General features: G+C 52.2%; 1 protein-coding gene, 1 long non-coding RNA gene and 1 pseudogene across 12 annotated transcripts; 1 reads left to right on the forward strand and 2 right to left on the reverse strand.

The window, feature by feature from the left end:
* Positions 1–4,311: 4,311 nt before the first annotated feature.
* On the reverse strand, positions 4,312–5,451 carry LOC112129705 (large ribosomal subunit protein uL6-like; annotated as a pseudogene).
* Positions 5,452–11,587: 6,136 nt separating this feature from the next.
* TIMP2 (TIMP metallopeptidase inhibitor 2) lies at positions 11,588–85,061 on the reverse strand. 9 transcript variants are annotated; one of them, XM_054535820.2, is made up of 7 exons: positions 62,948–63,035; positions 62,483–62,578; positions 61,190–61,341; positions 31,701–31,801; positions 28,787–28,895; positions 16,078–16,202; positions 11,588–14,470 (listed from the first exon to the last, which is right to left on the reverse strand). In XM_054535820.2, coding segments are annotated over exons 3-7 (534 nt in total). In that variant the 5' UTR covers positions 61,191–61,341; positions 62,483–62,578; positions 62,948–63,035; the 3' UTR covers positions 11,588–14,272. The 9 variants fall into 9 exon arrangements, with proteins under 9 accessions (XP_054391795.1, XP_054391791.1, XP_054391792.1 ...); XM_054535816.2 differs by having other exon boundaries at positions 62,483–62,586; positions 62,888–63,018; XM_054535817.2 differs by having other exon boundaries at positions 62,483–62,586; positions 62,948–63,016.
* LOC129051130 (uncharacterized) lies at positions 63,045–77,124 on the forward strand. 3 transcript variants are annotated; one of them, XR_008515216.2, is made up of 5 exons: positions 63,045–63,329; positions 67,266–67,451; positions 68,642–68,956; positions 76,215–76,339; positions 76,805–77,124. It is a non-coding gene; the product is annotated as an uncharacterized LOC129051130 (long non-coding RNA). The 3 variants fall into 3 exon arrangements; XR_008515214.2 differs by having other exon boundaries at positions 63,101–63,341; XR_008515215.2 differs by lacking the exon at positions 63,045–63,329 and adding an exon at positions 63,998–64,280.
* Positions 85,062–122,860: the final 37,799 nt, after the last annotated feature.

Consider the following 122,860-nt stretch of genomic DNA (forward strand, 5'->3'; position numbering starts at 1 on the left):
AGGGCTGCCAAGGAAATGGCTCTTCGGAATTAGGGATCTGAGAGTGTGAGATTTGACCTTTGTAGTCTGGTGGCCGCTGTGCAACCCTAGCTCCACCCACTCCCTCCAAAAGCTTTGTCCTCTGACAGCTCTGCGAAGGTTTTAGCTGAGTATTTGTGAGCACGTATTTCTTTTGCAGTATTTTTAAAAATCCTCTTGATCTGAGGCAACTTCACTGGCTTCTTCCCCATTCCCCTGGGCAGGTGGAGAGTGTTGGTTCCTGGCCTGACCTCAGAAACTCAGAGAAGCACAGGATGGGCATAAACTACTTTATCCAAAAGGCAGGACTTTGCAAACACAGTCATATCTGCTGTGTCTTTTTTGATATAAGTAGGAATGATGAGTAGGGTGAAGTTACAGGTAAACAACCCAAAACGAATCTCCATGCCCTCCCCACGGATCCTAAAGCAGGGACTGGAGATGGGGAGAGAGGCTAGATGTACTTGGAACAAAATTCACCTGGTATTTATTACCTGGGCGCTGGTGTTTTTTGAAAAAAGCAAACAAGATAACCATATTAGTCTGATGCTGAGACTATGCCCTATCTGTAAGAATCCTTGGGCTGGGCGCGGTGGCTCACGCCTGTAATCCCAACACTGGGAGGCCAAGGTGGGCGGATCACTTGAGGTCAGGAGTTCGAGACCAGCGTGGCCAACATGGTGAAACCCCGTCTCTACTAAAAATACAAAAATTAGCTGGGTGTGGTGGTGGGCGCCCGTAATCCCAGCTATTCAGGAGGCTGAGGCATGAGAATCCCTTGAACCTAGGAGGCAGAGGTTGCAGCGAGCTGAGATGTGCCACTGCACTCCAGCCTGGGCGACAGAGTGAGACTCCGTCTCAAAAGAAAAGAAAAAAAAAAAGGCTAGGCACAGTGGCTCACGCCTGTAATCCTAGCACTTTGGGAGGCCGAGGTGGGCAGATCGCTTGAGGTCAGGAATTCGAGACCAGCCTGGCCAACATGGTGAAAACCCGTCTCTACTAAAAATACAAAAATTAGCTGGGTATGGTGGTGCACGCCTGTAATCCGAGCTATTAGGGAGGCTGAGCCAAGAGAATCGCTTGTACCTGGGAGGCGGAGGTTGCAATGAGCTGAGATCGCGCCATCGCACTCCAGCAGCCTGGACAACAGAGCAAGACTTGGTCTAAAAAAAAAAAAGAAAGAAAGAAATGCAACGTAGGTCTCTCCCGAAATTAGCCCAAATCTTCAGCCATCTTCTACAGGCTGTGAAACCAGGAGAGGAGTCGAGTCCATCTTACCTTGACCTTCCAGGCAAGGAGCCGACCAGGTAATTTTTGGGTGACAATACAACTATTCTGTTAATGCACCTTTTTCTTGAGATAAGTTCTAATGTGATCCGTTTTGGTTACAGCTTTCTATAACAGAATATTTTATTCTTTCATCTTTAATGTTTCTCTAGTTTTCTTTTTTAGGATTTAGAGATCATTCAGTCTCATCTCAAATATTTCAATTTCCATGTGGTTCTTTCATAAACATTTATCCACAGTGAGCCTGCCCTGCATTCTTTGGGTGTGGCTGACAATTGCAGCCACCCTCAGGTCTGCGGGGGTGGGTGTGTTGCCCCTGAATTGCAATAGCAGCATTCCTCCCTAGCCTGACAGGGGAGTGCAATCGTGGACTTGCTTTTCCACCCACTGGAGTTGCATTTCATAGGTGCCGAGTGCCTGGGGGACCCAGGCCTTTTCACATGAGGGTTTTCAGCCCAGATGTCCCTCCTGCTCTAGGGGAACCCTTCACATCAGTCAGGTGACTTGCTGGACTGGTAGAGCCTCTGCCATCAGCCTCTGATGCAAAACCTTTTCTCAGGTGTCTGTGCGGTCCACGGAGACCTGAGTTCCCAGGTTTGGGAGGGATGCCACTTACCTCAGGAAGAACAGCAATGTATGTCGTCCTTCCCATCCATGCAGATGGGACAGGGCTCTCAGGAAATCTGCCATTAGCATCGCCCCAGAAGATGCACAGGCAGAGGCAGCTGCTGGGCACAGGCACTTGGGGAAGACAGGAGCCATGACGCCACGCCACCTGTTGGTACCCAAAGGAAGTGGCTCTTTTGGCTGCTTGGCACCATTCTTATGACCCTTCCATTTTGTTTCTAGTCTCAGAAGGGGTGGAGAAAATCATCCTTCCTAAATGGTGCTGACTCTCAGACATTTGACCGTGCCAGGAGAATGGCTGTGCAAGGCGGCAGCCCAGGCCTGGGCAGGTGGCAGCCAGGAGCTGGGAGCACAGAGGGCATTAGCAAGAGCAGCAGCTGCTCCGAGATGCTTTGGCACAAGTCAGGAAACATATTTTGTAGTTTTCTCTTGTTTTTTATTTTTCTGAGGTGGAGTCTCACTCTGTCACCGAGGCTGGAGTGCAGTGGTGCAATCTCAGCTCACTGCAACCTCCACCTCAAGCAATTATCGTGTCTCCGCCTCCAGAGTAGCTGGGATCACGGGTACACGCCACCACACCCAGCTAATTTTTGTATTTTTAGTAGAGATGGGGTTTCGCCATGTTTGGTCTTGAACTCTTGGCCTCAGGTGATCTGCTCACCTCAGCCTCCCAAAGTGCTAGGATTACAGGCGTGAGCCACTGCACCCGGCCTCCTGGCCTTTTCTCTTGTTTCATTTTGGTAAACTATATTAGTTTAATACCTCTCCCCCATCGGTGGTTGGAATTCCCAACCTCAATCATTTTGGGGGCTCTCTGCCTCCTTTGAATAGGACAGATCTCCAGGGGTTTACCCAGGCTCCAAAGAGCCACTCCAGGCAGCTGGCTGTTTGGGGAGGTGCACCCTGGTCTTCTAGTCTGCGGATTCCCTGCATCGGTCCCCTGGTACTGCTCTCAAGCTCAAGGGGCACCTCAGCCAGATGTGCCCTAGGCTGGCAGAAGTCCTTCCCCTAAATGCAGCTGGGCAGGATGCCACCCTTTCTACAATAAGTTTGGTCCCAGGGATTCCGCCAACACACACACACATACATTCTATCTTACATCCTCACACACACTCACACACCCCACCACACTCACACACTTTCAAAACCCACTGACTCTCACGCTCACACTCGCCAGCCCTTCCCCTTGCTCCAAGCCCTTCACCTCCCTCCAAGTCCCCGCCCCACACAGCCTCCTGCAGTCCCAGCCCCCTTGGTGCCAGCCGTCTCTGGTGCCAGCCATCTCCCCCAAATATCCACCCTTCTGGGCTCCTTTCTGCCCAGAGGGACCTGAAGGTTCCCTAGGAAGCACTTGCTAAAGGGCTCCAGTCCCCAACTCCTGGGGAAGAAGGCTCCAGGCCTCTGCCACACAAAGCCTTCACTGTTCTCTTGGGGCTGGCACCCCTTCCTGTGGCCCTGTGGTACCAAACAAATTGATTCGTCCAGCGAATATTTCTTACTTACTTTGTTCCACGTGGTGGCGAGCAAATCAACCCTGGACTATCCCCACAAAGGACTTAAGAACACGCAGGTCATGAACAAATGAACACATTTGCGTAGTTATTATTACCAGTGGTGACCAGGCCAAGAGCAGGATGAGGTGATGGAGAATACCTTGGCCTGGGGCATCGGAGAAAACTCTTGCGAGGATGTGCTACCTCCATTGAAAGTGGGAAGATGAGGAGAGGCCGGCTGTAAGAGGAGCAAGGGAAGGAGGTTCTGGAATGAGAGAACAGCATGAACAAAATGCCCGAGACAGGATCGAGCTTGGCACCTTCAAGAAAATAAAGAGGAGAATCACTGAACCTGGGAGGTAGAGGTTGCAATGAGCTGAGATCGCGCCACTGCACTCCAGCCTGCGAGACAGAGCGAGACTCCATCTCAAAAAAAAAAAAAAAAAAAAGGGAAAGAAAAGGAGGCCATTGGGATGGCTGAGGCTGGAGGGGTGGACCACGTGCCCCACAGGCAAGAGGTCCCAACTATAGATGAAGCACTCAGGCTACAGACAGGTGAGTGGTGCCTCGGGTGAGAAGCAAGTTTGTCTCCATAGGTCATCCTGCTACACAGAATTCTCCAGAATCCCCTGCAAAGGTGTAGATGGGCTGGGTGCAGTAGCTCATGCCTTTTAATTCCAGCACTTTGGGAGGTCGAGGCGGGTGGATCACCTTGAGGTCAGAAGTTCAAGACTAGCCTGACTAACATGGTGAAACCCTGTCTCAACTAGAATACAAAAATTAGCTGGGCATGGTGGCACTTGCCTGTAGTCCCATCTACTCAGGAGGCTGAGGCAGGAGAATTGCTTGAACCCGGGAGGTGGAGGTTGCAGTGAGCCGAGATCGCGCCACCGCACTCCAGCCTGGGCGACAGAGTGAGACTCTGTCTCAAAAAACAAAACAAAAAAAGGTGTAGATGGCTTATGCTTTGTGATTTTCAATGTGATTTTTAAAAAATTTTTTTCCAAATCTATAGGTCTTTTATTGCGTCATCTAAATATCACAGATACTTAGGGCTGAGGAGTCATCCAACATCATGTTTCTGTAGCTGGACAACTCTTAGAACTTCCTCAGCAGCCTGCGGAACTGTTCCTTTTTAGGAGACGTAGACAGCACCCCAGCATTTTCTGATATCCTTGTTTTTAACTGTTGCTGCTTGCTGAATCAGAGCAGCTGAATTTGAACAAGACTGAAACAAGCTCAATGTCGTTTCCTTCAAAGATTAATTCGACATTCTGGGCTTGAGATACTGAATAAGCAACACCTGGCCTCATCCGAACCCTGCAGATGGATTTTCCACCCAAGATGTTTCGGATTTCAACAAGAGTCCCGTTCTCCTGGATAACGACGTTTCTGGGGAAGTGAGCACCCACAGAGTCATCTTGTAATGGAACCCAGGGCAACCCCTTTGACCATGCTACGTACATGACTACGAAGAGTCCCAACAGCAGCCGGCTCCCTTCAGTTTCTCCACCGTTTGTCAACCCGGAGCCTCTTTTCCTTTTCAAGGAGACTGAGTTCTACATTGATGTGATTAAAGTCCCTCCTCAAGGCTGTGCGCGGTGGCTCACACCTGTAATCCCAACACTTTGGGAGGCAGAGGCAGGCAGATCACTTGAGGCCAGGAGTTTGAGAGCAGCCTGGCCAAATGGTAAAACCATGTCTCTACTAAAAATACAAAAATTAGCCAGGCGTGGTGGCACGTGCCTGTAGTCTCAGCTACTAGGGAGGCTGAGGCAGGAAAATTGCTTGAACCCGGGAGGCGGAGGTTGCAGTGAGCCAAGATTGCACTACTGCACTCCAGCCTGGGGGACAGGGGGAGACCCTGTCTCAAAAAAATAAATTAAATAAATAAATAAATAAATAAATAAATATAGTTCCTCCTCAGGGTTCCTCTCAGGCCCTTCCCAATATCTGTGTGTTCCTTTAGAGTAATGTTGACCTTTTCTGGAATATACATGGGTTGGTTGCTGGGAACGGTCTTCATTCTCACAGTAGATGCAGCAAAGACAGCAGTTTTATTTTTTTAATATAACTTCCAGGCTTCTTAACCTTGGAATTTTGAACATACTAGGAAGTGTCTTTCCATGAATATTGTAAATTGTCGGGCTGGTCTAACAAGGCAGTTTTGGAATTCCACTTTGGGAGGTGTAGCAAGAATAACTTTAGAGGGGACCAACCCTCAGACACTGCTGGTAGGCATGTAAAATGGTGCAGTCACTGCAGAAAACAGGACAGTGCTTCCTTCAAAAGCGAAACATAGGACTACTATACATACTATCTATACATACTATATAAACTGTATATATACACTATGTATACAGTATAGACATAGTATATATGTCTATACTGTATACACAGTATATACACAGTATATGTACACAGTATATACACAGTATATGTACACAGTATATACACATAGTATATACACAGTATGGATACATAGTATATACACAGTATGTATACATAGTAAATACACAGTATATATACGTAGTATATATGTATATATTATGTATATAGGTATACATGTATGTATGTACATACTATGTATGTAGATATAGATACTATCTATATATTATGCTCCCAGACTTAATTATTGCAATACAATTTTTTTGTGTACTATTATGTATAATTATATTGTAATTTTATTATTTTATTTATTTATTTTTGAGACGGAGTCTTGCTCTGTCGCCCAGTCTGGAGTGCAGTGGCGCCATCTCAGCGCACTGCAACCTCTGTCTCCTGGATTCAAGGGATTCTTCTGCCTCAGCCTCCTGAGTAGCTGAGATTACAGGTGTCGCGCCACCATGCCCAGCTAGTTTTTTGTATTTTTAGTAGAGATGAGATTTCACCATGTTGGCCAGGCTGGTCTCGAACCCCTGACCTCAGGTGATCCACCCTCCTTGGCCCCCCAAAATGCTGGGATTCCAGGTGTGAGCCACCACGCCCGGCCTGTATTGCAATAATTATACATAATACTGTGTATATACATGTATACATAATATTGTGTATATACATATATAGTGTATATATAGATATATAAATATGTAGTAGTTTAGATATATGTATGCTGAATCAGAGAAGCTGAATTTGAAACAAGCTTAATGTCCTTTCCTTCAAAGATTAATGTTGAATTAATTAATGTAGGTTAATGTTGAATATACATATATGGCTCTATATAGTAGATATATATCTACATATATCTGTAATGTATAGATATCTATATACATATACTAAGTGTGTGTGTGTATATATATACCAATTAAAAGCAGGGACACAGATACTTGCACACCCATGTTCATAGCCACATTATTCACAATAGCCAAAAGGCGGAAGCAACCCAAGTGTCTACTGATGGATGAATGGATAAACAAAATGTAATAGATACACACAATGGAGTATTAGCCCTGAAAAAGAAGGAAGCATGGATCCATGCTATAATACCAATGGACCTTGAAGACGTGCTAAGTGAGCTGGACATAACATAGGTGGAATCATGCAGGATGATGGAATATTTAGAATAGGCAAATCCATAGAGACAGAAAGTCGACTGGAGGTTACCAGGGGCTAGGAGGCGGAGGACGGGGGTTATTGCATAATGGTTATAGAGTTTCTGGGGGGTGGTGAAAAAGTTTTGGAAATAGTGGTGATGGCCATAAAAACATTGTATGTGTAATTAACTGAATTGTACACTTAAAAATGGTTAGAAGGCGGCCAGGTGCGGTGGCTCATGCCTGTAATCCCAGCACTTTGGGAGGCTGAGAGGGCAGATCACGAGGTCAAGAGATCGAGATCATCCTGGCCAACATGGTGAAACCCCGTGTCTACTAAAAATACAAAACTTAGCTGGGTATGGTGGCATGCCTGTAGTCCCAGCTACTCGGGAGGCTGAGGCATGAGAATCGCTTGAACCCAGGAGGTGGAGATTGCAGTAAGCCAAGACTGTGCCACTGCACTCCAGCCTGGGTGACAGAGCAAGACTGTCTCAAAAAAAAAAAGAAAAAAATCTATAGTCACAGCAAATTGCCTATCATAAAATTGATGCTAGTAAAATATTGTAATTCCACTGTTTGGGTTTAATTATTTTTTAAAGTTAGATCAGGTAAAAATATCCATTAAAAATTAGGAGGGAAAAGATACTGCTACTATGTGTCCTATAACTAGGCTCAAATTCTTCCATCAGCTCCAAAGTATTTTATTTTTATTTATTTATTTATTTTTTTGAGACTGAGTCTCGCTCTGCCGCCCAGGCTGGAATACAGCGGCTCCACCTTGGCTCATTGCAACCTCCACCTCTGGGGTTCAAGTGATTCTCCCGGCTCGGCCTCCCAAGTGGCTGGGATTACAGGCGGGAGTCACCGCACCCGGCCAGCTCCATAGTTCTTTAACCAGTCCTGGTGGCTCCCCAGCTCCACCACCAGGCCCCACATCCCTTCAGATTGGATCTTGCAGGGTCTCTTGCTGCTTTTCCATGATGGGTGCACACATCTCTGTTGATGGATTGAGGCTGACCTCACCTGTCCCCATTCATTTTTCTTTCACAGGGTAAACAAGACTGAGAGGAAATAATGGTGCCTAGTTGTGTCCCTAACAATGTCGTTACCCCATATGTGAGTCTACAAACTGATTTTTTCTTTTTCTTTCTTTTTTTTTTTTTGAGACAGCGTCTTGCTCTGTTGCCCAGGCTGGAGTGCAGTGGTACGATCTCAGCTCACCGTAACCTCCGCTGCCTGGGTTCAAGCGATTCTCCTGCCTCAGCCTCCTGAGTAGCTGGGACTACAGGCGTGCACCAGCATGCCCAGCTAATTTTTTTGTTTTATTTTGTTTTGTTTTTGAGATGGAGTCTCGCTCTGTTGCCCAGGCTGGAGCGCAGTGGCGCGACCTCGGCTCAGTGCAACCTCCGCCTCCCAGGTTCAAGCGATTCTGCATCAGCCTCCCGAGTACCTGGGATTACAGGCGCCCACCACTGCACCTGGCTAATTTTTGTATTTTTAGTAGAGACAGGGTTTCACCACGTTGGCCAGGGTGGTTTTGAACGCCTGACCTCAGGTGATCTGCCTGCCTCGGCCTCCCAAACTGCTGGGATTACAGGTGTGAGCCACCATGCCCAGCCTAATTTTGTATTTTTAGTAGACACGGGATTTCGCCATGTTGGCCAGGCTGGTCTTGAACTCCTGACCTCAGGTGATCCTCCTGCCTTGCCCTCCCAAAGTGCTGGGATTACAGGTGTAAGCCATGGCGCCCGGCCTACAAACTGATCTTAAATCGTTTTCAAAGATCAGCAAAACATGGATAATTGTTGAAAACAGATCATAGACACATGGAGTTGGTCATACCATTCTCTGCATTTTTGTATATGTTTTAAATTTTCCATAATGAGTTTAAGTCAAGTTTGACTTAAATGCATAAATATATGAAAAGGATATAAATCACCTGGCGTGCTGCTTACTAAAACTCCAAATGTGGGCTGCAAATGCCAAGTAAGTTCATTTGTATGAAATGGAAAGTTTTGATATTATTATTATAGTATACCACTCAACCATTTTCCCTACATATTTGGACATACAGAAGAAACAATCCAAATATTTCTGCAGTAGATATTAAGTGGATCACATTTAATGTGACATTGGAACAAACTTCAGATGTCGTAAGTTTGTTCTTGCTTTTTGGGCAGTAACTGCACACAGTAGGAAACACGATTATTCTGGCTGCCCCTGGAATAACAGATTCTGTACAACAAAGTATGCACGTGGGCCAGGGGGCAGCTAACTGTTCAAATACACCATTAAAGAATGTCCATGGCCGGGCGCGGTGGCTCAGGCCTGTAATCCCAGCACTTTGGGAGGCCAAGGCGGGCGGATCACAAGGTCAGGAGATCGAGACCATCTTGGCTAACATGGTGAAACCTCGTCTCTACTAAAAATACAAAAAATTAGCCAGGCGTGGTGGCAGGTGCCTGTAGTCCCAGCTACTTGGGAGGCTGAGGCAGGAGAATGGTGTGAACCCGGGAGGTGGAGGTTGCAGTGAGCCGAGATCACGCCACTGCACTCCAGCCTGGGCGACAGAGCGAGACTCCGTCTCAAAAAAAAAAAAAAAAAAAAGTCCATATGGCGAAGCATTATGAGACTTTTGATTGAAGTTTGAATTATGATGGGAACATCTTTCTCAGCACGAGGATAGGGTGGGGGCAGGGAGAAACAAACTGGAGAATAAGACCCAGGAGGCCAAGCACGGTGGCTTACGGGAGGCCAACGCGGGCAGATCACTTGAGGCCAGGGGTTTGAGACCAGCCTAGCCAACATGGTGAAACCCCGTCTCTACTAAAAATACAAGAATTTGCCGGGCATGGTGGTGCACACTTGTAATCTCAGCTACTCTCGAGGCAGAGGTTGCACTGAGCTGAGATCACACCGCTGCACTCCAGACTGGGCAATGGCATGAGACTCTGTCTCAAAAAAAAAAAAAAAAAAAGAAAGAAGGGGGAGCTTCAAACTCACTGTTCAAAGTGACCTTGGAGGAAAAAAATAGTTATTTAAAAAGAGAGAGAGAGGCCTAGGAGTCAGATCAACCAACTGCAACGGATGGATCTTATTTGGGTCTTGATTCCAACCCATAAACCACACAAAAGCATCTATGAGACAGTCAGAGATGTCAGAACACTGACTCGATATATGATGACATTGATGAATTCTAAGTAAGTTTTTGACGTGTGATAAAGCTATTTTGGATTTTTTGTTGTTGTTTGAGACAGGGTCTCACTCTGTCATCCAGATTGGAGTGCAGTGGTGCGATCTCAGCTCACTGCAACCTCCACCTCCTGGGCTCAAGTGATCCTCCCACCTCAGCCCCCCGAGTAGCTGGGACTACAGGCATGCACCACCACACCCAGCTAATCTTTGTATTTTTTGTAGAGTTGAGGTTTCTCCATGTTGTCCAGGCTGGTCTTGAACTCCTGGGCTCAAGCAATCCGCCCACCTTGGCCTCCCAAAGTGCTGGGACTACAGGTGAGCCACCGTACCTGGCCTGGAAAAAGGTTTTAAAAGTAGTTTTTATTTTTTGGCTGGGCGCAGTGGCTCACGCCTGTCATCCCAGCACTTTGGGAGGCCGAGGCAGGCGGATCACAAGGTCAGGAGTTCAAGACCAGCCTGACCAACATGGTGAAACCCTGTCTCTACTAAAAATACAAAAATTAGCTGGGCGTTGTGGCAGGCACCTGTAATCCCAGCTACTCAGGAGGTTGAGACAAGAGAATCACTTGAACCCAGGAGGCGGAGGTTGCAGTGAGCCAAGATCGTGCCATTGCACTCCAGCCTGGGTAACAGAGCGAGACTCCGTCTCAAAAAAAAAAAAAGTAGTTTTTATTTTTTAAACATATGTGTACTGGAATATTTATAAATGAGACTGCTTCATGCCTGGAATTTTTTCTTCCAAATAATTTCATGACGGGTGGGTAAAGACTGAGTATAGGTCTAAAGCTGGCCATGAAGCCCTCAGTGTCAAAGCTGTGAGACGGGTGCATGGCTCTGCGTGTCTCTATAATAAAAAGCCAGAGGCATGTGCTGAATGAAGGGGACCCTCTTCTACACTTCTGCCTCTTCATCCACCTAAGAAAACCACATTTGCTTTTACCTGTCCCATCTCTGCCGCCCCGTCTCTGCCACCGCATCGCACTTTTCTTTTTTTTTTTTGAGACAGGGTCTCACTCTGTTGCCCAGGCTGGAATGCAGTGGCGCAATTATAGCTCACTGCAACCTCTGCCTCTGAGGCTCAAGTAATCCTCCTATCTCAGCCTTTTGAGTAGCTGGGACCACAGGCACATGCCACCACGCCTATTTTTTGCAGAGACAGGGTTTTGTGAAGTTGGCCAGGCTAGTCTCGAACTCCTCGGCACAAACAATCCACCCACTTCGGCCTCCCAAAGTGCTGGGATGACAGGTGTGAGCCACCGCACCTGGTCTGCATCCCACATTTGACTCAGAGCTCACTGGCCTTGTTTCTCTGGAGGACACAGGGCGCCCCCTCCCGCCAGATGGGAGAGGCTCCTTGCAGAGGCTGATTCCCATTCTTGAGCTAGGAAGTGGCCATTCTGAACATCGGATACAGCCACACGGAGAGAGCCCACGTTCTCTTTGATAATACTGTTTATTGTCCACGGACTGAGCGATTGCTCAAGAATGATACAAAGCATCAGAGACATGCGCAGTCTGCTTGTCAACTTTCAACAACTCTTGTGTGTTCTCAGCACCGGAAGGTCTCAGACTTCATATTCCAGCATAAACACAGTGCTCCCCTCCCCCAAAAATCCAAACGAAAACAAAATCAACAGAGCTTTAAATTATGGCAGCAAGTCCAATATTTCTTAATACTTATCAAGCAAAGATTTGAAAATAACTACAATGTAAACTTTATTTTAAATATTTTGAGTTGCTTGCAGGATGAAAATAGGAGAAGAGAGCTGTGCTTAGAACATAACATATAAATTAAACGATGCCAAATGGAGAGCCTTCTTAAACTATATATATATTGCCATTATTTACTGTGAAGGTATTTGAGCGGCTTCCTCTCTCAGCTGCCACCCGGCTCTTCTTAACCTGTTTTGTTTTCTGCTCAGCATGGTTAAAAAACCAACGTGTGTGGATCAAATATAAAGGCCACACCTTTCAGACCAAACCTACTCAAAGATCCTTTACTTTGTGATAATTTGAATTGGAGAACCAAAGACGGGAGACAAATGAAAGCAAAGATGCTCAAAGAACCAAAGGAAAGACCTGAAGGAATCCACCTGCACAGGCCACGCGTTCCACTCTGGGTCAAATGCTTCCACGATGCAGAAACCTTTTTTTAAAAAAGTGCAAGTCTAACACCTACCAAGGGTAATAAAAAACACAGCACAGGAATGATTACAGCTGATGTCAAAAACAAACCAAAACATTAAAAAAACAATCAGCAGAAACAGGAGTAAATGTTACATATGATATCACCATACAGGAAGCGAACGGGGGTGGGGTGTTATATGGGTTGGAGGGGTCTGGTGGAGTTGTATATACTGAAATCACACAGACTGGTCCATTATGACATCTTACCAACTTTAGATCACTGTACAGCATGAAAACGCCCGTGGGGCAGGGGCCGATTCCTGGATACCCTCCCAGTCTGCCCTAGAAAGGGAAGTCATCAAGATCTGTGCTGACCAGGTCCCGGTGGGCATGGGGGCTGCATGCCACTTGGGGGTCAGGAGTCTTAACAGGTGCTTTGGGGTTGCCGCTGAATAGAACAGGCTAAGGTGGCTTTGGAAGCATTTTGCAAGACCACTCCCAGGCCGCCAAGCTTCGGTTTCATTGCATGTGTATGTTTACATAATGTGCCTGTATATCTTCAGTTTATCTTTACAACACAGGTGGGAGGAAACAAGAGATTCTCCTTATCATTACCGAGAAAGTTCTTCCTATCCTAACCCCCATATCACTGGCTTCAGGAAACCACGTTGAGGGAACACATAGGTTCCCTAGTTCCCTAGGAAGTTTCTTAGCTAGGTAATCTTTGTCATTTAAGAAATACAAGCAGAAGTTGGTATATCTGCAACTCAGGTTCACCTATCATCTGAGAATTCATCTTTAGAAAAATAAGATGTCTCTTAAAACAGGCCAGAGTGTCCTGGAGGCTCAGAAAGAAGCGAGTGTGTCACCAAAGCCACCTACCTCCAAAATCCTTCCCTTCCTAGGCTGGACTTCTTACTCTGCTTAGCTGGCGTCACATGCAGAAAGCCCTGTGCAGAGCGATGGCTGTCAGTCTTTGAGGGAGGGGACACTAAGCCTGGGAGAGCACAGCAAGACCCAGTTTTTTCTGTCCTCAGGATATGCAGATGGGGAGCCCAGCCAGGCCCTGCACACAAGCCTGGATAAAGCAAAGCCATGCAACTCAATCCAGGTGCCTGATGCCAGAACGGGCAAGAAGCAATGGCAACCGCAGCAGCTCAGGAAGGGACCTTGAGGGCAGCCACCGGCCCCGGACAGCAGCCTCAGGACAGGACCTCACCGATTCCCCCTGCAAGCTGGGGAGCATGTGGGCGGGGGGTGCAGGAGACAAAAAAGACTCAGCTGAGGCTGGAACGCAGCTCAGCTGGGGTTTCTAGCTCCCATTTCTACAAGGCTCAGAGGGAGGCTCCCACTGGGATTCTGAGGATTAATAGGATTGATGGGGCTCCTTCAAGAACGAGCCACTGGTTCCAGGCTGCCCCTGGATGTGGGGGGAGTCAGGTGCTGGGAGCTCATGGTGGGCACCGGGGCGATGGGGGCACTTGTCAGGGGCAGGGAGTGCTACACTAGGGCCAGAGGCGTGGAAGCTGCAGAAAACAAGGGCCATGCCCCTCTCAAGATGAAAGGGACCTGGTAGGCCTGCTACACAGTCTTGCAATGACCCTCAAAAGTTTCTGCAAAATGCACATTTCCAGGCCCTGCCCTAACCCAGCTGGGAGATCCCTAAGTGCTGCCTGCTCGGCATCTGTGACGGTGCCAAGGCAGGGACTGGGAGGGAAGCCGCGTGTCCCAGCCCTGCCTGCACCCAAGGATCGAAGCCCCAGACACATAGTGCCTGGCAGAGGGAGGATGGGATGAGGACCTTGGACCCACGTCTCCCTCCAGACCCACAACCGTGTCTAAAAGGAGAAGGGGGAGCAGAATCGTATTAACTTGGACCCATGGGATGAGTGTTTTATTCATGCTGTTTCCAGGAAGGGATGTCAGAGCTGGACCAGTCGAAACCCTTGGAGGCTTTTTTTGCAGTTGGCCACAGGGGTGCTGTAGGCCTGCTTATGGGTCCTCGATGTCGAGAAACTCCTGCTTGGGGGGCGCCGCGCCGCGGTACCACGCACAGGAGCCGTCGCTTCTCTTGATGCAGGCGAAGAACTTGGCCTGGTGCCCGTTGATGTTCTTCTCTGTGACCCAGTCCATCCAGAGGCACTCGTCCGGGGAGGAGATGTAGCACGGGATCATGGGGCAGCGCGTGATCTGGGGAGGGGCACACGGAGGGGGATGGAGTCAGGGACCCAGGAAAGGGTGGGTGGAGGCTGCTCTGGGGGCATGTCCAGAACCTGGCAATGTGCCTACGTGCGGTGTACAGGGATGGCAGCCTCTCCCGAGACCCACAGCTCCTGCAGGGGCAGGCGGCTGGCCTGCGAGGGGGTCTTACCTGCAGGGAAGCTGTGCCCCGCCCACTGCTGCCCCCCCTTCTACTGCAGGTGTGCTTCCCTTTGGGCCATCTTCTACCTTCCTGAGCATGAGAGAATGGCCTCAGCTTGGCCCTGCCCTCTGGAGGACACAGCAACAATAAAAGGGCCTGGGTTTCCTGGAGACAGATTCCAGCCCAGTGTTGCTCGCAAGCCGAGCCCTGAGGTCATCGGCAACTAGCAATTTGGCCAAGGAACCCTATGCTACAAGAGGATGACCGCCTTCACTGCCATGGAAAGAAAAAGGAAAAACTTGCTTTTGATTTCATGCTGGGCACAGAGGAGTTTCACTTAACATACATGTGGCTGGAGACTATGAGTTCAGAATTCCTGTTTTGAACATGCTGAGAAGGGGCTGGTGGCTGTCAGGAGGGAGGGCAGCCCCAGGCAGCTCCCCAGGGAAGGCCAATCCCCACAGCCTCACCAGAGTCTCCTGGTCCCAGACTCACTGGGAGTGACCCAGGGTGGGAGGCGCTCAGCACTCAGCAATGCTTCTTGTGGGGAGGGTGGGGATAGGGTGCTAGGAGCCCACAGGGTAGGAGCCAGCCTGGGAGCCCTGGAGGCGGTGATCTCACCTTCCACAGCCACATCTAAGTGCTGCGCTGCTCCAACTGTGCCTGGCACAACCTCCGGGCTCATTTTAAGAGGAGCAGGTGTTCAGGTGTTCTCAACACACAGACCCCACATAGACACCAACCCAGGTGTGAAAATGTCGGGAATGTTGGAAAAAGCGTAAGGCCTGCAGTGCCTTCTCATAAGCCACACAAGCGTTTGCACTTGCACATTTGTAGAAAATTACCCATGGGACCATATTTTCTCTCCCCATACAGTTCCTTTTTCTGGAAGCTACAGGTAACAGAGCTGAATTCATGCTCTTACTCTCAAATCTCCTAGCCTTCCAGACATCCCCCTCTTTTTTTGGGGGACAGAGTCTCACTCTGTCAACCCAGGCTGGGGTGCAGTGGTGTGATCTCAGCTCACTGCAACCTCCACCTCCCACATTCAAGCAATTCTTAAGCCTCATCCACCTAAGTTGCTGGGATCACAGGCGTGCGCCACCTCACCCGGCTAATTTTTGTGTTTTTGTAGAGGCAGGGTTTCGCCATGTTGGTGAGGCTGATTTCCAACTCCCGACCTCAAGTGACCCGCCTATCTCAGCCTCCCAAAGTCCTGAGATTACACTCCAGACATCCCTTGACAGAGATGTGCCTCAGGGCTGTCCCCAGCCAGACAGCCTTACTCCTGGGATGACTCTACCTTCTCAGAGCCTGGTCTTAAATCAGGAGCTGGGGATTAACAGGCCCTGGAAAGCCAGGGATCAAAACCCCTGCTGTCCATCTGGAGACAGTGGGAGGAGGTGATGCCCCAGCAGAGGCGGGACCTGCTTACCTTGCACTCGCAGCCCATCTGGTACCTGTGGTTCAGGCTCTTCTTCTGGGTGGTGCTCAGGGTGTCCCAGGGCACGATGAAGTCACAGAGGGTGATGTGCATCTTGCCGTCCCCCTCGGCCTTTCCTGTGGAGAGACGGGGATCACCAAGCTCAGGGAGAGGGACAAGTCCTCCTCCTGCTCAGCTCCTCCACCCGGCGCAGGGGCGCTGGGATTTCGTTGTAACAATCCTGTGCACTGTCTATTCTGAGTTTAAACATAATGGGTGGCCAGGCACGGTGGCTCACTCCTGTAATCCCAGCACTTTGGGAGGCTGAGGCAGGTGGATCTCTTGAGGCCAGGAGTTCAAGACCAGCCTGGCCACCGTGATGAAACCCTCTACTAAAATACAAAAAATTAGCCGGGTGTGGTGGCACACGCCTGAAATCCCAGCTACTTGGGAGGATGAGGCAGGAGAATTGCTCTTGAACCCCAGAGGCAGAAGTTGCAGTGAGCCGAGATCGCGCCACTGAACTCCAGCCTGGGTGACACAGCGAGACTCCGTCTCAAAAAAATAAAAAGTGGAAAAAAAAAGAAAGCCATAATGCATGTTCACTGATAGAAACTTAAACGTAGGAAACAAAGAAAAAACTTCCTGGCCAAGGGTGGTGGCTCATGCCTGTAATCCCAGCACTTTAGGAGGCCAAAGCAGGTGGATCACAAGGTCAGGAGATCGAGACCATCATGGCTAACACGGTGAAACCCCGTCTCTACTAAAAATACAAAAAATTAGCCAGGCGTGCTGGCAGGCGCCTGTAGTCCCAGCTACTCGGGAGGCTGAGGCAGGAGAATGGCGTGAACCCAGGAGGCGGAGCTAGCAGTGAGCCGAGATCACGCCACTGCACTCCAGCCTGGGGGACAGAGTGAGACTCCGCCTCAAAAAAAAAAAAAAAAAAGAAAAGAAAAGAAAAAACTTTCCTACTTTCATTACCCATAGCTAACATTTTGATGTATTTCCTTCCAATATTCCACTATTGATTTTGAGACAGTCTTGCTCTGTCACTCAGGCCAGAGTGCAATGGTATGATCATAGCTCACTGCAGCCTTGACCTCCCAAGCTCAAGTGATCTTCCCGTCTCAGTCTCCTGAATAGCTGGGACTATAGGTGTGAACCACCACACCCTGCTAATTTTTTATATTTTTTTTTGTAGAGACAGGGTCTTGCTATGTTACTCAGGCTGGTCTTAAACTTCTGGGCTCAAGCAATACCCTGACCTTGGCCTCCCAAAGTGTTAGGATTATAGGCATGAGCCACCACGCCTGGCCCCAATATTCTTTTAAATTAAATTTTATTCTAAAAAAAAGGATAGGGGCGATGTTTCACCATGTTGCCCAGGCTGGTCTTGAACTGAGCTCAAGTGATCCTCCCACCTTGACGTCCCAAAGTGCTGGGATTACAGGTGTAAGCCACTGCGCCCGGCCAATATTCTCTTCCATGTGCATCTTCACACATAAAACGTCATGCAGTATGTAGATTATATTGTCTCCTGTTTTATTTTTCACAAAACATTAATTCACAGGCGCTTCTCCCATTTGAGTTTAAACTTATAATTCTGCATTTTTCCACTATGAAGAGCCAAAGCATGGAATTTTTGAAAATTAGGAATCTGCTCTGAATTCCCTTCATCAGGCGTGATGAGCTGTGGCTTCTTTCTGTACTTTGGGCTCCTGATTCAGCTGCCTCCTTCCTTTGCTGAAGATACTACATTGGCAACAGCCTTGGCGTTTTCCAAGCAGGAGGAAAAGAACAAAGGAGTGTGTTCCAGTGGCTGACAGAACCTAATGACGGCTATGGAAGTCATTTAAAAACTCATCCCTCAGGCCAGGTGTGGTGGCTCATGCCTGTAATCCTAGCACTTTGGGAGGCTGAGGTGGGCGGATCACTTGAGGTCAGGGGTTCGAGACCAGCCTGGCCAACATGGTGAAACCCCGTCTCTACTAAAAATACAAAAAGAAATAGCCAGGCGTGGTGATGCATGCCTGTAATCCCAGCTACTCAGGAGACTGAGGCGGGAGGATCGCTTGAACCCGGGAGGTGGAGGTTGCAGTGAGCCAAGATTGCAAACTGCACTCCAGCCTGGGTGACAGAGCGAGGCTCCATCTCAAAAAAGAAAATAAATAAATAAAATAAAAACTAACCTTTCAGGCAGGGAACAGTGGCCCTGTCCAGCCTGGGCACCTGCCACCACAGACAGGCTGAAGCCCTATCCTGGCTTCCCAGCTTCTATGGTGATTTCCACTGTATGTATCACTTGACCAGCATTGACTCCCACTTTATATTAGATTTGCCTTTCTTCTGCATCTTGCTCCTTAATCAGAGAGCAAGTATAGAGGGTAAGGGCTGTGTCTTAACCCTTTTGTTTCCACAGTTCCCTGCACACAGTAATGGCTCAATAAGTTTACTGATGAGACACACCCGTGCTTGTTCTAATGAAATGCTTCACATTCTGCCTTTTCCTTCTCTTTTGGCCTTTTCCCACCAATTCTGGCTTCCTCAGGAGGTAAGCAATGGCAGGAAGAGATGAAGTGAAAATTGTATGTTTTCTTTTTTTTTTTTTTGGAGACGGAGTTTTGCTCTGTCACCCAGGCTGGAGTGCAGCGGTGCCATCTCGGCTCACTGGAACCTCTGCCTCCCAGGTTCAAGCAATTCTCCTGCCTTAGCCTCCCAAAAAATTGGGATTACAGGTATGCACCACCACCCGTGGCTAATCTTTGTATTTTTTAGTAGAGACACGGTTTCACCATGTTGGCTGGGCTGGTCTTGAACTCCTGACCTCAAGTGATCCACTGCGCCCAGCCAAAATATTGTATCTTTTCAATGGTCCTAGTTACTGGGCTAACGTGAACGTGGCTGTCATGTATAAATGTGAAGAGAGGACCCCCTCTGGTCTGATTAAGACTTGGATGGGCGTACACACCATGAGCATCTGCAGCAATGTTCTACTTATGTCTGTCTCAGAGAAAAGCGAGGCATGAGTCTTGGTTACAGAAAACCAGGAATTAAAATTTGTAACAAAGGGTTGTATGTTTATTCTTCCTTTTGGAGAAGAGGAATGTAGAAGAAAATTACAGGGCCAATTCTATATGAGTCTCCTGGTGCCCGACTCGACACGTGAGACTGAGTCATCAGCCCAGGAGGAGGTGGCCTGCTCAGGCCATGCGGTCACTCACCGGCCACAGCCAGCCCGAGCTGAGTGGTTCACTGTGCCCTGTGATTTCTGGTTAGCCCCTGGATAAAGGGCCTATCCTGACTCGAGGCAAACTGGATCTAGGTTCCTGCCTCAGGAAATAAATGCCAGATTCAATGTGGAGTCATCTGACCAAGGCTGGGAAAGACGTCAGATGAGAGAGGTTCCTCTCGCCACGAGGTGAGTCAGCCACTGTGGCCATTAACGGCCCCACCCCTGCTCCCCCTCCCAGGGAGAGGAAGATGAAGTAATGCAGCCTCATTGGTGGAGAAGATACACAGCCAGCTGGCCACTGGGCAGGTCTCACAATCTTTGTTGATTTTTAGAAACAGGAAGCCCATGTGCAGATTTGTTACATGAGTGTATTGTGTGTCCCTGAGGTTTGGAATATGAACGGATCCATCGCCCAGGTAGTGGGCATAGCGCCCAATAGGTAGTATTTTTTCAGCCCTTACCCTGCTTCCTCCCTCCCGCCTCCTTGTATTCCCCAGTGTCTCTTGTTCACATTTTTATGACCATGTGTACCCAATGTTTAGCTCCCACTTTTAAGTGAGAACATGTTTTCTGTTTTCGCATTAGTTCCCTTAGGATAATGGTTTCCAGCTGCACTCGTGTCGCTGCAAAGGACATGATTTCCTTCCTTTTTACGGCTGCATAGTATTCCATAGTATATACACCACATTTTCTTTATCCAAGTCACCACTGATGAGCACTTGGGTTGATTCCGTGTCTTTGCTATTGCAAATAGTGTGGTAATGAACATACGGGCGCAGTGCAGTTGAACGATTTATTTTCCTTTGGGTATACACTCAGCAGTGGGATTGCTGGGTCAAATGCTGGTTGCTTTCTCAGTTCTTTAAGAAATCTACAAAGTGTGCCCCACAGTGGGTGAACTCATTTACATTCCCACCAACAGCATATAAGCGTTCCCTTTACTCCATAGCCTTGCCAACGTTGGTTTTTTTATTTTTATTTATTATTTTTTTTTTTGTGGGGGGGCGGACAGAGTCTTGCTCTGTCGCCCAGGCTAGAGTGCAGTGGCACAATCTTGGCTCACTGCAACCTCTGCCTCCCGGGTTCAAGTGATTCTCCTGCCCCAGCCTCCCAAGTAGCTGGGACTACAGACGCCCGCCACCACGCCCAGCTAATTTTTTGTATTTTTAGTAGAGATGGGGTTTCACCGTGTTAGCCAGGATGGTCTCGATCTCCTGACCTCATGATCCACTCGCCTCAGCCTCCCAAAGTGCTGGGATTACAGGCGTCAGCCACTGCACTGGGCTGTTTTTAACTTTTTAACTAAAGCTCTTCAAAATATTTCAATGTCAGCTTTCTACCGAGGATCCTGCCAGAGGTCCAGGGAGCAATGCCCTTTCAGCAGAGCCTTCATGCTCATTCTGCTGCAGGCTACCCTAGCCCTCCTTAGACCTTCAGTATGACTCTGTATCGACTCACCAGCTTTTCATGCAGTGCTGTGCTGTTTGTGTGGGTCACTGTCATCCCCAATGTAAGACATAAAATTATCAGCTACCCTTGAGTGAGGCCTGACCAAGATAACCAGCATCTCTGTGATCATCATTTCTGGTCTCCTACTCCCACTTTCATCCTCTCAACAACCACTCGTGGGGCAGATACTACTGTCATTGTCCCCCACGTACGGATCGGCATGGGAGGCACAGACAGGTAAAGTTACTTAGCCAAGGAACTTAACAAGTCAGGTGTCAGAGCACACATTCGAACTCGAGCAGGTGTGTTTTCAGAGCCTTCAGTCGGGCATCTCATTGTATTTCCTCACATCTTTTCATGACAGTTGTTATCTTTTTCTCTTCTAAAACAGAGATAGGGTCCCGCCCTGCCACCTAGGCTAGAGTACAGTGGTTCAGTCCTAGCTCACTGCAGCCTCAAATGCCTGAGCTCAAGGGATCTTCCTGCCTCAGCCTCCCAAGTAGCTAGGACTACAGGAGCACATGACCACACCCAGCTCATTTCTTCCTTCCTTCCTTCCTCCCTCCCTCCTTCCCTCCCTCCCTTCTTCCCTGCCTCTCTCCTTGCCTCCCTTCACTCCCTCCCTCCCTCCTTCCCTGCCTCCCTTCTTCCCTGCCTCCCTCCCTCCCTTCCTCCCTCTCTCCCTTCCTTCCTTCCTCCCTCCCTCCCTCCCTCCCTCCCTTCCTGTTTTGTAGAGATAGGGTCTTGCTATATCGTCCAGGCTGATCCTGAACTCCTAACCTCAAGCCATCCTCCTGCCTCAGCCTCCCAAAATGCTAGGATTACAGGTGTGAGTCACTGTGGTCAGCCCATTTCCTTATCTTCTTTATGCAAGAAACTGTTCGCACTTGGCACACCTTTAGTTCTGTGTCCTCATCAAAACCTTGTGCCTCCTCCTTGAGATACTAAGTAGTGTCTGAGTTATAAATTTAATAGAAATGTTAACAATTTGAAAACATATAGGATTCAACTTAGAAGAGTATTACATATTTTGGAAACTTTAAAATGTATGCACATAAAAAGAAATGAAATCTGCCAGCTGGGTGCAGTGGCTCAAGCCTGTAATCCCAGCACTTTAGGAGGCTGAGGCAGCCGGATCACCTGAGGTCAGGAGTTCAAGACCAGCCTGACCAACATGGTGAAACCCCGTCTCTACTAAAAAAATACAAAAATTAGCTGGGCATGGTGGTACGTGCCGGTAACCTCAGATACTCAGGAGGCTGAGGCAGGAAAATTGCTTGAACCTGGGGGGCGGAAGTTGCAGTGAGCCGAGATCGCACCACTGCACTCCAGCCTGGGCTTTGTTGCCTCCGTCTCATAAATAAAATAAAATAAAATAAAATAAAATCTGACCCACGCTACAACATGGATGAACTTGAGGACATTATGCTAAGTGCAACGCTTCAGCTGTGGAAGAAGGTATGACTCTACCTGTACGAGGTGCCTAGAATGGGCAAATTCATGGAGACGAAGTAGAAAGGTGGTTGTCAGGGGCTGGGCAAACAGAGGAATAGGGAATTATTGGTTAATGGGGACAGAGTTTCAGTTTGGGATGATGAAAAACTTCTAGAAATAGATAGTGATAGTTACACAACATTGTGAATGTACTTAATGCCGCCCAGATTCAGCGGCTCATGCCTGTAATCCCAGCACTTTGGGAGGCTGAGGTGGGCAGATCACCTGAGGTCAGGAGTTCAAGACCAGCCTGGCTAACGTGGCGAAACCCCATCTCTACTAAAAATACAAAAAATTAGGCCAGGCATGGTGGCTCATGCCTGTAATCCCAGCACTTTGGGAGGCCGAGGTGGGCGGATCACCTGAGGTCAGGAGTTCGAGACCAGCCTGGCCAACACGGAGAAATCCCATCTCTACTAAAAATACAAAATTAGCCAGGCGTGGTGGCACATGACTGTAATCCCTGCTACTCGGAAGGCTGAGGCAGGAGAATCGCTTGAACCCGGGAGGCGGAGGTTGTGGTGAGTCGAGACCACGCCAGTGCACTCCAGCCTGGGCAACAAGAGAGAAACTCTGTCTCAAAAAAAAAAAAAAAAAATTAGCTGGGCGTGGTGTTGGGCACCTGTAATCCCAGCTACTTGGGAGGCTGAAGCAGGAGAACTGCTTGAACCCGGAAGGCAGAGATTGCAGTGACCCGAGATTGTGCCACTGCACTCCAGCCTGGGCGACAGAGAGACACTCCGTCTCAAACAAAAACAAAAACAGAGAGCTTCAGTATGGGTGAGGATTCAGCTGGGTATGTTTGGACACCGGTGCTGGCTCAGACCAAGGTCACTTTTGCACCCAAGAGTCCATCTGTGCGTGGGACCCCCACCCTTCGTCCTTCTGCAGCACTGCAGTTTGGCCAGAAAGCCCCTAGAGGGCAGTGTGACGAAACTGAGCTGGGACGGCTGGGACTTACTTTAAAGGCTCTTCCCTGTGGATAGGAACAAAAAGAGGATGCAGAAAACTGGAAGTAAGTTCCCTGCACCACGGGGGAGTCTGTCTCCTTTCTTGTCTCTCCAGATTTTATTTTTCTGATGACAAACGTAATAAATGCCATAATTTTAAAGGTTGAATACAGGAAAGAACTGAAAAGGAGACACAGCAGATGCTAACACGCTGGGAAGTTTCCTCCCGTGCTCTGTTCTGTGCACAGCTACAGCAGCCCCCGAATGCCACACTGCAGACCATGCCTCTGCCACGCACCACCGTGCATGCTGTGTGGCCACCCCAGCTCTTCTGCCTCCTCTGTGTTTTTTTGAGGGAGTTAGTTAGCTGGTAAGATCTTTGCACCACAGGTGGTTTTTGTCCCCTTACCCTTTTCCGTTTGATTTTATTTTTCTTATTGTAAAAATCATAGATAATACTGGACATGTAAAATGGTGCAGCTGCTTTGGAAAACGGTCTGGCAGCTCCTCAAATGGTTAAACCTAAAGTCACCCAACCCCTCCCCACCCCCCACCCCACCAATTCCACTGCCAGGGATACACCCAGGAAAAATAAGAACAGGTCCCTGCAAAATCTGACACACCAATGTTCATTGCAGTATTTGTCACAAGGGCCAAACGGTGGCAACAACCCAAATGCACATCAAATGATGACAGGTTAAACAAAACGTGGTCTATCCATACAATAGAATACTCAGTCATAGAAAGGAATGAAATTCTGATACACACTGTAACATGGATGACCCTTGGAAACACGAAAGAAGCCAGTTACACAGAGTCACACGTATGATTCCGTTCCCAGGAAAGCCCAGCCTAGAGAAATCTATAGAGACGGAAAGTATACCAGTGGCTGCTTAGGGCTGAGGGAGGGGGAGGGGGGATTAGGAGGGTAACAGCTCAAGAATACAGGATTTCTTTTTGACTGCAGTGATGGTTGCACAACTCTGTGACTATACTAAAACCACTGAATTGTAGGCCGGGCGCGGTGGCTCATGCCTGTTATCCCAGCACTTTGGAAGGCCGAGGCCGGCAGATCACCTGAAGTCAGGAGTTCAAGACCAGCCTGGCCAACATGGTGAAACCCCGTATCTACTAAAAATACAAAAATTAGCCAGGCGTGGGGGCACACACCTGTAATCCCAGCTACTTGGGAGGCTGAGGCATGAGAATCACTTGAACCCAGGAGGCAGAGATTGCAGTGAGTCAAGATCGTGCCACTGCACTCCAGTCGGACGGATACAGCGAGACTGTCTCCAAAAAAAAAAAAAAAAAAACAAAAACCACTGAATTGTAGGATTTTTTTTTTTAAACAAGGTCTTGCTTTCACCTAGTCTGGAGTGCAGTGGTATGACACTGCGGCCTCAAACCCTTGGCTTAAGCGATCCTCCCATCTCAGCCTCCTGAGAAGCTGGGACTACAGGCACATGCTACCATGCCTGGCTAATTATTTTTGTTTTTGTTGAGACAGGGTCTCACTATGTTGCCCAGGCTGGTCTCGAACTCCTGGCCTCAACCAATTCTCCCATGTTGGCCTTTCAAAGTGCTGGGATCACAGGCATGGGCCACCACACCTGGCCCGAACTGTATATTTTTAATGGATACATTGAATAGAGTGTGACTTGCATCTCAATAAAGCTGTTAAAAAAAAATAAGTGCTCATGGCTAGGCATGGTGGCTCGTGCCTATAATCCCAGCACTTTGGGAGGCAGAGGCGGGTAGATTATTTGAGGCCAGGAGTTTGAGACCAGCCTGGCCAACATGCTGAAACCCCATCTCTACTAAAAACACAAAAATTAGCCAGGCATGGTGGCACATGCCTGAAATCCCAGCTACTCGGGTGGCTGAGGCACGAGAATCGCCCAGAAGGCAGAGGTTGCTGTGAGCCAAGATCACACCACTGCATTCCAGCCTGGGCAATAGAGGGAAACTCTGTCTTGGAAAAAGAATAAGAAAAGTGCTCATAATAAAACATTTTAGGAAGTCCAGAAATGCATCTTAAAAGGGAGGGAAAGTCTCCTATTATCCCCAAGGAGAGGGACAGAAGTCTTGATGACCGAGATACCCAGCAAAGCAGGAGCTGTGAGCATGTTAAGGAAGGGAGGGAAGATCGTACCCAAGGGGAGATAACAGGAGTCTTCCCTCCTGCCCAACTCACACCCCTGCATCTTCCTCCCTGCAATGACCTCCTCCCCCGCTACAGGCAAGGACACCACCTTCTCCCAGCAGCACGTCTGTCTAGACCCTTGGACCTGTGAGAGTCTCTCTTCCTTTTGCACCTTCTTTTTTTTTTTTTTTTGAGATGAAGTCTCGCTCTGTCGCCCAGGCTGGAGTGCAGTGGCGCGATCTCAGCTCACTGCAAGCTCTGCCTCCCAGGTTCACGCCATTCTCCTGCCTCAGCCTCCTGAGTAGCTGGGACTACAGGCGCCCGCCACCACACCCAGCTAGTTTTTTTTTTGTATTTTTAGTGGAGACGGGGTTTCACCGTGTTAACCAGGATGGTCTCAATCTCCTGACCTCACGATCTGCCCGTCTCGGCCTCCCAAAGTGCTGGGATTACAGGCGTGAGCCACCGCGCCCGGCCCCTTTTGCACCTTCTAAGCATTCACTCACTATTCACAATTCTCCACAAGCAAAATCTGTCTATTTTCTCTGCTTTCTTTTCCAGTCTCCCCAGTCGGAACATCTGTGTGCTCCATGATGACCAGAGCCAAGGATCTCACTGTGGGAATCTCCCATGTCCCTAACATGGGGCACCTAACAGATGCCCACTAAGCACACGTTGATTTTTAGAAGGGAAAAAAGTACACGTCACCTAAACCAGAAGAAAATCCCCCAATCATGGATATTTGGATTTGGAGTATATGTTTATGATTACAGTTGCCTTTTGGAACAAAATATAGTACCAGGCTAGGGGAGTTGTCTTGTCTCTTCTCTCTTTTTTTTTTTTTTTTTTTGTGAGACGGGGTCTTGCTCAGTCACCCAGGCTGGAGTACAGTGGCGTGATCTCAGCTTGCTGCAATCTCTGCCTCCTGGGTTCAAATGATTCTCGTGCCTCACCCTCCTGAGTAGATGGGACTACAGGCACATGCCACCACGCCCAGCTAATTTTTGTATTTTTAGTACAGACAGGGTTTTACCATGTTGGCAAGGCTGGTCTTGAACTCCTGACCTCAAGCAATCCGCCCGCCTCAGCCTCCCAAAGTGCTGGGATTACAGGCATGAGCCACTGCACCAGGCCTTGTCTATTCTTTTTTTCTTAAGTTTGTGATCAGATTCCTACTTCCCAAGGGAGGAGGGGAATAATGTTCCTTAACTGGCTGAGTCAGTGCCATGCTAGACTGCGGCTGCCGGCCACACGTGGCTGTTTACATTTAAACTCAAATTACTTGAAATGAAATAAAATTTAAAATTCAGCTCCTCGGCTGCACTAGCCATATCTCAGGTGCTCACGAGCCACAAGGCTGGGGGCCGCTGGACTGAATGGTGCAGAGACCGTTTCCATCACTGCAGAAAGCTCTTTGAGCCCAGTGGTTCTCAAGCAGGGGCAATCTACCCCACCTCCCCTGGACACATGTGGCAATGTCCAGAGACCCCGCGACTGAAGCAGGTGCTGTGGCATGTAGAGGGTAGAGGCCAGGGATGCAGCTGAATATCCTATAATGTACAAGGTAGGCCCCCACAACAAAGAATGGTCCATCCCCAAATGTTAATAGTGCTGAGATCGAGAATCCCGTCCTGGCCTCCTGTGGTTCAGCCTAGCTGGGTGGTAGAAGGAAGTAAGGGAAAATAATTTTATTTCGGAATAAAAATACAGGCTGGGCACAGTGGCTCACGCCTATAATCCCAGCACTTTGGGAGGCTGAGAGGATTGCTTGAGCCTCGGAGTTCAAGACCAACCTGGGCAACATGGTGAGACTTCTTCTTTACCAAAAAATAAAAAAATTAGCTGGGTGTGGTGGCACACACCTGTAGTCGATCCCAGCACTTTGGGAGGCTGAGGCGAGAGGATCACTTGACCCTAGGAGATCGAGGTTGCAGTGAGTCATGATCGCACTCCAGCCTGGGAAACAGAGCAAGACTTTGTCTCAGGAAAAAAAAAAAAAAAAAGTATAAACAAAGAGATGCAACAATAAACAAAATGTGCTACATTCATACAATGAAATATTATTCATCCTTAAAAAGTAAGGACATTTTGGGCCAGGCGTGGTGGCTCACGCCTGTAATCCCAGCACTTTGGGAGGCTGAGGTGGGCGGATCAACTGAGGTCAGGAGTTCGAGACCAGCCTGGCCAACATGGTGAAACCCTGTCTGTACTAAAAATACAAAAAAAAATTAGCCAGGTGTGGTGGCGCGTGTCTATAATCCCAGCTACTTGAGAGGCTGAGGCAGGAGAATCACTTGAACCTGGGAAGTGGAGGTTGCAATGAGCCGAGATTGTGCCATTGCACTCCAGCCTGGGAAATAGAGCGAGACTGTCTCAAAAACAAAAAAAAGAGTAAGGAAATTCTGATGTATGCTGTAACGTGAATGAACCTTGAAAACATGATGCTACTGAAATAGGCCAGACAGGACAAACACTGCAGGGTTCCACCCATGTGAGGCCTCTGGAGCAGACGAATGCACAGAGACAGAAAGTAAAATGGAGGTGGCCAAGGGCTGAGGGAAGAGAGAAGGGGGAGTTAGTGTTTAACGGGGACGGAGTTTTGGTTTGGGAAGATGTGGAGATAGATGGTGGTGATGGTTGCACAACAGCGAATATATCTCATGCCACTGAAATGTACACTTGAAAATGGTTGGCCGGGCACGGCGGCTCACGCCTGTAATCCTGCCACTTTGGGAGGCCGAGGCGGGTGGATCACCTGAGGTCAAGAGTTCGAGACCAGCCTGGCCAACGTGGTAAAACCCCGTCTCTACTAAAAATACAAAAATTAGCTGGGCGTGGTGGTGCGTGCCTATAATCCCAACTACTCGGGAGGCTGAGGCAGGAGAATCGCTTGAACCCGGGAGGTGGAGGTTGCAGTGAGCCAAGATCGCACCACTGCACTCCAGCCTGGGCGACAGAGTGACACTCCGTCTCAAACAAAAAAAAAAAAAAAAAAAAAAAGAAAGAAAATGGTGAATTAACATGGCTACATTTTGTTACGTATATTTTACCGCAATAAAAAAAGGAGACAGATGAATGAATAAGTCAAGCAGGTCTTGTGCACAGTATCAATAGACGTTACGCAAGCTTTGGGCCCTCCCGACAGCAGAAAGGGTTTCTCTGCCTTGCATGCCTCCAGCATCCTGCACTCGCCTCCCTTTTAGGAACAAAAGGCAAAAATGCTCACTTTTTTTTGTCCACCAATCTCGAATTTCCCAGGAAATTGGCAGGTAGGTGAACATTCACTAGCATTCTCTGACGGGAAGTGGCCGAGAGGGCTCTGTACCCTGCCTCACTGTTCCTCAGCTACTCCACCTCCCCACCCCCCGAGCCTGGGAAACGAGCCCTGGACCGCGTCTAGGAACAGCCCCACTTCTGTGCAAGCCTCCGGCTGATGGCCCCACTCATACACACCTGCAATGAGATATTCCTTCTTTCCTCCAACGTCCAGCGAGACCCCACACACTGCCGAGGAGGGGGCCGTGTAGATGAACTCTATATCCTTCTCAGGCCCTTTGAACATCTGGAAAGACAAGGAGGAGGACATGTAAGCAGAGGGAGGCCACACAGTTGGTGAATTCTGTTCCCATCCGGAACACCCCGGGCGGCACAACCTGTATCCGGGGCACAGCCAGCACCCAAGAGGACCAGGAAGTACAAATACACGGATTAGAAAAGGACCGTTCCAGCTGGGCTCAGGGCTCATGGCTGTAGTCCCAGCACTTTGGGAGGCTGAAGTGGGCAGATCGCTTGAGGTCAGGAGTTCGAGACCAGCCTGGCCAACGTAGCAAAACCTCGTTTCTACTAAAAATACAAAAATTAGCTGAGCGTGGTGGCACGCGCCTGTAGTCCCAGCTACTTGGAAGGCTGAGGCAGGAGAATCGCTTGAACCCGGGAGGTGGAGGTTGCAGTGAGCCGAGATGGCGCCACTGCACTCCCACCTGTATGACAGAGACTCCGTCTCAAAAAAAGAAAAGAAAAGAAAAAGACTTCTTATAGCAAAGTGATTCTTTGGAGTCACTCAACTCTTAGTGTGGCAGATCACAGCAGGTGGGCACAAGACTCATCTGTGCCGAGCGCGGTGGCTCATGCCTGTAATCCCAGCACTTTGGGAGGCCGAGGCGGGCAGATCACGAGGTCAGGAGATTGAGACCATCCTGGCTAACACGGTGAAACCCCGTCTCTACTAAAAATACAAAAAATTAGCCGGGTGTGGTGGCGGGCGCTTGTAGTCCCAGCTACTCGGGAGGCTGAGGCAGGAGAATGGTGTGAACCCGGGAGGCGGAGCTTGCAGTGAGCCATGATTGCGCCACTGCACTCCAGCCTGGGAGACAGTGAGACTCCATCTCAAAAAAAAAAAAAAAGACTGTCATCTGGAGCATGACCTCCTCAGACAACACCTCTGTCCCCTCACCCCCCACCCCAATGAGGTCATTTCTGAATCTCTGGGGAGGGGCTTTTGTACCTCCGCATGACTCTGGACCACCATGAAGGACCATGACTTTTGCATATTTCCAGGAATTTTTTATTTTTTGGAGATAGGGTCTCACTCTGTTGCCCAGGCTAGGGCTGCAACCTCAACTTCCCAGGCTCAAGTGATCCTCCCACCTCAGCCTCCCGAGTAGCTGGGACTACAGGCGCGTGCCACCATGCTCGGCTTTTTTTTTTTTTAATTAGTAGAGACGAGGTCTCGCTCTATCACCCAGGCTGGTCTCAAACTCCTGAGCTCAAGCAGTCCTCTTGCCTTGGCCTCCCAAAGTGCTGGGATTACAGGCATAAGTCCCTCCACCCAACCCATATTTCCAGGAATTTTGATCAAATATTGTCTACCTGATAGCAATGAGAGCAGAGAGGCACCTCAGGAATTAGGACGTAACTCCATGGGCCAGAGGAGTTTGCTTTCTCAACGTGTGATTTACTCACAGCCTTTCAGGAACGCACCTGCTGCCCAGGTGAAGAATGGCATTTTCCCAGCACTCAGGGAGGCTGTTTTTTGCCCCCGAAGAGTTTCAATAAGCAAACCCAAATGGAATGGGAGCATGCCTGATGTCATGACAAATGGCTTGAGAGTGACACTCCAACTTGTACCAAGAAAGGTTATGTTGATGCTGTACTAAATGACATCATTTGCCAAAAGGCTAAAAGCATTTCCTTGGCACTGGCACTGGCCTTTTCACGCCCCTTTATGAGGTCATAAGAGCAGATCCTCTTTCCTGCTTCGTAAAGAAAGAGACTCAGGCACTGAGAGACTAGGTCATCCCCTTAAACTGACATAGATGTGATGATAAAGCATTCCACTGACCTTCTGATAACATTGATTTTCAACTACTTTTTTTTTTTTTTTTGAAATGGAGTTTCGCTCTTGTTGCCCAGGCTGGAGTGCAGTGGTGCAATCTCAGCTCACAGCAACCTCTGCTTCCCAGGTTCAAGTGACTCTCCTGCCTCAGCCTCCCAAGTAGCTGGGATCACAGGCACTCGCCACCACGCCCAACTAGTTTTTGTATTTTTAGTAGAGATGGGGTTTCTCCATGTTGGCCAGGCTGGTCTTGAACTCCTGACTTCAGGTAATCCACCCACCTCAGCCTCCCAAAGTGCTAGGACTATAGGCGTGAGACACTGTGCCCGGCCTACTTTTTATTTTTAATAACAAAATTAAATATGGATGACTACAACTACTACCATATCACACGGCTGTCCCTCTAACTGCAACATGAATTTTCTTCTCTCTTACAGACCATGTTAGTTACTATCAATGACAACAGCATCACCTCTCCTGCCCCAGGCCAGGCCCTGCCCTCCGTATCACATTCTATTTTTTTTTTTTTTTAAATACAGGGTCTCACTCTGTCACCCAGCCTGGAATACAGTGGTGAGATGTCGTCTCACTGCAACCTCCGCCTCCCGGGCTCAAGCGATTCTCCCACCTCAGCCTCCTGAATAGCTGGGACCACAGGTGGGCGCTACCATGCCTGGCTAGTTTTTTGTAGAGATGGATTTTCACCATGTTGCCCAGGCTGGTCTTGAACTCCTGAGCTCAAGTGATCCGCCCACCTCGGCCTCCCGAAGTGCTGGGATTACAGGTGTGAGCTGCAACGCCTGGACAGGTTTCTGAAGGAATTGAACTTGTGGGGAACATGTCATCTCCATACAACTTTTAAGGCATTCGAGGATTAAGGGAAATCGGATCTATCTGCAGCTTGATGATCTCATCCTCTGCTCTACTCCACAGGTGGCCGGATCGTGTTCCAGGGACCCAGGCTCTCTGCCAACCCCAACACCCCACAGCTGTGCCCACAGTGCAGCCCGGGACACCGGCGGCCACTATTACCTTTATCTGCTTGATCTCATACTGGATCCTCTTGATAGGGTTGCCGTAAATGTCGTTCCCAGAGTCCACCTCCTTCTCACTGACCGCTTTGGCCCTGATCACTGCAAAACACAAGACACAGAGGTGAGGAGAGTTCCTGAAACACGCTCTTGGGGCTAAGGAAAGGGATAAGACGTCCAGGCCTACAGGAGGTGCTCGGGGGTTACAGACAGCAGCAAGGTGAGAGGCGGGCAAGGGGCATGGTGATCCCAGCCCCCAGCATGGCGTCTCCTCCTCCAAGCTGAGAGATGATGCCCAGCCTCCTCCTCCTCCCACGATTCTTCAACAAGAATCCCTTCTTTGTTGACAGGAGCCCAAGCCAGAAGCCCAGAGTCCCTTGTGACCAGGGCGGTTTCTGTAACAGTGGGAGGCAGTCATTGATTTGACTGAAGTTCATGTGTTGATATCATGTTTGAGTGCTTTTGGCTTTTTTCTTTCCTTCACTCCGGTGGGTACTCACTGGTGGCTGGGGCAAGCAGGTACCCCATGGAACTGACCCACAATCCCACACATTCTGTGAAGGATGGGACATTTCCCCACCCTCCAGCCACGGCCTATTGGAAACAAGCTTTTCTGGGCTGAGGGCAAAGGGGAAGTTACCCACCTTAAAGTGGCCTTAAAAGTACCTGGCATATTTAGGTTTGGGGGTCTTACATCTGGAAAGGTCTATCCAGCTGTTCTCATCTGTCCTGACCTGGAAAATGTTCTATGAGTAATTTTTGTTGTTGTTGTTGTTGAGATGGAACCTTGCTCTGTTGCCCAGGCTGGAGTGCAGTGGCACAATTTTGGCACACTGTAACCTCTATCTCCCAGGTTCAAGTGATTCTCCTGCCTCAGCCTCTCGAGTAGCTGGGATTACAGGCGCCTGTCACCACATCCAGTTAATTTTTTTTTTTTTTTTCAGACGGAGTCTCACTCTGTTGCCCAGGCTAGAGTGCAGTGGCATGATCTCGGCTCACTGCAACCTCTACCTCCTGGGTTCAAGAAATTCGCCTGCCTCAGCTTCTCAAGTAGCTCAGATTACAGGCAGCTGCCACCACACCCAGCTAATTTTTGTATTTTTAGTAGAGAAAGCGTTTCGCTATGTTGGCCAGGCTGGTCTTGAGCTCCTGACCTCAGGTGATCCACCTGCCTCGGTCTCCCAAAGTGCTGGGATTATAGGCGTGAGCTACAGTGCCCAACCTTAATTTTTGTATTTTTAGTAGAGACAGGGTTTCATCATGTTGGCCAGGCTGTTCTCGAACTCCTGACTTCAAATGATCCACCTGCTTCGGTCTCCCAAAGTGCTGAGATTACAGGCGTGAGCCACTGTGCCCAGCCTGGGTGATTCTTTACAGGAACACAGATTCTATCAGCGGCACAACAGGGGAAGGGCCAGGAAGTTTCACCCAAAGGAGACATCGGCAGGCACAGCTGGCAGACCCAAGGGACAGATGCTGAGGAAGGACAAACAGAAGGAAAGAGGATCCCAACCAAGCCACAACCAAAGAGGAAGGAGTTGGGGAAGAGGCTGGGCTGGGGCAATTCCAGAATATTGTGGAGCCTGAGGTTGCTGACAGGCCATGCAACACAGGGCTTTCTCCTAGCAATTAAGCCAGGACTCTGTTCCGCTCCTGGTAACCTGAGGACAAGCAGATCAGTAGTTCATGCTGTCACTTGGGCAGGGTTGGGTAGAGCCCTCCCTTTTTAAATTTCAAGGCCATTAGTTAGTGACATGGTCTGTTTTAATGGCTTTAAAAGCTTTGCCCTCCCAAACTCAGCTATTCAGGGTCACTCTGGGTAAGTGTTGTTAGGGTGGATATGAGCAAAACAGAGAGGTAAGGAGCAGACCACGCCAGGCTCCAGGCAGCCTCCCAGCCCCAGCCCCAGCCCCACCCCACATGGTCGGCTCAAATCTCTTGGAATCCCTTAGGCAGGGCTGTCTCTTCCCACAGGGGCAGGGAGGCCCAGGCATGTGGGTGTTCCATCTGTGTCCATCCCCCCGGGCCCCAGCAATGCTCTCTGGATCCCAGGCTGGCACCAGAGTCCCACACCACAGCCCCACTGCCTCGCCTGGGCACAAACCCATTTCTTCTTTCTTCTTCTGTTGGAGCTGAGTCATGACTGGCCGAGGCCACAGGCTCCTGTTTCCCAGGCTAAGCCAGGCCTCATCCTGAAAAGCCACATCTAGGAAATGTCTCCCGGCAGGCCACTCCAGAACAGAGGGCTTTGCCCTGATGGCCTCCTATTTCCAGTGCCCTCCCAACCGTCCTCTCATCCACCGACATCAGTTGTCTTTTTTTAATTCACGTTCCTTTCTGCTCAAACATCATCCTTGGCTGCTCCCTGCCCTCCCCTAAAATATGAGCACCTTTGCAACCTGAAGTCAGCCAGGGGCCTCGGCTGCTGTGCCCAACACCCCCAACCCGTGCTCCCGCTATTCTATCACTTCATAATACTTCTCTGCCCTGAACACACCCAGGTGCATCCACACCTCTCAACAGACAAGTTTCTTTCTTTCTTTTTTTTGTTTTTTAGACGAGTCTTGCTCTGTCACCCCCCCCCCCCAGGCTGGAGTACAGTGGCGCGATCTCAGTTCACTGCAACCTCCGTCTCCTGGCTTCAAGTGACTCTCCTGCCTTAGCCTCCCAAGTAGCTGGGATTACAGGCGGTCACCACCATGCCTGGCTAATTATCATATGTATTTTTTTGAGACGGAGTTTCACTTTTGTCACCCAGGCTGGAGTGCAATGGCTTGATCTCAGCTCACTGCAACCTCTGCCTCCCAGGTTCGAGCAATTCTCCTGCCTCAGCCTCCTGAGTAGCTGGGATTACAGGTACCTGCCACCTTGCCAAGATAATTTTTTTTTTTTTTTTTTGGTATTTTTAGTAGAGACGGGGTTTTGGCATGTTGGCCAGGCTGGTCTCGAACTCCTGACCTCAATTGATCCGCCCACCTTGGTCTCACAAAGTGCTGGGATTACAGATGTGAGCCACCACACCCGGCCTGAACAGGTAAGTTTCTTCTGCCCCAAATGCCATCTCCCCCTCTCTGCCTGGAGAACTTCCCTTCATTCTTCAAGACCCAGCTAAAATAGCCCTTTTCTGTCTTCCTCTGGGAAATCCTGTCCTTCTGCAGCACTTGGTATATTCCCCATCTCTTTTCCATCCTGCTGTCAATTCCTGCACACCTATCTGCTCAGGGCCCTGGGAGGTCCTAACAGGTTGAGGCTAGATTCTGACTGCAGAACAGTTGGTGCTCACTAACTCTTTGCCAGCTGGAGCTGAGATGATGCTGACAACTTTGGGCTGGTGGCCCAGGTGCAGTTTGTCCTTGGCTCTCTTGCTCCCTGCCTAATCTATATACCTTATGACAATGCTGCACCAAAAATGTTTATGCAAATTGGTCAATGTGCCAGATTAACTTGGTCAAAGTTTGCTCTTCATGTAGCAGAGTCACCAGCTCACAAGCAAACCAGGGCCAGGCACGGTGGCTCACTCCTATAATCCCAGCACTTCGGGAGGCCGAGGCGGGTGGATCACTTGAGGTCAGGAGTTTGAGACCAGCCTAGCCAACATGGTGAAACCCCATCTCTACAAAAAATACAAAAATCAGCCAGGTGTGGTGGCAGGTGCCTGTAATCCCAGCCACTTGGGAAGCTGAGGCAGGAGAATCGCTTGAACCCAGGAGGTGAAAGTTGCAGTGAGCTGAGATCATGCCACTGCACTCCAGCCTGGGTAACAGAGTGAGAATCTGTCTTTAAAAAAAAGAAAAGAAAAGAAAAAAAAAAAAAAAAAGCAAACCCGCAGAATCCAAAGGAATCAATACTTCCAGTAGGAGCAGCAAGCCGGCCTTTACTACAGTCTACTGAATTCTGTATGTTATTTTGGAAATTTCTGGAGCTGCTTTTCTTTTTTTTCTTTTGAGATGGAGTCTAGCTCTGTCATCCAGGCTGGAGTGCAATGGTGGAATCTTGGCCCACTGCAACCTCCGCCTCCTGGGTTCAAGCAATTCTCCTGCCTCAGCCTCCCAAGTAGCTGGGATTACAGGCACGTGCCACCATGCCCGGCTAATTTTTTGTATTTTTAGTAGAGATGGGGTTTCACCATGCTGGCCAGGATGGTCTTGAACTCCTGACCTCGTGATCCGCCTGCCTCGGCCTCCCAACGTGCTGGGATTACAGGCGTGAGCTACCACGCCCGGCCTTGGAGCTGCCTTTCAATGGTCCACTATAACGCACAATGCTTAACACATAATAGGCACTCAGCAAGCACATCACTGGAGTTCAGAAAATAAGCAAAGATTACTTCAAAACGGCCAAAATGTTGCATCCTACCATGGGCATTGAGGTTCACATGTTGTTCTCTTACAAAAACGCCTAAGGCTCCCAGGTGGCAGCTGGGCACTTATTTGAAGGAGGCAGCAAGAGACAGAGATCCTGCATTCGCCCCCGGACGGCTGCGTGATCTTTGAGAAGCTCCTTGACTTCACTGAGCCACAGTTGTTCACACCTAAGACGGAGACGATGACAGCAGTCCTGACACTTCACAAGGTTGTGGTGATTGTTAGAGGGGCTGGTGTGGAGCCTGCGGTGTCCGGGAACTCATGTGTGTACAGTTCAGGACCACGAGCATCACAGAGACGAGCAGGGCGAATTCTCTCACTCCCGTGGGTGAGGGATTGGGACGGTGGCATCATGCCACTCAGGTACACAGACCCAGTCCTGGCCAGCAGGCCACAGACTCTCGATTTGATGCAGCTTCCCAGCATGCTAGCTTTGCCTGGGGGCTGCAGATTACACACTTTCCTTCTTTAAAGTGTCAGAAAAGAGGAGGCTGGTCAAATCAAGGGTCCAGGGTAGCCACGTGGGGTTAGGACTAGAAAGTGAACTGGCGAGGAGGCCGCCAGATGCCTGCAGGGAGGTGGGGGTGAGGGGCCGGGAAGTGGGGGTGAGGGGCCTGGAGGAGCAGAGCCTGAGGGCATCTCCATCTCCCCTGGGCTGCTTTAGTCTGCCCCTGGGGAACAGAATTCAGATTCTTCAGGGTCTCTTTAAATTGGGGGTGGGCACCTCCTCCCCCATTTTGCAAAATGAGAAATTACATGAAAGAAGGAAAATGGGAATCAAGAGAGGCAAAGAAGGACTAGTTCCACGGCAACCTTCCCCAAAGCACCAGCATGTCGCAGACATGAAGGAGAGGGGCCAGTTGACAACTTTGATTAGTGCACACCAGTTGGCATAGCGGGATCTGCACCGCTGACCTGCCCAGAGCAGCGGGTACCTGTCGGGCGTTGTTGCCCAGAGGCGACAGCAGGTGAAGAGAGGGTACAGGGTGGATCCTGCATACAGAAGGCTTTGCCTGGGAGGAGCATCCAATCCAGGCAAGATGACAGACGATGGACAGGAAGGAACACAGAGAAGGAGAGTTTCCAATGCCCAGTGGTGGACAGAGGAGGAGGGAGAGAGAGCTCTCCAGAATACATTTCTATGCCAATGGCAATGGTCCGCACTCTGAGCTCCAGGATGGACCACGAGGACTGTAGGGGAAAGCAGGCCACTCCAAAAGAGGGAGGGCCTCTCCGAGTCCCAGGCCATGTGAAGAACAGGGCTGGGGAAAGCGAAGAGACATAAGGAATCTGGGAAGAAATGAAAATCGTGGCACAGACACGTTTATTGAACACCTACTGGGTGCTGGGCCTGGTGTTAGGCACTGGGGTGGGCGTCAGCCCATCTCCTGTCCATGCCCCCAAGAGGGGCTGCTCTGCTCCTCTGCCCCTTCCCCAAGGAGCCAGAGGCAGCTGCAAGAGGGGGAGTCTTTATAAAGATTCTCGTTCTAACTGCCCTGAGCCCAAAAACCACGGCCTCTCCCTGAGCATCTCAGATTTCGTTTTTCCTTCTTTCCCTTCTGCTGTGAACACAACATCTGGGTTTGAGATCAAGGGTGATACACTGGCTGATGAATTCACTGCCAGATGCCGGCTACTGGAATGTACAACCGTCGGCTGAATTCAAAGCACACGCAACCGCAGGGTCCCCACCCCCACCCCTCCGGCCCAGGACACCACATGATGTCACTTCCCCCCCTGCAAAAACAATCCTGAGTGCACCCGCCAGAGTGGGGACGGAAAAGAACTGGGTGGGCGGAAAACCAAGGTCGCGGGAGACGATCCAAAGAGGATGGGCTACGGTCAGACTTCCAGAGTCACAACCGCCCCTGGGAAACCATCAGAGGCCGGACCGGCTGCTGCTGCTCTCGGAGGGCAGCAGACAGTGAAGGGGGCTTGCTGGAGAACCTGGTATCACCAGCATGTGCCAGGGCCAAGGGCTGGCCGGAGGGGCGGCACCCTCCAGACTCCAGCCACGCCAGCCCCAGGCAGACACGCCACAGCTTCTGTGGCACGGTCCTCCCTTCTTCTCTCTCCTCGGTGTCCCCTCTGCTGCCATCAACATGTGGGTCCTGCATCCTCACGTCCCCTTCATACACCCACCAACATCTTTCCAATCCTACTGTGTCCACAGAAGTACTATGGAAGTTCCTGCGGAAAATAAGAACAAGCCATGCCCACAACGGGGGGAGGGAGCCAGACCCCAGAAGAAAATTGCCTCGAAAGGCCGGGTGCAGTGGCTCACACTTGTAATCCCAGCACTTGGGAGGCCAAGGCGGGTGGGTTGCTTGAAGCTAGGAGTTCAAGACCAGCCTGAGCAACACAGCAATAACTCATCTGTAAAAAACAAAATACAAAAAACAAAAATTAGATGGGCGTGGTGGCATCTGCCTATAGTCCTAGCTACTCGGGAGAATTGTATGAACCTAGATGTTCAAGGCTGCAGTGAGCTATGAACGCACCACTGCACCTCAGTCCTGGGTGACAGAACGAGACCCTGCCTTTGAAAGAAAAAGAAAATTGCCTCTAAGAAATGTACTTATTCCACACTCATTGAATTCTCTTTATTTTCTTGCCAGGGGCCCAACTGCTCGCTAGAGGAATCCCACATGCTATATGTATAAATATACCATATAGAACATTTTCCATTTGAGCCACTCTGCCGGGCTCCCAGGCCCAAGTTTGGGACAGGCAAACCGGTGGATATCAACACCCAACCTCTAGACCACTCACAGCCTCTCCCCAGGGCGCTCCACACACTGTAACAGCATAGTACCTGTCTCAGCTACGGGACGCGCTCAGGCAGCAGCAGAAGGTGGCCCACTGTCCCTCAAAGTCACCTGTCTGCCCAGATGAGGTGCAGGGATCCCTGGGACTCAGAAACACATTCGGCTGCTAAACACAAAGTCAAAACCCGGCCCGATCATCTGCACCTTGCGTGCACACTGACTCGGACTGGGAGGGTTTGCTCAGTATCACCGGAGGGCACTGGCCCCTCCCAGCCGTCCACCCTCTTCTGCAGGCTCCAGCTTCCACCTGGCGAGGGGCGCCCACAGGACCAGCACTGGCAGGGAAAGTGTGTCCCTCCCCTCTGCCCTGTCCTGCTCATGGCCCGGTGGAGAATGCCAAGGGGTCCCCATGCTCTCAACATGGGTTGTTCCTGGGAGTCGGGTGGGGGCTTCACATATGTGCCAAAGACCCTACTGGCCCAAATCACCAGTGGGTGGGGGGCATTCTGATGCTGCAGCTGGGTCAGAGTCAGCCCAGAGCACCCATAGTGGCAACGAAGACCAGTGGCCACTGCATGTATCCCAGGGGCCAGCCCTGGAGGACTCCACACTGTGTAGATGCAAACGCAGTAACGGCAGGCCGGAGCCGCAGACGTCTTCTGAGTGTCATTTGGTTCATTTGGCTCTGGGTGGAATTACATGCCAATCATTTCAGAAGAATTATCAAAGAAACCGTTTTCTCTCCCGGATGAAACCCAACCTCTACTTACTCCTGGGGAGGATCCAATGGCAGTTGCAGGTGAACTCAGCTTTGTTCATTTACTGGGGAAGGACTGCGACGTTCCATGCCTTCTGTCTAAACTCTCCAGAAAAGTGGGGTGCCATGAGCGCCAACATCCACACCCTCAAATCACACAGTTAGTAAAGCCCTTGCTAACGTTTGTAACTATAACTTGGCGTTGCCACTCGGGATGAGAGTCTCTCGTCCCTTTTGGGTGGATGTAACGACACCATATGGCTGGTCAACCTGGCTGGGGCTCCATTGACTTTTTTTTTTTTGAGATAGAGTTTCGCTCTTGTCGCCCAGGCTGGAGTGCAATGGCACGACCTTGGCTCACTGCAACCTCCGCCTCCTGGGTTCAAGCGATTCTCCTGCCTCAGCCTCTGGAGTAGCTGGGATTACAGGTGCCCGCCACCATGCCCGGCTAATTTTGTGTGTGTGTGTGTGTGTATTTTTAGTAGAGACGGGGTTTCACCATGTTGGCCAGGCTGGTCTTGAACTCCTGACCTCACGTGATCCACCCACCTTGGCCTCCCAGAGTGTTGGGATTACAGGCATGAGCCACCTGGCCCGAGCTGACCATTTTGATTAATATGTCTAAAGCGCCAGCTGAGGGTGTACCAGGGGCCCCTCTGCCCCAGCCACCCACAAGATCGGAGTCTGAAAAGGGAGGTGAAGCCCCCTTTCCCCACTTCTGGTATCTACACCCTCAGCTCGGGACAGATGTCCAGTAACAGCTGTGGCCCTGCCCTGCGACTGCTGTAATAAATGACTGTATTTTTCATGGCCCTGCTCTCAGATCGCTGTGGGATCCCTAAAAGTTTGTGTGTGACTAATCTCGTTGAGCTTCAGGATCATAGTAAAGACAGCTTAGAAACATGGAAGCTCTCCATTCGGGCAGCACCTCCTTCTTTTAGCAGGATGGGGCTGACCTCGCCAGCTGGAGCAGCAGAAGTGGCCACAAACGCCACCAGGGATGGCAGACAGTGATCCAGGAAGGGGCTGTGCTCACAAGGATCCCAGACCTGCTCTAGTCCTCTAGGTTTGGAGGCCACGCCTCTCCCTACGGAACTGCCCGGGTGCACGGGGCAAGGCTGAGCAGCCAGGAAGTGTCACAAGGGTTGCGAGGTGACAGTGAGGGTTAGCTGGTCCAGCTCACCTTCGGCCTCTGGCCTCAAGTGACACAGCCGGGTGCCCTCGGTGGGCAGTCGGAGGGTCTCCCCCAGGCACTGGGCTCTGCCCTTCCTCGGCCCCTTCATGCCGGCCCCTTTTGGTCAGCGGGTGCGGCAGACCTCCTCCAAGTTCACTCCTTTTAGGGAAATGAGCAGAAAAGGGGGCTGTGACTTGGTAATTAAAAACAGCCCTGTGGTGCTGGGCGGGAACCAGGCTCTTCCCGCCCTGCAGCTGCTGTGGAGGCCAGACCCACCCTCAGGTCCTCCAACCTCCTCGGTCCCAGAAGCCAGCAATGGGGCCTTCTGGGAAGCAGGAAAGACCTCAGCAGAGGGGGCACCGTAGGAGCACACTGGACATCTGTCCCCAGTTGAGGGTGTAGACACCGGAAGTGAAGACATGGGGCACCACCTCCCTTTCCAGACTCTGACCTTGAGAGTTTGTGGGTGGCTGGGACAGAGAGGCCCCAGGTCCACCCTCAGTGGTGACTTGCAGCTCTGGCACAGGGCGGGACCGTGACATCCAGGGTGAGGACAGAGGACTTGGCCAGCATGACTCAGGCCAGGGTGAAAAATGCCTGGAATGACAACTACTCAGAAAAGATGTTTTGTTGGGGAGGGTGCGGAAGAGGGTGGGGCAGAGAAGGTAACAGGACGCACAACAGAGATCGGGGACAGAAGCACAGCCTCGGCCTGGGCCACACCGCCTGCCAGTGGGCACGTGGGGGTGTTCCAGGCCCTGCCGCCCCAGGGAACGCTCCCTCTCCGGCTGCCTGAGATTCTAGTGCACGTGAGCTGCTGGCCACTGGGTGCCCGTCTCCATGGAGACCAGCTCTCCCATCTCACTTCCTGCCCATGGGTTTTGGCTCCCCTTGGGAAACAGCATCTATCAGAGCACCTCAGCCACGCAGAGCAAAGCCACACTCTCTGCCCAGGCTTCCTGCTGCCCTCCCCGACCCCAGGGCCCTGCTCTCCCCCTCTGCAGCTCTGGGAGGACCTCGGGGCCCACGTCCTGCTGCCCTCCCTTTCCCTGGTGGGCCAGCAGGTCTCCTGCCAGAGCCTCCAGCTCGGCCCTTCCCATTCACGTGCTGCTGAATCACTTGAAAAAAATGCACCCGACCCTGGGAGGATTTGCTGAGAACAGTGCGGCTTTGTGGAGGGAAATGCAGCTCTGCATTTTCTCCGCCAAGACCCACGGAACAGCCAAGCTCAGCCCTGCAAACCCCAAGCCAGAGTCGGAGCAGGGACAGGAGCAGGACCGTGCAGGGCAGGAGGCAGAGGGAGCTTGGAGAGGCACCGAAGGAACCTCTACCCGTCTCTGCAACCCACCCCCCCCCAAAACGGCTGAGCAGGGGGCCAGGGTGACAGCTCCGGAGCCAGGGGCAGCAGCAGATTCTCTCCTCGCGCTGTTGCTGGGGGGCTGCAACAGCGCGAGGTGGGCAAGGCACCGTTCCTCCCAAGCCGATCCATTTTTGGGGACGAACGTGAGGTCTGGGCCCAGGCTTCAGGCTCATCGGCACTGACTGTCTTTGAGCCCTGGCTGTTCGTGGGACCCGGTTCATGTGGCCTGTGGGCTGAGCCTGTCTTGCTGCATTTCTCAGGAGACAGAAACAGGGACGTGAAGGCTGGAATCCCGGGGGCCACACACCCAGGAGCGAATGAAAGCGGGGGGCTGGCGTCCCCACTCCCCCCTTCCCTTCCTCCTCAGCATAGCCTTGCAAACAAGCCCCATGCTGAGCGGCTCCCCCAGCCTCCCTGAGCTTGTCCTGGGGGGTGTGCGCATGTGTAGCCCCGTCTCCAGCTGAAGGACTCAGCCCGGGCTGTCACAGCAGCTGCAAGTGCAGGCTGCATCCCCAGCCCTCCGCCCCGTGTCTTCTTGGAGATCTCGATATAATCCCCTTGCCATGTGCACGAACTAGAAGAATGACCACAGGTCAGGGAGGGTGCTCTGCCCACCCCTCCACTCTAAAAACCCTATTTCCCTTTGTCTTATGTGTCTGAGATCCTGGTCACACAGGGCTTGGAAGGGAAGGGAGATTTGTGCAGAGAGAAGATGGACCCCCCAGGGCAGCTCCCAGTGTGGGGTCACATCCAAAACCCGACTGGCCAGCAGGTTGGGGGAGAGCAGGCCAGGAGGTGAACAGGTGGCACCTGCCAGACCCTGCTGGCCTCCCCCAGCCCATGGACAGCTGACCTCGGCAGCAAGCACAAGCAACGCTGCTGCTCCCCCTCCAAGCCTCACGGACCAACAGGGTGACCCACGCACCACTGCTCAGCCACGGAGGCCTTCCTGTGTCCCTGTGATTTGGGGAGAAGGACCCACAAGGCAGGGAGCAAAGATGGGGCCGGAGGACAAAGGTTCCAGCAAACGCAGAGTGAGGCGGGAACACAGAATCTGTCCCCCAAGGGTGGGGGCAGAAGCACCAAACCAGAGCAGAGCTCTAGAAGGTACAAAGTGTTCGGAGCAGGAGAACCGTGCAGAGCACCTGGAAGTGCTTTAGAAGGATGAAGGTGAACACGACCACCACATCCGGGGTCCTCACTGCTGCTGGCATGGCAGTGCTCTCTGGAAACCTCAGGAGCCCCACACCCTTCCGGGTGGCTCCATCCCTTGTTTTACAGTCAAATGGAGGCTGGGCAAGGGCTGGGGTGTGAGTCCAGGGGGCACCCCTGAGCCCGCCAACATAGCCCTATGATGTGCCTGGCACTTTGGGGAGGATTTAGGCTCGAAAGGCAGGGGGCGGGCCCTGTGCACTTGTGTCTGGCAGAGAGGCGGTGGGAAGAGAGATGCCGGAACCTGGGTGTGAGAGGCAGGAGGTGGAGGGCCAGGCCTTGGAGGAAGTGCAGAAACCTTAACACTCTGCCCAGGTCACCGAGCTGCTGGCAAATGGCAGAGCCAGGGCTACAACCCTGGCAGTAGGGCTCTCACCAGCTCCTGCTGGAGGCTCTGGGTGGAGGCATGGGACGGGGTGAGGCATGGGAAGCTGGAGGCTGCTCCATGGGCCTTTCCACTACAGTCCAGCTGTGCCAAGGTGACCAAGAGGGGAGGGGAACACAGGCACTGCCAGGCCCTGGGATGGAAAGTTACCCATGACATCTCCATAAGAATCACTGGAGGGCCATGGTTTTGGGTGTGGGCATCCTGGAGGGCTGTTTTAGTGCCCACACCAATGCCCCAGTTAAAGAACCAGCCTGTCCCCTTAGCCTTCTGCAGGACAGGTGGGAAAGGGCCGGGTGTCTGGTCCTGCTGCCAAGGGACAGTTGTAGGTGTGACCGTCCGGGCAGAGATGAGTCACCCTCCACCCTGTCTCGCTGCCTGTCTCCACACCTAGTTTTAGCTCAAGTGTGGCCAAGAAGGGGCGATTCCTCACCTAGAACACATGGGTCACAAATACTACCTTTGAAAATGGAAACAAAAATAACCCACTCAAAGGCAGGCTGGTTCCCCCATCAGACTGTGGCTTCCAGGCTAAGGCAGGAAGACCCCGGCTCCTCAATGTTTGGACCCCATTGTGGCCATGGCTTTTAACTCAGTCATGCCATAACACCCTCTCTGCCCTCTCAGACAGAGGTGATGCTACACTGACAGGCGGCTACGCTCCAGGTCTCCGTGTGCAAAAAATAGCTGGGCACAAGGCAAGTGCAGAAACAGCAGGAGCACGGTGACACCCCGCCCCAAGAAATCTATGTGGCTTTTGAAAAACAGCAGCCCTCCTGACCCCCAGATTCCTTCTTAATCATGTTGAGCCTACAGCAAATTGTGGAGTGGCTTTGCAACCCTAGCCCGTGACATTCTGGAAGCTGAGGATAGAAAGAAACCAGGCTAAGATCAGAATTTTCTTTTTTTTTTTTTTTTCCTAAGACAGGGTCTCTGTCACTCAGGCTGGAGTGCAGTGGTGCAATCAGAGCTCACTGCAGCCTCGACCTCCTAGGCTTGAGAGATCATCCCACCTCAGCCTCCCTAGTAGCTGGAACTATAGGTGCAGGCCAGTATGCCTGGCTACTTTTTGTTTTTATAGAGACGCAATCTCACTATGTGGCCCAGGCTGGTCTCAAATTCCTGGGCTCAAGCCATCCACCTGCCTCGGCCTCCCAAAGTGCTGGGATTACAGGTGTGAGCCACCATGCCCAGCCTTGAATTTCCTCTACTTGGCCTGAAGCAGAAAGCCACAGACAACAGAGACCTAAGCTACTAATGATTAAAAAACCCAAAAGCAAAAACACAAGAGTCTTGTGGGATGCTACTCCCACCCCATCCAAATGAGCGTAAGGCTTGTTGGTTCCACGAGCTTCACGTTCGCCAGGGAAGTCTGGCTTGAGTTTCTCAGAGGCGTGCACCTGGGGTCCCACTGAGCACCTCGCCCCGCACAGCCATAGTTCCAGCTTTTACTCACTCATCACCTGCGTCCTCTGCCAGAACGGGAGTCCTGTGGTTCCATGTGCGTGGTTCACTGCTCATCTCTAGTGACTGGGACACTGTCTAGGACTCATATCTGTAAATTTATTTATTTATTTATTTATTTTGAGATGGAGTCTCCCTCTGTCCCCAGGCTGGAGTGCAGTGGTACGACTTCAGCTCACTGCAACCTCCGCCTCCTGGGTTCAAGCAATTCTCCTGCCTCAGCCTCCCGAATAGCTGGGATTACAAGTGTGCGCCGCCACGCCCGGCTAATTTTTGTATTTTTAGTAGAGACAGGGTTTCACCATGTTGGCCAGGCTGGTCTCGAACTCATGACCTCAAGTGATCCACCCGCCTCGGCCTCTCAAAGTGCTGGGATTACAGGTATGAGCAAACGCGCCCAGCCTCATATTTGCAAATTAAATATTTTATAAGAGCAGGTCAATCTTTTCTGGGGAAAAAAGGTAAAAATAGGAAAAAAAAAAAAAAAAAGAGCAATAAACGGGATCTTTCCCACACCTACATCCCAGCTGTGCCAAAAGCACTTTTTGATACCCGGTCTTTTGATTCAAATGCATCAGAGATATAGTCCTCTTTTTGGAAACAAGCACGAAACAGGAGAAGCTATGATCCTGGAAAGAAGCTCATACACACAATGAGGATATGCCGCAGTGAAAATGAGTAAGAGAGGCGTTTGTGTGATGTGGATGAATTCAGTAACCATGCCGAGGCCAAAAAAACTAGCTTCCAAAAGACTCCACATAATATCCTTTTCATAAAGTTCAAAACCAAGTAAAACTAAACACTATGTTTAGCATACATATATGGATAAAGATAGGGAGGGCTAAACCGCAAGTTCAGCAGGTATATATCTTTTTTTTTTCTTTTTCTTTTTCTTTTTTTCCTTTTTTGAGATGGAGTCTCGCTCTGTCACCCAGGCTGGAGTGCAGTGGCGCAATCTTGACTCACTGCAACCTCCACCTCCTGGGTTCAAGCAATTCTCCTGCCTCAGCCTCCTGAGTAGCTGGGATTACAGGTGCCACCACCATGCCTGGCTAATTTTTTGTATTTTTAGTAGAGACAGGGTTTCACAATGTTGGCCAGGCTGTTCTCAAAGTCCTGACCTCAAGCGATCCGCCCGCCTCGGCCTCCCAACGTGCTGGGATTACAGGCATGAGCCACTGCGTCCAGCATCTTTTTGTTTCTGAGACAGGGTCTCGCTCTGTCACCCAGGCTGTCAGTGGTGTGATCCCAGCTCCCTGTGCGGCCTCAGCCTCTGGGGCTCGAACGAACCTCTTGCCTCAGCCTCACGAGTAGCTGGGACTATAGGTGCAGTCCACTATGCTCAGCTAATTTTTTTATTTTTTGTAGGATAGGGTCTCCCCATGTTGCCCACGCTGGTCTCGAATTCCTGGGCTCAAGTGAACCTCCTGCGCTGGCTTCCCAAAATGTTGGGATTATAGGTGTTAGCCATCAGCAGGTGTATGTCCAAGGAGGCAGCAGGTGGATGGAAAAGGGAGGTAGCGCACAGGTAGTGAATATTCTGGGTCTTGGGTCTGGGTGGTGGGCTCACAGTACTTCATTATATTGTCTACAAAATATACATAAGTAAGGCCATTCGTGGACCAATGATACTGATGTGTCACGAACAAAGATTGGTTGATCTAAGTCAATGTATCTGAGGTTGTTGGAAGGGAGGGAGGGAGACAGACTCTGAAACCATCCGAGTCCAGGGATCAGCAAACTATGGCACAAAGAGCAGATGCTGCCCACCACCTATTTTTGTAGCGTCTCATTGGAACCTGGCCACGCCCTTTCATTTACATATCATCTGTGGCTGCTTCTGAGCAGCTGCAGTAGAGCTGGGTAATTACCATGGGGGCTGCACAGCTGGCAAAGGCTAAAATATTTACTCTCTGGCTCTTTGCAGAAAAAGTATGTTGATCCCTGTGCCTGTCCCTAAGACTGCAATTGGCAGAAGAGAAGCTACACAGTGTGAGGTCCCTGTGGCTGTGGTGGATGCCAGGTCAGTGGCAAAGCTAGCGGGGAGGAAACTGATCAAACACCCAGGTGCCGACACCCTTGCCAGCCCCAGAGGGAGTCACCCAGCGGGGCGAGGGTGGCCTGTTTTCTCTTTTTTGTCTACTCTCTTTTCTCTTAAAGTTATAAGAATGTTTTAAGCGACATGCTATTTAAACAATGTTGGTTTTGTTGTCACTTTGAAAGACTAAGAGAGGTTTTAGCTTTGGTTCAATCTCTGTTAATGTCTCAGCCTCAGCTAAGCACCAAGTGATCTATCTCCTGAAATTGTGCCCGTCTGACCTTGGGTGCCCCTGAAAGGCCAGTGTTTACTTGGCTAAAACATCTGAAGGGCTTACATGACCTGGAGTCTCCATCTGTGCCTGTGGCCCCCGAAAACAGTCTGTCACCCAGGCCGGGATGTAGTGACATGATCGGCTCTGGGAGATGCATCCGCAGTACACGGGCTAGACACACCCACTGAAACCCACACGGGTTCCTATTTTTGTATATAGGTGGTTTCCCAAAAGGGACTTCATTTTAAAGGCAAGACTAGGCCGGGCGCGGTGGCTCAAGTCTGTAATCCCAGCGCTTTGGGAGGCCAAGGCAGGCGGATCACGAGATCAGGAGTTCAAGACCAGCCTAGCCAACATGGTGAAACCCTGTGTCTACTAAAAATACAAAAAATTAGCCAGGCGTAGTGGCAGGCGCCTGTAATCCCAGCTACTCGGGAGGCTGAGGCAGGAGAATTGCTTGAGCCCAGGAGACAGAGGGAGTGAGTTGAGACTGTGCCACTGCACTCTAGCCTGGGCAACAGAGCAAGACTCCGTCTCAATCAATCAATCAATCAATCAATCAATCAAGGCAAGATTAGGGAAAGAGTCCCTGTGAGGGAATGTGCCCTGGAGGACGGTATAATGACAGATTGCTTTTTTTTTTTTTTTTTTTTTGAGACGAGTCTCACTCTGTCACCCAGGCTGGAGTGCAGTGGTGCAATCTCGACTCACTGCAACCTCCGCCTCCCAGGTTCAAGTGATTCTCCTGCCTCAGCTTCCTGAGTAGCTGAGGATACAGGCACATGCCACCACGCCCAGCTAATTTTTATATTTTTAGTAGAGATGGGGTTTCGCCACATTGGCCAGGCTGGTCTCGAACTCCTGACCTCAGGTGATCCGCCAACCTCAGCCTCCCAAAGTGCTGGGATTACAGGCGTGAGCCACTGCTCCCGGCCCTTGTCTTTTATATTTGATAGATTCCAGATCCAAAAGACAAGTTCCTTGGTTCCAAGGGCTGCCCTTTGTGCCCCTCCACCCCTACCTGAACCCTAACACTTGCCCTTTGGGTGGGATTGTCAGTCTTGGCACTACTGACATCTCTGGACAGGTTATTCGCTGTCTGGGGCAGCCCCCCTGTGCAGTGTGGGGTATTTAGCAGCCTCCCTCGCCTCCACCCAGCTGCAGGCCAGGAGCACCTCCTCCCTGCATTTGTGACAATAGAAAATGTCTCCAGACATTGCCAATGTCCCCTGGGAAACAAAACCACACTCTGTTCAAAACAACTGCCCTACAGGCTCTGGTCAACAGTGTGCAGGACAGAAATTGGGAGGCTGAGAGTGGGCCCTGGTGGGCACAGGTCACGAGAGCTTGGAGGGGCACATTTTGCAGCCTGTCCCCACAGTGAGAATCCCGTGTGCTTGTCTCCAGGGCTTTGCTCACTCTCCTGGGAGCGCTCCGGAAAGCTGCACTTGTGCTCCCTTCCTCGTAGGTTTGCTGTGGAACAGTTGTGGCTTCTGTGGCCCCTCAGGCCCGGGGGCGCCCCTTGAACCCTCCACTGTTGGCTCCAAGCACCTTCCCTGGGAAGCTGCATCTGCTGTGTTCGCAGACAGGAACAGAAACATGGATGGAGCCACGTGGTTGAGCCTCTGTCCTGATAACGAAGCAGTGCTTTGGAGGAAAAAGCACAAATTGCTGCAAGCCCGGGGCAAAGGCGATCTCGCTCTGCAGAGAAGAGCGGATGTCAAGCTGTGGAAAAGCTACCAGCTCCAGCGCTTGGCTGAGGAGTTGAGGAGAGGGTGTCGGGAGGCGAGGCACCTGCATGTCGGTAGCCCAGATAGGCTGCAGTCAGCCCGTCTGCTAGGCTGGGGAGGAGGACAGGCCAGGGAAAATGAGCCCGACTCAGAGGGGCCCGTCCAGCGAAGATCAGCCAGGCCCCCGAGGGCCAAGGAGAAGCATAGAGCAGCCCTTAGTGAAGAGAGGAGTTGCGGGGAGGAGTTGGGCCAGCAACACCCCGGGCACTCCAGGCCCCGGAAGGCAGCAGCGAGCCCAGACAAACCACAGACTACAGAAGCCACGGGTCGGATGAATTCTCACCTGGCCCCGCCTGAGAAGAGAAAGGGTAGGCCAGAACCTTCGACCAAGTCCGGGGGTGGCCGCTGTGCCATCCACCCTCGGAGGAGCAGAGGGGCGGACCTAGAAAGGTCAAACCCACTCGTGGCTGCTGTGGGAGAAATCGGGCGTGTGGAGGAAAAAGAGATTGCCCATTTTAAAGAGGCCTAATAGTCTCTGAGGCAATGACGCAAACACAGATCTTAGAGACCCGGGTACCAGTTCTGGCATCACCATTATCAGTGATGTATTTACCCCGGGTGGGCCTCTCGCGTTTAGCATATGTTCTGAAACTCCCGCAAGCGTTTCCTGGCTTCTTCAAGAAACTGCTTGTGCAACTTGTTTTGCTCTAAAATCTGCTGCTGCTGGTCTCGGATCATCTGACTGTGCCGGTCGTCGTCGGCGAGGCTGGTGCCCGATGGGGAAGTGGTGCTTAGCTCAGATCCTCTCTCCCTTTCCTGGGCTCTTGTGGAGGAGGACTTCAGATGGGCCAGTCGAGCTCTTCTTTGCTCCCTCCTCTCTTTTTCTAACTCAGCCTTGTAGTGGATTTCCAAGCTCATATCTGGGTGTTCCATTTGTTCAAGCGATTCCAGTTGTCTTCTCTGCTCCATCTCTGCTTTCTGCCTTTGCCTGGATGCCGTCGAGCCCACTCTGTCTGCCTGGTCTTGAAGGTGGAGCTGAAGGGAGCCCTCTGCCAGCGTGCCCAGTTTGGGGGTCTCTTGTCCAGATTCAGTGCTATACAATAATGAGTCCTCTTTGTTGATAAATATACCTGCCTCGGGAGACAATGTTTGACTTCCATTTCTAAACATGGGCTTGACCGTGCCCTGATATTTTTGGTTCTGGGCCTTGCCCATTAACGTTTTCAAGTCGGTCTTGGACGCTGCCTGCTGCTCCTCCTCCTCTGCTAGGCTCCTGGGTTCCTCGGCAGGCAGCATCTCTGCATCTGCCGTTTTCTTCCCTCTTGGGGTCCCAGCGCCACATTCTTGCATCTCTGAGAAGGCATGCTCTTCCCCAGGTCTCTGGTGCATCCTGGGCTTCAGTGCCAGGTACAAGCACAGGTGTTTTTTCAGCTTTCTGTTTATATTAAACAACTCTTCAAAGGCCAACTCCAGCTCTTTCTGCCACTTGTTCTTCTCCTGGAGCGTGCACTGAGATGCTGGGGACATGGCTTTCCTTCTGCGGCTGGAATCAGCTGGCCACAGCTGCCCGAGGTCTTTCAGCTTCCCCTCCGGACTCTGTCCCTGAGAGTGACTGGTCAGGGCTGGAACAAAGCAAACTGCCCCCTTTCCCAGTTGCCTCCTCCCCGCCCGAGCCGTTCCTTTTTCTTTTTCCTCCACACGCCCGATTTCTCCCACAGCAGCCACGAGTGGGTTTGACCTTTCTAGATCCGCCCCTCTGCTCCTCCGAGGGTGGATGGCACAGCGGCCACCCCCGGACTTGGTCGAAGGTTCTGGCCTACCCTTTCTCTTCTCAGGCGGGGCCAGGTGAGAATTCATCCGACCCGTGGCTTCTGTAGTCTGTGGTTTGTCTGGGCTCGCTGCTGTCTTCCGGGGCCTGGAGTGCCCGGGGTGTTGCTGGCCCAACTCTTCCCCGCAACTCCTCTCTTCACTAAGGGCTGCTCTGTGCTTCTCCTTGGCCCTCGGGGGCCTGGCTGATCTTCGCTGGACGGGCCCCTCTGAGTCGGGCTCATTTTCCCTGGCCTGTCCTCCTCCCCAGCCTAGCAGACGGGCTGACTGCAGCCTATCTGGGCCACCGACACCCTCTCCTCAACTCCTCAGCCAAGCGCTGGAGCTGGTAGCTTTTCCACAGCTTGACATCCGCTCTTCTCTGCAGAGCGAGATCGCCTTTGCCCCGGGCTTGCAGCAATTTGTGCTTTTTCCTCCAAAGCACTGCTTCGTTATCAGGACAGAGGCTCAACCACGTGGCTCCATCCATGTTTCTGTTCCTGTCTGCGAACACAGCAGATGCAGCTTCCCAGGGAAGGTGCTTGGAGCCAACAGTGGAGGGTTCAAGGGGCGCCCCCGGGCCTGAGGGGCCACAGAAGCCACAACTGTTCCACAGCAAACCTACGAGGAAGGGAGCACAAGTGCAGCTTTCCGGAGCGCTCCCAGGAGAGTGAGCAAAGCCCTGGAGACAAGCACACGGGATTCTCACTGTGGGGACAGGCTGCAAAATGTGCCCCTCCAAGCTCTCGTGACCTGTGCCCACCAGGGCCCACTCTCAGCCTCCCAATTTCTGTCCTGCACACTGTTGACAAGAGCCTGTAGGGCAGTTGTTTTGAACAGAGTGTGGTTTTGTTTCCCAGGGGACATTGGCAATGTCTGGAGACATTTTCTATTGTCACAAATGCAGGGAGGAGGTGCTCCTGGCCTGCAGCTGGGTGGAGGCGAGGGAGGCTGCTAAATACCCCACACTGCACAGGGGGGCTGCCCCAGACAGCGAATAACCTGTCCAGAGATGTCAGTAGTGCCAAGACTGACAATCCCACCCAAAGGGCAAGTGTTAGGGTTCAGGTAGGGGTGGAGGGGTACAAAGGGCAGCCCTTGGAAACAGATATTGAGAAGAGAAGAGCAGATGGATGTAAAAGAGGAAGTCTGGGCCTCTGGAGGGAGAATTGCTCGTAAAGGAAAGGAGGAAGAGACGGGGGAGGGAGGAACCTGCCAAGCATGTGTGTGTACATGAGTGTGTGTGCATGTGTGTGCAGGGGTGTGTGTGCAGTGGTGCATGTGCAGGGGTGTGTGTGCAGGGGTGTGTGCACAGGGGTCTGTGCGCATGCATATGTGTGTGCAGGGGTGTGTGTGCGTGTGTGTGTAGAAGTGTGTGTGTGCAGGGGTGTGTGTGCAGGGGTGTGTGCAGGGGTGTGTGTGCATGTGTGTGTAGAAGTGTATGTATGCAGAGGTGTGTGTGCAGGGGTGTGTAGAAGTGTGTGTATGCAGGGGTGTGTGTGCATGTGTGTGTAGGAGTGTGTGTGCAAGAATGTGTGTGCAGCGGTGTGTGTGCAGGAGTGTGTGTGCAGGTGTATGCAGGGGTGTGTGTGCGTAGGGGTGTGTGCAGGGGTGTGTGCATGTGCACATCTGTTTATGTTTCTGTGCACATGTCTGCACATCTGTGTGTACAGGGGAGTGTGCAGGTGTATGTATGTGTGCATGCCTGTGTGTGCATCTGTGTGCATGTCGGCATGTGTGTGTGTGCATGTCTGTGTGTGCATGTGTGTGCATGTCTGCGTGTGCATCTGTGTGCATGTCAGTTTGTGTGTGCATGTCTGCGTGTGCATCTGTGTGCATGTTGGTGTGTATGTGTGCATGTCTGTGTGTGCATGTGTGCATGTCGGGGTGTGTGTGTGTGCATGTCCCATGTGTGTATGTGTGCATGTCTGCGTGTGCATCTGTGTGCATGTCGGTGGGTGTGTGTGCATGTCGGAGTGTGTATGTGTGTGCATGTCAGTGTGTGTGTGTATGTGTCTGTGTGGGGCATGCAGGTATGTACGTGTGCATGCAAGTCTGATACTTGAATCCAGTAGAAATCAGAGAGGAGGAGAAGCTGGTGTTAGCTCTCTCTTCGTGATTCCCAGCTCTTTCCTTTTATAATGATCAGAGAAGGACTCTTCCAGGTCTCTCTGGCATCAGGAAGGGACCCATGCTTTGTCAGGCCTTCCTAGGAAAGGAGAGGCATTTACACCAAAAGAGTACGGGATTGTTTCTGTTGCCACGGGCAGCTGATGCCAGAAACAGCCAGATCTGTGAGCTGCAGGAAAGGCTAAGGGACAGCCACAATCGATATGGAGTCCCCCTCCACTGCCCCTTCCCTTCTTTCATCTTAGTCTATGTGGAACCAGGCTAAGCATTTGGAGTCAAACGTAGTTGCAGTTGAAGTCACATGTAGCTGCAGGAGTCAGAAAATACTGCATCTACATCACAGCTAACATTAACCGTGCAGGCTCCCCTCTGAGCACTTGGCATGTATCCTTTCATCTTTTTTACAGTAATCCTTTGAGATACGAAGCTCCTACCCTCCCTGGTTCACAGACAGGGAAACTGAGGCAGGCAGAGATGAAGACGCTTAACCCAGATCACACAGCTGGTAAGTGGCAGAGACAGGCCCTCTGCTGCTTGGACGAACCCCAGCACCTTTGACCAACCTCAGTGGTCACACTGCAGCTGGCTTTGACTTAAGTCTTCTAGTGGGAGGTCCTTGCACCTCTTGGTAAATCAGATCACACATTTAGAATAGTGGTTCATATTATATTTAGCCAGTCTGCCAACCACCATGATGATGATCAAGAGAGAAAGGGAGAGAGAAAGCCGGGCCCTTCGATGCAATGCTTGAGATTTTTGACAAAGGTGCCACGGCAATTTAATGTGGGGAAAGAATAGTTTTTTGTTTTTCAACAAATGATGCTGGCACATTTGGATATCCACAGGCAAAAAATGGGAATTCACAGCCTTATCTCCCCCATATACAAAAATTAACTCACAATGGATTATAGACCTTCATGTAACATCTACAACTATAAACGCTTAGAAGAAAACGTAGGTGTACATTCATGACCTTGAGTTAGGCAAAGATTTCTTAGATACAACACCAAAAGCACAACCAATAAAAGAAGAAACTGATAAGCTGAACATCATCAAAATTAAAAGAAAAAGAAAAACCTTTGTGCTTCAAAAGATACCGTAAGCAAAGTGAAAATACAAGGTACGAACTGGAAGGAAATATTTGCAAATCATATATCCAACAGAAGACTTGAATCCGGAACATATAAACAACTCTTACTACCCAGTAAGGTGGCAAATAATCCCATTTGAAAACCAGCGAAAGAAGGCCAGGGGTGGCAGCTTACACCTGTAATCCCAGCACACTGGGAGGCTGAGGTGGGTGGATCACTTGAGGTCAGGAGTTCGAAACCAGCCTAACCAACATGGTGAAACGCCGTCTCTACTAAAAACACAAAAATTAGCCGGGTGTGGTGGTATGCACCTATAATCCCAGCTACTCGGGAAGCTAAGGCAGGAGAATTGCTTATCTGGGAGGCAGAGGTTGCAATGAGCTGAGATTGCACCATTGCACTCCAGCCTGGAATGACAGAGTGAGACTCTGTCTCAAAAATAAATAAATAAAAATAAAAATCAGCACCAGATTTAAATAGATATTTCACCGAAGAACATAGATGTATGGCTAATACAGCACATAAAAAGATGTTCAACGGCAGCGGTCTTTAGAGAAATGCACGCTGACCCTGCAGTGTCCTGCCACCTCACATCCACGCCAATGGCTGTCGTCAAAAAGACAGACAATAGCAACTGTCGGTGAGGAAGGAGGGGGAGGAACTGGAACCCTGTGCGCACTGCTGGTGGGAATGGAAAATGGTGCAGCCGCTTTGGAAAAGAGTCTGGCAGTTTCTTAAAAAGGGAAACATAGACTTACCCTATGACCCAGAGATTCCCCTCCTAGGTCTATAACTAAGAGAAGGCCTGAGTCCACAAAAAGAAACCAAAGCTCGGAGAGGCTGAATAACTTTCCCAGCTCACATGGAGGAGCTGGCCTCAGACACCAAAGACCACCAGGAACGGCCACGGGGATGTCCAATTAGGTGGGGTGAGGTCGGGGCTGCTGTGAATGCCCCTCTGTGTGTCTCGGAAGGTGCCTGGAGGCCCCAAGGTTCACAGTCTATTTCTGTGCCAAGAGCCATTGGCTCACACCCCTTGTCAACCAACAATTAGTAAAACCTGGACAAGTCTTCCCTGCTCTGGAAGTGCCCCCAGCCCATTCAATGACCTCAGTGCACCCCGTGCCAGCCCCACTGGCGTGGGCATCCCAATGAAGCAACGTCAGTTTTCCTGGAGACACGCAAACGGGTAAAAACTTAACACATTTGGGCAGAGATCTTTGGGATAAGTCTAGAAAATTGCAGCCAGCTCCATCCTTCAGGAATCGATCCCCGCTCTGACACCATCAGATGCAACCTTGTCCCTGCTACCCCAGCTCTCCTTGCTCTCCCCTCTGAGACCCTCCCCACTCACTAACTTGAGGCAGAGGGCAGGGTCTCACGTGGACTCGTGCAGGCGCTGGCAGGGAAAGCAACTGAGCCTTCGCTGAGCCCAAGATGACCAAGGAGAAACAGCCGGAAACAGCCGTTCACCTGTGGCACAGCCTGCTGGGGTGCCTGCCTCTGCCTGTGATGCCTGGCCTGATCTCCAGGCAGCCCAGGGTCTCTCCAGCCCTGCCAGACAGGACGTTGGGTGCCCTTGGCAGGACACTTGCCAAGGAACAGAGCCATGGTTCCAATCAGGGCCCTCGCTACAGCTCCCCTCCCAGAGGCACCTGCCTGCTCTGGTTGCTTGGAATATTCTGGAAGGGGCAGGGGTCCTGGCGCTCCTCTATCCTCCACATCCTCTGAGTGTTCTGAGCATCGTGGGCTGCTTTGGTGTTTTCTATTCCCCCGCTGCCCTCTGGTCCTGCCCCCCAGAGCTGACAAGCCTGCCTTCTGCTGGCTGCCTTCAACCACTCAGAGAAACCACAGCTCCCCCCCTCCACAGAAGCCGCGCTCGGAGCAGCAGAAGGAAGGCGAGTGGACACCAATCTGGCCTCCGGACACCACCAGGGCCTCCCACAGAGCGGAGTGGACACTGGGCCCATTCTCCTCTCTTGCTCTCTACAGCCCCATGGCCCCAGCACAGGAGCCAGCCCGTGGCAGCTCCACCCCAGACCGATCCGATCCCAGCGCCTGGGCCCAGGAATGTGCTTGGCCACCAGATTCCCAGAGATTCTCACCAAAGTCAGGCAACCTCTGGCCTACAGCTTGAGAATGACGTCCCAGCAGCTCGCCTTTCCCTGGGCGGCCACTCAGACGGCTTTTCAGCCGAGGCGGACCTCACCCAGGGACCCTCCACCCAGGCAGCGTGGAAGTGCCAGGACCCACAGACAGCACTCCCCGCCCCCCGCCGGCCTCCTCACCCCCCTCCGAAGGAGACTCCAGGCCTGCTGTGCACTCCTGTGGCATCGGGGGACAGGGGGCGAGCATCACAGTCGTAGGGAGTGTGAGGCGCCCAGAATGGGGGCTCCACAGTCAGGCCTGTGCCCCGGCTGCAGGATACCAGGTCCTGCGGTTCACTGTGAGAACTCCGCCTCTCTTGTCTGCCTCACACTGCCCCTCACACTCTCAAGGTGTGACAGTGTTTGAACAATGCACGTGCCCATCTGGAGCCCTGGGGTGGGCCTGTGAGAGAGTGGCCTGCCCACCCCAGTCCCCACCAGGTGCATAGTCCTGCGGCTAAGTCAGGGCGGTCGTGACAAAGTCTCAGGCTCTCCAACTACCAGGCTGTGTTGTGACGAGGCTGCTGGAGCCCCAGGCACCATGACGGGAATGGGTGAATCCACCCATGGTGGGTGACTCTCAATGTGATACTAGCCCAGTACACTCGGACACCCCAAAATCAACGCAGCAGACGTTGTATCCCCAGAAGAAGGCCCCCCTAACAGACACGGGGGACAATGGCAAGCCTGGCCATCCGAGGACAATGGCAGGACCCAGAGTGACTCTCTCCTCCTCAAGGCATGAACTGGCCCCTCCAGATACAGGGACAACCTTCTCTTCCCACCTCGGCCTGTAGCAGACACGACACAGGCCATACCCTTGGCTACAGTCACTGCAACGTGATCCGGGGGGTGACTGTGAAAGGAGCCAGCGGGGCTGCTGTGTCGGTTTTCCTGGAGACACGGAAATGGGTACAAACTTAAAACATCTGGGCAGAGATCTTTGGGATAAAGTCCAGAAAATCACAGCCAGCTCCATCATTCAGGAATTGATTTCCCCCGTGACACCATCGGATGCAACCTTGTCCCTGCCGCCTCCAGCTCTGCTTGCTTTCCCCTCTGAGCTCACAAAAAGAAACAAAAGCTCAGAGAGGCTGAATAACTTTCCCAGCTTACACGGAGGAGCTGGGTTTGAATCCAGACATCACACTGATCAGCACGCAGACCCGCAGGGTTTCATACTTTTCCGGCATTTCACGTACACCTCTCGCCATCTCACCGCCTCACCATAGGAGGTGAGGCCTATTCCTATCCGCACAATCTGACAGGGAAATTGAGACTGAGAGAGGTTAAGTAACTTGCCTAAGGCCACACAGCTCGTAATCAGGGCAGCAGGGATTCCAGGCCGAGCAGGCAGGCCCCTGATCCAGGCTCCTAGCCTGCTGCCCAGGGAGGTCAGAGCTGGAAACCACTTCCACAGCACAAGGAGACTCTGCTTGGACTGTGCTTGGCCTCACGTGACCTCTGACCTCCCTGGCCCTCCTGTGACCCTGACAGGTGTGCTGAGCTTCTGTTGGGTGGGAAGGCCTGCAAGGGGCCTGTGTGCATTCTGTGTGCATTGACCCAGGACACCACGGTTGGTGCCTCTGAGTTCATCACGTCAACCATCCCCGTCTTCTTTCTGCTCAAGTACTTGATTTGTCAACATGCACGGAAGGGTGAGACCTGGCCATGGTGCTGCTTGAATCTTGTTAAAAGTTAGGCTCTGATTCAATAGTCTGGGTGGGGCCCAAGACTCTGCATTTCTTTTTTTTCTTTTTCTTTTTTTTTTTTTTTTTTTTTTTGAGACGGAGTCTTGCTCTGTTGCCCAGGCTGGAGTGCAGTGTTGCAATCTCAGCTCACTGCAACCTCCACCTCCTGGGTTCATGCAATTCTCTTGCCTCAGCCTCCCGAGTAGCTGGGACTACAGGCATGCGCCACCATGCCTGGCTAATTTTTACATTTTTAGTAGAGATAGGGTTTCACCATGTTGGCCAGGCTGGTCTCAAACTCCTGACCTCAAGTGATCCGCCCGCCTTGGCCTCCCAAAGTGCTGGGATTCCAGGCGTGAGCCCCCACGCCCGCCAGACTCTGCATCTCTAAAGTGCTGGGATTCCGGGTGTGAGCCCCTGAGCCCGCCAGACTCTGCATCTCTAAAGCGCTCCCAGGGATGCTGATGCTGCCGTCTGGGGGACCACACTTGGAGTACCGCGGCCCTGGCAAACCATCTCTTCCAGGAAGCTGCTCTCGCTCTGCCTTCCTCCTCTGCCAGCAGCTCAGCCCTGATCATCTCTCACCTGAGGCCCTTAAAAGCCTCCCAATCAGCCTCTCTGCCCCCGACCCCCAGGCCTGCACCCCGTCCTCTCCCGCACTGCGGCCTGGCACTGTCTAACTGAGCGGCCTGGGTTACATTTCAGCATCCCCCATGTGATTCCCTGATGTCCACACCAGCAAGTCTCTGAGTGCAACCCGCAGCCACATGCATCATAATCAGCTGAGCTGCTGGTGAAGGGGTAGATTCCTGGGCCTCGCCCCTGACAGATCCTATCCCAGCCCCTGCGGGAGGGGCCCAGGAATGCGGCCAGTTCACCAGCTGCCCTGCCAAAGCCTAGCAATCTCTGGGCCTAGAGGCTTGAGAACGGTCTAGCAGCTCGCCCTGGCTCCCCTGGGAGCCACCCCAGCCTGGAGCACTGCACATCAGACAGGGGTGGCGGAGCTCCTGGCCATTCCCAAATGCCCCACACCCAGCAGCGCCTGGAGTGTGCTCATGCGGGTTCCTCGTGACATGGACACACCCCCTTCCCCATCCTACTCACATGTCCCCAGCCCAGGCCTCGTTCCCACTCCCCCAGGACGCCCCAACCCTCCAAGGGAACAAAGAGAATGCTCTTCTCTTTCTCCAGAAGCCCAGCACCCGGGCCACATAGTTGAGCGCTTTGTCTTTGAAACATAAAAATAGCTATAGAAGGGCTCCTGTTAGCTGGCCCTAACATTTCCGTATAATAAGAGCTTACCCTTTCATATGGAAAGTTAGACATTTCTCTGTCTACGGAGCCTACGTAGAATATGTAATTTGACCTTCTTTGGGGGAAACTTTGGCTTGTCTTTGGGATGATAATATAGGAAATCCCTCGAGGGCTTTTAAAATGTAAAGAACAGAGGTCCCATAAACTAAGTGACCCCGGATGGCAATTTGGGCTTTTTAAGTCGCCTTTTTAGAGCTTCCTGTGTCCTCCCGTCCCTGGTCGTAACTGTCTGACAGCAGCCACACAAACAAGCTTATTAAAATTGTGGTTTTTTGGCCGGGTGCGGTGGCTCACGCCTGTAATCCCAGCACCTTGGGAGGCTGAGGTGGCTGGATCACCTGACGACAGGAGTTTGAGACCAGCCTGACCAATGTGGTGAAACCTCGTCTCTACTAAATACAAAAAATTAGCCAGGTGTGGTGGCACATGCCTGTAATCCCAACTACTTGGGAGGCTGAGGCAGGAGAATCACTTGAACCCAGGAGGCGGAGGTTGCAGTGAGCCGAGATCGCGCCACTGTACTCCAGCCTAGGCAACAGAGCGAGACTCCATTTCAAAAAAAAAAAATGTGTTTTTTAATAAAGTAAGTAGAGTTCGAGGTGGTGGTGGGCTCTTCCACAGGACCACTGCCTGAGCTTTCACACCTGACCTTATCAATTCAAAGCTGTGGGCATTACCGGATACAGATAACCCACGGGGGAGATGGAAAATTATTGCTAGACTCTAGCCTAGAAGGTTTTTAATAGCTTGCACAACTGGCCAAATCTTACAAGATAAAAGGTAATGGGAACACATCTAAAACTTATATGTGGGTCCCTAAATCCAACCATGCAAGTACAGAGGTGGGTGTGTAGAGCAGGGCAGGGCACAAAAGACGTTGGGCCACCAGAAGGGCCAACGTGACTGTCCCGAGTGAACAGAGATGCCTCTAACATGCAAGCGAACGGTGCAGCCCAGCCGGCCGGACCTCACCTGGCCATGCTAGGAGACAGTGGGAAAGCAGCATGCTGTGGCGCCCAGGACGCCGGCAGGCACAGCACCACGTCTACGGGCATCGCCTGTTCCCACCCTACAGGACGCCACAGCATCAGACGAGACGGCCCGTGTGAAGCGCCGAGAACAGAGCCTGGCTCCCGGGAAGGCTCAAGAAATGCCAAGAGCTCGGCAGAGACACCCACATGGTCCTGGATTCCACGCACGAGGAACCGACGGGCAGATGTGGAGCTGAATGACGGTAAACAGCTACGAAGTGCCTGTGCTCTAGAAATGGCCAATTTGATCATGTCACGGGATAAAGTTTCAAAATCAATAAAACCGTGATGAAATGATCAGGAATAAACCTATCCAGAAATGTTCAAGGCCTAAAGAAGATGCACAGGCTGAAGAACAAGGAGCAAATCCGAATGAGGGAGAGGTGTGTCTTCCTGGACAGTTCTCGGGAGAGGAGGAGGGCAGTAAGGACGGGGAGAAGAGGCCGCAGGCTTGGAGTTCAGGAGGAGAATGAACTTCTTTGGTCAGGAGGGGCCACTGACCAAAGGTCCTAGGAAGAAAAGCCAAAGGAGGTGAGGTGGGGCAGGGGTGTTTGCAAAGGATAGAAAAATCTAGAATGGCAGAGTATGGTGCTTAAGAGTACTATGTGACCTAGGCCAAGCTGCTTCACTCTGGGTGCCTCAGTTTACTCTTTGGGATGGGGATGATAACGACAGCAGAGCCATCTATAGAGATGCCAGTGCTTGTCACCAAGAGAAGCACCTGAAATGCTTGGGGAAGAGGGGTGGTACTTACTGTGTGTGTCTCCAGATGACTGAGCTAGACCACCCAGAACACATTACAGGGAGGCAGAAGCTGACAGGGGGGCAGGAAGCACTGTCTCCAGGGCTGTCTTGAAATCATTGGGCTGACTTTGTAGGTAGTGAGACGCCCATCACTGGAGGCATCTGAGCCAAGCCCAGATAAAATAAACATCAGAAACATTTTTAACTCCGTTTCTCTGAGTTCTAGCCTCTAAAAATACCCTCCATGACACCCTGTGTGCTGCCAGAGACTTGGTTTTCGCCCTCTTCTCTCCAACTCTTAGCTACATCCCGGTGGCGGCTGGGGGACAGGGGTCCCAAGCCAACTGCACTGGGTGTTGGTTTCGCTATGTTGCCCAGGCCGGAGTGCAGTGGTGCAATCTCAGCTTACTGCAACCTCCACCTTCCGGGTTCAAGGAATTCTCCTGTCTCAGCCTACTGAGTAGCTGGGACTACAGGCGCCACCACACCCAGCTAATTTTTGTATTTTTAGTAGAGACAGGGTTTCACCATATTGGTTAGGCTGGTTACAAACTCCTGACCTCAGGTGATCCACCCGCCTCGGCCTCCCAAAGTGCTGGGATTCCAGGCATGAGCCACCATGCCCGGCCTGCACTGGGTTTTGGACTGGCTGTGTTAGAAAGTGCTGGGATTCCAGGCATGAGCCACCATGCCCGGCCTGCACTGGGTTTTGGACTGGCTGTGTTAGAAAGTGCTGGGATTCCAGGCATGAGCCGCTATGCCTGGCCTGCACTGGGTTTTGGACTGGCTGTGTTAGAAAGTGCTGGGATTCCAGGCATGAGCCGCCATGCCCGGCCTGCACTGGGTTTTGGACTGGCTGTGTTAGAAATTGCTGGGATTCCAGGCATGAGCCGCCATGCCCGGCCTGCACTGGGTTTTGGACTGGCTGTGTTAGAAAGTGCTGGGATTCCAGGCATGAGCCGCCATGCCCGGCCTGCACTGGGTTTTGGACTGGCTGTGTTAGAAATTGCTGGGATTCCAGGCATGAGCCGCCATGCCCGGCCTGCACTGGGTTTTGGACTGGCTGTGTTAGCATCACCTGGGGCAGAGCTGGGTCACGTTAGAATGAGTCCTGGCTAGGCCCACAGCAGGCTTTTCCACCCGAATACTGGGGCCACAGCTCATGAATCTGTGTGTATCCACATCCTGGGCTGGGTCAGCTCTCCAGGGTGGAGATGGTTGGGCAGGCAGCCTCTGGGGGCAAGCTGGGGCTCAGGCCTCCCCTTGACTAGCTTCACAGAGACAGACACTGAGGCAGACTGACCTCCAAACTCCCAGCTGAGACGACAGCTCCCCACGTGGGGGGCTTACAGCTGATGCAACTGGTTGCTCACTAAACACACCTCGACAGCGTCCATTACTGCTTCCCTGCAAACCTCAAGATCCTAAGCACCCAGCCTAGGTCAGGGGTCCCCAATCCCAGCAGCTGTTCCTGCTTCCTGAAGACCCCCCAGCCCAACTCCTCCAATAACCATATTCATCTCCAACCCAGTCCCACCAGCTTCCCTCACCCTCCTTCCCATCACACTGCCTGTGGGGAGCCCCGTGGTGCAGGGACTTTGCCGCTGGCCTTGCAAACACATGGCTTGGAGCCCCTCCTTGGCCCACTCTCCGGGGCCCTCTTGGAGCCTCGCTAAACAGCTGGGCATGGGAAGAACCCCACCCTCACCACAGATGGGAGCAGACACAGACAGCCTCAGCCCCGCAGTGGTCTCAGGGGCCCAATGACCTAAGGTGGCTGGAATCGCTTCCCCGCCTCCACCTGCAGCCCGGCCTCTGCCCTGGCTGGCTACCCATAGCAGGCTGTTGCCATGGGAACAGCAGAGCTGTTGAGCTGTGACATCATGGCAGGGGTGAGGTCAGGGACAGCTGTGAGCCAGTCAGAGGGCAAGCGTGTAGGTTAGGGGATCAATCATAAAGATTTGGCTCAAGCAGCCGGCAGCCACGGGGGCATTTGAAGGTGCTGTTTAAGGAGGTGTGGGTGAACAAGGACACTGCAATGTACAAATGCTCGTGGCCATACCAGGCAGAGGACATCTTCCTGTCCCCAGCCGGCAGCATGGAGACCTCCCGGGGTGTCATTCTCTCTGAGCTGTCAGGCCATTAAGGAGGTACACTTCAAGGTCAGGGTTCCTGACAACGCTTGCCATCCCTTCTCCTGTAGCGACAGCATCTGTTCACGCTTCTAAACAGCTCCAGAAAGCCATCGTTAAGCTGAAACCCACTGGAGGCTGGGGAAGAAAGAATCCCGTCAACCACCTGCCCACACAGGAGAAGCCACACATACTCGGCCTCGTTTGAGGGCTAGTTCCCCACAGACGGTTTGATCAGAAGGACGGACGAGGGAAGCTGGCAGGGCGAGGGAAGCTGGCAGGGCGAGGCTGGGGATGAACATGGGGCACTGGGGAGTCTGGCCATTGGGGGTGGGGGTTCTCCAGGAAGCAGGAGTAGCTGCTGGAGTTGGGGACCCCTGACCTAGTCTGGGTGGTTGGAATCTTAAGGTTTGTGGTAAAGTGATGACTGGCATTGTCAAGATATGTTTTTTAGACAGTCTTGCTCTGTTGCCCAGGCTGGAGTACAGTGGTGCAATCTCGGCTCACTGCAACCTCTGCCTCCCAGGTTCAGGTGATTCTAGTGCCTCAGCCTTCTGAGTAGCTGGGACTACAGATGCGTGCCACCACGCCCAGCTAATTTATACATACATATATATATGTGTGTATGTGTGTGTGTGTGTGTATATATATATATATATATATATATTTTTTTTTTTTTTAGCAGAGATGGGGTTTTACCATGTTGGCTAGGCTGGTCTTGAACTCCTGACCTCAAGTGATTTCCCTGCCTCGACCTCCCAAAGTGCTAGGATTACAGGCGTGACCACCGAGCCCAGCCCAAGATATGTTTTAGTAAGCCACCAGTTGGATCATCTGTAAGCAACTCACTAGAAGCTTCTAGCATCCTCCACAAATTTGACAACTGAGAAATGTGGCTGGGGAATCATGATTTGGGTCCGAAGAAGTGAAAGCAACAATCTTCAGGGTGTTGTTTCTTGAGAGAAGAAGGTAAACAGCAGGAATTCGGCTGAGGTGTCCAAATCTCAGGGAGGATGAATTCTCAGGAGAGCTGAACCTGAGACAAAGCCCTTTGTCCTGCGCTGGAAGGATCCTGGAAAGGTCATCTGGTCCCCGACTCAGGGAAGGGAGGCATTCTCCCCGCAGGAATGTTCTCAACCGCAGTCCACTGCCACCCCCCTACCCCCGCCCATTTTTGGAGTCCATTTCTCAGCCCTTGATGATTAATTTTATGTCAGCTTGATGGGCTAAGGGATGCTCAGATAGCTGGGAAAACGTGATTTCTGGGTGGGTCTGGGAGGGTGTCCTGGGAAGAGACTGGCATCTGAACCAGGGGACTGAGTAAGAAGATCCCTCCTCGCCAGGGTGGGCACCATCACTCAATCTATTGAAAGCCCCGACAGAACAAAGAGACAGAGGCAGAGGCAGGCAAACCCTCTCTCTGCAAGAGCTGGGACATCCAGGCTGGGCGCGGTGGCTCACGCCTGTAATCCCAGCACTTTGGGAGGCCGAGGCAGGTGGATCACCTGAGCTCAGGAGTTCGAGACCAGCCTAGCCAACATGGTGAAACCCCATCTCTACTAAAAATACAAAAATGATCCGGGCGTGGTGGCGCACACCTACAGTCCCAGCTACTCAGGAGGCTAAGGCAGGAGAATCGCTTGAACCGGGGAGGTGAAGTTTGCAGTGAGCCGAAATCGCACCACTGAACTCCAGCCTGAGCAACAAAGTGAGACTCCATCTCAAAAAAAAAAAAAAAAAAAAAAAGAGAGAGAAAGCTGGGACATCCACCTTCTGCCTTGGACCTCAGAGCTCCTGGGCCTCAGGCCTTTGGGCTCCAGGACTTACCCCAGTGGCCACCCCGCTTCTCAGGCTTTGAGACTCAGGCTGCATTACTGCACCAGTGACCCTGCTGCTCCAGCTCGCGGACAGCAGATTCCAGGACCTCCCAGCCTTCACACATGCATGAGTCAATTCCCACATAAATCCCATCTTACACAGCTGGATGGAGCCTATTGGTTCTGTTTCTCTGGGAAACCCTAATACGGCCCTATAGATACAAAATCTTCTATATGCTTCTTCCTCGGAGAAGATCCCTACACCTTTTATCCTCTCAGCGTGGCCTTGACACCCATCCTAAGGCAAGGGGAAAGGTTCTAGCGAGGAGGAAGTAACACGGGGCCCAACAGGATGGCACGCTGGGCCTTCGATGGCCCTTGCAGAATGTCCGGCACGACTGCCAAGTGCTCGCCAGGTCTTTTCTGGACTGAGGACATCTCTCTCAAGCCTGGGCTCTCCTGACGCTGCCTTGGCAAGCCCTAGAAGGCAGCCCCATCCTCTGGATTAATCCGCCCTGCTAAATGTTCTCTCTGGCATGGGATTCACTATTGGCCTAAGGCCAACTCAGCCTTGAGAGTCTGGGTCCATACTATTGTTGACTGCAATTAGAACCACATATTAGCAAATGCTAGCTTTTAAAAATTACAGGTACAGGCAGACCTCAGACATACTGCGGGTTCAGTTCCTGCAGAATCACAATAAAGTGAATATTGCAATACAGTGAGTCACATGACTCTTCTGGTTTCCCAGTGCATATAAACATTATGTTTACATTGTACAGTAGCCCAGTAAGGGTGCAATAACATTATGTCTTATCAACGCACATACCTTAATTTACAAATACTTTATTGGCCAGGGCAGTGGCTCACGCCTGTCATCCCAGCACTTTAGGAAGCCAAGGCAGGTGGATGGCTTGACCCCAGGAGTTTGAGACCAGCCAGGCAACACAGTGAGATCCTACCTCTATAAAAAACTAAAAATAGCCAGGCATAGTGGTGCGTACCTGCAGTCCCAGCTACTCAGGAGGCTGAGGTAGGAGGATGGCTTAAGCCCAGAAGTTTGAGGCTGCAGTGAGCTAAGATCATGCCACTGCACTCCAGCCTGAGTGACAGAGCAAAGTCCTGCCTCAAAAAAAAGAAAAACCCAAAACTTGAAGAAATAAAAATAAAAATACTTTATTGCTTGAAAATGCTAACAATCATCTCGACCTTAGTGAGTCCTAATCTTTTTGCTGGTGGAGGGTCTTGCCTCCATGTTGATGGCTGCTGACTGATCAGGGGGGTGGCTGGTGCAGATTGGGGTTGGCTGTGGCAATTTCTTGTTTTTCCCTTTTTTTTTTTTTTTTTTTTTTTGAGACAGAGTCTCGCTCTGTTGCCCAGGCTGGAGTACAGTGGTGCGATCTCGGCTCACTGCAACCTCCATCTCCCGGGTTCAGGCAATTCTTGTGCCTCAGCCTCCCGAGTAGCTGGGATTACAGGCACCCACCACCATACCCAGCTAATTTTTGTATTTTTAGTAGAGATGGGGTTTCACCATGTTGGCCAGGCTGGTCTTGAACTCCTGACCTCAGGTGATCCACCCGCCTCAGCCTCCCAAAGTGCTGGGATTACAGGCATGAGCCACTGTGTCTGGCCGGCCGTCCCACTTTCTTATTATTTGTGTGTTCACTTGGAGTAGCATTTTTAAATTTCCTTCACATTCACAACTTGGCTGTTTGGCACAAGAGGCCTAGCTGTCAGCCTGTCTTGGCTTTCAACACACCTTCCTCACTAAGCTTAATCATTCCTAGCTTTTGATTTAAAGTGAGAGACATCTTGCTCTGTCTCTCAAGCTTGAATGCAATGGTGTGATCTCGGCTCACTGCAGCCTAGAACTCTCAGGCTCAAGTGATCCTCCCGTGTCAGCCTCCTGAGTAGCTAGGACTACAGGCATGTGCCACCACACCCAGCTAAGTTCTTTAATTTTTTGCGGACATGGGGTCTTGTCGTGTTGTCCAGGCTGGTCTCAAACTCCTGGCCTCAAGGTGATCCTCCAGCCTCAGCCTCCCAAAGTGCTGGAATTACAGGCATGAGTCCCCACGCCCAGTCCCATTATAGGGTAATTAAGTGGCCTAATTTCAATATTGTTGTGTCTCAGGAAAGAGGGAGGCCTAGGCAGAGGGAGAGAGACCAGAAGCCGCCAGTCGGCGAGTTGGTGGAGTCGTCTGAACACAGACAACATGGATCAATTAACTTTGCCATCTCATGTGGGCACAGTTCCTGGTGCCCCAAAACAATTACAACAGTAACACCAAAGACCACTGATCACAGATCACCATAACAGGTATGATAATAATGACAAAGTTTGAAATATCGCAAGAATTATTAAAATGAGACACAAACACATGAAGTGAACACATTATGTGGGGGAAAAAAATGGCATCGATAGACTCGCTCAACTCAAGAGTTGAGCCAGCCGTGATACTCAATTCATAAAAATGCAGTATCTGCAGAGCACAATATAGCAAAGTCCAGTAAAACAGGTGCGCCCATGGAATCCACGTTCATTCTAGAGCAGCTGGAAAATACACACTTGCCAAAGAAAGTCTAACGTCCCCTCATGGGTCCAAACGTTCTGGCCAGGTGTGGTGGCTCACGTCTGTAGTCCCAGCACTCTGGGAGGCCGAGGTGGGAGGATCACTTGAGCTCAGGAGTTTGAGACCAGCCTGAACAACATGGTGAAACTCCATCTGTGCTAAAAATACAAAAACTTAGCTGGGCATAGTGGTGTGTGTCTGTGGTCCCAGCTACTTGGGAGGCTGAGGTGGGAGGATTGCTTCAGCCCAGGGAGCAGAGGTTGCAGTGAGTGGAGATCGCACCACTGCACTCCAGCCTGCGTGACAAAGCGATACACTGTCTCAAAAACAAAAAAGAAAAGAAAAAGCTATACCATGTGATGCCTGCAGAGCATCTGATGCTGTGATTTATTTAACCACACCCCTGCTACTGTATATATAGGTGTTTCTAACATTTCCCTAAGATAAGCAAGACGGAGATGAATATCCTTGCAGCTAAATACTTCCATGTGTCCTAAATTATTTCCCTCAGAAAAACTCCAAGATATAGGGCTGCCTGATCAAAGCGAAGACTTATTTTTAAAGTCCTTGATCACTGCTGCCAAAATGCCCTTCCATGCCTCTGAACTACTCAAGTTAAGGCAAAATATACCTGTCGCCAAGCCCTTCCGAGGGCAACACGCCTCTTGGCCAAAAGGAGCAAAGTGATGTTAAGTCCAAAGCTGTGAAATCTAATCCTCTTCCCAGAGACTCGAGCCAGGATCATTCCCCTTGGATTCCTGGCACTGCCACTCTGTGGGTGACCTTGGGCAAGTCATTGGCTGCTCCCCATCCAAACACCTGCCTCACCTCCCGCGCAGAGCCATTGTAAATAAGGAAGATGTGAAGTCCTTTGTGCTGAAAAGCCCTCGACAATATTTTTACGCATTTGCCTGGTTGTTTTATCCCTGCTTTCCAGAACTAGTACACAGAAGGGAAGACCACGACAGACTGTTCCGTTATTCCCTGACCTGGAGCCAACTGAGCCAAGTGGATAAGACCTCACAACAGACAGTCAGGCCAGCGATGCTCATCCCAGCTCCACCCTGACCCCGTTCCTCTTGGCATACTCAGTTTCTGCCTGGGCCGGGGAGGCTGGTCCTTGGCTTCTGGGGTCAGCTCAGGATTGAGGATGAAATGCGAGGAGCACCCTCAGAAGAGAAAGTGCTGAACCAGGAGCCCAGGAGAGTCATGTGTGTGCGTGTCCATCTAAGCCTTTGCCCCAAAACAGTAGGTAAGTCAGGTGCAGTGGCTCATGCCTAAAATCTTAGCACTTTGGGAGGCTGAGGTGGGAGGATCACTTGAACCCAGGAGTTCGAGACCAGACTGGGCAACATAGAGAGATCTGGTTTCTAAACATAAAAGTAATTTTAAAAATTAGCCAAGTGTGGTGGCACACACCTGCAATCCCAGCTACTCGGGAGGCTGAAGTGGGAGGATTGCTTGAGCCCAGGTGGTTAAAGCTACAGTGAGCTAGGATCACGCCACTGCACTCCAGCCTGGGCGACAGAGCAAGACCCTCATCTCTTTAAAAAAAAAAAAAAAAAAGATAAATCAAGAAGCCCACGTGTCCCCAGAGCTCTCCTGCCACAGTGTCATCACATGCCTTCTGAGCATAATAATCCCCCGGACCTGAAGCCCATGAGTGACCCCCCGCCCAGTCCTTTCTCCCTAATGTCACATCAAGTGCTGTGTCACTGAAGCACCCTGTACCCCATCACGTGGTGCCAGAGGCCTGGCCATGGTGCAGCTGGATCCCCAGCTGCCGTGTGACCGTGGGCAAACGGATTATGTCACCTTCCTAGTGTTAGAGACCCAGTGGTGATGAATGTCCTCTGTACCTAGGGTCACTGTAAGGCTCGGGTCTCATCAGGTTTCTGTACATGCTCTAGATGTGCAGCGTCATGCTACCGACACTCCAAGTAGCCGGCCTTACTGGCACTCCTGGCTTTCTCCCTTGTTCCCACCCCCCACAACATTACGGGACCCAGGCTGGGCACTGTGACCCAGGCAGTGTGGATTCTCAACTAGCTGGAGCAAACAGGGAACTAGGGCACAGAAAAGGCAGAGTCACACACCCGGAGATGGAGTGTCTGTCTAGTACTGGGACCCAGTGTGATGCTTTAAGGAACACACCTGCCGTCCTTATGTGAGCTGGGTTGGGCCTTTCTTTTTAATGGACACATAATAATTGTAATATTTACGGTGTATATAGTGATGTTTAGATACATACAATGTATAGTGATCAGATCAGGGTAGTTAGCACAGTCATCGTCTCAAGCATTTCTTTCTTTGTGGTAGGAACATTCAATGTCCTCCGAGCTATTTGAAACTATACAATATACTATTGTTAATTTCTTTTTATTTATTTATTTATTTATTTTGAGACATGGAGTCTCGCTCTGTAGCCCAGGCTAGAGTGCGGTGGCGTGATCTCAGCTCACTGCAACCTCCACCTCCCGGGTTCAAGCGATTCTCCTGCCTCAGCCTCCCGAGTAACTGGGATCACAGGTACACACCACCATGCCTGGCTAATTTTTATATTTTTAGTAGAGATGGGGTTTCACCATGTTGGCCAGGCTGGTCTCGAACTCCTGGCCTCAGGTGATCCGCCCACCTTGGCCTCCCAAAGTGCTGGGATTAAAGGTGTGAGCCAGCGCCTGGCCTATTGTTAATTACATTAATCCAACAGTGACACGGAACACTGTAACTCATTCCTCCTATCTAGCTGTAATTTTGTATCCTTTAACAAATCTCTCCCTCTCTCCTCCCCCAACCCTTCCCAGACTCTAGTATTCTCTGTTCTACTTTTGACTTCGATGAGATCAACTTTTCTTTTTTTTAGCTTTCCCATATGAGTGAGAACATGCCATGTTTAACTTTCTGTTCCTGGCTTATTTCACTTAACGTCTTCCAGTTCCATTCATGTTGCTGCAAATGACAGGATTTCATTCTGTTGTATGGCTGAGTAGTATTTCATTGTGTAGATGTACCAACATCCACAATGAAATACTATTTCATTCTTTAGCCATTCATCTGTTGTTGGACACTGAGGTTGATTCCATATCTTGGCTATTGTGAACAGTGCTGCCAGGACCATGGGGGTGCAGGTGTCTGTCTGATGCACTCATTCCCTTTCCTTTGGATAAATGCCCAGTCGTGGGACTGCTGGATCATATGGCGGTTCTATTTGTAGTTTTTTGAGGAACCTCCACCATAGTGACTGTACTACTTTACATTCCCACCCACAGCATATACGAGTTCCCTTTTCTCCCCTTCCTTGCCTGAGCTGGGCCTTTCTGATCATCTGTCCCCATCCCTTGAACTCTTGATCTGGACTGAGGGAAGAAGGGTGGCAGAGGCGAGCTGGGGAGCAGGAAGGAACCAGGCTATCGCAGGAGAAACAGAACATTGCGAGCCAGCCGTGTGGAATGGAAAGGGGAAGCCGGTCTTCCTGTCTCACACTCCTGCCTTTCTTCCTTAAGGGCTCCTTGGACAGAGACTGCAGGTTTCTCAGAAGCACTGTCCAGGATCTCAACATTCTAGGAGGGGCTGGGACAAACTAACTAACTATTGAGCCCCTCCAGTGCTTTTTTTTTTTTTGAGACAGAGTCTCACTCTGTCGCCCAGGCTGGAGTGCAGTGGCATGATCTCAGCTCACTGAAACCTCCGCCTGGGTTCAAGTGATTCTCCTGCCTCAGCCTCCCGAGTAGCTGGGATTACAGGTACCCACCACCATGCCCAGCTAATTTTAAAAATATTTTTAGTAGAGATGGAGTTTCGCCATGTTGGCCAGCCTTGTTTCAAACTCCTGACCTCAAGTGATCCATCCACCTCGGCCTCCAAAAGTGCTGAGATTATAGGCATGAGCCACCCCGCCCAGCCTCCACTTGACTCACTCATCAAAAATTTAATCTTGGCAGGGCGTGGTGGCTCACGCCTATAATCCCAATACTTTGGGAGACCGTGGCAGGTGGATCATTTGAGGTCAGGAGTTCAAGACCAGCCAGGCCAACATGGTGAAACCCTATCTCTACTAAAAATACAAAAAAAAAAAAAATTGAGCTGGGCATGGTGGCACACGCCTGAAATCCCAGCTAATGTGGAGGCTGAGGCAGGAGAATTGCTTGAAGCTGGGAGACAGAGGATGCAGTGAGCCAAGACTGCCACTGCACTCCAGCCTTGACGACAGAGTGAGACTCTGTCTCAAAAAAAAAAAATATTAATCTCCCATGGCACCACACTGAAGAGTCTGATCCTGCTTTTACAGAAGAGGAAACCGAGGCTCAGAGAGGCACACAGTCGGGATTCAGAACCAGTCCCACTTGACTCCAAAGCCCAGGCTCTTTCCTCCAATACTTTTCATGTCGTCTCTTTTCTCTGAAATGTCCATTTCCTCATTCTGTCCTTGGTTAAGCAGCAGCTGCTGGCAGGTGCTCTGACCAGGCCTCTGCTACTAGGATGGGCCTTGGCAAAGCCTGCCCTACTGCCAGTTTGCTTTGCCACGTCTGTGCCAGGAAAGCCCAATCAATCTCTCCCGATTACAGATCAGAAAGGGCCAAATAAACTCTCAACCCAAGCCAGATGCTGTCCCTAAAGATGCAGTAGGGGGGTCTCGGTACCCACAGAACATCCCACCACAGAAAGCCAGGCTCCAGCCTGAAAGTCCATCTTCCCTGCTCTAGCCCACCCGTGCGCTCAAGAGCACAGAAGAGGCGGGTGAAGGCATCGCATCTTCAGCATCAGCTTGGAGAATGACACCCTGCAGGTTCCACTTCTTCCCAGGCCACCTGCTTGATTCTGGAAAGCAGGGAACAGGCAATCCGGGGAGAGAGGAGCCAACCACACAAGGACTGGGAAGCCCAGACCTGTGCCATCAGCCTGCGATGACTTAGGCTGGGGATCCGAAAAGGTTTCTATGAACAGCCAGCTGTTAAGTAATTTAGACTTTGAGGCCCATATAGTCCTTGATCACCGCCATTCAACTCTGCTGCTATAGGACAAAAGCCACGTGGGTTTGGCCTTACCAGTGGGCGAGGCTGTGTTCCAATAAAACTTTATTTACAATAGGCCAGGCACAATGGCACAAGCCTGTAATCCCAGTACTTTGGGAGGCCGAGGCAGGCAGATCACCTGAGGTTGGGAGTTCCAGACCAGCCTGGCCAACATAGTGAAACCCTGTCTCTACTAAAAATACAAAAATTAGCTGGGTGTGGTGGCAAAAAGAAAAAAACATATTTACAACAACAGGCCATCAGCCCAGCAGTGGGTCTAGTTTGCCAACTGCAGGAAAAAGCCAGCAACATTTTGGGAGGCCGACTGCCGGCTACAGGACCTCGCCATACCAATAAGGGCTGAGACCCGTGGCTCTGCAGGGCTCTAACAACAGCGTTTGACCTGAGTCTATGTGGGGAAACATCAGGTGAACAAACGCTGAGGCCCTACTCTGGAAGCTGCAAAATTAGAGACGATGGCTGCGCGGCTCTGTGAATGTACTCAAACCACTGAACTGTGCACTTTAGAGGAGTGACCTCATGGTATGTGAATTACACCTCAATAAAGCAGCTCAAAAGCAGGCTGGGTGCTGTGGTTCACGCTTGTAATCCCAGTGCTTTGGGAGGCCGAGGTGGGAAGACGGCTTGAGCCCAGGCGTTCCAGACTAGATTAGGCAACATGGCAAAACCTCGTCTCGACAAAAAATGTAAAAATTAGCTGGGTGTGCTGGCATGCTCCTGTAGTTCCACCTACTTGAGAGGCTGAGGGAGGAGGATTGCTTAAGCCCAGGAGTTTGAGGCTACAGTGAGCCATGATCATGCCACTGCACTCCAGCCTGGGTGACAGAGCAAGAACCTGTCTCAGAAAAAAACCAAAAAAACAAAAAACAGGCCAGGCACGGTGGCTCACATCTGTAATCCCAGCTACTCTGGAGGCTGAGGCAGGAGAATTGCTTAGACCCAGGAGGCGGAGGTTGCAGTGAGCCAAGATTGCACCACTGCACTCCAGCCTGGGCCACGGAGCGAAACTCTGTCTCCGGGGAAAAAAAAAAATTCTAGGCAATGGATACAATCAGGGCGACTTTTCTTTCTTTTTGCTTAAGTGTCTTTTCCATGATTAACACGTATAGTTGTGTAATTATTTTAAAGTTAGAAGGCATTTGGGACATGAATGGAGAGACAGAGAAGTTTTCTTTAGGATGGAGAGAGGCGGAAGGGACGGCTTCCTCCGCGAGGGTACAAGGGCTGACCTGGGAGAGCAGGCAGCTGCGACTAACGCTAGGGCCTGCCTGACTTCCCCTTGAGTCCTCAGAGGCACAGGTTATAAGCCAATGTTTTATTGCTTCTTGAGAACATTATTGGCATTCATCTGCCTTCAAAACTTTGGCTATGCTTTTATTTATTTATTTATTTATTTATTTATTTATTTATTTTTGAGATGGAGTCTAGCTCTGTCTCCCAAGCTGGAGAACAATGGCCCGATCTCGGCTCACTGCAACCTCCGCCTCCCGGGTTCAAGTGATTCTCCTGCCTCAGCCTCTTGAATAGCTGGGATTACAGGCACCCGCCACCATGCCCGGCTAATTTTTGTATTTTTAGTAGAGATGGGGTTTCATGATGTTGGCCAGGCTGGTCTCGAACTCCTGACCTCAGGTGATCCACCCACCTTGGCCTCCCAAAGTGCTGGGATTACAGGGACGAGCTACTGCACCCAGCCGAGCTGTTTGTTTTCTTTATAGACAGAGTGTTGCTCTGTCCCCCAGGCTGGTACAATCATAGCTCACTGCAGCCTCAAACTCCTGGGCTCAAGTGATCCTCTCACTTCAGCCTCCCGAGTAGCTAGGACTACAGGCACGTGCCACCACCCCTGGCTAATTTTTAAAATTTTAATTTATTTTATGTAGAGATGAGGTCTTGCTGTGTTGCCTAGGCTTATCTGGAACTCCTGGGCTCAAGTGATCCTCCCGCCTCAGCTTCCCAAAGTGCTGGGATTACAGGCGTAAGCCACCGCGCCTGGCCAGTCTGGGCTTTTTTTTTTTTTTTTTTTTTTTAAGATGGAGTCTTGCTCTGTCGCCCAGGCTGGCATGCAGTGGCGCGATCTCAGCTCACTGCAACCTCCGCCTCCTGGGTTCAAGTGATTCTCCTGCCTCAGCCTCCTGAGTAGCTGGGATTACAGGTGCCCGCCACCACGCCCAGCTAATTTTTGTATTTTTAGTAGAGATGGGGTTTCATGATGTTGGCCAGGCTAGTCTCAAACTCCTGACCTCAGGTGATCCACCCACCTCGGCCTCCCAAAGTGCTGGGATTACAGGCGTGAGCCACTGCGCCCGGCCCAGTCTGGGCTTTTGAAAGCACTATGCTCTGAACATTTTTCTAGGTCATAAACACAAATCTGTAATATCATTTGAAATATCTGCTCACTCTGTTGCGGCAGGGAGAAAGCTTAATTGATTTAGCTTATCTCCAGCAGACAGGCAAACCTCATGAACAAGGCCAGCCTCAGGAGCTCCTCTCCCTTCTCAGTGGCTCCATCCGTCACCGGTAGAGCTCCAGCCCAGCTCCACAGCCTAGACCATCCTTCCCCAAGCCAACGTCAGTCTCAATCAGCACCATTCTGTTGATGTACCTCCTTTTAAAAGCCGTCTCTTTTTTTTTTTTTTCTTTTTTTTTGAGACAGAGTCTCACTCTGTCATCCAGGCAGGAGTGCAGTGGTGTGATGTCGGCTCACTGCAACCTCTGCTTCCCAGGTTCAAGCGATTCTCATGCCTCAGCCTCCCGAGTAGCTGGGATTACAGGCGTGCACCACCACGCCCAGCTAATATTTTTATTTTTAGTAGACGTGGAGTTTCACCATGTTGGCAAGGCTGGTCTTGAACTCCCGACCTCAGGCGATCCACATGCCTCGGCCTCCCCAAGTGCTGGGATCCCAGGCGTGATTCTACCGTGCCTGGCCTAAAAGCTATCTCTTCTTTTACTCTGCTATTTGCTAGCCAGCTGACCCTGAGCAGGTTCCTTAGTGGGCCTGTGCCTCCGTTGGATCGTCTGTACAATGGGGATGAGGATAGGGAAGGAAATGGGTTGACATTAGTGAAGAGCAAGAACATACCTCCAAGCCCTTGGCACCTCTGCCAGCTGCTATTGTTGCCATAGTCATTATCACCATGTCATGATTCACCTCCCTGGCTGCTCCCAGGCCTCCCTCAGGGCGGGGTGGGGAGGAACAAGAACACAAAGACAGGGAGAGCCAGGGTTTGATGCAGAAAGAGCTGGTGTCCCCCACTAGCTCCGAGAGCTTCCTGGGAGGCAGGAAATTCGCCTCTCCTTTTTGGCGGTGTGGAATCGGAGGCAGACAGAGGCCACCTGTCCCAGATCGCTCTGCTGGACTCAATCTGGGGCCAGCATTTGACCCCTGCTCACCCTGTTTGCTATGAATGTCAGTTCCCCTGGCTACTGCTGGCTCCCTTCCCCCTCAACGCTCCGTTTCCTGTTCCCTCCAAGGCCCCGTTACACAATTTCCACTGTCTGCTGAAGTTCTAGCTCAAATCCCTCTCGCCGAGACTTTCTGGTCACCAGATTCCAGCAGAACTCAACAGAGACCTCTACCCGCCTGAGCTCCTGACCAGGTTAGAGGGCATCTGGCTCCCGGGCACTGGGTCAAGCTCCAGAGGCATCTCCTTCTGTGTCTGCCCGCGACCCACGGCCCCGCTCAGGGCCTGCCTTCCATCTCCTGGGTCTTCCCCAGTGCAGGTGGGAGCTCTGCTCCCCTGGTAACCGCGAGCCTCTCAACACCACCTTCCTCCTCAATGTCATCCCCCTCCTGTCTGCCCCCTCTCCCCCAGTGCAGGGGCCATAAAGCCTTCCCCGGAGTCCCACTGCCGGGACCCACTGCCCGGCCTCCAGGCTTTGCTACTCCGCCTGGGCTCAAGCCTGGCCATACTTTGTTCTAATGACTCTGTCTCCCTGTGGTACACTCTCTACCACAGCCACCCTGGGCTCCCCACACCCACCCCAGGACCTTTCCTCAGAGCTCTGATAAGATCCACCCCTCAGGACCCACAATCTCAACAGTGTCCTAACCTTGATAACAGTCTCTAGCAAGAGGTGCAGCCTGCAAGATGATCTTCGCATTTCTGCGCTCACTTCCTTGAAGACGGGCACCATGGCTTTGGAGTTCGAGACCAGCCTGGCTGACAGGGTGAAACCCGGTCTCTACTAAAAATACAAAAATTAGCTGGGCATGGCAGCGCACACCTGTAATCCCAGCTACTCTGGAGGCTGAGGCAGGAGAATTGCTTGAACCCAGGAGGCGGAGGTTGCAGTGAGCCGAGATCGCACCACTGCATTCCAGCCTGGGCGACAGAGCAAAACTCCGTCTTAAAAAACTAAATAAATTCCTTGAGAAACTTGCCATAGTATTTTTGTGTATGGTAGGCACCCAAATTCTATTGTAAAACAAAATATAAAACCCTTAAGTGAATAAATTCTGTAAGAAACAGGTATTTAAGACATAGACACCAGGCCCTTCCTAACTGGTGAGGTCTGGAGTTCCCTCAGGCCATGTGTGGTCCAGCTGTGATCAGAGTTTGAGATGAAAGAGCAGCTGCCGTCTACCAAGGACGCCTTCCTCATGGAAGACAACCACAGAACCTCCCAGGTCTTTGGAGCCATCCCTGAGACCAGCCTGGAGGCCAAAGGACACTGATGGCATCCTTTCCCCAGAGCTGGTTACAGATCTGCCTTGGACTCCCCTCGTGGTGGTAGTGTCTGAGCGGACCCTGGCTGCCCAGGGCGGCCAAGTGCAGAATGAGGGTGGAAGAGGAGAGAAAGGCAAGATCGTTACCATCGCTCAGCTCTGAGACTAGGCAGATACTCACAGTAAACAGAAGACTGGAAACCTATAAAAAGACACCTTTTAAATGGCAGTGACTTGACCTTTGGAGGGCCACAGGCACCTTTCAGAAGTTGGTGGCTGCCACTGTCCACAAAAAAACACACACGCGCGCACGCACACACACACACACACACACACACAACTTCACTTACAGTTTCCGGGCTTGTGACCACTCCCAAACCCGCCAGGCCTATCTCTGGCTGGGTGTTCATACACTCCGAGTTAAGACCCCTCTTTTTTTTTTTTTTTTTTTTGAGACAGAGTCTCGCTCTGTCGCCCAGGCTGGAGTGCAGTGGCGAGATCTCGGCTCACTGCAAGCTCCGCCTCCCGAGTTCACGCCATTCTCCTGCCTCAGCCTCCCAAGTAGCTGGGACTACAGGCGCCCGCCACCATGCCCGGCTAATTTTTTGTATTTTTTAGTAGAGACGGGGTTTCACCATGTTAGCTGGGATGGTCTCGATCTCCTGACCTTGTGATCCACCCGCCTGGGCCTCCCAAAGTGCTGGGATTACAGGCGTGAGCCACCATGCCCGGCCAAGACCCCTCTTTTATAAAGACTGTTCCTCAATTTGCTTCTTAGCGCAAACACACTCTCAACCTGACTTGCTGGGGCTCCGGAAGCTTTCCCTGGGCTCCAGTCTGACCTGGCTGACTGGGGAGTAGCTCAGCCCTCAGTTGTAAGGTGGGATTCATCGGGGCGGGGTCTCTGTACCCTTCCCTCTGCCGCTGCACAGCCACGCCCCCAACAAATGCACAAGGGCACCAGGGCGTCAGGGCACAGGCTCCAGGGACTCCAGCCTGCTCAGACTGCAGGGGTCCAGGCAGGTGGGCCCTGGGAGGTCCTGGGGACACCAGCTTAATCCTGCCTGCCACTCTGAGACATCCATGCTCCTGACCATCTCTTCACTGGGAAGTCTGGGTCTGCCCCCCTTCCCTCCTCCCAGCAATCTCAGGGCAGCTCATCTGCCTGCTTACTCCACCCCCCGACACTGAGGTGGTCAGAGTCTCCACACTTTCTGTTCAGACCCATGGGCAACAAAAACAAAACCTTGGCCAAGCACTCACAATATCAGATATTCATTAAAAAAGTAAATATAGGCCAGGCACCGTGGCTCACACCTGTAATCTCAGCACTTTGGGAGGCCAAGGTGGGCAGATCACTTGAGCTCAGGAGTTCGAGACCAGCCTGGGCAACATGGCGAAACTCCATCTCTACAAAAAATTCAAAAATTAGCTAGGCGTGGTGGCTGCTTAGGAGACTGAGGTGGGAGGATCGCTCGGGCCCAGGAAGTTGAAGCTGCAGTGATCTGTGATTGCACCACTGCACTCCAGCCTGGGTGACACAGCGGGACTCCGTCTCAAAAAAGTAAAAATAAAAATTTTATTCAGAGTACAACTCTGAATCCATATGCTAACTATTCATAACATTCTTAGCACCAAGGCTGTACTGGGCACCCCTCTGGAGACGACTGGTCTATGCCAACTTTGGCGGGCGGCAGCAGCACCTGGAGAGTCCTGAAACTCCGGTGCCACCCCCAGGCCCACTCCAGCACACGGAGTTAGGTGGCTGCCCTCTACCAGGCCCCCTGGGCAACGCCCGCTGTCATTCCACAGCCAGAACATCCTTGGTGGCTGCGTGGGCCCCGGGATGGAATGCAGATGTCACATGACAAGCCAGAGCAGTAACATTTGGCCCCAATCTCCTTGTGGGTCCACCTGAATCCCCAGGCTCCTCTTTGGCCTATTCTGTACCCAGAACTCTCACCTTTCCTGGGGCAGTTGGTCCCTTGGCTTAGAACACCTGTGCACACCCCACCCTGCTGCTGCTAAATGACCGGGGGTTACGGTCCCCAGCGCCGTCCTCCAGATGCGGCTTCTTCACCCTCCCTAACCTTGATTTCTTCACTCTGCCCTCCCCTCTTGAAAAAGACCATCTGCTGGGTGTGGTGGCTCACGCCTGTAATCTCAACACTTTGGGAGGCCGAGGCGGGCGGATCACGAGGTCAGTAGATCGAGACCATCCCGGCTAACACGGTGAAACCCCGTCTCTACTAAAAATTCAAAAAAATTAGCCGGGCGTGGTGGCGGGCACCTGTAGTCCCAGCTACTCGGGAGGCTGAGGCAGGAGAATGGCATGAACCCGGGAGGCGGAGGTTGCAGTGAGCAAAGATAGCGCCACTGCACTCCAGCCTGGGGACAGAGCGAGACTCTGTCTCAAAAAAAAAAGAAAAAGAAAAAAAGACCATCCTAGCCACGCAGCCACTTGCCCTCCGTCTCTAGTTTGTGAGCCTGTGCGTGCACCGGGGGACAGAGGGAGCGTCCAGGGCATGCACCCCTCCTGCCCCTGCCACTGCCACGTCTGCCTGTCTTTGCTTCCTTCTTATCTCCTCCTCCCTGCTGTTGCATCCATCCTCGCAGCTGCCTGGGAAGCCTCGGAGAGACCTCTTTGTTGTTTCGGAACCCAAGAGGTTCACCCCTACACGCGACCCCCACTGCATCGAGTCAGTGGTTCTGCATCAGGACTGGAGACGGCTGCCTGCACCTCTCAGTCTCCCAGGAGTCATCTATGCCCTGTTCTCCATGTGCTCAGACGTCGCCACAGAGTCTGAACCTCTCAGCCCACACCAGTGGCATCTACCTGGCAACCTGGCTGCGACAGCAGGGAGGAGGGAGGCAGTACCCAAGCTCACCTGCAGCTCACAAACCACAGGCCGGGACTGCGTAAGTGGCTCTGCACCCCCAGAAGGGTGCAAATGGCGGAGGCCCAAGAGGCTCCCAGGCTGGCACTGTCCTCAGATCCCAGATAGGGAGAAACGTGTGTTGTCCGGAGAGCTCCTTCCAGCACCTGCCATACCTCCAGGCTGCGCACAGCTCTCCCTACTCTTCCAGTCCCCCTGCCTTGGGAGCTGCCAGTAATTCAGGGGCCAGTGACTCCCCTGACAGATCCTGTCCCTCCAAGGACACTGTTCAAAACCAAGCCGAAGAGCCTCAGTTCTCCCCACAGCTCCCTCCTCAACCTACCATGGGCCTTCTATCCTCACATCTTGCAAATACATTTCACATTGTCACATGATTACTCCTGAATTTTGGTTATTTCGAAAGTTTATCTGTTGTTAATTATTTACCGAAACCACACTGAGTGGACTGACTTTATACCACACCCGGGCAGTTGAGGAGGGGAGGCCTGCTCACCACGCTGGGCAGCAGGAACCCCCTTCCACACTGCCTGGTGCCGAAATGTACCAGCCCCTGCCTCCCCCACCACAGGGACAATGTCTTGCTTCTCCCTTGACATCCCCCGGGACAGAGGCAGCCACTCCATAATTGCTTGTTGAAACACAGACAAGCCCAATATGAAAATCAAGATGAACAAAACTGACAATACAGATCAATCACATACTTCGCACAACGAGTCGCCAAGTTTCTTTAAAAAGCACCACCGCCGCCCCCTCGCATAGGAAGGCCTGACCCAGCTCACATGAATCTGACGCTGTGTTGCTTTTCCTGAGCACGTGTCCTGAAGACAGAGCCATTTTTGACTGTGTGCTGTGTGTTTTCTGTCTGGTCCCTGTCACTGTGTCCCCCAGGAACCAGGTCACCCTTGGCTGTTCACCCCAGGAAATAGCAGGTGTTCCCCTCTTGGTTGTGGACCCCTCTCTAGCTGGAGCTGGAGCTCCTCGGGGGGTTTGCAGAGGACAGTTTCTGGAGATGGGGACATGTGAGGAAGATGTCATCCCAGAGGTCTTCTAGGATAATGTGTGGCTTTAGGTACTGCCACCCAAGCCACAGGAGAGGTTTTATTCTCTGCATCCAGAGAGCTCCTGGCTTTACCCTTGAGTCCAGAAACGGGCCCAAGCAGCCCGAGTCTGCCAAGTAGCTCAGCTGGCTAAGTGGCTCCAGGCATGGTACTGCCTGAATGGTGAGCCCAAAGCTAATTTCCAGCCAGATCCCTGTAGCTGTGCAGGCTGGCAGTAGATGTGAAAGATTTCACTGGGTGAGAGGGAGCCGGGCCAGCAGCGCGTTTGAATAGTGCTGTAACTGAGACACAAAATGCTTCCCGTTCGTGCTGGCCTTGCTGGAAAGGACAAGGACCTGGGGCCTTCCAGGAAGAAATCAGGTCACCTCTTACCATCCCTTATCCTAAACATCACCACCTCATCATGAATTATCTTTGCCGACCACAGTTCCGGTCCTACCAGCTGCAAGAGCTGCTAGGGAGATACCTCCCAGAAATCCTCAGCTGGGCAGACAGAAATCTGACTGTTTCTTAAGCCAATTGCCTCTTATAGACACCAAGCCATTTAACAAGCCTGCATGCAGCGAAGAGTAAAAGGAGCCAGCTTGCCACATAACAAGCCAGCCTTTATTAACCCCCACTGTACCCCCTTTCTGAGACCCCTGGGTCACAGCCCTGGTTAAATCACCTGTGGGCCTTTTAAAACTGCAAAAGCTGAAGTCTGAGCAAGACCCTCTGTATCTGCAAAGAGACCCAGACCTGAGCAATCTTTAAGAATCTTCCAGGCAATTCTGCTCTGAGCCAGAATGTGGAACCATTGCTGAGAAAGTCACAAACCTGCATCACTTCGAGGAGAATCGAACACTAGAGAATAGACAGGCCACTGTCGTCCCTGTGGGATTTGTTCCGGGGCCCTACCCTGGGATGTCCTGGGTTGTTTATCCCAAGTTGGTTGAGCACGGAAAGGGTGACTGGGAATAAGAGAAGGCAGGCTGGTGTATGGGCTGAATTGTGTCCCCCCTCAAATGCACATCTAGTCAGATCCTATGAATATGACCTTATTTGGAAATAGGGTATTTGTTGATATATCAAGATGAAGTCATACTGGATTAGGGTGGGCCCTAAATCCAATGGCTGCTGTCCTTAGAAGAACAAGGCAATTTGGCCGGGCGCGGTGGCTCACACCTATAATCCCAGCACTTTGGGAGGCTGAGGCAGGCGGATCACCTGAGGCCAGGAGTTCGAGACCAGCCTGGCCAACATGGCGAATTCCTGTCTCTACTAAAAATACAAAAAATAAGCCGGATGTGGTGGCAGGTGCCTGTAACCCCAGCTACTTGGGAGGCTGAGGCAGGAGAATTGCTCGAACCCAGGAGGCGGAAGCTGCAGTGAGCCGAGATTGCGCCATTGCACTCCAGCCTGCTGTCTCCAAAAAAAAGGAACAGGGAAATCTGGACACAGAGACACACAAGAGAGGCGGCCGTGTGAAGACAGAGGCGGAAATGGAAGTGATGTGTCTACACACCAAGGAACATCAAGGAGAGAGGCCTGGAAGAGAGTCTCCCTCACAGCCTCCAGAAGGAACTAGCTCTGCGGACACCTTTTCAGACTTCTGGCCTCCTGAGCTACAGAGAATCGATTCCTGTTCTTTTAAGCCCCCCAATTTGTGGTCATTTGTCACAGCGGCCACAGAAAGCAAATGCCCTGAGCTCTGCAGTGCACCTCTGGCATCTGACTGGGCCTCTGGGCTGGGATGGGGTGAAAAGTTTTAGCTACAGGATGATTTTGATGCAAAGATTTAGACACAAATGCCAGGCAACCCAGAAGAGGAGAGTGCCGTGCCAAGCATGAAGGAGGCGGGAGGCACGCACTGCAGCCCTCCACCCTCTGCCATCCTGGATCCACACCCCACGCAGAAACAGCTCCCAGCTCAGTGGCCGCCTTAACTTATGCCAAGCAAGGACAGAGTGGCTGCCTGGACATTCTCCCACACAGCTGAGGAGTGTGTGTGTGGGGCGGGGTGGGGGTGGGGCAGGGGGGAGGGGTCCCAAGGCCCAGCTCCTACAAATCCAACTCCCAGGTCCTTTTCTCGGCAGCCTCCTTCTGGGTCTTCTACATCCTGCCCCACCACGTGCTGGTCAGCCAAGGAGCCTGGACAGGCCTGCACTCCTCGTGGACCCCCAGAGAAAGGCCCATTATGGCTCCCTCATCAAAGGAGCCTCTCCTTCACCCCCAAATCTTGCTGAGCACCAAGGCTAAACTGGAGAAAAGACCTCATTTCCCCCAAACTGGGTTCTGTGGAAACTGTGACACGGGCACACACCAAGCCCTCCACCCAGGTGGCCTGAGCCGCCTGAGACCTGTGATCTCAGTAGACCGGTGCAACTGAAAACTTCCCCAGCTGGGCACGCAGCTCCTAGGGCTAACCGGGGTGGGGCAAGAAGCCGTGGGCGGGGTATGGGAAGGGCGTGGCTGACAGCAGGAGAAACAGAAACTCCCACCTCCACTCTGGGCAGGTGAGGGGGACCCCGCCTTGCTCCATCTGCCCTGGACAGGTCACTCGACTGAGACTCAGACATAAGAAGGAAGGAGGGCAGGGGGCTCCAAGACCACCTGCTGTGTTGCCACACTTGCCCCAGGAAAACCATGCTCACCAGCACCAGGGCTGCAGAGGCTTGAGGTGCAGGACCAGGGTGGAAACTTCGGGCCAGCGGGTTCCTCCCATTTCTGCTGGTCCTCCACCTCCATTGATCAGAACAAATAACTGGGCCCCTCCTCCCTCCCTCCATGACGCCCGTCTTTTGGGGGGCTAGGAGTCCTGAGGTCATGGATATTTGCTGGGGAATCTGAGCAGCAGCACAGTCCCACGTGCCGGGTCCGGTCACGAAAGTCTCCAGCTTTTGTGGACGTCCCGAAAAAGCGGAACATTCGGGGGTCCCGGTCCCTGCCCAGCCAGTTTGCAGGGCCTCCTGGGCAGGGCACAAGCAAGGAGCCAGGCCAGGGGACGCCACCGGCTTTTTCACCTGCCCCTCTGGGCCTGTGGAACCTGCCTCGGGTAGGGCGGGCTTCCATCCCACCCTGGCTTGATCGGGGAGCCCCCAAATGGGGCTGGTGGGAGAAGCCCCAGCAGAGAAGCCCTTCCCCACCCAGCTCCAAGCCCAGAGAAGCCCAACTCCCACCTTATCTGCGAAAGTTTCTTCCTGGGGTCCCCAGTCCTCCAGCCCCCCGCCCCCACGCCGTGTCCCCCACGCTCCCCGCCCCCAGCGCTGGCATCCCAGGGCGCGCCGCCTGCCAAAACCCAAACTGGCTCCCTTTCCTGGGGCTGGAGCTGCGGCGGAATTTCGGTGGAATTTTGAGGTTGAGACGCATCTCGGCAAAGAGAGGGAAAGAAAGGGAGAGGAGGGAGGGGGGGAAAGAAAGTCGGCTCTGGGCGTCCACTTGCAGGATTCGAGAAGGCGCCGAGGGACCAGGAGGCGGGCGCTGGGGTCCCTCGGCCAGCGGCGGGCGGGCGGGGCGTCCGCGAACCCTCGGGGTCGCGGGGGAGGTGGGGCCCCGCGCGGGGGCTGGGGTCGCCGCTCCTTACCTACATCTGCATTGCAAAACGCCTGTTGCGGGTGCACCGGGGAGCAGCTGCAGGCGTCGGCCGGGCGAAGCAGCGTCGCCAGCAGCAGGAGGCCGAGCGCCAGCCGCAGGGTGCGGGCCGCGGCGCCCATGGCGGGCCGGGGGGCTGGGCGGGCGGGGGCCGCCGCTGGGGGGTCCGGGCGCTGCTCGCGGCGGCGGGCTGGGGGCGCGGGCGGGGGCCGAGCCGGGGCCGAGGCGGGCCCCTCCCGCGCGGCTCACCCTCCTCACCTGCCCCGCTCGGCCGCGCAAACTTTCTCTCCTCTTTGTCTCGGGGGCGCGAGGGGAGGGGCGCGGGGCGCAATTCGCCGGGCGGGGCGGCGGGGTGGGGGGCGGCGGGCGAGCGGCGCTGCAGCTCTCGGCGGCCGCGCTGCCTTCTACGGATGTGTTTGCTGCGGGCTTGGGCCGGGCCGCCGTTTTATTGCGCTCGGAGGATTTTCTGCTCCTCCTCCCGGTGGCTGGCGGCCAATGCAGGCTCCGGGCGCTCCCAGCAGCCCCCTCCTCCCCCTCCGCCCGCGCCTCCCCCCAGCCCGCGCTTTTGTTGTGCCCGGCCTGGCACGTCGGGGGCTTCCCGCACCACCTGGCGCCCGCGGCCCGCACCCGCGCAGGGGTCCCCGGACGCCCCCAGCCCCCCGACCCCGGTCCCTGCTGCGTGGCCTTCTGCGCCCGGGGTCCCTGACTCAGCGCGTGGGACTCGCGCCCCGTCCCTCCAGGGCACCAGGCGACCCACCCGCTACCCTTTCCCCTCCAGCTCGACTCTGGAGGGCTACGCTGCTCCGTCCCCCGCCACCCCGGGGTCCCTTCGAGCCCAGTCTCGGGGCGAGCCAAGGGGTGTCCTTTGGAGCAGGGGCCGTTCCCTGTCGCCACCTCCCCGTTTCTGTGGGCGGGTGGCCTATTGAGAAACTGACAGGATCCCTTTTTCAAATGGAGGCCTTAGAATTTTAAGTGCGCCTGGCCAGTTTAGTTGGGAGGTGGGGGGGTGTGGTTACTGTGAACAAAACAGGATTTTATATAAACTGGCCATATTTTTGACCAGCCAACAAGAGACGGGGGTGGGCCCAGGCGCCCAGGAGCCAGTAGGAGCGCAGCAGAGGCATTGGCTGGGCTCCGCTCACAGTTTCCTCTCTTAGTCCACAAATGTGGGAGCCGAAGGACTTTTCCCAAAACAGTTTTGTGTTCCAGGAAGGACCCAGGCATACGAAGGGATGAACATGTGTAGGGTGGTGAGGCGGGCTTCCTGGCTGTGAACCTGCCTGCGCCCGGCTGTGGACACCCACCCTGTACGTTCGGAGTGTGCCCCATGGGGCTCCGTGGACACTGCTGCACTCAGGTCAGCACTCCAGCCCTCAGGTCAGCTGCTGCCCTCAGGTCAGCATTCCAGAGTGTTTGCAGTCCAGCTAGGGAGATGGAAGCCCAGGAAAATGACACAAGAAGAATCAGGGCGGGCACGGTGTCTTGTGCCTGTAATCCCAGCACTTTGGGAGGCCGAGACGGGAGGATCACTTGAGGCCAAGAGTTTGAGACCAGCCTGGCCAGCATTTAGTAGAGACAGTGAAACCCCGTCTCTACTAAAAATACAAAAAATTAGCCGGGCTTGGTGGTGGGCACCTGTAGTCCCAGCTACTCAGGAGGCTGATGCAGGAGAATGGCGTGAACCCGGGAGGCGGAGCTTGCAGTGAGCCGAGATCATGCCACTGCACTCCAGCCTGGACGACAGAGACTCCATCTCAAAAGAAAAAAAAAAAAAGGCCGGGTGCAGTGGCTCACGCCTGTAATCCCAGCACTTTGGGAGGCCGAGGTGGGCGAATCACGAGGTCAGGAGTTCGAGACCATCCTGGCTAACACGGGGAAACCCCGTCTCTATTAAAAACACAAAAAATTAGCCGGGTGTGGTGGCGCGCGCCTGTAGTCCCAGCTACTCAGGAGGCTGAGGCAGGAGAATCGCTTGAACCCAAGAGGCGGAGGTTGCAGTGAACCGAGATTGCTGCGCCACTGTACTCCAGCCTGGGCGACAGGGCAGGACTCTGTTTTTTTTTTTTTTTTTAAAAAAAAAAAGAAGAATTGCCTACTAAATTGTGCGGTGCTGACTTGAGGTATGAAACTTTGGAAAATAGTGAAAGAATGGAAAAACATCTTCTTTCTGTTTGTGTATGGTTTGTAACAGACAGCTCTGAGAAAAGTTAAATAAGCAATGCCGTTATTTTTAGCACCCTGACAAATCCAAAGTCACTTTTTTGGTTTTTGTTAGCGTGAAATAGAGTTGTGTCGTTCACGAAATGATGTTTGAAGCTAACATTTAGAAGTACAGTTAATTCAGAAAATTGTTATGTGCTGGCTGCCTTCAGCCATTTCATTATTTTCTTTCCTTCTCTTTGGTTACGGGAGAACAAAATGCTGTTGAACTTGTGTTTCAATTTGTCAGTTCATGATAGAAACAGGTAGCATAGGGGCTCTCGGTCTTTTAGACAAGCTCTACATATAAGTGATCAGGTACATGTTAGGGTGATAAATACCTTAGAGCAGTTGTGGTGCTGACAACCAAGGGGGTGGGGCCAATGTGGGATGTACCTGGGAGGAAAGGGGGGCCTAGGATCCAGGGTTGGGGGTCGAGACTGGAACTTCCAACCCAAGGCCTTGCACCTGTATCCTGGACTGCCCTCCCCGAAGTCATCCCCACCAGCACACAAACAGGCTGGAATTGCTCCCAGGAAAAGTGAAGCAGAAATCTTGCCAGGTGCAGTGGCTCATGCCTGTAATCCCAACACTTTGGGAAACTAAGGTGGGAGGATCACTTGAGGCCAGGAGTTTGAGACCAGCCTGAGGAACATACTGAGACCCCATCTCTACAAAAAAAAAAAAAAAAAAAAATTAGCTGGGCGTGATGGCACACACTTGTAGTCCCAGCTACAGGGAAGCTGCGGTGGGAGGATCGCTTGAGCCTGGGGAAGTTGAGTCTGCAGTGAGCCAAGATCACACCACTGCACTCCAGCCTTCGTGACAGAGTGAGACCCCGTCTCAAAAAAAAAAAAACAAAAATCTTCTCTCCCCTCAATTCCCCCACCAGAGAGTACCCTACTTTTCTGCTCCCTCTACCATTATCTCCTCCAAACAGGTCTCTAAACCAGAAGTTTCCAGCTTTCTTTTCCTCCCTTTTCTCTTGGTTCTCTCTCTCTCTCTCTCCCTCCTCCCTCCATCCATCAACAAATACTCATTTGAGTATCTACTGTAGCCTGGACACCGTCCTAAGAGTGAGACATTCAGCATCTACAGAACAGAGGAACATTCCTGGAACAGCAGGTGGAAACACGCAAGGCCCCAAGGTTGGACAGTGCTGGACCTGGTGGAGCCCGTGGTGTGGCAGAGGAGTGAGAGGAAGGAGGGCTGAGGCAGGAGGCCAGGAGCAGGGGCTGGGAGGGGACACGGTGGAGGGCGGCCAGGCTACCGGGAGGATGTGCATTTTGTTCTGAGTGAGGTGGGAGCCTTTGGAGGGTTCTGAGCAGAGGTGCAGGATCGGACGCATCCTCTGGAAGGACGGGACTCTGGTGGATGGGCCGGGTGGGGGCGAGGAGCCCAGTGAAAGGGCAGGTGCTGGAGATGCAGAGACTCCAGAGCCACAAAACGGTGAGCACAGAACCCCTTTCTGGTGCAGTGTCGTGAATGGCTGACCTGCGGCTGCAAAGTCAGATGAAGAGGGGACTGAGGTCCGAGGGGCCAAATGACTCTCCCAAGGGACAGCAGGGAAGGGAGAGGGCAGTACCAGCAGCCAGGCCTCCCTCGCAGCCCACAGCCCCCAGCTTGCTGACCCAGCCATCTCCCTGCCGCTTGGGGCCCTCAGGGTCTTGGCTCCTGAGCCGGCTTCTGGCTCATTGACCACCCTCCCCCTGAGGCCTCAGACCAGGAACCTCCTGAAGACAGGGAGTAGACTGGAATCTGGCTCATGGCAGCACAAACCCACTTTTTCTTTCTTTTTTCTCTTTTTTCTTTTTTTTTTTTGTTTGAGAGCCGGGGTCTCGCTCTGTCACCCAGCCTGGAGTGCAGTGGCTTGATCTCGGCTCACTGCAACCTCTGCCTCCTGGGCTCAAGTGATCCTCCCACCTCAGCCTCCTTCGTAGCTGGGACCACAGGTATGTGCCACCACACCTGGCTATTTTTTTGTATTTTTTGTAGAGACACAGCTTCTGCAAGCTGCTCCTTCTCCTTGTCCTTCTCTGTGCTCTGTGGCCAGGAGGGCTTGACCTGGCAAGCAAGCTTGGACACGGGGAAGGGCTGCCACCCATAGGGGAAGGGACAGGGTCCGCATGCCCCACACCTAGGGCAAGAGAGGAAGGAGGAAGGCAGACCCTGGGCTGGGAGCTCCCTCCACTGCTTCACTGCTTTTTTTTTGAGACAGAGTTTTACTTTGTCTCCCGCTGGAGTGCAGTGGCACCATCTCGGCTCACTGCAGCCTCTGCCTCCTGAGCTCAAGCAATTCTCGTGCCTCAGCCTCCTGAGTAGCTGGGATTACAGGTGCCCACCATCACACCCGGCTAATTTTTGTATTTTAAGTAGAGACAGGGTGTCACCATGTTGCCCAGGCTGGTCTGGAACTCCTGAGCTCAGGTGATCCGCCCGCCTCGGCCTCCCACAGTGCTGGGATTACAGGCGTGCGCCACCACGCCCAACCCATGGCTTCACTCCTAACCAGCCCCCTTCACTTCTCATCTTGATATTGGTGGGTGGACTACCATAGGGACCATAAGGGACACCCAGCCCAGCCACAGCCTGGGGGACCCTGGTTTGGACCAGCTTAAGAGCAGAGGCTCTCAGCTTCTCAGGACAGACAGGGGCATGAGGGAGCCCTGTGAAGTATGGGGGTGATTTCAGGGCCCTCAGACCACGCTTCAGGGGCCACCGCTTCCCACGAGGAACATCGCCTTGCTCCCTCACCCCCTCAAAGAGACCTTCCTGGCAGAGAGCACAGCAGAGCTGTCAGGCTTGTGTGCACCCACGCCCGAACACACCCGGCAAACACCTCCCAGGCTGGACCTGATGAATGCTGTCCGGGGCCGGAGGAAGTGCCAAGACCTCCTCCCTGTCGCTCCCTTCTCAGGCCACCAGGCAGGATGCCCTCCCTGCTGCGCCGGGCTGGCAGGAGGATGCTGCTCTTCTCAGCGGCCTCGCCCTCCCAGGCTGGATGAGAGCCATCTTCCCCTGAGCAGGTCGCGTTCTCTCTGTGGAGACAGCTTGAACCGACCCGAAGCCCCCACATTCTTTTTGGCAGGTTCCTAGAGAGCCAGATGTTCTCATCCAGAGACAGCATGGATGTTGGCCCCACACACTCGGGAAATTGACCCCCTGCCGACGGCTGGAACTCCGGCCCTCAGGGGAGTGTCCAGGGCAGTCTCAGGGGCAGGGAGCCAGCAGCTGTAGGGGAAGGTGGGGACCGTGTCTGAGTCTGGCTGTCTGGGAGGTGACACGTCAGTCAGGTGACACGTGGCTCTTAGGAGCAGGCAGCCCATCTGTGCCTCCCCATCCAGCCGGCCTCAGACTCTTGGTCACAATGGGCACCCAGCCCAGGTGTCGGTCCCCTACATCCACTGGTGGGTCTGTTCACCACAGGACATCCTGAAGATGACAAGAAGGTGAGTCAAGAGTGATGGCTGGGCGTGGTGGCTCACGCCTGTAATCTTAACACTTTGGGAGGCCGAGGTGGGCAGATCACTTGAGGTCAGGAGTTTGAGACCAGCCTGGCCAACATGGTGACACCCTGTCTTTACTAAAAATATAAAAATTAGCTGGAATTCACTTGAACCAGGGAGGCGGAGATTGCACTGAGCCAAGATCCTGCCACTGCACTCCAGCCTGGTCAACAGAGCGAGACTCCATCTCAAAAAAAATAAAATTAAAAAAAAATAAATAGAGTGACTGGGACCCACTGTGCTTGAGACAAGATACACAGGCAGCATAAGCTGCTCATCGTGTTCCATGGCGGACGTGCTGAAGGGCATTTCAACATGGATTTCATTAGTCATCTTCTTCGTTAGGGGCCGGGCTTCTCAGCCTTGGCACAGTTGACATTTGGGCCAGATCCCTCTTTGTGGGAGGCTGTCCTGGGCACTGTAGGGTGTTCAGCACCATCCCTGGCCTGGACCCACTGGATGCCAGCACCCTCTCCAATTGCAACCATCAAAAATGTCTCAAGACATTGCAAAAACGGTTCTGGTTGGAAACCACTAACAAACCAATAAGTCTTTGGTCCTGAGCAAAGCAAGGTGCAGAGACATAGGAACAAAAAGGTTCTATTTCATAGAGAAGAAGAATGCAGATAGGAGAGTGAAGGTCCCCACAGCCTGGAGACACCGATTGTCAGGGGAGAGAGGCCAGGCACAGAATAGAATTTTTTTTTCTCTTTTGAGACGGAGTCTCGCTCTGTCGCCTAAGCTGGAGTACAGTGGCACAATCTTAGCTCACTGCAACCTCCACCTCCCGGGTTCAAGCAATTCTTCTGCCTCGCCTTCCAAGTAGCTGGGATTAGAGGTGCCCACCACCATGCCCGGCTAATTTTTGTGTTTTTAGTGGTGACGGGGTTTCACCATGCTGGTTGGGCTGATCTCGAACTCCTACCTCAAGTGATCTGCCCACCTCGGCCTCCCTAAATGCTGGGCTTACAGGCATGAGCCACCGCACCTGTGGCCGAAAAAGATTTTTTATAAGTGTCCATGGTACGGACACAGTGTCTTGCGCCTGTAATCTCAGAATTTTGGGAGGCTGAGGCAGGAGGATCACCTGACGCCAGGAGTTTGAGACCAGCCTGGGCAACACAGTGAGACCCCATCTCGACAAAGAATTAAAGAAATTAGGTGGTCAAGGCCAGGTGCAGTGGCTCATGCCTGTAATCCCAGCACTTTGGGAGGCCAAGGAAGCTGGATCACTTGAGGCCAGCAGTTCCAGAGCAGCCTGGCCAACATGGCGAAATCCTGTCTCCACTAAAAATACAAAAAATTAGCTGGGCGTGATGGCATGCCTGTAGTCCCAGCTACCCGGGAGGCTGAGGCACAAGAATTACTTGAACCCAGGAGGCTGAGTTTGCAGTGAGCCGAGATCGTGCCTCTACACTCCAGCCTGGGTGATAGAGCGAGACTCTGCCAAAAAAGAAAAGGAAAAGAAAAAGAAAGGAAGAAATTAGCTGGGCATGGTGGCATGTGCCTGTAGTCTCAGCTTTTCGAGAGGCTGAGGCAGGAGGATCACTTGAACCCAAGAGTTCAAGGCTCTAGTGAGCTCTGATTGGGTCACTGCACTCCAGTCTGGACAACAGAACAAGAGACTGACTCTTAAAAAAAAATTTCCATAATAAAACAGCATGTATAATACTTCGTGTATGTGAAGTCAAATATGTGAATGATCTAGAAAGAAGTATACAGGCCAGGCACGGTGATTCACGCCTGTAATCCTAGCACTTCTGGAGGCCACGGCAGGAGGATCGCTTGAGCCCAGGAGTTTGAGACCAGCCAGGACAACATGGCGAAGCCCCATGTCTACAAAAATTAGCCAGGCATGCTGGCACACACCTGCAGTTCCAGCTACTTGGCCGGCTGAGGCAGGAGGATCACTCGAACCCAAGAGGTGGAGGTTGCAGTGAGCCGAGATCGCACCAGTGCACTCCAGGCTGGGCGACAGAGTGAGACCCTGTCTCAAAAAAAGAAAAAAGAAAAAAGAAGCATACAAAGGTGTTCGCGGAAAGGTTAGTGGGTGCGCCTGGGCAATGGGAACTCAGGTAGGTGGGTGTCTTCTGTCCTGCTCTGTGTGGAGCAGGTAATGTAATGTTCCGATGAGGGTCCGGCCCTGAAATGGGCAGCCCTAAGGGTAGGAGCACAGATGTTTCCCCCCCTTTCTGTATAACACTATTAAAGCCTTCTTGGCCACAGCGATCAGGGTTTACTTTTTAAAGATCCTGCTCCACCTTCCAGCCACCCTTGGTTCGCGCCTCCCTTTGGTTTTTTTGTTTGCTTGTTTTGTTTTTTCCTTTTTTTGAGATGGAGTCTCGCTCTGTTGCCCAGGCCGCAGTGCAGCGGCACAACCTCGGCTCACTGCAACCTCCGCCTCCCAGGTTTAGGCAATTCTCCTGCTTCAGCCTCCCAAGTAGCTGGGACTACAAGCATGCACCACCACACCCGGCCTTCTCTTTGGGTTTTGTTTTGCAGAGTCTGTTGATCTATTTCATGCCATCCCACAGGCCATCTTTGAGAAGGTGGGACTTTGGCCTCTCTCTGTCACTTCCATCTCCTGTCACCCCAACCTGCTGCCCCTCCGCAGACAGGCACCCCTCAGGGCAAAAGCAGCCATGAGACAGGGCACCTCCCTTTAGCAAACCTGCTTGGATTCCAGCCTCTGCACACCCCTTGGGCCCAGCACAACCTTCACAGCCCCAGGCAGCAGCCCCAAAGCCAGCCCTGTTGCCCTGGTCAAGTCTCCAGTGACTCCAGAAAGAAAGGAGGAGAGGCAGAGAGGTTGTCCTGGTGGTAGGCAAGAAGCCCATGACATCACTGGCTCTACAGACTGCCACAGGTAAACAGCTTGGACCAGATGACTCAGGATGAAAGCATATGAACCCTTCCTGCAGGGAGGCTGCCTGGATGCAACAGTGGTTTCACCCCTGAGCCGGGCAGCCTTCGCAGACCTTGCTTCACGCGGGCTGAAATGGCAGTGTCTCTCCTCTTTGTGGCCGGGTTTTGTCTCCTCTTTGACTCGGAAGCATCTCCTATCCTGTAAGGACAGTTTGAGCAGGGCCCCTGGGCCCTCCTTCCAAGAGGCTCCTGCAGCTGTGGACCCCCAAGAGTTTATGCCGCTGAGCTCTGCTGCCTCTCCCCACCTGCTCCCCACCTGTCTGCCCCCACACCTGCGACGCTGACTCTCCTGGATCCTCCTGTAGACTGGTTCCTATAAGCACAAGGAGGAACATGCGAGATGCTGGGATTGGATGCTCAGGGCCTGGGGCTGGTGTTTCCTCATGCCCGGGCTATTTCCTTTTGGCCCTGGGCATGCCGTCATGTGCTTCCTTTCATGGGCGGGTTGGGGACCAGGGCCAGCAAGCAGAGACAGTCCCCAGGGCTTCTCCATCGCTGGCTCTCCCCAGGAAGCAGCCTCAGCTGGCGTTCTGGGGACTGGAGCTGGCCACGAGGGAGGGGTGGACAGTGGAGGAACCGGCTGCCCAGCTCAGCAGGGATTTGTGGAGGCTGACTTGCATGGTTTCGGGTTCGCCTTGCCTGGAAGCCTGGCCAGGGGAGGCTCAGGTTTCCCGCCAGCTGGCCTTCCTCCTCCTCCTCTGTGTGAGTGACGCCCCATGGCCATGATGTCATCACCTCGTACAAACAGAAGGGAGACTGGCTTGGCGGAGCTGGCGGCTGTCCCATGCTGAGTGCAGCAGTAAATTTCATTTCAAGGCTATGATTAGGTCTGTGCCCAAGAATGTCCCCTCTCCTCCCCTCTCCCCAGGCCTGTTTTTCTCTCTCTGTTCCTGTCCTGCCTGCTTTTTCTCCTTGCCTTCCCCTCTGGTCCTTCGTCTCTTCTCTGGGGATGCTTCAGTTTCTCTGTGATACGGACCCTGTGGCCAGCAGCAGCATCAGGCCCGAGCCAGACTCTCGTTACCTCCAGTTTCAAACTCAGCCTCGCGTCCTCTGGAACCAGCTTCAGGAAGCGTGGGACAGGTCTGAGTCCCTGGACTTCCTCCTGGGGAGGATGGGTTGGGGTGAGGGGCAGAGTTCCTGAAGGTCCTCATTCAACCTTGAGCTGGAGTGCCAGACAGCAGGAAGAGCAGGCTTGGGGATGGCTGTGGTGACTACCACCGAGATCAGAGGCAGTGAGGCAGGAGAAAGGTGAGAAGGAGCCAAGCTTCTTGGAAAGCGATTCAGATCCTTCTCGCCATTCCCAGCTGGTTTCTGGAGATTTGGGTCTGACTCGTTAACTTACTTTTTGGCATGGCCACCCTTCCTCTCAGCCTCGAGAGGGCCCCTGGGCTCTGTGGACACCTGTGACAGCCCCGTCACCCATCACAGTCTGCCTTGCCTCCTGCGTGACCGGCTACCCTGGTTCTGTCCTGGTGCTCTCCGGCCCAGGAACGAGGCCGACGGCTCGTCACCCCTCAGTGTCCCCCGGGTTCACCGGCCCCTGCTTGCCTCCCCTTGAAGGTACCACCCGGCCACAGAGCCGTGTTGCTGTGGATACCCATGAGGAAGGCTCCGAGGTCTGGGCAGGTGGTGTCCCACCGCACCTGCACTGGGCTGGGCTCCCTGCTGGGGTAGAAGGTGCTCTGGGTCACTGTTGGTGCTCCCTGTCCTGTGGGACTGTGGTTCTGACCCCTTGGAGGAGGTAGCAGCACACCCTAGATGTGGTCTCATTGATGAGAGAGCCCACAGTCACTCCCAGCCCCATCAGACACTGCCTGCCCCGCATTCAGCCATCCTTCCTCATTAAGATCGGCCTGGCCTCCAACCCCTGCTCACCAGGCAACAGCCAGCCGAGAGTGAGGCGATGCGCTGCAGCCCCGGGGAGGGGCCCAGCTGGGGCAGGGCGGAGATGCAGTTGTCCTAACAACTGGCAGAGGTGGACACCGCATTTCCGTGGCTCATCACCCTGACTTCATCTGGACTCCCTGTATTTTATCTCATAGATTTCGCATTCTCATGTCTGTCTCCCCTACTGACTTAACCTCTTAAGGCTACAGTTCATTTATTCATTCAACTGGTATTTACTGGGCACCAGCCATGGGCTGTGCAGACGCCAGAGAAATGGATGGGGAGTGACCCCTCCTTCCTGCAGGGCAAACCATCCTTTAATATGAAAGGCACAGAGATCATTGCAAAGAGTGTGCTGGGTGCGGTGAGTGTGGTGCAACCCAGGACAATGGACGGGTGCCAGCAGGGTTGGGGGGGTCTGGGGGGGCTGTCTGGGATGTCTCGAGTGGGACCTGGAGGTTGAGTCGGGGTGATCCAGGTGGAGGAGGCAGGCACTGCTTCAGACCAGGGAGCCAGCGGCGCTGGGAGACCCACAGGCCGGAGGACACCCAGGACTCCAGGGGGTCAGGCTGGCTGAGCCAGAGCCGGGTGGGGGCAGAGCCTGGACTGTCGGCACAGGGGGCTGAAGGTGAGTGCAGGGAGATGGAGACAGCGGCAGCTGTTGGTGGTGACTCACTGCTACTCCGATGATTGGAAACACATGTTCCCGCCGAGAAGCGCGTTTATTACTCACAGCCGAGGGTTCTTGGACGACATGGACGTCAACAGGGAGAGGGGTGGGGAGGGAGAGTGGTCGGCAGTGGGGTGGTGGGGAGGGGCTCCAGGGTCCCTTACTTGTCACTGCTCACCGACTCTGCCCCTTAGAGTCTGCGACGGGATGCTCTGGCCATATTCCTACTTGCTGCTTAAAAAAAAAACAAAAAACAAAACTTATGACCAGGCGCCATGGCTCACACCTGTAATCCCAGCACTTTGGGATGCTGAGGCGGGCAGATTGCCTGAGGCCAGGAGTTCGAGGCCAGCCTGACCAACATGGTGAGACCCCATCTCTACTAAAAATACAAAAAATTAGCTAGGCATGGTGGTGGATGCCTGTAATCCCAGCTACTTGGGAGGCTGAGGCAGAAGAATCACTTGAACCCGGGAGGCAGAGGTTGCAGTGAGCTGAGATTGCACCACTGCACTCCAGCCTGAGCGACAGGGTGAGACTCTGTCTCCAAAAAAAAAAAAAAAAAAAAAACCAAACAAACAAAAAAACATATTATGAAAAATTTCAGAATTGCAAGGACAGAGGCCAGTACCAGGCTGACCCATGGACCAATATGCACATTGGCAAATGATCAACTCATCCAGGTTTGTCTCATCAACATCCACCCAGGTGGATTATTTTGAAGCAGATCCCAGACATTGTAGTTCACAGGCAAATATTGGAAGAACTTTTTTTGTTGTTTTTACAATTTTATTTCTTATTTCTTTTTAAATGAAGGATTACCTTCTCTTCTTCTGGATAGAGAAGCATGTCAACTTTATTTGGCAACGGCTTATCTTAGCACAAGACATTTCTCTTAAGGGCAAAACCAGCTTCCCAGCATCCTTGCCTTGGAATCCTCACCCTCTGTGAAAACACACTTTTCACCCATCCTTGCAAATATGCCCTGGGGATGCCTTCAGGCCTGAACATTTTAATTTGGCAGGTGGCCAAGCAATATGCTTTATTTCTCCTTCCTAATTCTTGAGGATTCTGAGAGGCTCTGCCCGAGGTGTCGGCTATAGGTAAAGGCTTGTCATTTTTTTTGAGACAGAGTTCTGCTCTTGTTGCCCAGGCTGGAGTGCAATGGCACGACTTCGGCTCACTGCAACTTCTGCCTCCCAGGTTCAAGCAATTCTCCGGCCTCAGCCTCCCAAGTACCTGGGATTACACACACACGCTACCACGCCCGGCTAATTTTTGTATTTTTAGTACAGACAGGGTTTCACCATGTTGGCCAGGTTGGTCTCGAACTCCTGACCTCAAGTGATCCACTCACCTTGGCCTTCCAAATTGCTGGGATTACAGGCGTTGAGCCACCGCACCAGGCCAAGTCTTGTGATTTCTCAGGAGCCTGGAGGTTTCTAGGTGGGTGAAGGGACATTTGAAATACGATTATTACTTATCATGGTGGAATGCCTACGACATGCCACTTCCAAGCCCTGATCTGATCTGATTCTTCTCCTGCCGTGCAGTGCGGAAGGAGAGTTTAATGCAGCAGCTCAATTGGGCTTGAGAATCAGATAAGCCGGAGTTCGCCTCCTGCCGCCAGCTGTGTGACCTGAGCGTGTGTGCTTCATCGGCTCCACCTCTCCTTCCTTATTTGGAAAATGGGATCCTGCTAGCACCTGTCTGAAGGAGCACGCGGAACAGCATCTAGCACATGGGAAGTTGTTGTGATGTTGGCTATGAAGGAGCCAAGAAACAAAAGCAGGATCATACAGCTGGGAGGTTGCTGGAGCCAGGATTCAAACCCCCCCAAAAGCTGTCAGACCCTGAATGCTGTCCCCTTTTTCCACCAGCAGGCACCCCTGAGCTCCCTTTGTTAGCGTCCACTGACCGACCCAGACCAGTGACTTTTGCTCCTGATCTGAAAGGTCTCTCTGCTGGGACCCATTCCATGGGCACCAGGGTTAGGGGAGATGTCCAGGGAAGCACCTTCCTTAAGAGATCAAGAGCCTTGGGAACCAGTAGCAAGGGGGGCCTTTCAGCCAATGCAGGAGCGGAGAGGAACCAGAAGAGAGCCACTCCTTTCCCCTGGAGGCAGGTGGAGGCTGCCCCTCCCACTTGCGGACAGGTCACCTTAGTGTGACCCAGTCCAGATCTTTGGCATTTTTGTTTTGTTTTTGAGACAGGGTCTCACTCTATCACCCACACTGGAGTGCAGTGGTGCAATCTTGGCTCAACTTGGTGCACTACAGCCTCAACCTCTAGGGCTCAAGAGATCCTCCCATCTCTGCCTCCCAAGTAGCTGGGACCACAGGTGTGCACCACCACACCAAGCTAATTTTTGTACATTTTTATAGAGAGAGGGGTCCCCCATGTTACCCAGGCTGGTCTTGAACCCCTAACCTTAAGTGATCTGCCCGCCTCGGCCTCCCAAAGTGCTGGGATTACAGGCATAGAGCCACCACACCCAGCTGATATCTTTAGATTGTAAGGAATAGACCCCCAGATGAGACAGCTCAGTTGAAGGGGCTTCATTCAAATGATACAAGGAATGCCCTGTGACCTACAGGCAGAAAGCACAGCTGGCGGGCAGGGGACTGCAGTGTCCTGGGGGCCACCCTCGCCTTCTTGCTCCTCTTGCTCCCGGCACGTCATCTCCACTGCTGCCCTCTCTGCCTCCACTCTCCCCACTGGCTCGCTCTCTTTTTTTTTTTTTTTTTTTTTTTTGAGACAGAGTCTCGCTCTGTCACCCAGGCTGGAGTACAGCGGTGCGATCTGCGCTCACTGCAATGTCTGCCTCCCGGGTTCAAGTGATTCTCGTGCCTCAGCCTCCTGAGTAGCTGGGATTACAGGTGTGCTTCATCATGCCCGGCTAATTTTTGTATTTTTAGTAGAGATGGGGTTTCACCATGTTGGCCAGGCTGGTCTTGAACTCCTGACCTCAGGCGATCTGCCTGCCTTAGCCTCCCATGATACTGGGATTACAGGCGTGAGCCATGGCGCCTAGCCCCCACCGGCTCTCTGCATCTCCATGGCCCAGTGTGACGGCTGTCACCCACTCTGCCACCATTTTAGTTCAGATACTCCCATCTCATTCATTCTTCTCCCAGGGTCCCCTTCTTGGAAGTAAGGACCTGACTGAGCCAGCAGGGGCCAGTTATGGCCACTGACACCAACCGGGTGGTCAGGGCCTGGGAGTCTGAAGGACAGGGCTGGTCTAGATGGGAGAGGGATGGACACCTCTTGGAGGGAGGGCAGTGCCCCTACAAAAAGACTCATGGCGGGGCAGGTACAGTTGGGCCCTTGACTGCCCTCCTGTGAGACCCTTCTACCCTCAGAACCTTTCAGCAACAGAAGAAGGCAGTCAGGGGCTGGGCCTCTGGAGGGTCTGCCACACCGCTTGCTGTGACAGCCAGGTGCCATCAGCTTGGGAGAGGTTGTGTTGGCCAGAAGGCTCCTTTGGGCCCCCATCCCTCAGGCAGTGATCTCTCTGGCCTTGATGGGGGAGGGAGAAGAACCCTATTTAAGGCAGATGAGTTCAGAATACTGGCCTTGTCCACTGTGTCTCCTGGGCAGCTGTGGAGGGCAGCGGCCACTCCAGGCTTGGCCATCACCCGGGAGAGATGTCTGGGGCTGCCACCCTCATATTGGCTGCCAAAGAAAATATTTTTTGCAGGTTTCCTGTGAGCTGAGAATGAAACTCAACACCCAGCAGGATGAGTTGTGCAGGGTGGGGAGGGAGGCTTGGCTCAGGGTGCTCCAGCCACACCAGGGCCTGAAAATCTTGGCGGCTGAGAAAGGGCTGGGTGAGCAGAGCAGCTGAGAGGGGCTGGCCTGGGACCCCAGCAGAAATGGAGTTGTTGGGGCCAGGCATGGTGGCTCATGCCTGTAATCACAGCACTTTGGGAGGCTGAGGCGGTCAGATCACCTGAGGTCAGGGGTTTAAGACCAGCCTGGCCAACATGACGAAACCCCGTCTCTACTAAAAATACAAGAATCAGCCAGGCATGGTGATGTGTGCCTGTAGTCCCAGCTACTCTGGAGGCGGAGGCAGGAGAATTGCTTGAACCCAGGAGGCGGAGGTTTCAGTGTGCTGAGATTGCACCACTGCACTCCAGCCTAGGTGACAGGGCAAGACTCCGTCTCAAAAAATAATAATAATAATAATAAAATGAGAAAAAAAGGGGTTGTTAGGAAAGTGCATATGCACTAAAAAGGCAAAGGAGGTGACAGGCTGAGACTAAACACTCACCAAGAGGCATGTGCTAGAAATGACTTCTCAAGGGGGATTGCAGAAGCTCCAGCTAAAAATAAACAGGATAATAACAACCACTTCTGAAAAATACAGAATGCACAGTGAGTTTAGAAAGTTCAGATAAGCCAAAAGAAAAAATACAGCTGATCCTCATACACAGAGCATTCCTCTTAGCATTCTGGCCCATATTATCCATTCTTTTTCTTTGCATATGATTCTATATATTTTTTTCATATAGATGAACACATATATAGCTAGTGAGATCGCATGTGCTGATTTGTAGCCTTTTTTTTTTTAACCCAGGAAGTTACCATGGACATCTTCCCACGTCATTAAGGGTTTTCCTGCAGTACCACTTGGAATGTCTGCACAGCATTCCGATATAGCTCTCTCCCTCCCCAGGAGGCAGAATGAGGTTGGCAATGGCAGTTCCAGGCTTGGTGGCCCTTATAGCTCCCAGCCCCAAAGAGTAAGCAGGTGTCCTCAGCTGTTGCCATGGAAAATACCTGAGGATGGCTCTGATTGGCCAGGCTTGGATCCTGTGCTCATCCTTGAGCCAATCCCTGTGGCCAGCAGGATTGAGGACTTGGATGGGCCAGGCCTGAGCCACGTGCCCATCCTGTAGCCAGGAGGAGGCAGGTGGAAGGGATGCTGAGGCGACAACAAACAGAGATCCCCCAGGCTGCAAGCTGACAGGAACTCCATAAATATGAGTGGGAAAATGCCCCATGGTGTCTTGGGCCTAAGGCTAAAAGCCATGAGATCCAGCCCCCTTCTTCTGAAGAAGCTTATAATTTTGGGGAGACCCCAAAATATGGAAAACTCAGTTTAAAAAGGGTTCAATGTCAAACATGAGATCAAAGCTACAGGAGGACTTCGCTGCACGACAGATTTGGGTTTAAGTCCCAGTTCCACCATGACCTTGGCCAGTCTCTTTCCTTTCCTGGAGCCGAGCTTCCTTCTGCAGCAAGTGGGAATAATAACACCTGCCACACTCATCAGTGGTTGAGAATTTGATCTGCTGCCATAAGCAGTTTGGAGCCTGGCACGTAGTAGGTGTTTAATAGGTAGTAATTTGTAATCATAGGCCAGGCATGGTGGTGGCTCACACTTGCAATCCCAGCAATTTGGGAGGCCGAGGTGGGCAGATCACTTGAAGTCAGGAGTTCGAGATGAGCCTGGCCAACGTGGTAAAACACCGTCTCTACTAAAAATACAAAAATTAGCCGGGCGTGATGGTGGGCACCTGTAATCCCAGCTACTTGGGAGGCTGAGACAGGAGAATTGCTTGAACCTGGAAGGTGGAGGTTGCAGTGAGCTGAGATTAAAACACTGCACTCCAGCCTGGGTGACAGAGTAAGACTCCATCTCAAAAAAAAAAAAAAAAAAAAAAAAAGAGTAGTAGTGTTCAGGGAAGGGAGAGAGTGTGATGCATAGACCCAGTGAGTGCTTGGAAAAGGCCGGAAAATGAATGGTGGACTCATCACAGCCATGAGGTGGAAACAACCCAAGCATCCATCAACTGAAAAATAAACACAAGGGCGTCCCTCCATGCAATGGATTATTATTTGGCCACGAGAAGGAACAAAGTGCTGATCCATATGCAACCACATGGCTGAACCTAGAAAACATTATGCTAAGTAAAAGTAGCCAGACATAAAAGGCCACATATTGTGTGATTCCATTTATATGCAAGCCCATAGAGACAGAAAGTAGACTAGTGTTGACTTTGAGCTGGGGCAGTGGTGCAGGTGCGAATGGGGAAATAGGGGTTTGATACTCGAATGGGGAAATAGGGGTTTGATACTCGCAGGGTCCAGGGTTTCTCTTTGAAGTGATGAAAATGTTCTGAAATTGATTGTGCTGATGGATCCACATCTCTGAGGATAGTAAAATCCAGGGGCCGGATGCAGTGGCTCACACCTGTAATCCTAGCACTTTGGGAGGCTGAGGCAGGCAGATCACCTGAGGTCAGGAGTTCGAGACCAGCCTGGTCAACATGGTGAAACCCCATCTCTACTAAAAATACAAAAATTAGCCAGGTGTGGTGACATGTGCCTGTAATCCCAACTACTCGGGAGGCTGAGGCAGGAGAATCACTTGAAACTCAGCAGAGTTTGCAGTGAGTTGAGATCGCGCCACTGCACTCCAGCCTGGGTGACAGTGAGACTCTGTCTCAAAAAAAAAAAAAAAAAGAAAACCATGGAACTGTCTGTTTCAAATGGGTGAATTGTACAGTAAGTGAATTCTATCTTCACATAACTTGTTTTTTTTTTTATTTGAGGCGGAGTTTTCCTCTTGTTGCCCAAGCTTGGGTGCAATGGTGCCATCTCAGCTCACTGCAACATCCGCCTCTTGGGTTCAAGTGATTCTTCTGCCTCAGCCTCCCAAGTAGCTGGGATTACAGGTGCGCACCACCATGCCCAACTAATTTTTTGTATTTTTAGTAGAGATGGGGTTTCATCATGTTAGCCAGGCTGGTCTTGAGCTCCTGACCTCAGGTGATCTGCCCGCCTTGGCCTCCCAAAGTGCTGGAATTACAGGCGTGAGCCACCATGCCCGGCATAACTATGTTTTTAAAGGAAGGATGAAAGAAATGTGAATCTGAGACTTGAAAGCTGGGTTGAGTTTAGAAAGTCAGAGAAAAGAAACCTTCTAGGTGGCAGGGAGGGCTTGCCTGAGGCTGAGGGGAGCCAAGCGTGGTTCGCGGGCATGACCCTGGCAAGAAGAGGCTGATGGTGCAGGGCGCTGAGGGGAGCCAAGCGTGGTTTGCGGGCATGACCCTGGCAAGAAGAGGCTGATGGTGCAGGGCACATGCTGGAAAGTGGGCGGGGAGGGTAAGGCAGGCCCAGAGGACACCAGAGCCCCTCAAAAGAGGAGCCGGGGGCTGGGCCTCGTACTTCTACCTCTGTCCAGCTCAGTGCCAGGACAGACAGGGACCGCTCCGTGGCCTTGTCAGGACGCTGTGAACAGGAGAAACTGCGAAAAGCCTCAGCTCACTGGCTCCCAGGAAGATGAACTCTAGAGGCCCCGTGCCCATGGAGGATGAGAGTGTCTCCATGCCACCTGCTCACACGCCACCTTCTGCAGCCGGCCTCTCCTTTCCTTGACAGCCCTGCACGCTTTCTGCCAACAATCTCTCACTCACCTGCTCTCTGAGCCAGGACCCACACGAACCACACGCATCCACTGTGATCTAGGCAGTAAGACACAAGGCAGAACAGAGCAGTGGCAACGGCGGCGCCACCAGCTCCCCCATCGCCATCCTCTCCTCTTGGACAGACACCCCCCAGCATGGGAGTATTTTCTGCCACTTGGTGCCCACCCCAGCCCTCAGAGCTGTGAGGTCTGCTGGTTTGGTGCTGGGCATCTGAGTGGGAGTTGTGTGTGAGTGAGGGACCAGAGGAGGTGAGAAGAGCTTCTCACACATGAGCTGGAGAAGGCAGAGCTTTGCTGGCAAAAGAGCGAACAAAATTAAATGAAGCCACCTGAAGACCAGAGGGCGGGGAGAAATGACAGGAGTCAAACACATTAGTTGGGATGAGGTGATGTTTCGTGGACACCGGCAGCAGGAGTGGGGGGACTCTGAGGTGGCTGCTATGGGCTTGATGCAAGGAAAATCCGGGAAGGAGGAAATAGGGGCGTTTTGCTGCGTATTTTGAAAACAATGCCTTCATTAAATGCCTTCATTAGACGCCTGTAATCCTAGCACTTTGGGAGGCTGAGGTTTGGGAGACTGAGGGAGGATTGCTTCAGCCCAGGAGTTTAAGACCAGCCTGGGCAACATAACAAGATCCCTATCTCTACAATCACTTTTAAAAATTAGCTGGGTGTGGTGCTCGCCTGTATTCCCAGCTACTTGGGAGGCTGAGGTGGGAGGTCAAGGCTGCAGTGAGCTGAGATTGTGCCACTGCACTCCAGCCTGGGCAACAGAGCCAGACCCTGTCTCAAAAAAAAAAAAAAAGAAAAAGCAGGCGGCCCAGAAGACATGAAGCCAGGTTTGCGTTGTCCTCCCAGTGCTGCTGAAATCTGACGTTTCTCTGAGACCTGGTTCTGCTTGGGAGAAACAGCCAGGCTGGGAGCTGCCGAGGGCCGCCCCACACAGCAAGGGCTGGGGACGGCTGGTTCGCAAGCCCCATGGCCCAGGTCTCCCTCAGCTTCTCCATCCTCACGGACATCATGAGATACTGTGATCACTTTGCTCTCTGTGATGGTGGAGTGTTTGATGGGGAGGCATGGGGCACGAGGAAGGGGCAGTCCTGACATCGTGGGGGACTCTGCCTCACTAAGGCGCCCACTGAAGGTTGGCGTGATGGTGGCAAGTCCCACACAAGGTGCAACAACCTCTAAAAGGCAGGTGAACTTCAGGGAGCATTCCAGGGCCAGCCCAAGTCCCAGAAGAGGGCATACAGCAAAGCCATTCTCATTTGTGTGGGCAGACACTCGGCCTCCCAGCGCTGCTCTGGAGGGCCACCCACCAGGTTGGGCACCCCATGCCCCTTGCCTTCCTGTGTGTGGAACTTCACGAGAGACAAATGGCTCACCCTCAAATCAGAGTGGTGGCCTTGCGACTTTGGAGCTCAGACCTAAACCCTCTGCTGATTTCCTTTTGCGGGGGCATCTTGACAGGTGTGATAACTTTATGGCCCCCTCCCTCTCGACAGGTGGCTCCACAGGCTTTGCATCCATCCTTGTCCTGGCTTCAGCTGCCTGAGGGAAGACTGACAATCTCTGACCCACCCCTCGGGGTGAGCATCAGGCACCCCCTGGCCTCCACAGATATCCAGAGCCATGTTTTTCTTCAAGCCCACAAATGTTGAGGTTAGAGCTTGGTGCATCTCTGCACCGTGGTCATGCCCGGGTGATGACTGTTCTGAATGAGAAACGGAACGTCACCGGACCCCCCGACACCACCTCCCTCGAGTCCCTCCCAGTCACCACCCCTGCTTTAAAGCAACTGCTTTCCTGACTTTCAGCACTGGGCATTCACTCTGCCAGGCTTCTGTTTTAGGTCAGATCACCCCAAACACACATCCCAATTTGCCAAAACCCCGTCTGGTCATTTTTTGGCAAAAACAATTCTATTTATATAGAAAACACAGTCTCTGCTTAGTTTGGTTAAACTTTCTTTTTTTTGAGATGGAGTCTCGCTCTGTCACCCAGGCTGGAGTGCAGCGGTGCGATCTTGGCTCACTGCAACTTCCACCTCCTGGGTTCAAGCGATTCTTGTGCCTCAGCCTCCCAAGTAGCTAGAATTACAGGCATGCGCCACCATGCCTGGCTAATTTTTTTTTTTTTTTTTTTTTTGAGACGGGGTTTCGCTTTTATTGCCCAGGCTCTGGAGTGCAATAGCATGATCGCAGCTCACCACAACCTCTGCCTCCTGGGTTCAAGTGATTCACCTGCCTCAGCCTCCCAAGTAGCTAGGATTACAGGCATGTGCCACCACACCTGGCTAATTTTGTATTTTTTTTTTTTTTTTTTAAGCAGAGAGGGTTTCTTCATGTTTGTCAGGCTGGTCTTGAACTCCCCACCTCAGGTGATCCACCTGCCTCGGCCTCCCAAAGTGCTGAGATTACAGGCATGAGCCACCATGCCCAGCCAATTTTTTGTATTTTTAGTAGAGTTTCAACATGTTGGCCAGGCTGATCTCAAACTCCTGACCTCAAGCAATCTATCTGCCTCAGTCTCCCAAAGTGCTGAGATTACAGGTATGAACCACCCTGCTTGGCCAAACTTTTAATTTCTTGCCAACAATTTGTCTATATTTATCTATATCAGGGTGACTGTCTTAGGGAAAAAGTTACTAGGTGTCTAAGTCATCAATATCTTGATCAATTTCTAGATTTGATCCAACAATCTTATTCCCATCCTGAAGAACCAACCCCAAATATAACTAAAGGACAGACAAGATGGGAAGGTTTTCCCTGCAGCCATAGTTGGGATAACAGGAAGACGTCTGACGACGTGGATTCTAGTAGCAGGCAGTGGCCAAGGGAATGGCAGTCATCTCTCCAATGGCCGTGCCACCACACTGAGTCTCAGATGAACACACTTAACTCTGGGCTCCCTGTTGGGTGAGATTTTAAAAACATCTGTCTTGGCCGGGCACGGTGGCTCACGCCTGTAATCCCAGCACTTTGGGAGGCCTAGACGGGCGGGTCACCTGAGCTCAGGAGTTCCAGACCAGACTGGCCAACATGGTGAAACCCGTCTCTACTAAAGTACAAAATATTAGCTGGGCATGGTGGTGCATGCCCGTAATCTCAGCTAGTCAGGAGGCTGAGCATGAGAATTGCTTGAACCTGGAAGGCAGAGTTGCAGTGAGCCAAGATTGCACCACTGCACTCTAGCCTGGCAGCCTGGGCGACAGAGTAAGACTCTGGCTCAAAAACAAAAAGAAAAAAAAAGGAGTGAAGCAGTGGAGGGAGCTCCCAGCCCGGGGTCTGCCTTCCTCCTTCCTCTCCTGCCCTGGGCGTGGGGCATGCGGACCCTGTCCCCTCCCCTATGGGTGGCAGCCCTTCCTCATGCTCAAGTTTGTCTTGAATGGTTGAGCCCTCCTGGCCACACAGCACAGAGAAGTAGAAGGAGGAGCGGCTTGCAGCCTGGGCAACATGGCAAAACCCCATCTCTACTAAGAATACAAAAATTAGCCGAGTGTGGTGGTGGGCGCCTGTAATCTCAGCTTCTCGGGAGGCTGAGGCAGGAGAATTGCTTGAACCTGGGAGGCAGATGTTGCAGTGAGCTGAGATCGCGCCACTGCACTCCAGCCTGGGTGACAGAGCAAGACTCCATCTCAAAAAAAAAAAAAAAAAAAATCTGTCTTACTTAAGTCTGTTAAGTTGGAGTTTTATTTGCAAACCAGACAGACAGACACAGTGTCAGATCACAAGGCATTTCCACCCACTGAAGAAATTTTGTTTTCTGAAAAAAGGCTGTGATGACCTTTTCCTTAGTTTGCCCATTTCTTGTGGACAGGTAAAGATGGCCTGCCACCCTTCTGGGACCGGCTTTGGACTCGGCTTCAACCAGCTGGTTCCGAAGGAAGTGCTCAGGGGACAGGACCTGAGCACTCACACGCTGAGGAGGGTAGGGGCCTGCGGCCGAGGGCGGAGTAGGGAGGAGGGGAGGCAGGAGACTGGGCTGCTGGGCACACCTTTCCCAGAGACGGCACCTTTCCTAGAGATGCTCTCAGGACACTGTTATTCTTGGAGGCTTTCTTGACCATGCTCAACAAAGCTTTATGTGCCAAAGCTGTGGGACGGGGCTGGGTATGTAGGAGGAAATCAGGCTTGTAAAAGTTAACCTTGAGCAAAGAAAACAAGAATGGCTGTGTCTTGGGCTGCAGTCTTTTACTGTAACAAGGCTGAGTTCATGGCCATGAAATGTGCTGATAACATAAAAGCACTGAGGCGCCGCTCCTTCCTGCCCTGCCCCCATGTCCCACACAGGTCCTAGAGAGTCTTTCTATTGCCCATTTCTGCCAATGGCCTGGGAAAGCAGTGGCTCCCTGGTGCCAACCAAATTGCCGCCTCTGGGCTGTGGGAGGCCTGAAAAGGCTCTAAGCACCAGGCTGGCGGGGCAGGGTGGCCCTGGCCCTTCTTCCCACCTTTCACAAGTCCACATCTTAGAGGACTCAGCCACAACGTGGGGGTGGCATCTGGGTTTTGAAAACAAGGGACTGGGCATAGTGGCTCATGCCTGTAATCCCAACACTTTGGGAGGCCGAGGCGGGCAGATCACCTGAGGCTAGGAGTTCAAGACCAGCCTGGGAAACATAACGAAACCCCATCTCTACAGAAAATACAAACATTATCTGGATACAAACATTATCTGGATGTGGTGGTGTGCACCTGTAGTCACAGTTACGCAGGAGGCTGAGGTGGGAGCATCACCTGAGCCTGGGAGGTTGAGGCTGCAGTGAGCTGTGATTGTGCCTCCATATTCCAGCCTGGGTGACAGAGTAAAGACTCTGTCTCAAAAAAAAAAAAAAAAAGAGAGAGAGAAAAGAAAATAAGTGAATGGCTGGGCATGGTAGCACATGCCTGAAATCCTAGCACTTTGAGAGCCTGAGGCCAGAGGATCACTTGAGGCCAGGAGTTTGAGACCAGCTTGGGCAACACAGCAAGACCCTATCGCTACAAAAAAAGAAAAGAACGAGCCAGGCATGGTGGTACTTGTAGTCCCAGCTGCTCGGGAAGTTGGGGTGGGAGGATCACAAGGCTGCAATGAGCTATGATCATGCCACCACACTCCAGCCTGGGCAACAGAGCAGGACCCTGTCTCTTAAAAAAACAAACAAACAACAACAACAAAAAACATGGCTGGGAGCGGTGGCTCACACCTGTAATCCCAGCACTTTTGGAGGCTGAAGCAGGCGGATCGGAAGTTCAGGAGATTAGGACCATCCTGGCTAACACGGTGAAACCTCATCTTTACTAAAAATACAAAAAATTAGCCAGGCGTGGTGGCGGGCGCCTGTAGTCCCAGCTACTTGGGAGCCTGAGGCAGAAGAATGGCATGAACCTGGGAGGCAGAGCTTGCAGTAAGCTGAGATCGCGCCACTGCACTCCAGCTTGGGTGACAGAGCGAGACTCCATCTCAAATAAATAAATAAATAAATAAATAAATAAAACAACTTAATGAACCTTGCCATATTCAGAAGCAGAGAAACGTGTTTTGTAACATAAGCACCTAAAAATTCTAGCTGAATAGCTATACTTGTCTTCATTTATTTTCTCTCCAAGTATGATTTTTTTTTAAAAAACTTTTTTTATAGAGACAGGTGGGAGGATCACTTGAGCCTGAAAGGTTGAGGCTGCAGTGAGCTAAGATTATGGCACTTCATTCCAGCCCGGGCAACAGAAACTCTGTCTCAAAACAAAAGAACAGTGTTTCTCAAACAGTGGGTCATGACTCTTAATGGTTATAAAAGAAATACTTATTAGATGGAGAAAATAGATCTCGCGCCTTAATCCTAGAACTTTGAGAGGCTGAGGCAGGAGGATCGCTTCAGCCCAGGAGTTTGAGACCTGCCCAGGCAATATAATGAGATTTTATTTATTTATTTTTTTTTTTGAGATGGAGTCTCGCTCTGTCACCCAGGCTGGAGTGCAGTGGCACGATCTCAGCTCACTGCAAGCTCCACCTCCCGGGTTCATGCCATTCTCCTGCCTCAGCCTCCCGAGTAGCTGGGACTACAGGCGCCCGCCACTGCGTCTGGCTAATTTTTTGTATTTTTAGTAGAGACGGGGTTTCACCGTGGTCTCGATCTCCTGACCCGGTGATCTGCCCGCCTCGGCCTCCCAAAGCGCTGGGATTACAAGTGTGAGTCACTGTGCCCAGCCATGAGATTCTTTCTCTACAAAAAATAAAAAAATTAGCCAGGCATGGTGGCATGCGCCTGTAGTCCCAGGTACTCTGGAGGCTGAGTTAGGAGGATTGCTTGAGCCTGGAAAGTCGAGGCTGCAGTGAGCTATGATCCCATCACTGCACTCCTGCCTTGGTGAGAGAGACCCTGTCTCAAAAACCAAACAACCCCCCCACCGCACACACACAAAATCAACGTCTATCACGTGGAATACAGATGGCACCTGTTTTGGTTACATATAAATACATGCTGTGTCCACTAGGTAGGGATGCAATGGCCTTGGTTAAGAAACTCTCAATTGCGCGGGCGCGGTGGCTTACGCCTGTAATCCCAGCACTTTGGGAGGCCGAGGCGGGTGGATCACGAGGTCAAGAGATGGAGACCATCCTGGCCAATATGGTGAAACCCCATCTCTACTAAAAATACAAAAATACATGGGTGTGATAGCGGGTGCCTGTAGTCCCAGCTACTTGGGAGGCTGAGGCATAAGAATCACTTGAACCCGGGAGGCTGAGGTTGCAATGAGCCAAGATCACACCACTGCACTCCAGCCTGGTGACAGGGCGAGACTCCATCTAAAAAAAAAAAAGATACTCTCAATTATAAGTAACTATGTACCAAACTCTCACAGTCTTAGACAGTGAAATAGATTTGCTTGCTCACTTAACTGAGGAGTCCCCAGGGAGGGAGCTGTGGAAACGGAACAAGGCTCTCCCCCTTCTTCTGAGCATCTGCTTCTTTCTCAGAGTGGATCACCTCATGGTCACAAAATGGCTGCCAGTACAACCAGAGTACACGTTCCCACATTCAAGTTGCTTTCTTCAGCCACAGACTGGAAGTCTTAAACTTTGCTATGAAGTGGTTAATAGCATAGGCTCAGAATCATATAGATCTGACCTTTAACTTTGCCTCCATTGTTTTCTGGCCTGTGACCTTGGGCAAATTACAAACCTCAGTTTCTATAAAGTGGGAAGAAAGATCACTCCAGTCTCACCGAGTTGTGGTGAGAATTAGGTGAACGAATATTAAGCACTTAGCATGGCCCCCACGGTGTTGCGAGCGCTATATGAATGTTGGCTGTAGAGGGCCCCTGATTGCATCAGGGCCTAGTCTGGATAAATGGCCCAAAGAGGCTTGGTGAGAATGGAGAAGACATCTGGGAGACTGTGGCAGAAGGCATTTTCCGAGATGGACATAGCAGCTTCCACGCTACTCACACTCAATGTGACCTTGACACTGCTCCCAAGAGCGGTGGGATATGCAGCCCTACCCCTTGGTTCCAGGCAGGCCTTTGTGACTGCCTTAACCACCAGTCTATCACAAGTGGTGCTGTGTGGCTTCCAAGGCTGGGTTATAAAATGCCATGTACATCTGACTTGTTCTCTAACCTAGCCACCATGCTGTGAGGAAGCCTATGCAGCCCTCTTTGAAAGCAGCCGAGGCCCCTATTTCACAGCCCTTGTTGAGTTCCCAGACAACAGCCAGCACCATTTTTTAGCCACGTAGGTGAGCCATCTTGAAATGGATCCTCCAATTCCCAGGTGAGCTGCCCCAGCTGATGCCACGTGGAAGAGATGAGCCACCCTTGCTGAGCCCTGCCCAAATTGCAGATTATGAGCAAAATAAAAGCTCCTTCTTAGCCTGTAAGTTTTGGGGTAACTTGTTATATACAAATAGATGACCAACATGGATGTTCTGGAAAAGAGGCTCACTCCTGCCTTTTACCTTTTTAGGGTCCCACTCTATCACCCTGGCTGGAGTGCAGTGGTGTGATCATAGCTCACCGCAACCTCAGACTCCTGGGCTCACACAATCCTCCTGTCTCCACCTCTTGAGTAGTTGGGACTACAGGCTCATGCCACTCCTGCCTTTTAAATGTTGTGGTATAGAGCCTGGAGCCACTGCAGCCACTTTGCCACTATGATGGAAACTAGCATGTGAATGAGTTGCTGCTATAGAAGGCATAAGAGAGAGGAAAACCTGAATCTGGACATGGTTGAACTGCTGGGCTCCATACTTTCTAGTTAATATGAGTGAAAACGCCATCTCCAAAGGGTAAGCATTTCTCAATCAGATTTGTTACTTACAGCCCAAACCATCCTAATATACCGTCTATCCCTAACAGGGAATCATCAGCTAGGTTTAAGCAGAGGAAAATGTCTCGATGAGATGCTTTAGAACAATAGCTATGGTGGCTCCACAGGGCTGTCCTGGAGAGGGCTGGGAGACAGGAAGACCAGCCAGGAGCCTGCAGCAAAACTTCTAGGCAAGAGAAGGTGGGGGTCAAGGTCATGGAGCCAGAGGCCGGCATTGCGGAGTGACAGTGCAGGGCTGTGCACGACAGAAGGACACACCAGACACCACCTGTGCTCCACGGAGAGATGAACAAGCCCTGAGCAACCGGGGAATAGCAAAGGAAACCACCAACCCCCTCCCTCTCCTCCCTTCCTAGAGAGGAAGCCTCTCTCTCCCCTCGTCCTCACTGCCTGGCTATGAGGATCGGCCAGAGATCTCCCAGGAGGATTTTGGAAAAGGCTCTAAAGGAAGTAGAAGCTTCCAGACCCAAGTGGCTCTCCCCTTTCAGCCGCTGCCCGCCCCTACATTTGTGCTTGGTCGGTCCCCACCCAGCTGACCTCAGCTGAGCTAGGACAGGCTCAGGACCCCGCCCCCAGCACCCCACACAGCTGGGAGTTGTTACTGCAGGCCCTCAGATGTTTACCCAAGGGGCCTGCCTTGCCTTCGCTCTCTGCTGGCAACACAGACTCTTAAAGGGCCCAGGCTGGTTTCCCTTCTCCTGGGCCTGGGGGACCCTCTTCTCTCTGGACGCTTCCTGGGAGTCCCCTCCAGGCCCTGGTGTCTGTAGGGAAACCCCTTTCTGTAGGCGAGTGGGGCGGAATTTGGACAGCCACGGCCAGCAGTCTGGATGACTCCCTCAGTGGCCAGCCCCTGGGGCCCAGGTCCCCCTGACTGTCCAGGGTGGCCCACCTAACAGGTCTCCTTTTCTTCCATGGCTGGGAGGGCATTCACCCCCACCGTGGGGAAGCTCAGGGCAAGTTCCTGAGACCCACTTTTTGGGGACCCCCTCCTACCAAGGTCTTCCTGGCCAGGCCTCCTCTCTGATCGGGTGAATAAACACAGGAACCCCAGGGTTTGGGGAACCCACAGCCCCAGAAGTACCAAGCTGTGCTGAAATGCAGAAAACCCTTTTTAAGGGAGCTGAAGGTTTTAAGCATTTGAAGAAATTCTCTGAACTCGTAAGACACCAGGCAGGCTATGGACGTGTCCCACGGACTCCCCACCCCCGAGCCCAAACGGAGCTGCCGGTCCAGCAGGGCGGAAGGAGCTGGCTTGGCCCATCATGTGGTCAGTGGTGAGCCCTCCGAGTGGTTCCCCAGGCTGAGACCAGGGAGGAGGGCAGAGCAGCCACCCAGGCCTCGGTGGGCTCAGTGCCAGCGGGGTCCAGCTCCTCTGCTCTCCTTTTCCTGAGCCCCAGCCAAGGCAAAGCCTTCGGATTGTGGCAAAGCCTGAACCCCAAACATGGAGCACTGCCCGTAATCAGATGGAGGTGAGAGAGAGCTTGTAGCCAGGCCTGGGGCAGCACTGAAATTCCTAACCTGGGGCTCCAAAAGAGGAAAGATTCCTGCAGGACTTAGCGTGGAGCTGGCCCTCCATGAACATCAGGTAATGACAAGAAAAGATGCTGGCCAGATGTGCTGGCTCACGCCTGTAATCCCAGCACTTTGGGAGGCCGAGGCAGGAGAATCACCTGAGGTCAGGAGTTCGAGACCAGCCTGGCCAACACGGTGAAACCCTGTCTGTACTAAAAATGCAAAACATTAGCTGGGCGTGGTGGTGCATGCCTGTAATCCCAGCTACTCAGGAGGCAGAAGCAGGAGAATCACTTCAACCCGGGAGGCGGAGGCTGCAGTGAGTCAAGGTCATGCCACTGCACTCCAGCCTGGGCGACAGAGTGAGACTCTGCCTCAACAACAACAACAAACAAAAAGAAAAGACGCGTAAACATCCCCACCATCTTGATCGCAGAAACAGTCACTGTCAAAGACTCCTGATGCCTTTCATTATTTACAACACCCTTGAAGAGGTCAGCAGCCCATATTACAGAGACCAGAGCTGAGCTTCAGAGAGGGGGAGGCCTCCTGCCTAAGATCACACAGCCAAGAGGCAGGCGGCCAGCCTGGACTTGTGACTCGGAGCGGCATCTCACCACCTTTTGCAACGGATCCGTCTGGAGCACAGAGGTCACGTTGCTTGCTCGCCAGGCTATAGCTGCAGAGTGAGAGGCAGGCGTGGTCTTGGGCTACGGGGTAAGACCAGGGCAAGCAGGGCCTCAGCTTTGGGTTGGGGGCTTTAAAATGGACACAGGACTCCTTTGGGCCTCCTGGAGAAATCTGTCTCAGGGCAGCTACCCTCTAGGATGAGTGGGTGGGAGGGATGGGGTCGCTGAGGCCTCCCCTGAGCTCTAGTCTCGTTGCAGGCTTGGAAACGGCTCGAGTGAATGCGGGAGAGGAGAAAGCCAGCAGCCCCAGGAGATGGTGAAGGTCAAAAGCAGCCCTGGTTACCATCGCTAGCCAGCCCCCAAGTCTTTGCGTTGCCACGGCAACGCTACTCCTGTGCTACCCATCCCCGCACGGGGTCTGCCGTGACTGAAGCAAAAAGCCGCTTCCACGAGGCTCCTTAAAAAGGGTTTGAGGCTGTCTAATGGGGACCAGCTGCTCAGCAAATTACAAACACGCAGAAGAATAAGGCTCTGCTGGCGGGTAGAGTTCCCCTGCCCAGCCCTCCCTGCGTGCAGCTTCTGCTGGGGGCAAGAGAGCAGCCCCTCCCGGGGAAGCTATCCGCCCACCCTTTCCACCTCTGACGGCCTCCCTGGAGCTGAGCTGTCCTGACCTCAGACACCCGGCTGGCTCCCCAACTTCCACGTCCAGCTCCCCACTTTGTCCTCCATTCTGTTGAAAAGGAGACGGGGGCAGGGAGACAGCCCAAATAAAGTGCACCCCATCAGAAGGGTACGGTGGGGCAAAGGTGTCCCCAGCGTTCCAAGCTCCCAGGAGATTCCAATACAGAGCCCCAGAGGTGAATCACTGGCCCAGACCCAGTGGATTTTACACTCATGTGGTGCCAGAATTCCAGGAGGGCTCTGAAGACACAGGCACAAACTCACCCCAATTCCCTGGTCTCCAGTTGGACTGGGGTGTTCCCGAGAATCCGCGTTGCTGACTGGTTTCCTAGGCACCGGGATGCTGCTGATTGGAACCCCACTTTGAGAAGTACAGTTTCCATCTGCTCTGAGGGTGAGCAGAGCTGCTCCTGCATCTGTCACCTTCGTCATTTCCTCCACTTGTGACTCAACTAGGATTCATGTTCTGAATTTCGGGGGTTTCCTCCTAGGGTGTAGATGTAGTGAAGGTGGACATAGGTCTATACTGACCTTTTGTGTGAAGGCAGAGGTTCATTCATTCATTCAGCAAAGACTTGAGGGCTACCCATGTTCCCGCCTGGTGCCCGGCTTTCCCAGAAGCTGATGGTGGGAAAGATGAATTCAGCCTGGCAGTGATGGAGACACCGGCAGGGATCCGCCACACCCTGTGGAAGGGCCGTGAGGGACACAGAGTGCGCTTCGGTCACAGGGTGGGGCTGAGACTCGGACGCCCGAGAGGCACTCTCAGAGGTCGTGAAGGCTAAGCCCCTGGTCCCCAGAGTGTGGCCGGAGGACCAGCAGCGTGGGCATTGCCAGGAGCCGATTAGAACTGCAGAAGTGCAGGCCCCTGTTTAGCAAGAGCCCAGTGACTGAGGGTACTCAAAGGTTGAGAGATCCCCAGAAACACACATAGGAATTAACCTGGTAAAGAAGAAAAAGAATGTTCCATCCTGGCCAACGTGGTGAAACCCCGTCTCTACTAAAAATACAAAAATTAGCCAATCATGGTGGTGGGCACCTGTAATCCCAGCTACTCGAGAGGCCGAGGCAGGAGAATCGCTTGAACCTGGGAGGCAGAGGTTGCAGTGAGCTGAGATTGAGCCACTGCACTCCAGCCTGGGCAACAGAGCAAGACTCCGTCTCAAAAACAAAACAAAAGAATGTTCCAGAAAAGGAAGTCACATGTGCATTTTTTTTTTTTTTTGGAGACAGGGTCTTGCTCTGTCCCCAGGCTGGGGTGCAGTGGTGCCATCTCAGTTCACTGCAGCCTCAACCTCCCTGGGCTCAGGTGATCCTCCTGCCTCAGCTTCCCGAGTAGCTGGGACTACAGGTGCACAACATCATGCCTGGCTAATCTTTGTTTTTTTTGTAGAGGTGGGGTTTCACCACGTTGCCCAGGCAGGTCTTGAACTCCTGGGCTCAAGCGATCTACGGCCTCCCACGGTGCCCGGCTGAAAAGAACTTCCGACGACCAGAGCCAGGATTTTTGGGGCTGGGTGATAGAGATGGGGAAGCATCTTTCTTTGTGAAGGGACCACCAGGGGCTGCTGTCGGCCTCTTATGTGGGGTAGCCAACCCTCCCAGTTTGCCCAGGATGGAGGGTTTTCTGTTGGTCATATTACAGAAAACGATTCAGTGACACTTGTGTGAGGTCAGTGTGGCTGACCTGACTCAGGGCCATCTCGATAGGCGCAGGGGCCATGCAGGGACCTGCCATCAGGGTCAACCAGATACAGCATGACCAAGTGAATTTCTAGCCAGGGAGCAGCGTGGGGGTCAGAGCGGGGGGAATTACTAAGAGGAAGCAGGGGGTCAGGGGGATTCCAGCTAAACCCACCTAACAGGATTCTTGCTGAAGGCAGGCCGGGGTGACCAGACATCGCCTGAGGGACGGTGGAGGATGGGGGCTTCTTGCTAAACTGACTTCGCAGGAATGGCAGAAACTGGATTTTACAAGGAGGCCTGGAGATGGGGCCCAGGAGAAGGTTTGGGGGCCTGAGGCTAAAACGCCAAGGACTTCGTCTTCACTTTCCCCACCTCTGACTCTGCCCTGTGGTGATGGAATGACTCACCTGATGGAAAAAACTGGGTGTTGATTTGCTAAAATCCCAAGAGCAGGTATGCATTTAGAAAGCGCTGGCTCCTTGAGAAGCCTGGCCTGGAATCTGGAGCCTAGGTGGGCTCCTTAAACAGATGATGGCTGAGGGATGTCGCCTGGATGTTGGAAGTGAGCGAGGCAGCAAAACGCGTCTCTTGGCCTGTCCCCAAGTCAAAATCCCACCGTAGGGGGGCCAGCTGCTTTGGGTTAAGGGTCGGGGAGTTGAGAGATGGAGAGGAGCCTAGAAGTCATCAGGGCTCCCGTTTTAGAGAGAGGAGCCTGGGGGGAGGGGAGAAGGGACTCAGGTCTGGAACTAAGGACTGGACCTTGGGTCCCAAGCCCCAGTCTTAGGAGCTGCTACCTCCTTATTAAAGCGCCAGGGGGCCCTCCAGGACGGGCCCCGTCCAACGCCAGCCGTCTCATCTCTGTCCCGCTCTGTTAGAAAACACCTCCTTATATTAAGCCAAAATCTGTCTTTTCCACAGTTTCTTTGATTCGGCCTCTTGGATCTTTTTAAGATGCTGTGATCAATGATTTACTCAAATCCTCTCTCACCAATCCCACCACCAGCATCCTCAAATTGACTGAATTTGGTATTTCTAAGGTCAAATTTGCAGCCACTTCCTGATGCCTCCCACGGAGGTTGGCGCTGGTCCCCCATGCAAGGAGGTGGCCGCGGCCAAGGGACTCACCAAACGCGGAGCTTTGCCAAAGTTATGTCGAAGAGCCTGGATCTCAAAGTGAGCCGTCTCCCGGGAAACAGCTCAAGACGTTCAGATTCTGAACATCCTCTCCACACGCGGCAGGGGGGCTTGAGAGCTCAGCATGTTCATGTGAGAGAAGCAGCCCAGGAGGCCCCCATGGGCTCTGACATCCAGAAGGCTTGCAGTGGGAGGATGGGGGTGTGGGAAGGTGCCCCTGGGAGCCAGGACTCCATCCCACACCCAGCATCCACCTGGATGCCAGCAGGATTCGAATTAGAGAATGTACATGAAGGCAAAACAGCCTGCACTCCCGGAACCCTGAGCAGCCTCCTGTGGGCTGAATTCCGTCCCCCAGAAAGATACATCTGCGTCCTGACCACCAGTACCTGTGGCTGTGACTTTTTTTGGATATAGGGTCTTCGCAGATACAATCAAGGCTCTTGGCCAGGTGTGGTGGCCCACGCCTGTAATCCTAGTAGTTTGGGAGGCCAAGGCGGGCGGATCACCTGAGGTCAGGAGTTTGAGACCAGCCTGGCCGACATGGTGAAACCCTGTCTCTACTAAAAATGTAAAAATTGGCCAGGTGCGGTGGCTCACGCCTATAATCCCAGCACTTTGGGAAGCTGAGCGGGGCAGATCACCTGAGGTCAGGAGTCTGAGACCAGCCTCAACATGGAGAAACCCCGTCTCTACTAAAAATACAAAATGAGCCAGGTGTGGTGGTGCACGCCTGTAATCTCAGCTACTCAGGAGGCTGAGGCAGGAGAATCAGAATCGCTTGAACCTGGGAGGCGGAGGTTGCGGTGAGCTGAGATCATGCCATTGCGCTCCAGCCTGGGCAATAAGAGTGAAACTCCATCTAAATACATAAATAAATAAATAAAAATAAAAATAAAAATTAGCCAGGCGTGGTGGCAGACGCCTGTAATCCTAGTACTTTGGGAGGCTGAGGCAGGCAGATCACTTGAGGTCAGGAGTTCGAGACCAGCCTGGCCGACATGGCAAAAGCCCATCTGGGAGTTTCCCGAGCTGGGAGATAGGGTAGGGACAGATTCTCCCTTAGAGCCTCCAGAAGGAACCAGCCCTGCAGACTCCTTGATCTCAGACTTCTGGTCTCCAGAGCTGTGAAAAGGAAATTTCTGTTGTTTTAAGCCACCCAGGAAATGTCTGTTCTTTAGGCAGACGCAGGAAACTAATACCAAGCCTCACATTCCTGTCCCTTCCCAGGAGTCAGGTCTGGACATCGTGTAGCCCCCAGGATCTGAGGTGGGCCGGAAAGGCTGGAGACTGGGTCCTGCTTTGGGGGGATTGAGGGGGTCAGAGACACTGGCAAGCTTGGGTGAAGCAGAGATTTGCAGGCTGGCTCCCGGCTGCCCCGACTTAAGCTAGTTTGGATAAGGAAGCAGGGCCGGGCAGCGTGACTCAGGCCCCCACTCACCCTACCTGGCCCTGGGCAGTGCAGTGATGGCCCAGAGTCCAGCCCTTGGGTTGGGATGACCTGGCCCTCCTGAGACCCCACTCCCACTGCTTGGAATGTTGGATTCTCCCCAGACCATCTCTGAACACCGCCTGCCTTTTGTCTTTGGGTCAATACCCTGGCGTACCCCTCCAGCCAGGCTCCAACTCACCTTCCCTCCCTCCTGGCAGTTGTGTCTTTCTCTCCATCTCTGCTGTGGTCTGTTTATCTCCTCTCCTCCCATTAGACTGTAAATGAAAACTGTCTCTACTTCTGAAACCCAATGTGTGGGCTTTCCTCCCCCATACCGAGTAGTTCTCCAGTTTTGTTTTTGTTTTTTTTCCTTAGACAGTGTCTCACTCTTCGCCCAGGCTGGAGCACAGTGGTCCGATCATAGCTCACTACAGCTATGCAATCCTCGCACCTCCTGCCACCACACCCTGCTATTTTTAAATTTTTGTATAGACGGGGGTCTCACTATGTTGCCCAGGCTGGTCTCGAGCTCCTGGGCTCAAGATATTCTCCTGCCTTGGTTTCCCAAAGTGTTAGGATTACAGGCGTGAGTTCATTCAATCCTGAAACTATCTAGAGGTAGCACAGACCCCACAGGTTAGGAGCTCAAGACTGCCCCCCACATCAGACCCCGAACACAAGCAGAGGGTCCTCAGGTTGCCCACATTCCGGTCCAACTTGGCTACAAATTGGAGGCTTCCATGACCCTCTTCTTGGGTTTGGTGATTTGCTATTGGGGGCTCCCATGACCCCCGCCTCAGGTTTGGTGATTTTTTCTTTTTTTTTTTTTTTTTTTTTTTTTTTTAGACGGAGTCTCACTCTGTCACCCAGGCTGGAGTGCAGTGGCGTGATCTCGGCTCACTGGAACCTCCGCCTCCTGGGTTCAAGCAATTCTCCTGCCTCAGCCTCCTGAGTAGCTGGGACTACAGTCGTGTTGTCCGGCTAATTTTTGTATTTTTTAGAGACAGGGTTTCACCATGTTGGCCAGGCTGGTCTCGAACTCCTGACCTCAAGTGATCCGTCCCCCTCGGCTTCCCAAAGTGCTGGGATTACAGGCGTGAGCCACCGCTCCCAGCTGATGATTCACTATTGGTGGCTCCCACAGCCTCCTCCTCAGGTTTGGTGATTTGCTATGGAAGGGCTCACAGAACTTTCCTTAGGGCCTCAGGTTGATGATAAAGGATGCCAGAAGGAGACACACAGAGACCAAGGTCCAGAAGGGTCCAGGGCAGGCGCTTCTGTCCCCCTGGAGTACGCGTTGTGCCAGCCTCCCGGCTCATGGGTTCGTTCATCACCCTAAAGTTCTCTGAGCCCTTTCTCTTCAAGCTTTTATGGAAGTTCCACTATGTGAGCACGATTGATGAAATCATTGACCATTGGTAATTGACTCAATCCCTGGCCCTTCCGCCTTCCTGGAAGTCAGAGGGTGGGGCTGAAAGTTTCAACCCAGTAATCCCATGGTTGGTTCCTGGGACAACAGCCCCCATTTTGAGACTAGCTAGGGACCACCGAGTCACCTCACTAGCGTAAGTGGGGATGGTGGAAAGGGGTTCCTTATGAATAACAAAAGGGGCTTCTCTCACCTCTCTCACTCAGAAAATTTCAAGGGTTTTAGGAGCTCTGTGCTGGGAACCCAGGAACTGGGAACAAAGACCAAATAGAATATATATTTCTTGCCAGGCACAGTGGCTCATGCCTGTAATCCCAGCACTTTGGGAGGCTGAGGTGGATGGATCACCTGAGATCAGGAGTTCGAGACCAGCCTGGCCAACATGGTGAAACCCCATCTGTACTAAAAATACAAAAATTAGCTGGGTGTGGTGGTGAGTGCTACTCGGGAGGGTGAGGCAGGGGAATCACTTGAACCCGGGAGGCGGAGGTTCCAGTGACCCAAAATTGTGCCACTGCACTCCAGCCTGGGTGACACAGTGAAACTCTGTCTCAAAAAAAAAAAAAAAAAAAAAACCACAAAAAACAAGAATATGTATTTCTTATTCTCACAGCCCTGACTGAGCCCCTTGCAGACAGAGCCCCCAGTCCTCTCCCTGGTGCCCCTGAGCTTGGCCTGGAGGAGCCTCTGTGAGAATCTCCTGAACTGGGCTTTTGAACGCACATGGGTGAATGCACACATATGGTGCGTGCATATGTGCAGACAGAACACACATGTAACATTTGGAGTGCTAGTGTAAGCAGGAGGGAGGTGTGGAAGACAGGCCTGCATTCTTCCTCTGCGTTTTGCAACTGCCACAGGCTTGGCTTCGAGCTCCTGGCTTCGCCCCAGTGACATTCTTTCAGAAGACCAGCTGCTGCCACATCAAACCATTTCTATCCAGCTCTCACTCAGGCCCAGGGCCTGCCACCTCCATGGGCCACACGAGTGGGGCATGAGGAAGCCCAGCCCTTTCAGGGAGTTCGTGAGTGTTATTTGTGCAAGGGTGTGGCCAGAACCTGGGGTGTGAATGCCTCAACAGCCAGGAGGCTGCTGTTAAGAAATATTTCACTGCAGCCAGGCGCAGTGGCTCACGCCTGTAATCCCAGCACTTTGGGAGGCCGAGGCGGGTGGATCACCTGAGGTCGGGAGTTCGAAATCAGCCTGATCAACATGGAGAAACCCCATCTCTACTAAAAATACAAAAATTAGCCAGGCATGGTGGTGCATGCCTGTAATCCCAGCTACTTGGGAGGCTGAGGCAGGAGAATCGCTTGAACCTGGGAGACAGAGGTTGCAGTGAGCCAAGATCATGCCATTGCATTCCAGCCCGGGCAACAAGAGTGAAACTGTCTCAAAAAAAAAAAAAAAAAAAAAGAGTCATCCATGAATCCCCTCCCCAACAAAGGTGCTAACACAGGTCACATGCTCTTCTCCCTCCTAGCCAAATCCATCCCAAACCAATTCCCACAGCAAAGAGGATGGAATTTCCCCAAGTCCCTCCCTCAGATTGCCCCAGGCTGCTGCCCAGTGGGATGGTTCCCTGAAGGAACATATAGGTCATTTGGGGAAGGAGGAAGAGTGGGGAATGGAGACTCAACAGACAACCAGTGAATGTTCTATACAGGATTGTTCTGCACGTTGCTGTTTTGAAAAACTTGGGCCAGGTGCGGTGGCTCACACCTGTAATCCAGCACTCTGGGAGGCTGAGGCAGGCGGATCGCTTGAGGTCAGGAGTTTGAGACCAGAATACTAGCCAACATGGTGAAACCATTTTCTACTAAAAATACAAAAATTAGCTGGGCGTGCTGGCGGGTGCCTGTAATCTCAGCTACTTGGGAAGCTGAGGTGGGAGAACTGCTTGAACCCAGGAGGTGGAGGTTGCAGTGAGTCAAGATCGCACCACTGCACTCCAGCCTGGGCGACAGAGCGAGACTCCATCTTAAAACAAAAAACAACAATGACAAAAAAACACTTGATATTGTATCATGAAGATCTTTTATGTCAGTACATATGGGGGCCACAAAATCCAAAATCCTTCTGAGTAGCTCTACAATATTCCACTCTCCGGATGCCCGGAATGAACTTAGCTGTTCCTCAATGCATGGAACCTTCTTCTGCCTTTGTGAAGCCTGCCTCCATGTGAGCTGCAAGGACCAGGTCACTGCTGTTAAGTGGCCTCGTGGGGCTTTGAGCCTGGAGCAGGGCTCTCGGTAAGGCAGGAGTGGTTCAAATGCTTGCTGTGGGTGGTGACAGCAGCCGCAGCCAGAACCCAGTGTCCCCTGAGGGCGGTGAGCAAGTCTGTCAATTCCAGCCAGATTATTCCGGGTTCAGAGGTCCTCAGCTTCCTGGTTATGGCCAATAACAAATGGTCATAAATTCTTCACAGCAACCCTCATGAGGAGGTGGAGTTTATTTTCCACCTTTGGATCGATGCTGGCCTTGTGAT

This window comes from Pongo abelii, chromosome 19 (assembly GCF_028885655.2).
Source record: "Pongo abelii isolate AG06213 chromosome 19, NHGRI_mPonAbe1-v2.0_pri, whole genome shotgun sequence".
Lineage (NCBI taxonomy): Eukaryota > Metazoa > Chordata > Mammalia > Primates > Hominidae > Pongo > Pongo abelii.

What these genes read in the sequence shown, in the direction of transcription:
- TIMP2 (XM_054535812.2), bottom strand. Translation starts at nt 51,082, where the DNA reads ATGAATTCTCACCTGGCCCCGCCTGAGAAGAGAAAGGGTAGGCCAGAA.